The sequence below is a fragment of the Rhinolophus ferrumequinum genome, chromosome 10 (genome assembly GCF_004115265.2).
Source record: "Rhinolophus ferrumequinum isolate MPI-CBG mRhiFer1 chromosome 10, mRhiFer1_v1.p, whole genome shotgun sequence".
In the NCBI taxonomy this organism is placed as follows: domain Eukaryota; kingdom Metazoa; phylum Chordata; class Mammalia; order Chiroptera; family Rhinolophidae; genus Rhinolophus; species Rhinolophus ferrumequinum.
In genome coordinates this window covers 75,482,059-75,626,237 of record NC_046293.1, presented here as the reverse complement: position 1 = coordinate 75,626,237, position 144,179 = coordinate 75,482,059, and the positions used below count along the sequence as shown (strand labels likewise).

Genomic DNA, 144,179 nt, shown 5'->3' with positions numbered 1-144,179 from the left:
TGCCAGCGCCCCGGGACTATTCCTCTATAACGGCTCCATTTTCGCTTTGTTCGTGAGGATCTCATGGAGCAAGTTCCAGCTGCACATTCCCTGGTATTCCCTTTAATATAGGGGTATCGACGGAAAATCTTTATATTTTTGAGGGTTTCTGTTTAGTTCAGGGAATTGTTTCACCTTGCTCGGTTATCCTGATGGAAAGCAGGCTGCCCATCTTGGAAGGGTTTCTACTCCAGTTGCTAAGGAGACATGACACTTTCTATGGAAGAGGATGGTGCCCTTTCTTGCCCTCTGTAGGAGTTTTTCTCTCTTTTTTTTTTTTCCTTTTTGGAGGGCATTTTTAATTATGACAATAAGATGTCATGACTTCACTTACCCACCATTATTCTTTGCTCGCCATGAAGGATCAGTGTGTTGGTTTCCTTCCTTTCTGCCACAGCATGTTCGCTTTCACAACTGGGCATAGAACAAACATTAACAATGATGTATTTTCTGCCCCTCCAGGTTAAATAGAGGAATCAAACATTTTAAAATTGAGTGCAATAAGTGATATGGATGTTGTCATAGTCATCTCTACAGAGTATGGTTGGGACATAATAAAAAGATAGCGATTTAAATATGGAGGGCACGATCATAAATATTGAAGAACAACGTAGGAAAGTGTTGACAGGAAAAGGAAAAGGTATTAGCCTTCCTGGAAGAGGGATCAATGAGAGCAAAGTCCAGATGGAGGCAACACTGGAGAAATTATGGGAGTCAGAGAAAGGCCACATAATTTGAAACTGGGTGAGATGGATTGAGCAAAAGATTGTGCCGATGAAGTAACCAGCAGAAGCATCATGGAGGATGTGGGTGTCGTGCTAAAGAGTTTGGATTCCCTGTAAAAAAAAAATGGCAGGGCCATAGAGTTACAAACAGGGGTCGGAGTTTGATTCCAAACAAACCAAGAGAGCAGTTGTGAGGTCCTGAACTTAGACAGGAGCGGTGAGACTGGAGAGGAGAGGTAGCGAAGAGAAATGTTAGAGGTTCAATGAACATGACTTAAAGTTCAAATAGATTGGAAGGAGGGGAACATCTCGGGCAGATTTGGTTGTCAGCCCAAAGTTACCTTCACTGAAAAGGGTTATGAGAGGGAGAGTAAGTTTTAATTTCAGACATGTTGATTTTGCAGTGCCAGTAGAATGCCCATGGGGAGAGGGAATGTCCATCAGGCAATTGCATAGACAGGTCTAGCGTTCAGGAGAGGACACTAGCCTAGAAACTAAGATTTGCGCATCATCAGGAATAGGCAGTTTTGGAAGCCATGACCATGTCCCTTTGGAAGTGTTGATTGAAAAAGGTCCAAGGATAGGGCCCTCAATGGAAAAGACTAATATTTAAAGGAAAAAGAGACAAGAGTCTGTAAAGAAGGCAGGGAGGCAACTGATAGTAGAAGGATAAAACGCTAAGAGCAGTGGCTCTTTCGGCTTCCAGGAAGTAACTCTTGGGGGGGGGTGTCAGATGTTCCCTCCATCTCCCTGAGTCTTATGGCCTTTCTGTTTTTCTGTATTGGCTTTCTCTCTTCTCGCTCATCATCTCTTCCTCTGCTCATTCATAGTTTTTGACCCTCATAACTTTGGTTTCTCATGGTCAAACGTTGCCTCCAACATCTCTTTATATGCCATGACCTTTCAGCTCCCACCCCATATTGTTTTCTATTTCACATGCCTGAGAAAAAGAGAATCTGATGGGTCTAACTCTTCTTTTCCAGCTAGGCTGCCATGATCAGGTGTGCACGCCCACTTCCATCACCTGTGGTCCTGAGAGCCGTATGTATAAAACTTGGCTGCCTGGGTTCACCCCTTTAGCAAGAGATATGGACAAGGAGAAAAAAATATATTTAGCTACTTTGAGTAATATCTGTAGTTAAAGAAAGCTTATGGAAAGGAGTCCTCAATAATGGCAGATAGCATGGCCAAGAAAGAGTCCTTTGGCTCTGGTGATCTGGATACCAGCTGAGGCCCTGGCCAGGCGCTGGGATGGTGGGAAGGTATCTGGTTACTGTGAGTCAGCCGTGACTGCGGGAAAGAAGTGGAGCTGCAGAGTTGTGGTTTCCCCTCAACCAGGACCTTTACCTCACACTTTGTAATATAAGAGAGAGTCACGGACCTGGTAGCAAAACCAGGAATAGAGCACAGACTTCCCAATTCAAGGCATAATGTTATCGTGTCTTTTTGAGTGTAACCATTTCTCCACTAATTTCTTAATATCCTGCCTATATCCAAGACATGTTCATAACCAGAGTGCTGTGCTTGAATTAGACTGACAAACTAGCGACCTAACCGAAGTGAGGTTTCAGTATGCATTTGGCTCTCCTGGTATAAGACCTCTCATTACTGGGTAATCAAAATATAGGATCTAGTACAGGCTTTTATCCACTTTCTTAATTACAATAAAAACAACCCTTGAAGTAGTGGCAAAATTTTTTAGTCATGAGGTTCCTCATTGTTCCCGGGGAAGAAGAGGAACAGTGATATCATCAAATAGTACTGATCTCGGAGTCAGAAAATCTGGATCACCTTGGACAAGTCACAGACATCGCTTTGAATTCCACTGTGGAGTGGGAATACCTTACTTACAATGACATATAGATACGAATACACTGTGGAGGCTAGAGGAAGGAAAACTGAAGCCTGCCAAGGTCGGTTGGGGAAGATTTCCAGAGAAAGTGGTGTTTGATGTGGCTTATGAAATGTGAGTGGAGATCACCAGGTAAGAAGGTAAGGAAAAGGCTTTGACTTGGGCTAAATTTATAACATCTATCACCTGGAATGAGGTAATTATTATACACAGAGAAAGAAAGTAACTGAGGCCTCTCGTGGCCTCTGTTTGAATCACTAAAAACTTGGAACTACATGCCTTCACCTTGTCATCCTTCCTAGTGGACAAAACACAAGCACCTCCAATCATTTAATCCCCTTAAGCTCTTAGGTCTAGACTGCTCTGTTTTTCCTCTTTCTCACTTATTCTATTGCTGCCATCGTTTTCCATTAAGGCCTTCTAGAAATCCTTCTTTAGAGAAAACCAACTACGTTACACGGTCACCTTTTTCACTGAACATCTATTTCCTGATGCTTGGCTAACCATCCTGTTTTCCCGAAAATAAGACCTAGCCAGACAATCAACTCTACTGCATTTTTTGGAACAAAAATTAATTTGAGACTTGGCCTTATTATTATATTACATTACATTGTATTATATTATATAAGATCTGGTCTTATAGTAAAATAAGACCGGGTCTCATATTAATTTTTGCTCCAGATGCATTAGAGCTGATTGTCTGGCTAGGTCTTATTTTTGGGGAAACACAGTATCAAGGCATTACTTCCCCTGCCACTCTCTCCAGTTCAGGATGCTTATTTTTCCACATAACATGGACCATGAGGAAAGGCTGAGAGGCTGAGTGGAAGAGAGAGATGGATTAGCTTTCTTCCTGCTCCTCACTATTATTCCTCATCATTAATTCTCCACTCTTAAAGAAAAGAACCTCATTGGATGAGGTGAGCCAGTTAGAGCAGTTATTATCATTTGTCTTCTACTGAATTCTCAGTAAGATTTAACACTTGTCTATTGTCAACTGATGTTATTTTCCTAGATCAAATCTCTGAATAACATTTTTTTTTCAAATACCCCTCTCTCTAGTCAAGTATGTAACTTGAACACTCAAGACTTAATAATCATTTATAGATCTTGAGCTCAAATTTTCCTATGGGTTCTAGGTTGCATATTGGATATTTTCATCATGTGGGTGCTCCATAATGAAGCATATCCAAAACTGAACAATAATCTCCCAAGTGCTAAGCCACTCCTTGGCCCTTTGTGCCTCCTAGACTTTCTTCCTCAATCAATGGCCATACTACTCAGCTAGCCACCCAAGCTAGAAACTTGGGGGAAGGTAAAGGATGAGTATCCTAAACTTCATTGTCACCCTCATCTACAATATACAAGTAGTAACCAGGCGTGATAACTTTACCTCCTTGACTTATTTTTTTTTTCCTTTCTACTTTCTCTGCCTTAATCCAGGCATTATCGCTTTTCACTTCGGTTTCTGAAATGGGCTCCTAACTGTTTTCCCAGTCTTCAGCTCAGCTCTACTCCAATCCATCCTCTACTCTAAACTCTGACTGCTTTTTCTTGTTTAGAAACATAATCACACCATTCACTTCTTAAACTCTCTCAGTGAATCCCTATGCTTTGAGAGGAAATGTACGTCTTTAGCACGGCATTCAAGGTTTTCTATGTCCAGAATGCTGTCAACTTCTCTAGTTTTATATCTACTTTTTTTTTTCAAATTTATTGCAATTTTTAACTGCAAATTTAATGCAGTTCTTTGGAGAATATGATGGGATGGGGCTTTTGAAGATCACATAGAAGCACAAATGGACAAGATTGGGGGGAAAAATTATAATGAAGAAAGTACCAGACACCAAAACAAAGTTTAACTCATAACTATTAAAATAATATGCACATTGATCTACTTTTACGCGCCTATTGGAGTCATGCTGTCTCATATTTTTGCAATAATTGATGCTAAACCTTATAGACAGTTTACTATATACCAGTTTCTCACTAATTGATCTATTCCTTCTTAAAACTCTATGTACTCAGTTACTGTTATTCCCCCAATTGACAGATGGAGAAGGTGAGGCACAAATAAATAACCTAACCAAGGTCATACAGCTAGTGAGGGATACCACTGGGCTTTGAACTCTATCAGTCTCTCTCTAGAATCAATTCTTTTAACCACGATTTATAGCTCTATCACACTGTCCCTCCTTTTGGAAGACCCTTCTTTCTTCACTTAGCTTACCTCATACTTTACTGCTCATCCACTTTATTGGCCTCTGCTTCCATCAAAACTGGAAAATCTCTAACAGAAATATCAGTGATGAACTCCAAACGGAATTTTACAATTCTTTTCTTATTTCGTCTCTTAAATGTTTTCAATCATTAGTCACTCCACAGACCTTGAAATATCCTCTTCCTGTGTTCATGTGATGATACGCTCTCGGTCTTCTGCTTTATCTCCGGATGTGCTCTCTCAGCCTCCTCCTCTACAGAACCTTCATATTGGAGCTATTAAAGATTCAGCCCTAATTTATCCATTCTTCTCTCCCTCCCTATGTTTTTTTTTTACTCTGCATGATCTCATTCATGTCCTAGCTTCAATTTCCATCTATGTGTTGATAACTTCTAAATTTTTATCCAGGCTTCCCCTTGGTTTTACAGACCAGTGCTCCTTTATATTACTTGAATTTATCAAAAGCATCTTATACTCAACATATCCAAAATGCAATTTTCAGTTTTCTCCCAGATATTTCTCTTCAGTGTACCTTAGCACCACCTTTCATCTAGTCAATTTAGAAACTATTATTATAGTCCATCGACCAAAGAGCACCGGGAACAAAACTGTCATCCAAGTTAGATTTATTTCACTTATTTCAGCTAGGGGAAATAAACTCCAGAGGAATTGCGGGTTGTCTCAATAAAAGAGTTTTTAGGAGCTGCTTATAGGATTTGGACTTGTATTGAATGGTTGTAGGAAGGATTTTTAAAAAATGGGGTCCAGTTTTGAATTGGAATTTGTCAAGAAGCTAGGGAAATTCCATGGCTGGTCTTTTAAATTTTATTTTTTAATAGGAAGAAGGAGGATTAAATTGGGCTGAGAGTAGTCACTGCTAAAGAAGTAGTAATTCCATCTCAGTGAGAGGAGAGGATGCTGAGAATGGCCTTTTATATCTTGTTCCAGACACGTCACTGAGTGTTCTTATCTGAATATTGTCTATGATTGTCATTTATTTTGAGTTTTAGCACTTCTAAGTTTTGCTAGGTAATTTTAGAAAAGTGACTTGAACTCTCAGCTTTAATTTTCCAATATAATAAATAAAGCAAATATTTATTACTATTTTGGACAAAAAAATTCAATATCACATTAAGTATGATTTTAGTTGTACATGTATTTTTCTTCATTTTAATGATGATATATTTTTTAGGTATTAAGGAAAAACTCTAATGTCATTTTAGCCATTTACAAAAAAAGTTCAATCTGATTAGTAGATTATCAGAACTACCCATTTAAAGGCAGTGCAAGCAAGAAATCATCAATTGCTTGAGGTCTGCAGGGTTATGTATCCATCAATATATTGCTTTTCTCAAGAGGAAACTGAAAAAATGGAAGAAGACCAATGCAGAACCTTCAAATAATCAAGAGGTAAAATGGTATCTGTACTGGTTAAGTGATTAGACACTCAAGCCAGAATGCCTGACTTTGAATCTTGTATCATTTTGAATCTTGTACCATTTTGTATCTCTTTGCCTTAGTTGCTTGACCTTTCTGTATCTTAATTTCCCCTTCAGTAAAGCAGCAGAAATAATACAGTCTCTCTCTCAGGATTGTTGTGAGGATTAAATAAGTTAATAAAGTTCTCAGAAATGCACATAACACAGAATAGGCATTCGATGGATATTTAGTTGGCATTATTATTATAATCCATCATGTTATTTGTAGTTTAAAGCACCTTTTAAAAATTGACTAGTTGTGAGAGAAGGATCCAACATGGTGGATTCTGTAAACACTATGTTTACTGCATCCCAGGATCACACCAAAAACCCAAATAAATTATAGAACCTCAAGAATCATCTGAAGTCTAGCTGAACAGAACCCCTATAACTAAGGATCTAAAGAAGAGGCCACACTGAGACTAGTAGGAGGGGCAGAGATGCAAAACAGGCTGACCCCAAACCTATATATAGTGGTTAAACATCAGGAGGGACACCATGGTGGCAGAGGACCCCCAGGGGACACAGCCCCACACCAGTTCCCCATTCCAGGGGTCCTGTGCTGGGAAGAGAAGTTCCCACAACATCTGGCAATGAAAATCAGCGAGGACTCTGTCTGTCTGTCCCAGTGAGATGGAAGGTGACTAGAAACCCAGACGCCTTCTTAACGGGCCCACACACAGACTCACTCGCTTGCAAATACTCACCTGGTCTCCGGTGGAGGGGCGGCAACTCTAGAGGATCCAGAGACATACAGGGAATGATGGAGTTGAGTGGCTTCGGACAAGGGCTGGAGGGAACCACCATTGTCCCTCAGTGAAGTCGGCCTTGCCTGTAGACTACAGGAGGCCTCCATCTTTTCTATGTTGAACCCCCTCCCCACCCCAAAGGGCCAAATCTGAGACACAGTGGTCTGGTGAGGTCCGTGCCCGCACACCACCTTGATGCTGCTCTGGGTCCCTGCCCCTCACAGTGAGTACTGCATTGCCAGGTCTCTCTTGGCTATCGAGCAGCCAGCCCCACCCCACCCAAACTGCGGAAGCCTTTTACAGCAGCACAAGGCTCGCTGTGGCCTGGGAAACGTTTGATGATAGGCAGTGACCCAAAACCTGTGCCGCAGCCCCTCTTGGGCAGTTGTCAGGAATTTACAAGCCCTGGGAAAGGGGTTGCTTGTTGCAGTGTTTTTTGGGGCAATTTTGTGAAGTGGTTGTAGGCCCGGTACCAGAGCAAGAATCAAACCTGCATTAACTTTGTGAAAACCATGCCCACACCCTGTAACTCCCTGGAACCCAGCCCTACCTCTCTACGGCTGCATTGCCGGGGCACTCTCTACACCAGGTCAACCAGCCTGGCCCGTGCATGTAAGGAGACTCTTTCAATGGCTGAGCCTTACAGAAAGCCATCAGTTGACAATAGGCACAGGGGGCCTTTTGCTGGGCCTTTTGCTAAGCTGTCCCAGGCCCAATACTGGTGGCAGCCATCCTCAGTTCACAGCCAGGCCACCCCTATATGCCTCTAGGTTCAGCACAGGCAGCAACCAACCACATATAGCTGTGTAGCTCCTACCAGGTAGCTCCAGACCCATCACAAGCAAGGCTGAAATTGACCTGCCTGGAGGCCCCTCCCAAGAAGTGCCAGAGACAACACACCCAGAGGTCGGCTTCAGACCACACCAGAGCACTACCTGGTTGTCCCATAAGTGCCACACCCAAAGGGTGGACTTAACAGGTACAAGAGTCTGTGGGGGCAAACCCTGAGAGGGGTCAGCCCCCCCACAGTAGCTCACACACTGTGGGCAAAGCCAACCCTCATAGTCAGCCTGGGAGTCAATGCCACCTACTGATGCAAAAAGAAACCTAGGCTCAACTGTAACAGGAGAATACACTTAGTACATACAAGGGAAACTCCTGGAACAAACACATAGGAGATCAAGGAGATTGTGCTATTGGATCACACAGGACCCATACTACAAAGACTGAAAGTAAAAGGGATGGAAAAAGATATTTCACATAAATGGAAATGAGAAAAAACTGGGGTACCAATACTTACATCAGAAAAAAAATAGTATTTCAAATCATGACTATAATAAGAGACAAAGAAGAACATTACATAATAATAAAGGGATCAATCCAACAAGAGGACATAAACATTTATGCACTCAACACAGGAGCATCTAAATATAGAAAAAAAAATTGACCGACATAACGACAGAGATCAACAATAACACAATCATAGTAGGGGACTTTCACACCCCATGAACACCAATGGACAGATATTCCAGACAGAAAATCAACATGGAAACAGCAGCCTTAAATGACACTAGGCCAGTTGGAGTTAAGTGATATTTTTAGAGCATTTCACCCCAAAGTAGCAGATTATACTTTCTTTTCAAGTGCACATGGAACATTTTTCAAGACAGATCACGTTAGGCCACAAAACAAGTCTCAATAAATTTAAGAAGACTGAAATCATATCAAGTGTCTTCTCAGACCACAATGGTATGAAACCAGAAATCAATTACAAGAAAAAAAAAACTGAAAAACACATTAACACATGGAGGGTAAATAACATGCTACCTAAAAATGAATGGGTCAACAATGAGATCAAGGAAGAAATCAAAATATATCTTGAGACAAATAAAAATGAAAACACAGTGGCTCAAAATCTGTGGGACACAATGAAAGCATTCCTAAGGGGGAAATTCACAGTAATTCAGGCCTACCTAAACAGACAGGAAAAATCTCTAATAAACAGTCTGACTTTACTCTTAATGGATCTGGAAAAAAACCAGCAAACAAAGCCCAAAGTGAGTAAAAGGAAGGAACTAATAAAGATCAGAGCAGAAATAAATGAAATAGAGGCTAAAAACAATGCAAAAGATCAATGAAACCAAGAGCTGTTTTTTTGAAAAGATAAACAAAATTGAAAAATCTTTAACCAAACTCATCAAGAAAAATAGTGAGAGGACACAAATAAATAAAATGAGAAAAGAAAGAGGAGAAGTGACAACAGAATCCACAGAAAGAAAATATTTTAAGAAAATATTCAAACTACACGCCAACAAATTAGATAATGTGGAAGAAATGGATAAATTCCTAGAAGCATACAATCTTCCAAGGCTGAATCAAGAAGAAACAGAAAATCTGAACAGACCAATTACAAATAATGAAATCGAATCCCAACAAACAAAAGTCCTGGACCAGATGGCTTCACAGGTGAATTTTACCAAATATTCAAAAAAGAATTAACACCTATTTTTCTCAAAGTATTCCAAAAAATTAAAGAGGATGAAAAGGAAGAAGTAAAACTGTCATTATTTGTGGGTGACATGATACCATTTATATAATATATATATATATATATATATATATATATATATATATCCCCATAGATTCCACCAAAAAAGTATTAGAACTCCTAAATGAATTTAGTGAAGTGGCAGGATACACAACTAATATTCAGAAATCGGTTGCATTTTTATACACCAATGACAGTAATATATATCAGTAAGAGAAATTAAGAAAATAATCCCATTTATAAGTGCATTAAAAAAAATAAAATACTTAGGAATAAATTTAAGTAAGGAAGTTGAAAGACCTGCACTCAGAAAATAAGACATTGAAGAGAGAAATTAAAGAAAATACAAATAAATGGAAACATAGACTACACTCATAGATAGGAAGAATTAATATAATTAAAATGTCCATATTATCCAAAGCAATGCATAGATGCCACACAATCCCTATCAAAATACCAATGGCATTTTTTTTTTTATAGATTTTTTTATTGGGGAAGGGGAACAGGACTTTATTGGGGAACAGTGTGTACTTCCAGGACTTTTTTTTTTTCCAAGTCAAGTTGTTGTCCTTTCAATCTTAGTTGTGGAGGGCGCAGCTCAGCTTCAGGTCCAGTTGCCATTTTCTAGTTGTAGGGGGCACAGACCACCATCCCCTGCGGGAGTCGAACCGGCAACCTTGTGGTTGAGAGGACACACTCCAACCAACTGAGCCATCCGGGAGCTCAGCGGCAGCTCAGCTCAAGGTGCTGTGTTCAATTTTAGTTGCAGAGGGCGCTGCCCACCATCCCTTGCGGGACTCGAGGAATTGAACTGGCAACCTTGTGGTTGAGAGCCCACTGGCCCATGCGGGAACCGAACCGGCAGCCTTCTTAGCCAGGAGCATGGAGCTCCAACCGCCTGAGCCACTGGGCCGGCCCACCAATGGCATTTTTTCACAGAACTAGAACACATAACCCTAAACTGATATGGAACTATAAACGACCCTGAATAGCTACGGCAATCCTGAGAAAAAAGAACAAAACTGGAAGAATCACGCTACCTGATATCAAATTATATTACAAGGTCATAGTAATCAAAACAGCATGGTATTGGCATAAAAACAGACACACAGATCAATGGAACAGAACAGACAGCTCAGAAATAAATCCATGCCTATATGTTCACTTCATCTATGACAAAGGAAGCAAGAATGTACTATGGGGTAAAGACAGTCTATTCATACTCGGAAAGCTGGACACACACACGAAAAAAAATGAAACCAGACCACCTTCTTATCCCATATACAATAAACTCAAAATGGATTAAGGACTTAAATGTTAGACCAAGAACCATAAAACCCCTACAAGAAAATATAGGAAATAAATTCTCAGACATTATCCTTAGTAATATTTGTACTGATAAATCTCATCAGGCAAGGGAAAAAGAAGAATGAAGAAACAGGACTACATCCAACTAAAAAGTTTTTTCACAGCAAAGGAAACTATCAACAAAACAAAAAGACATCCTATTGAATGGGAGAATGTATTTGCCAATGATACATCTGATAAGGGGTTAACATCCAAACTTTATGAAAAATCCATATAACTCAACACTAAAAAAAACCCAAACAATCCAATTAAAAAATGTGCAGAGAACCTGAATATACATTTCTCCAAAGAGGACATACAGATGGCTAATAGACATGAAAAAATGCTCAATGTCATTAATCATTAGAAAAATGCAAATAAAAGCCACAGTGAGATACCACCACACTCCTGTCAGAATGGCTGTCACCAATAAATCAACAAACAACAAGTATTGGTGAGGATGTGGAGAAAAGGGAACTCGCATGCACTGTTGGTGGGATTGCAGATTGGTGCAGCCACTGTGCAAAACAGTATGGAGTTTCCTCAAAACAATAAAAATGCAACTACTTTATGACCCAGGTTCTACTCCTGGGTATTTATCCAAAGAAATCCTAAACATAACTCAAAAAAACAAATATGCACCCATTTACTGCAGCACTATTCACAATAGCCAAGACAAAGAAACAACTGAAATGCCCATCGGTAGAAATCTGGATAAAGAAATTGTGGTACATTTGTACAATGGAGTATTCCTCGGCCATAAAGAATGAAATCTTACCATTTGCAACAACATGGATGGACCTAGAGGATGTTATCCTAAGTAAAATAAGTCAGACTGAGAGACAAATACCATATGATCTCACTTATATGTGGAATTTAAAGCACAGACTAAATGAACAAACAAACTAGACTAGTAGGTACAGAGAACTGATGGTTGCTAGATGGGAAGGGTTTGGGGGAGATGGGTGAGAAAAGTAAAGGAATGAGCAAGTACAAATTGGTAGTCACAAAATAGTCATGGGGATGGATGCCAAATGTTGCCAGTATGGGGAATACAGTCAATAATGTTGTAAAAACTATGTATGGTGTCAGATGGGTAGTAGACTTATCGGGGATCACTTCATAAATTATATAATTGCCTAACAACTGTGCTGTACACCTGAACTCATATAAAATAATACTGAATGTCAACGATAATTAAAAATATATAGTCATGGGATGTAAAGAACAGCATAGGGATTATAGTCAGTGGTATTGTAAGAGCTATATACGATGTCAGAGGGGCCGTAGACTTGTTGGGATTATCACTTTGTAAGGTGTATAAATGTCTAATCGTTGTTTTACACACCTGAAACTAATAAAAAAAATTGAACAGTTGCCAAGGACCTATATATGAATGGTATGTATGTGTATAAGAGAAATATAAAGTTGAAGTTATCTCCAAAATTTTTAAAACAGATCTGGCCATTCAAGAAGAACCCTTCTGAGAGAGATTCTCAGATGCCAGCACATTTCAAAATAGTGAACCTGGAATTATGTTAAAATATTGGAATCTTTTATGGAGACGAGAATGGTGGAAGATCAATTTGAATAGACTTTCAAAACTGTCAAAGAAATTGATGATGTATCCTGCTTGCCAGGAAGGGGCTTATGCAACACCTTTGGAGTGAATATAAGAGGAACTTCTGGGGGTATTCCATGAAATTTGTAATTGGAATGGCCCCATTCTTCTCTTCCTGTCAAGCTGACCATTTTGACAACTAATACATGTAAGTGGGGTAAAAACGTTTCTGAGTATGACATCTGTTTAAATTGGTCTTCTGTGTCTTTTCATAATTTCACTTAAACTATATGCTTTTAGCACTTACTAGATTGGAGGTGGTTTCTTTGGGGCAGAATAACCAATTTGCAACATATGGGACACAGAAAAGCTCTGTATATTCTTATATTTGGGGACTGGTCATTTGTTTACTTTTGGAGGGTATATTTGAATTAATTTTATTGACATGTTTATGTACATTTCAGTTATTTAATTTCTGTCATTATTAGATTGCTTTCCTGAGTTTCTTTGTGTTTTATGTACAAATATGTAGGCAAGAGACTATTCAAGGTTTGCAATTCCTTGTCATGAAGCTGTCTTTGGATTCTGTGTTTAATCACCATTGATTTCCCAAGCTGGAAGCTTTTGTGAGCCGAACTAAATTCAAGTTTCCATATATATTTGTTTAAAAACGAGAAATTTGGCCCTAGCAGTTTCAAAGGGACAAAAAGAAAAAGCAGAGTTTATAAACAGAAATGTATACAATGTGTTTAACAATATTATCAGTCTTTCGCAATCCTACTTCTGGGAATACATCCTTAGAGAGTAAACAATTACAGAAAAGAATAATGCCATGTGCTCAAAGGCAGTCTTAGGTACAACAGCAAGAGGTTAGAAATAACCTAAAGGTCAAACAATAACATAATGGGTAAGACTGTATCTCATTAAAATGGACTCTTATGAAGTCATTAAAAATGATCACATTAATCATGATGAATCATGGGAAAATGTTTCCCATAAAATGTTAAGTAAAAGAGGCAGAATATATAACGGTATGTTGACTGTTAAGGCAAATATAAACAATGCATGCATTTGGACCAACTGAAAATAACTATTTGGTGGTGGGAATGTGAGCAATTTAAATATATTTTCTTTTAAAGAGAAAAAGTAAAGAGTTTTAAATGGCATGGTTGTATTATTCAAAAGCCAAACTCTTCGGTCATTTTCCATGGTTTTGTAAAAATGACAGTCTGTATGTTAAGACAATTTGAGCTTTAGCCCAGGAACCTGATTTTTTGCCTCAATAGATTCACTGTATCTTGATTTCCTTAATAAATTCTGTGCAAATCCCAATGCCGAATGGTTTGCTATCTTTATTAACATGAAAAGATCCCATGGGTGAAAAGAAAAATACCATAATCAGAGATAAACAGGAAAAGCACAGCACATGTTGTGGAGAATCCACTATCAGCTATTCAGGCCTTTTGAAGAGTTGATCCTGATGGCTATATAATTTTTGTTTTTTGTTTTTTAAGAAATATAGAATTTTAAAAGTGAGATGTATAGATAATACAGAACATTGTCACATTTTTTAATTTTACTTTCAAATGAAATATTTTACATTGTAAGACATAGCACAGTCAGTTGTGAGAAATGGGTGAAAAAATAAAAACCATAATTCAAACCCAAAATTTATTAAAACGTCCTCTTGGAGTTACGTCTGATAAAGAATGTCAATTAAAGGAGGAAGAGGGGATTTGTGAAATTCTGGTCTCCATTGAATTCCTGTGGCAGTGACTGAAGAGAGAGGGATCCACTCTTCTTAGATACAGGCCTCTAGAGCATGAGCCAAGATGTGGGCATTTAGGGCAAGGCTGCGAGTGCCCTTGGGATTTGCGTGCTCCCCAACCTTGGAATGCAGCAGACATTACGGAGCATGGCAGTCTTCTGTGTTCTTCAGCATAAAACTATCTCAAAGGAGACACTTTAAGCCTGTGTTTTCAAATGTTAAGCACTTGGGAATCTCCATAAAATTCCTATGCTAATCAAGTACCTTTGGGGTAGGGAACTGAGATTACAAATTGAGATTTTTACAAACTCCCAAGTGACGCTTATGCTGTTGGACTGAAGACTGCATTTTTGAGTAAGAAGAGTCTAAGCTCACCTTACTAGAGGGAAAAAAGTGATACAGGAGTTTCCTGATTAATCTTTGCTTCCCATATTATTTCTATGACTGGAAACTAATCTTTGAAAGAGGAAGTATGTTATTGGAGTGGACTCTAATTCAAAAAGATGTTATTGAATATTGAAATCATTTCTTATAATTTTTATTTATCACTCTTGTGTTCAGAAAGATCAATATTATAACTTACACATTGCTGTATGCTCACCAGTTTTTTTTGAATGTTATTGGCTTAACATTATGATGTGTGGATATCTGTTTGACTGGCTGTTTTTGAAATTTTGCTTTGAAATTCAAATTTAATTTATAAATAAATCTCTTTACAAAATCCCTCTCTGATCCCTGGGGTGGTCCTTGAATGTATATGTAAAATGCCAAAGTATTTGGTATTTAATAATTAGCAACTGTCCTGAGGTTTGTTTTTAATGATTATCTTAAAATTTCTTTTAAAATTAAAGTTATCTTATGCAGGAAGATTCTTGATTTTTATTGATCTTCCTAAGTTATAACTAACCACTACCATTAGTGCTCAATTCTTTCAAAAGTGGCCTCAGGCTGAAACTTTCAACTTTAAATTGAAAAGTTCTGATTATAACTTATCCTATACTTACGAGATAATAAAAGCTAAGTATAGAATATATTATCTCAAGTAGTAAAAACGAAATACATTATTTGGAATGTGAATGGGATTCTTATCATTGAATCATTTTTTAAAAACCTGTGAACAGATCTCTTACATGTTTCCTATGAAAACACATTTCTGGGGAAAACACATTTATGGTTTTTTTTTTGCTTTGTTTTGAATATAGTACTATACCTTAATTGCTTTGTTTTGAATATAGTACTTACCAAAATTTGGAGACCACAGAGCTAGATAAAAGAAAACAACAAAAGGGAAGTCTGTAGGCAGACATTGGGTATTCAAATCTTTATGCTTTCAAGATAACAGCTAAATTTCTAGAGTGAATGGGAAATGCGAGAACTAAAATATTACTACTTGCTCCTTGGATTTATACTACTGTTTTAATATTAGAAATCTATCTCTAATGCATGTTATTAGTTTGTTGTTCTGAGGATTGAAGAAGTGTGAAAGTACCCAGCCTAGTACCCATTTCATAAATGTTTAATCAAGTTTTGTTGGACTTTATACATCTTACTTGATCAGAAACACATATAGCCTGTTCTTTAACAAATTACAGAGATTTGGACTTCTGTTTCCTGTCTTTCTAAGACAACATTTCTGTTTTGGCTCCCAACAAACAGCTATCCTATCCTTCTTCTGCATTTACATCTTGTAGAGAGGTTAGAAATTAGGACATACTCGTAAACGATATAACTCCACTAGGCTACTATGCCCTTCAGAAGCTCTGTAAGATTGCTTTAATTACTGAACTAAATAAAGGTCCATGGGATTTACTTTTAATTTTCATAATAAAAGAAAGGTAAGGAGATCTTGATTGAATTTACCCTTGTTCCTTAATCTTAAAGGTAAGAGCTATGCTATTAATTGCAGCAATTTTAATGAAATCCTTTTTTTCTCTAAGCATCTGCAACCCATTTATTAGAATAACAACACATTAGCAATAATCTCATTAACAAAAGCGGATATTAAAACTGTGTTAGAGATCTACACAGTGAAGCATATTTTAAAAGAATTCCAAATCTGTTTATTTTCAAGATAATCAATAGTATTTGCTATTAATAAGGGGAAAGTTTTCCAAGAAAATCACTTACACATGCTTTCAGTTCTGACATTCTAAGTGTTGACCCACATAACTTTTAAATGTCATTCTTCAGTACAATAAAACCTGCTGGTAAGGGATGGCTTCCTAAACTTCCTCAATTTAGGACAAACTGTAACGTAAATGTAAATGTGGACCCGTTAAGGCACTGCTGGCGTGCAAAGGTTCAACCTCATGTACATTAGAAGTGAACCCTCCTCTGCTTTCAATTTTCAGTTTTGTCCTTTTGATGTAAAGTGGAAACAGAGAATTATTATTAGTTTCTCTTTAATTTAAATCTGTCCCTTATGCCTTTATTCGAAGAGGTTTACCTGCATAGAGATATATTCTCTACTAAAATTAGAAATATTCTGAAGCCACCAGAACACCAGAGGTGTCTGTTGTTATAATCAAATGGTATCTGGAATTGTTTTCTCTCCCTTGAAACACACTATTTGAGTATACTTTGCTCGATGGAAAACCACCATCACGTCTTTTTCTTAAAAGAGATGTAGCAGTATTAGAAGACTGGGTTCTTTCCTGAGAGAGCAGCTAACTCAGAATACATTGCATTCAACGTTCAATATGATAAGCTGATGCACACCAAATCTCATGTTGACCAAATGGAAAGCAACATGTGAATTTTAGGTTGGAATTTCTCTATTTTTCTAAAATTTGACAAGTTCAATCATAACCGTCTGAGTACACATTAAATGACTTTTCCTCTCATGAGATTTAAATACATGCTACTTTGTTCTGTGCTGAAAATGTGTTAACTATCTTATTCTGGATTGTGTATTGGAAAATTCTAATAAAAGCAGTGTAATTTAAAAAAACAAAAGATCTTCCACTGACAGAACATCTGCAAACTTAATGAGGCAATCCATTGAGATAAATACATCGACTTATAAATTCCAATACATGCAGCCAGTAGCATCACTGGCCAAGTACAAACCATCTGCAGAGGTTTGGAGACTTTCAGTTCCTTTGGTCACAGGTTAAATAAAGCACATATTTCACATAGCAGAGTATTTCTTATAGTTCTCCTCCAGGAAAAAAAGGCATTCTACACACCATATTTAAAAACAATCTCAGAGAAGCTATAATTAAGGGGAGAATGGGATAGAAGTGTGCAGTTTAGTCGAGTTCATGGTAAAGGATCATGTGTTTATGTAGACTTTCTTTTTCTCCTCCCTAATGTCATTAATCTAAATCTTAACTAACTCTTCCATATGCCTCTTATATGTGTTTCAATAACTAGATTATAAACTCCTGGGGATTAGGAACTAACATAGCTTTTAAGTCTTTCTCCCCAAACTTTACTGTTTGGCATTGTTTTAGTCACATAGTTGTGAGCTAACAGATAGTGGTGGATGCAATTATACGCAACATACACAAAGCACTTTTATTGAGATGTAGGGAATTAATAAGGATTAATAGCAGACCCAATTTAATGTTTTATTTTTCTCGAGACAGTTTTGGTATATTGCATTTACTTGAAAAATTTTTACATTTCAAAAAAATTTTCACGTATATTGGCATCAAGTTGTTCAGTTATTTTTATTAACTTTCTGATTTCTGTAGAATCTATAGTGATCTTCCTTTTTACATTCTTAATATTGGTTATTTAAATTTAAAAAAAAAATGATTGGTCTTGCCAGAGTTGTGTCAATTTTATTAAGAACCAACTTTTGGAAGTGTGAGTCATCTCTGTGTATTTCTTTCACAAACTACTAATCTTTAATATTTAGTCTTTTTCTTTTCTAAAATATGTGTTCAACGCTAATGCTTTCTTGTATCTTATGGTTTAACTCATCCCACAAGGTTTGAGGTGTAATTTTTATTATAATTCAATTATTTTCATTACTATTCAAAAATTTTCTGATTTCCACCATTTCTTCTTTTACTCAAAAGTTTAGAGGTATAATTCTTAAATTTAAAGGATATGAGAATTTTCTACTTATGTTTAAAACAATTTTTTTTTTAGTTTAAATGTACTTTTGTTAAAGACTGTAATTTCAATGTTTTGAAATTTTCAAAATTTTCAAAATTTTGAAATTACTTTAAAGCTCAGCACATTACCAATTTTTAAAGTTCCATGTGTGCCTGAGAAAACTATGTCCCTTATAGTGGCTGGGGACAATTTTACTTATTTCATTGTTTAAATCTTCTATCTTTACAATTTTGTTTCCTTTTTTCATCAGATAGATGGAAGCATGAAAATACTCCCAGTATAACTGTAGATTCACCTACTTTTCTTTGTAGTTTGTTAGTTTTTGCTTCATATATTTTGAGATTGTTATTCACTGAGTACACATATAGCATTATTGTAACTTCCTGGAAAATTTAAACTTTTTTATGAGGGGTTTTTATCTTTAGGAACACTTTTTGCCTGACATTAATTAAAATTGACTTTGATATTAATAAAGTTTTCTTCTGATGAGTGTTTGCTTGCATGTCTTTTTCCTTGCGATTAATTTTGAACTTCTGTACCCTTATATTTTAGATGTGTGTCTTCTAGCATATATTGTTGGGCTTCATTTTTCCAATAAATCAATCCTTGTTTTATAATTGAGGCATTTAATTTACATTTAATGGAATTACTGATATAGCTATTTAAATTTACTATCCTATTATTTGCTTTCTATGTTTCCTGCTTACTCAATGTTTCTTTTTCATACACACACACACACACACACACACACACACACACACACACTTTTTTTTTTTTTTTTTTTAAGAGATTGAAAATTAGTATCACTCTTCGACCCGGGCAAGCAAGGCCCTGTTCTGGACCCCATACTCATGGGTCCCTGTGCCAAATTTGGAGTCCTCTCTGTTGCCTAGGAACAGCTGGGTTGACAGTACCATCTGGGTAGGGCATCCCAAGTCAAAAGTGGAAATTGAGTCCTAGTCCCCATTTTTCTCCTTTGGGTCACTCTCTTCCTACCCTCTAACTTATGCGTGCGCTCAATCTGATGTCCCCCAGAATTCTGAGATTTGTTCCTATAATGTGGGCCACAGTTCCAGGAGGGCAGCCAGATAAGCAGATTGCTCCTGCTGGATGACACTGTATTTCTCCCATGGGATCCTACAAGATTGGGCTGCCAGAATGGTACCGACAGGCTAATGTTGAGTGATTCACATTGTTCATGTAAGGATAGGCATCCTGAAAAAAAATTTGCTCATGGTTCTGCTCACTTTCAGGTGGCCTCATTTAGAATATTATTTCATTATTTTCCTTCTATTATCTTGAAAGTTATATTCTTCATAATTCTTCTAGTGGTTACCTTTCTATATTACAACACTCAATCTTAACTTATCAAAGTCTGACAATAATTTTTACTATTACTTTCTGCCTGGTCAATGAAAGAATCTTGTTAGAACATTTTAACTTCATTTACTACTTTCTTCTGTACGCTATTGGTTTTATTTCAACTGTATATATCTTTTAACTCTCATCAGACGGTATCATTGTTTTATATAGTCAACATTTACCTGAATTTACTTATATTATCTTTTTGTCAGCCTTTCTTTCTTCTTTGATTTCCAGCCCTTCATATGAGATCGTTTGCTTCCTGCATGAAGAACACTCTTTAGTATTCCCTTGAGTGAAGATCTGCTGTTGAAAATTGTTTTTATTTGTCTGAAGCTGTCTTTATTTCACCTTAATTGTTGAAGGATATTTTTACAGGGCATAAAATTGTATGTTTGCAGTTGCTTATTTTCAGCACTTTGGAGGTATTGTTGAATTATCTTCCAGGATCTATTGTTTCTGTTGAGAAGTCTGTTGTCATTTCAATAGTAATGGCTTTGTAGGTAATGAGGTTTTTGTTTCTGGACATTTTTAGACTCTCTTGTTGTCTCTGGTTTTCCACAGTATTAACATATGCCTAAATGTTTTTCTTTTTTAAAATTTTGCTTCTTGGATCTGTGGCTTGATTTTTCTTTTCAGTTTAAGAATACTTTTATTCCATTTTCTCTCTGAATATTAGTTCCCCATTCTCTCTATCCTTGTCTTCTGAAACTCCAATTGTATGTACGTCAGACTTTCTCAGTGTATTCTCTATGTCTCTTAGACTGTCTTGTCATATATATTTTTTCTATTCCATTGTCTACGTGCTTCATTCTGGATATTTCAGAATTTTATCATAGTTCACTAATTCAAACTTCAGCTGTGTCTAATTCTATTAAACCAATCCCCTGCATTACTAATTTTGGCTAATTATTTCTTTTCACTTCTAGAAGTTCCATTTTATATTTCTTTATAGTTTCTAATTCTCTGCTAAAAATCTCTGTCTTCTTTTCTCTTTCAACTTAGTAAGAACGATTATTTTAAAGATTCTCATAACTGAAATATAGGGAAGCCTTGTGGGTCTGTTTCTATTCTGTAGTTTCTCTTGTTTTTCAACCTCATTATTTATCAGGTCATTTTTTTCTAGTGTGACAGACACTATATTTGCAAAATTGTTTGTAGAAATAAGTGAGGCCTAGAATGATGTTAATGTTCAGAGAAGATTAATTTTTGCTTCTGCCAGTCTCCTCTATAAAATGGAGATAACAGTATCCCTACTTCATGAGTTTCTGTAAAGATTAAATGAGTTAATACAAGTGCTTAGGACAGTGCTGAAACAAAAATCAATGTTTTATAGTATATGAAGACAGAAAATTATCAGATCCCATTTTCTATAAGAAATTTTGCTATGTGATTTTAAGGCAGAATTGCTGTACCTACTTATGGCACAGGCACTGTGTTGGGTACTAAGTACAGAAAAATGCAAGATAATTGTTGGGCGATGTAATCCACCATGGTTACAGAATTCCTCTGTGGAAGTCATACACAGATGTATTCCAGTGTGTTTCTTGGCCATTCGTCTCAATTTTAGGTCTCCTTAATATTACTTATTAAGTCAGAATCACCAATAGTGAAGTTAATCTGTCCACTTGCATCAATTTTAACAGCATGTCTCTAATATACATTAACAAAAAATTGATGGCAAGAGTATTCTTACATGGATTTAGAACAATGAACTAAAAGTGAGGAGATTTAAACAAAATATTTCTGTGTATTCCAAAAGGAAACTTTAAAGAATGTAGAAGAGCAGCAGAAAGCTACGGGGAAAAACAAGACAAAACAAAAACAAAAACCAGTCAATTTAGCTCACAGTCATCTAAGAAAGGATGGAACTTCATGTCTCATGACAAAGACTCTGGAATAACTATGCATGTTAAAAGGGGGTAGTAATAATAATACAAACTAAAACTAATAAATAATAATTGTTACACACAGTGGCTAACACCACAAATCAAAGAACAATTTTTAGATGCATATAATATGAAAAGGCCTTTTGTATAAGTCTCTGCATTTATACCTACAGATATAATCACTGTCAGAACTTATCCTAGAAATAACATTAATCTTCAGATTACCTCAGCAAAATTACTGATGTATGTCTGTCTGTCTATCTATCTATCTATCTATCTATCTATCTATCTATCTATCTATCTATCTATCTATCTGGCCATCTATCTATCTATCTATATGGCACTATTTTTCATCCAATAATCAAATCCACTTTTAAATGAGGTCAATTCCGCAGATTTTGAATAAGGATCCTAAAATTCATTTGTAAGTTGTTTGATTATAACTCAGAACACTTTTTCTCTCCTACAAAATCAATGTTATAAATACAGTTAAGTTCCCCTTTCTATACTTCTAGGGCATTTAACAAACACAATTGTTGCTCTTATATTAGGCATTCTGTACCTGGAATTATGTCCTTTACACTGAAAACTGCAACCATCTGCGTCAGTGTGAGAGAGCAATGGGGTCTGAGAACTGAGACCACGTGTGTCAACATGATTAATTTGTTGTTACTGGGAAACTTTGCTCGGGAAAGATAAGACTGTAAACCAATAAATAACTTCATTGTTTGTTTCAGGAAATTCCCATATAATCCTTTATCTCAGACAAACAATCTGTTCACCTTGGCAAAGAGTTCACTTATCAAGTAACAGTTTACTCATCAAGAGTGGCTTCAAGGGCTGCTGGTTAGCTCAGTTGGTTAGAGCGCGTTGCTCTTAATAAGGTTACTGGTTCAATCCCCACATGGGCCACTGTGAGCTGCACCTTCCACAACTAGCCTGAAACAATTACTTGGCTTGGAGATGATGGGTCCTGGAAAAACACACTTAAATATATAAGTGAAAAAAGAAAAGTGGCTACAAGACTCTCACCTTGTTATAGATACTAAGCATAAAGCTATTGTCATGAACTTTTCCAAATTCTAGTGTGTTCTCCACCTAAACCACTCACACCGTCAGAGATTGTCAAGACGGTTAAGACAGTCTTCTATTATTGCAGAGTTCTAATAAACTTAGTTTTGCTTTATTAACAGGTTGTCTGAAGATATTTTATGTGAGTTCATGTTACTTATTCCTTTAATCCTTGTAACAACCCTATGAGTAAGCTCTACTTTATGTGTTTTAGAGATGAGAACACTGAAGCATACTGAATAAAGTGACCTACCCAAGGCCACAAAACAACATAATTCACATGAATCTGAACTATGGGACTAATAATACTGAGTCTTTCTCCCCTCTAAGTCAGTTGATTTGAAGAATCCCTGAAGAATGCTATGCTCTGACCCTCTCAGCCCTGAGCCCCTAAAGACTGTAATTACTAACTTCATTGTCTGTCTTCCTCCCCAGATGGACTAGGAGCTCTTTGAGGGCAGGGACATATCCTGTTTACTTCCATACTGCCAGTGCCTACCTAGCAGAATCTCTTATACACGGCAGGCATTCAATAAATGTTAATAAAATAAATATTAAATGTAACTCCATTTTATAAATGATGTTCTGAGATATTAACAGTCTTGCTTTAGCTCACCTGGAAAGGAAATGTGAGAAGCCATGCTCCCGCCAATGCACCACAATCTTCAGCTCAACTGTAAATGAATTCTCAAGAGCAGACTTTTTGAGATGCGAGGCTACAAACACTACAACGGGGGTTCATGTGTATAAAACTGCAGACCTACCAAAATATTATATTTCTTTTCTTTTTGCTGAAATATTATCATCTCAGTGTGATCATACAGGATATCTCATATTGATTAGATGCTTAAATCACACATTTGTTTCTGATTAATAAAAATAGAATACATTAATTGAAAAATGCAATTTCTGACAATGCTTTAAAACAGGGAATTCCTATAAAATTTCCTTAATACAGGTGCAATTCACTTCTCTATTCTAAACAGTGTTTTCCACATATAGAGTCCTACTTTTCTTTATTATTATGAGAACTGAATGTTATATAAATATTTGGGCATCATGGAAAAGTTTAAAAATTTTACATACAAAATAAATCTGTCAATGCAAAGAAAGTAGACTGGAAAGGTTTTCTGTTCATTCTGATATAGCTACTCATATAGTAAATAAATAAACAACCTAAAGAGACACATAACCGAATGCAAATGTATGGACCCCGTTTTGATTCTGAACTGGTGGAACAAGCTGATATAAAACACTTGTGAGCCCATCATGGAAACGTGAATGAGGACAAGTTAAGATACGTTATTACGGAAAAAAACCTCAACTTAAGAAAAATATACTAAAATATTTATGTAAAATAATAGACTGCCTGAGATCTGCTTTGAAATTCTCTGGGGGCGAGGTGGTGATGTGTTTGTGGGCAGGCTCACATGTGTACAGACGAAACAGTATTGGTAAGATGCTGGGAATTGTTGAAGCTTGGGACGAGAACATGGGGATTCATTATACTCTACTCTCCATTTCTAGGTATGGTTGAAAATTTCCAGAATAAAAAGCTCAAAAAGCAGCTCATTTCCCCAGTATTTGTATTAGCTATACAAAGTACCTGATCATCACATACACATTGGCTGCAATCTCAATATTAATATCACAACCCAAAGTAAAAAATTATCCTTCTCATCTGTGGATAGACTCCACAATTTAAGAAAGCAGTTCCTTTTTCTGCTTAGAGGAATTTTATAGTTTCTAGCTGGGCATTAAGGAAGCTTTTCCCAGCTGTCCATCTCTTCTGAATGTATCAGAAACCTTCAGTTATCTGCTAATTAAAGGAATCAGTGCCACACGGGATGGATAGCTGCCCTTCTCTCATTTACTCTTGCTTTACTCAGTGGCTTTAAAAAAAAAAAGCACAAAGTAATTTCATCAAGTGCCAACCCATGCCTTACTTTAAGATAAGCAACCTCAAGAATCCTTAAAATGAATATCTCACTTATAAGATGCATATTCCTTCAAGAACACAGTGTATTTCCTTGTGTACCTTAGATTAAAACGCAGTGTAGAATATGCTTTATATTAGGCACTTTTTATATCTGGCCTGGTTCCTGGGTATTTCTTTCCTGTAAATGTGGATTCTAACCTCCTGATGACATGGAAAATCCTTCCAAAATGTGGAGGAAAATGCAAATGATCTTCAGTACCAACTAATTTTACTATACTTACACCTATACCTTTCATCTGTTTTAAAGTCACTAAAAGGCAAAATGTGGTATGTAGCGAATATCAAGGGTCTTAAATATTGAACAGGAAAATAAGGCTCAGAGTACAATGGGTTATTGACATACTAAATTGGGAATGTAGGTCAATCCTTTTATGATATTTTCACGAGTTCTTATTTTATTACCGTATGCTTCAACAAGGAGAAAATGGATTATGGCATTCTGTTGTTAGCTATTATTTTATTGTTTATTTAAAATATAAGGCAATGTTTTAAAAATATTTCTGTATGTAACATCCCATAGATGTTTTGAAAAGCAAAATTAGCAAAAGTTTCCACAGATACATCTAATACCTTGCTTCAACTGAAATCACTGCTGCTGCTTCAGAGCAATAACAGCATAACATCTGGGAGATTTCACAGGATCAAACAACTTCACAAGTGCAGACCATGCAATATCTTCCTGAAAATTGATAAGTGATTTAGAAATAAAACCATTTGTTGAAGATAAAAACGAGCGGTAAGTTAGAGTATATTGTAATTTAAACACTACATAAAAAAACGACATAAAACTATTCTTTGTTGAATAAAATTAACATTTATAATTTCACCTTCAGGAATTTATGCTGAGAAAATCATTAGAGATGTACTCAGAAAGTGAACTACAAGGTTACTCTTTGCTGTGATTGTGAAAAACTGGAATTTGCCAATAAAAATTGGGTAATAAATAAATTACTATATGATGAAATATTATTCAGCTCTGTAGATTTAATGAAATGAAAAAAATTCTAAATAAAATAAATGAAACAAACTAGATGCAAACTGCAGTCATAATTTGATTCCAGTTTTAAATATGTGCACATACATATATTTGCAATCTATACATATACGTATACACACATAGATATGAGAGAAGCTCTAGAAAACATACCAAAAATTTAATAGTTCTGAAAGGTGGAATTATTGTTACTTTTAATTTTCATTTTTTATTCTTCATTTAGAAATTTTAAAATTTGTATCAATTTTATATTTCATAAATATTAAGAATACGTAAATATTTCTCTGATTTCTATCACTTCATTACCAATCTATTAATCTTTGTGCACACCATTTGGATTACCTATATTACTTAGGTCAATGAAAATTGTTTTGAAAAGAGAAATGATGAGTACTTAGTAAAATTGACTGTCACCTACCAACTTTGAACCAAAGCTTTATAGTGTTTTTTGACTTCATTATTAGCTTAGGAAAATACATAATTTTCTAAATACTTAAAAATTGCCTTTCTCCATAAAATTATAAATTAGAACAAAAGCAAACATTTATTAAAATCCATTTTTTCCAAGTAGCCTGTTGAAAAGAAGAAAGGAAAGCTAATAAAGGGTTTCTATAGTGGAAACATAAGCCTGAATCCACAAATGGGTTTAATTTAAACAGTTCACAAAACTTTATTTTGATCACAGCTGAGTAAAACCTGCAAAAAACATTTTCCCTAAAGATAACCAAAAGGACAGTATTTTTAGTCAATTAACAAATAAGATTGCAAAAATAAACAAACAAAAACAACCCCAAAACCAGAAAATCTTCATTGCTCAGAAAGAAGTTTCTAACTTGCAGAGTGCATGTGTCCAAAAATTTAAAAGTGAAATGTAACATATATGTGTGTGTGTGTGTGTGTGTATATATGTGTGTGTATATATATTTGTGTTACAAAATGTAACATATATGTGTGTGGTGTATATATATGTGTTTGTGTGTGTATATATATATATAGTGTGTGTGTATATATGTATACATATGTGTGTGTGTGTGTATATATATATGTATATATATATATAATGGTCTTCATTAATTTCAGACCATTTACCTACATAATACATCATATACGATAGCTGTTTTCACTGACTACTGTATAGTAATTACCATACAATTAAAATAATGTAAGCTTTATTATGGCAGTGTTGCTGCAGACATCTGTTATACATATGTTTATGTTTTAAAATACATGGAGTGAATATTTAAACTTTGAAAATACAATGCGAAAAATTATCTTATGTATTAATCCTAAATTCTATGTGAACGAAACTTCTGGATATATAAATGGATCAATATTACTGGAATTAATAAAGGTATTTTTTTATGAATTTAAAAATAACATAATTTACCTGCTCTTTTAGGTAGCAAAGTCGATCCAGAAGAATCAATGTCTCTATACAAGGAGCCAGAACAACTTTCAACTAAAATCAAGAATAAGATAGGATGGTGGTACTTAAAAGAAAAAAAGAAAATAAAAAAAGACTAGCTAAAAATTATGTTTAAGAAAATGCATCTACAGAAGTTTGTATAAGGCCAAGTCTTCAATACCCATTGTACATCTTCAGAAAATGAATACTGCAGAGATCAAAAGTTTCTCTTTAATAATAATAGGAAAAGAATGTCCTGTAAGTGACTTTGAGGTAGAATCCAAAAGCAATCATACATATGTGATAGAAAGCTTTTAAAGGGGAACTAAGAATGAAATTCATTAAAAGGAATGCTTGTGAAATAACAGAATTGAGACCAATATGTGTTCAAAGAACTCTGAAATTTCTTTCTGTGCATTTATAATACACTTTAGAGAAATCTACCATGTGTTCTCTTTATTACATTACAGACACCTAATATAGTTCTGAAATAGGAAATGATCCCAAATGGTTTTTTTACAGTATGAGAAACAACATAGATTGATTGGCCCCATAATAAAATTTAATAGGATTCTATTCAAGTCTAGCAACATACCCAATTTAATATGCTTAATTCTGAGATTTACCATATTAAAAGCTTCCAGCTCATTCATTCTAGGCTTATACTTCTCATAGTAGTCCATTATAAGTTTTTCTGGCAGCTTCAAGATAAAACAACAACAACAATAAATTTAACAATAGTTAATACTTTTTTCTTATCAAACATACCCTAAAGTAAAATAAACATAACAAAAATTTAAAATAAACTAGGGGTTTGAAAAGCTGTAAGGATATTCTTGCAGTCAATATAACTTTTTACTTAAATCTTCTCCATCAATATACGTCATTCAGCATATCACAAATAAAACCACCAAGAAAATCCTGTTAATATAGTTTAATTTTAATGAGTAGTGATGAAATATTTACTTTCATTTGTTTCTCTGCTAGGGGCACATAGTAGGAACTCAACAAACATTTTTAAATAAAATTAAGATTTAAAAGAATATATGTAAAACTATATATTATAGAGAGTAATTCCAAGACAACAGGAACACAATAAAGGCATATATTCATATTTAGCGTAATTTCCTCTAACATCAACTACATAAATCCATCAACAAGCATTACTTCTGTTTTTTTTCCTTTAAAGCATAGGATATCCATAGTACAATGAACCCTTGTGGATACCAGGCTACGTTCCGTATCATCTATCTGTCTGTCTGTGTTACCACTAGTTGAGTTTATGCTCACTGAGTCAACTGTATGTTTCTAAACTTGTTATGCCAGTTATCTTATTGTATTGATATAAGTACATAATCAATGAAATATGAATGCAAAAAGTTGTTTCTAAAAGTTGAATGCCTTTGTGAAAAGCTTGATAAAGGAAAGTCACCTGAAGAAATCGCTGTCGAATTACATGTGGTTAAGATAAAAGAAAGACTGGATAGAAATTAAAAAATCTGAAAGGGTTTGTACTTAGATTTCTTCACAAATGTCTAAATACATTTATTATGTTTTTCAAAGTCCCTATTCTTCCTCTTGTATTAAATTTCTTTTGAATTTAAAAAGTACAAAAGGGTAATAGTGAAAAGTAAGGCTTTGTCTCATTCAATTTCTAGTGTAGCCTTCCAGAAAAGATCTCCCCCTTGGTACAGAACCCAAACAGATTACACCCCACCCCAATCCTTTTTAAAACTTTTCCCATCTTTGAATCAAACGAGTACACCCTGGATCCAATTTCTGCAGTGGAGTATATGGGACTGGATCCAGGCCTGTACTTCAAGCCAAGAAAAATTCTCATCTCGCAAAATTATGTGTGTGCAAATTACAGTCTTTGGTCTTTACTTCTCTCCTGCCATCTCAGATCAGCAGTTACGGGACAACTCAGAACACACAATCTTGTTTCAATCCTGCCTCACCAGCATACCGCTTCCTACAAACATGGTTTTTCAATGTGATTCCGTGGGTTCTCCAATATTCTGTTTCTCATTTATGCCAAACTGGAAGCAGCACTACCCAAACTAGGAATTGTTGATTTTGCTGCTCAGGATATGCCACTTCAGAGAACTGTATTCTGTTGGTTTTGTGGGTGATCGGTAACCCTAGGCATGTTCCCTTGGCATCTTTCTGCATCCCTCTTTACCTTCATTGTACTTTGTAAGACATATGCTTTCTGCTTCTGTCGAAGGAGTTTGAGTTTCTGTTTTTCATTCTATTTGTTGCTTTTGTGTGATTCTGAAAAGGTGAACACATAACCTTAACTCTATTAAAAAAAATGGAAGTCTGTTGCCCTTCACTTTAAATGAAATGAAGCTCGACATTGTAGACTGCATTATAGGTATGTTTGATGCAAAAAAGTTAAGGTGGAACTTCAAACGGTGAAGCTAATATATGCAAACCTGTGTCCAAAAAAGCAAAACAAATGGCCTTGTTCTTATGCCAAAAGTTTGGTGAATAAAAGTACATTAATATGTTTTTAAGAAAAAAATTCAGTATTTAAGGTGTGATTTCATGTTTTAATTAACTTTTTCAATCAAGTGCTCAACTACCGGTCTGATCAGATTAGATCACAGAGATCATGTGAAAAATTTAAAATAAAGACACCATCCATTTAATCCTAATACCAGACTGTAACATATATATATATATATATATCTCCATGGTCTCATTTTATAGACGATATTATTAAGTGTTAATGCTAGTGGGAGCCGAGGGAGAGCCAACACCCTAGAGATAAAGGCAGGCATCAGAACTGCGGTATTGCCCTGGGTAGGTCATGCTTGGGAAAGACACACATGGAGACTTACAAGTTGAAGTGCACATTAAATGGAAGCTGGGAGCACTGGTCATGTGATCCATTGCTCCCTGCTGCCCATCATCCCGACTCCAGGAAAAGGGATTAATGACCTCAGCTGGGTCACAGGACTCTAGCTCAGTGGGCTGTGGTTTGGTTCAGGGCAATATCCAGTCTTCACAGGAAACTGGGATGATAAAGTAAATGAGCAGTCATGTTCGGGAGTCAGACAGACTGGATTGGAATCCTTCCTCCCCAGTTTCCTAGATTTGGGCCTTACGCAGTCCACTTATGTTTCAATTTTCTCACCTGTAAAATGAGGGCACCAGTACACCTTTCATAAGGGCATCCTTAGTGTTCAGTGAGATACTTAGCACACTGTCTGGCACAAAGCAAAGGTTCAATAAACATTAGCTTTTCTCATACTGTTTGTTGAAAATAAATATTTTCGAAGTTTTCGATTTACAGAAATTTTGCAGATAAGTTTCCATATAACCTATATCCACTTTACCCTATCATTAACACATTACAATATGGTTATTATGATAAATGAACCAATATTGATGCATTATTATTAGCGAAAGTCCATCTTTTGTTCAGCTTTCCTTAGGTTTTAACCTAATGTTCAGCATCCCACCCAGGATACCACATTGCATTTAGTCCTAGTGGCTGTGACAGTTCCTCAGACTTGCCTTGACAGTGCATTTTGCAGAATGTTCCTTCACTGTCATTTGTCAGATGTTTTCCTCACATCCTATCGAAGGTACATACTATCAACATAAGCTATCACTGTTGCCATTGACCTTGATTACCTGGCTGAGATAATGTTTGTCAGTTTCCTTCACTGAAAAGTTTGTCTTTTATACCCTTTCCCTACTGTGCGCTTTGGAAGAAAGCGTAGTGACGCATAGTCTACACCTAAGGGGTGGGACGTTATGTTCCATCTCCTTGAGGTAAAGTATCTAAATAAATTATGTGGAATTCTTTTCCATGGGAAATTTGTCTCTTCTCCTCCCTGTATTAATTAAAATCGTGTTTTTATAGATCTATATAAGGAGGTCCAGATAAGCAAAGGTGGACCATATTTTAACTTAATAGGGAATGGGTTGGATAAATAGATGACAGATACAGTTGTTCAGAAATCCTCCCCACATCGTATGTGATCAGAAGATGAGTTAGCAATTGACCTAGTACTCACCATTAGATGGAGGCTACTGAGAATGCTGATACACCCTTGGTTAGGTCATGATAAACTCAGGAACTAAGGTAGGTGAATGTGGAGATAAGGTCCATTAGCAGATCCTGCCCAGGGAGCGAGGAAAGACATGGCCAGTGGCAATGAGGCTGAAGTGTGCCTGATAGTCTTAGGTTGACAGAGAAAGTTATCCATGTGATTACTACAAAGAATAGTTTCATTGAGAATCTTCTGGAGCATACAATGCAAAGGTGACTCAGTATGTTTCGTACTTTTAGAAATGATGCAGTCAGTATACATAACTAATCTTCCTGTGCTTGGAATTTATGGGGAATAAGATAGAAGTATTCTTTTTTAAAGTTTTATTATTTTTTATTAAATTTATTGGGGTAACATTGGTTAGTAAAATGATACAGGTTTCAAATGTACAGTTCTATAGTACATCATCTGTATACTGCATTGTGTGTTCACCATCCAAAGTCAAAACTGTCACCATTTATTTGAACCCCATTTACCCTCAGCTACCCCCCACTCTCCCCCTTACCCACTGGCAACCACTAAACTGTTGTGTCTATGAAGTTTTGCTTGTTTGTCTTAGAAAGAAAGGAAAATGTAATGCATAAAGTTCTTCAAGTATTTTCTAATGTATACCTGTTCAATTACTAGCTAATGGAAATAAATTTTGAACTTGCTACTATCTGAATAACATAATCTACATATAAAATATAAAGTTCAGCTTATATTCGTTCTAAAATTGGTTAGTGATACATTATAGAATTATTACGCATTTTCTCATTTGAATTAAGTTAAGTCATTTACAGATTTTGTACACCAATAATTCTAATAATCAAAAACAATGTGACTTTGAGTTAATGTTATTTCCTATATTAACAGTATTAATAAAATAATTAAGCAGCTCTTATTTTTCTTCCTTAAATAAAAAATAAATAAAAGGTGTAATGGGTTTTCCTGTTCTTTCAATGATTACATCTTCTACCACTCCCTAGAGCTAATGGTTGCCAGGGAGACATTTCTATACCTAATGCTTCCCTGTGGTTAGCTAAGAGAATAAATATAATTTTTATAGGCAATGTGGCTATTCTTATATAGAATTAGATTTATATTACATAGGAATGTTCTTTACTTAATGGAAATATCCTTTTATCTTCTGTGAATTTGGCATTAAAATATGATTAGGCTTGGTCCTTGCATGTAACAATTGTGTTTTTGATCACAATTTCAAAGAAGTTTGTTAATTCTTGTTTTTTTCCCCAAATTTAATTGCTCCAAATCTATACAACCATAAGTTAAAGGAAACTTTGCTCTTTTAATAATACATATATTTTCAAGAAGAATTTGAGGTGATTTATAATATGAAACATAAAAATATATTAATAGTAGGGCCATTATAGAAAGGATAAATTGCAAGGATATACAACTCAAGGGAGAAGGACACGATACCAAAATATCCTAGCTAAGCACAGGAGCTGAAATCAAGCGTAGATTGCACTTAGAGCCTCCCAATCCCTAAGGCAAAGAAGTACGCTGAATGTTCTTTGGAGATCATCCTATGATGAAAAACTAAACAGAAATCACGTAGTCGTTATACGAGTATAACAGAACCCATATAACATAAAGAAGCTTCTTTTCCGGAAATATCCTCATACCAAATACATTAAGACTCAGAATGCCTCAAACCCTACGCCCCATTTTAATGTGTTCCTGCCCAATCCCTGTCTGGGGAAAGGACCACGGGCCTGTGGTCTTCCCACAGGTACATGTGTCCTCTCTTCTGCCTCTCTCATGTTATGGGATTTAGAGTATTGGTGACAGGGCTGCTGCTGCAAGCTGATATACGGTGTCTTTGTGTGAATTAGGAAAAGACTCCCCCCCATTCCTTTGAGTGGACGCAGTCCTGGGCCAAGGCAACAGCTGTGAGTGGAACAGGGGCTGCTGCTGGAATTTTGGCTACTGTGCCCTGCGCTAGATGACTTCGTGCAGAGCAAAAATAATGGCATAACCCTGTGTGCTCATCCTGCTGATGAAATGGTGCGGAATGGAACATCTATCCAAATAGGTGTGAAAGAGGTCAAATCAATCAACTCGATCTTTTTCTGGGGGAACATAAAGGGACTGAAAGCGATGTTCCAAGTTTGATGAAGGTGGAAGCATACTCATGAATAAACAACCTATCGTAAGCAAAAATCTGGAGAGAAAAACGATTTAGGACAAAAAGTGAAATAGTTGGTAGTTCGGGATATAACTACCGGTATAATGGTGAAAGATTAGAAAACATGGATTATTCCTCAGAAAGTAACACTCACTCAATCACTATGCTGTGTTGAATCCTGCTCCCATTAACAAACCACATCGTAATGAGACGAGGCTGTGCATGCTTTTCTGGGTTCTTGTGAAGCTGAGATTCCAGTCGTTCTTATAAGTCTGTGTATTCCTGAAATAACCTCCCACCAACGATTGAAAAAACCTGAGTAAATCTTTATTCCTTGCAAATAGCCACATTTCTTCCTTCTTAAAACTTTGATAAAAGCAAACTACTTAATCACAGTTCTTATAATGTATCCCTACAGGGATGGAGTACTGTAGGTGCAGGGGTCTAAATAGGGGAATATACTTCTTTCATGATGTGATTTGATATAGAGATGGGGCTTGGATAATTAGATGCATTGGTGTGGGGACAGAGCCCCAAAAAGCAGTTTCCAGGCTCTCGGCCTCACATAGAAAGGTGCTGGCTCAGGTAGTAAATGGCCATCGACTGTGATCAAATGGCCATCAGCTGTGGCTAGTTGGCCATCAGCTGTAACCAGTGAGCCATTGGCCACTAATATAACTGCTGTGGCTGGGCTAGCAGCAAATGGGGGCTAGCAAGAAGATGGGTGCTGAGCCTGCAAGCGGCGCAGTGAGGGTTGAGAATTGTGTGGCTCCTGGTTCCTGTGTCTCCAACCCAGCCGCCAGCGAGAGTATAGTGGTGTGACTCCCCTACCTATGGCTCCGTGGGTGTTCCTTTTTGGCCTCACCATGTCCTGCATTTTTATGTGGGGAGCGGGACCAGAGACCCCGCCTGACACCCCACACGACACATGGCGTAGTCGGCAGGATACCCCACCTGACACCCCGAAGGCCGCCCCACACGACACCCCGCATGACAATTGGGAAAGGCACAACGTCCCTATGTAATATTCCTGCCCAAAATGCATAACTTTAATCTTTAATTACTTATGAGGAAACACTCAGACAACTGGCCTTTTCAAAATACGTCAATGTCATGAAAGACAAAAAAAGAGGTGAGGAACTGTTCTAGATTAAATGTGACTGGGGACATGGCAACTGGATGCAATGCCACATCCTGGACTGAGAGCTTTTAAAAACACGCCATGGAAGACAGAGGCAGAGAGAGGATGCCATTTTGTTCCAATAATGGTGACGCTAACTTTGCATCACTTGGTTTGGGGTGTTGACCATTTTTATCCATTTCTGAAATTAATAAATAGTCTGTGGGGGGTATTTTAAGACTGTGTCAATATCTTGTTCCCCCCAAATCTTTTACCTGATGGTTTTCATCCATTAATGATTCTCCTGTGAATCAGCTATAACCTTGGTGTTTGCAAAGAGCAGCAGGAATTTATTTATAGCAATAATGCATATGTTTTTCTCATATCATCAAAGATGACAGGTTTTCTGTATATTTCATCTGTATCAGGAATTCGCTGTTTCTTTAGGGTCAGAGGAACTCATTCAATCTAGACCATTATGGATACAGGTAAAGGTAATGAGCGCCTTACATTCGTTGTTGGCCATACTGTGGAACGACTCCTGCCCTGGCACCCGGAGATTATGATTAGTTCTGATTTCTGATTTAGCGTCCAAAGATCATTTACTTGCCCTCTCCACATGGGCCCTCTCCTTTACCCTCATCTCTCACCACTGCCTCCACTATCTGCTTTATGCTCCAGCCGTGCCAAGTCCAGAATCATGTTTCTTATTATATATCTCTGTGGTTTTTGCCTAACCTACTCCCCCCACAGAACTGAAAGGAATTCCTTGCTCCCCACCTTTCTTTCCTCCTCATTTACTAACAGGCTCCTAGGCATCCTTCACGACCAAGCTAAGGCACTGATGTAGTCTGTGAAATCTTCACAGGTAGAGTGAGTCATTCCTTTCCCCTATGCCTCCACCATACTTTATATAATGTCTGTTATTGCAAGTTCATGCTATAATTACTCGTTTTCTTTTTTCCTGGGTTATGTCTTAATTATCTTTGTAGCTCCAGAGTTTCCACTGTTCTTGGCACATGAGAGAACCTTCAAAATAAATGTCTGTTGATGAACAACTAAATGATTTTGGTCTCAAAAGGTTTGCTTTCGTTGGCCTGATTTGGAAAAATATCTAAGGATATATTTTCTGAATTATCCTCTATCTACTTCCACTAAGGTTCTAGCTTAGTGGTTTTCAACTTGGTCCATTTAACAGTATAACCCCCTCCCCCATCAATTCACCAGGTTTATCGTCTTTATTTCATTTATTGTCATTTATTTGAATATTTGTATAGCACACACACACAAGCTCTAGAACATAAGCTCCTTTTATTTCTCTCTTCTTATGGACAAATAGTCCAGCTCATTCTTTGTCAAAGATCTTTTAAATATTTTGGTATGTTTAGTATTTTAAATTTAAATGGTTCACAAAACACTTACGGAAGTTACTATTATATTTCCTAATGTAATGCTCTAATAAGAGAGGCTCAGAAAATGGCCAAGTCATTTCCTCAGGGTCAAACTTTTGAATAGTCAGAATCTCAGGTGAAAATAAATTACCTTTTAAAAATAAACTATACACAAATCCTTTTATTGCCCTTGATGGCAAAACTTTCATTTTAGCACTGATACTTCATGGCGTGAGAGAGGAATAATAGGTTTGTGTATGGGACTGGAAATGTAAGTTTGATTTTAATAACTTCTCCTATTTCCAACCACTCTGGCCTGATGGACATAACTCTTTTAATTCCTCTTGCTTAACAATAAAATAAACAAGCAAAAAAATAAAAATAAAAAAGCCAAACAAACAACTCCCAAATTACATGTACTCATGTACTTGCTTCCTCTCACCGGTTTTCCTCTAACACGCCTTACATTTTCTGAACCATCTTCCCCCCGTGTCTTGCAACTTGGGCGTCTTGTTCCTTTTCTTTTTCTAACCAATTTTATTTGACCTATTTGTTTTTAATGAGCTCAAATAATATTATGAGAAAATCAGTGGGGCATTATTTCCTTTATTAACTAATAAAGGTAATCATTTAAGACTGATTCCACATGATGATACTTACCTTCATTAGCCTTTTGTGTTTGTGTGTTTCTAATTTCACTTCTCAGGATAGTGGTGGTTAACAATTGAGGTTTTAATGTTAGTTGAATCTGTGTTCAAGTTCCAGCTCTACTGCTTGCTAGCTCTTTGACCTTGAGGAAATGACTTGCCTTTTTCTGAGCCTCTCTTTATTAGATCATTACATTGGGAAATATAATAGTATTTTCCATAAATGTTTTGTGAAGAATAAATGAGATAATGTTGTGATGGCCTTAGCATAATAATTATAGTAAGTGCTTTGTAAACATTAGCTATTATTAATATTCTTAGCAGTAATAAAATAAACATATTAAGGAACTTTTACTATGATTATTATTAAAGACAAACCTGAGACAAGAAAAGCCATCAGAAATGATAAGTAAAATTCTTTCTGGATTTTTACTGTTTTGTTTTTGGCAAATGATAACATATTTTTAGTTTAAGTAAAAACTTAGCTCCTGATTTGTGAAAATAATGCATGGGTTTGTGTTCTTGATATTAAATACAAGACATGAAATTAAGACATGCAATAAAGATATGTACTAATTAAGATTAATTGGAAGGAAGACCAGTTTGATTAAAAATATTTTTTGTAAAACCCAGAAATAAAATAAGTATAACAGTGTCTAGTCTTGTTAATTTATTTAAGATGAGAAGGATCTTCATTTTGGTGACTAAATAAAAAACATTTATAGAAGTCATATCAGTAGTGTTATTACTAGTACATATGCAAAGATCAGAATAATAAAAACTAGTACTCTTTAGTTAGCATTTACTATTATCTCATTTAATCTTTCTTAAATCCTATGAGTTAGAAATGCTTTTTTCAAATACTGTATTTTGCTGTGCATAATGCGTTGCCATGTATAATATGCACGTACATTTTGGGCCCAAACTTTCAGGGGAAAAAATCTTTTGTTTTAACTTTTCAATTCAAATTTTTATTTGTTTATATTTAGGTACTTGTTTTTTGTTTTATAAAGGAATTTTAGCATTTATTTTTTAACATATTATGGTACAGGAAATTTTATGTGACAAATAATTACAAAACACAAGAACAGATACAAGGTACAAAAAATTTTATGTACCAGTTAACAAATTTACTATATTTACGCATCATAGAAGGCCCAGAACTCTCCATCATTGCAAGTTTGTAATAAATTCAACAAAACCGATTATTGTATTCAAGGGTATTATTTTGCATATGGATATCGTTATTGATTTCTAGAGTTACACTTTTAACTCATAAGCATAAATAAAAGAATTAAAAACATTTATATAGATATGGAATTAGTACTACCCATGTATAATGCACATCCTTATTTTTCCCCTCACAAATTTGGGCAAAAAAGTGCGCATTTATACATGGCAAAATATGGTACTTATTTTACAGGGATAGTTAGTACCCGTCTATTTGGTTTAAGAAGTATAGCAACTGGGGAATAAATGGATAATTGGTACAATAAGTAATACTCTTTAGCTTTGAAATAAATTAATCTGTGTAACTTTTCTCTTTCAAGAAATACATTTCATTCTTTTAACCATATTTTATTCTTTATTTCAATTTATAATTAATTAATCAAAATACCAGAGTGATCCAAGTTCAACTTAATATTTCAGTTAATAACTTTAATATTTCAGAATATTTCAATTAATAACTCATTTGAATCACGTTGAGAGCCTATTTTTTCCTCAGTGTTAGAAAATATATTACTATAATTGGCTTACCGTTCTGTCTTCAACAATATGTTCTTAATTATTAGTTTGGGCCTCCTGTGATGTTACTACTTTCCAGATTCTCGCATTCAAAGGCTTTTTGAATTTAAGATTTTTAATTTTAATTAGTTATACGCTCTTTAAATAAAAGCAGTTCAAAATTAAAACCACTGTCTCTTGCTTTACTTACAATTCCTTTTTGTTCTGTTATCTTGTTTTTTAACAGTATTTTGATTTGAGAATTGGCATGTTTTTCCCTGAATAAACCTAAAGGGGGAATGTCTCTGGATAGCAAACTATCCACATTGACAGGAAAGGTCAACTGAAATAAAGGTAATGGAAGTCTGGTTTCAATATAATTTAGAATGTTTTTCACAAATAAGAGAAAAGTGGAAGGCAAATAATTTTTGTATGATTTCAAATGAAAACAATGAGTAATTATGTACTGACCTTGGACTCATCTAATCCAAGCTTCCTTAGTGACTTTCTGACATAATCCAAAAAAGAAGAGGATTTGGAATAAATTTTACCAACGTGCCGATCACTGCAAAACAAAATTGAATCATGAAATATTTTTAAATGCCTGCTGTGTATATGACGTAAGATCCAGATGTGATAAAAATGTATTAATAGTAATATTTTTGTAACCATTTTCAACTTACATATGATAAAGTATTTGAGATTTGCTTTTGAGAAGTCCTTCAATATACTGCAGTGGAAGACAATATTATGAACACAATACTATGAGAAAGAAGTTGTAAATTTACAGTATTAAAAAGCCTCATTTTAAAAGTGTACTGTAGGTCTTTCAAAAGTTTCCACTGTGCTCCAAAGCACATTTTAATTGTACTGGCTCAGCATGACAGCACACATGTCATTGCAACACCTGCTGATAGTGGTGATAATTCAACAGCTCTGCAAAGGAAACTTCTTTCATGGCAGCCACTGATCAAGCACCACAATGCTGAGCTGGGTCTGACTTGATTTCCTTTATGCCCTGCAGATTTTCATTACAATTTAAACAAAATAGCAGGAGATGGCTTTAAATTTAAATAATGCAATGCTAGACTATCACATCTCACAATTTTGGATGCAATGAGTGTAAAAATCAAGGGAATGAAAACTTTACTACCTCCCAATATCAAAAAACAATGAATAAAAGCGCATTCACTCTTGGCAGTATAAATACTAATCCCTATGATTAATTAAACATGAAGATCTATCAATTCTTCCATTGAAATATACCTTAAATATCTAACTTCAGTTCTGTTTCTAGATGGCCACCTCAATTCCACTTCTTACCTCGTGTCTGGATTATTGCAACTACTTCCTAATTAAGACTGAAGTCTGTCCCCTTCATTCCTGCCTATATTGTCATGTTATTTTCTTAGAGGGCAATTTTTATTTACCAACTCCCTGCTAAAAAAAACTCCTTTGAAATAATAGTCATTTGAATAGGTATAGGATCCAGGAAGCAGAAATTGCATTTTTTTAATAAGTTTTTGTGTACTTATCAGATCCTATACATACTTATGTATCTTATGTATAACAGACATCATATAATAGATATGTATCTCTTACATATCACAGAACATTGAACTAATTAACTGTGTGACAATTAAAAGATATCATTTAATGTTAATTTCTTCTCATCTTAAAAAGGCTCTTAAGGTGTTTTGCAGAAACAAAACATCTAGTTAGACTGTAACAGGAAAATGCATTAATACCATAAGTAGATCTATTTACTAGTCAAGCAGACAGGGTACAGACAAGCTTAACTATACAAACAAACAAGTGTAATTTAAAACATACAGAGAACCACTGAACAAATATATAAGGAAAATGCAATGTAAACAAAACAAATAATGACAGCTAATATTTATTTCATGTTTACTATGTGCCAGAGACTCTTAAGTCCTTTGCTGCATTTACTCATTTAATCCATACAGCGCCACGTGGTAGGTCAAATTATTATCCTCATTTTAAAGATGGTGAAACTAAAGCACAGACAGGTGAAGTAAACTGCCCAAAGTTTGAATCCAGGAAGTCTGGCTTCAGAATCTGGGATATTAACTGCTACTCAACATTACACAATACAGTACTTCAACAGGAGTCATACTCAATATTGTTAAATTGCAGAGGAAGGATGCCCACCTGTGTGCTATAGGCAAACAGAAGTGGGCAGGCTCCATGACATCCTACAAGAGTGTGTCTGTGTATATTCTTACAGAAAAGCTCTGCGGGCCCTCCTGCTCTGCTCGAGGGCAAGGAGCTTAGTGCATTAGTGCACTAGTGATGGTAAATACTAAGAGTTACAAAATTATATGAGGGATGGACGTCAGGTAGGATGTCTTTTCTTTCCAAATCATGTATTGCCAGACTTACTGCTTAAACTTCTCAGCAGTTAGGGCCAGTCAGAAGTATCTGGCTTACTTCCAAGTGGCAGTCAAGAAATGGTGGTTATTTTCTGTGATTGTGCTTGGGGTAAAATCATCCCCAGTTTATAAGAAATCTTTTACAGTGTATAAAGGAAGGTAGGTGAACAAATGTTATAACCAATGTGATAAGTACATGATGGTGAGCAGAAGAGAGCACAGAGTTAGGTGTGATTTAAGTACTTCATAGAGCAGGATTTCAAAACGTCTGTTTCCAACAACAGTAGCACGAAAATAAGTGAATACATAGTAACATACTAAAATTAGGCCAACACGTACAATTTAGAACTATGTTACAACAATTTGTTTTTATTTCTTAACAATTTGTTTTTAAACTGTACTCCTTAAGGACTCCAAAGGGGTACTTTAAAAGTTTACTGTCTTCCATAAAAAATGAAAGTGTAATTGTATAAGAAATAAGTCCTTTTCAAAAATCTGTTGAATTTATTTGATTCGTTTGTAGGAATGTATTTGAAAATAGAGTGCTATTGCTAAAGAAGTCTGAAAAAATTGGTTTATTACTTTCATAGTACTGGAGAAGAAGGAAGTACCGATGGTTCCATTTTGATTAATATATATATATATATATATATATATATATATATATATATATATATATATATACACGTTATATATATTATATATATATACATATATTTTACGAAAGGCAGAATGCCAATTTAATTATCAAAGCAACATGTGATTAAGTACAGTGAGTCAGACTTTTAGAACTTTTGGCGGTAAAAAGTTACTTTTGTAGGACACGGCACCAATCTCTAAAGTCTGGGTATCTTCAAATTATCTTTCTTAAAAATAATGCCTGCAAAGAGAATTTATGATGCAGAACGCAATCTGTTCTTTTAGTTACAAGGAGACTATTTCATTCATCAGCCTTTAGTAGGGTCTATACCCTCCTAAGGACAAATACTGCAACTCTATTAATTAAGAAACAAAATAAAAAAGAGGCAGCCCAAGAAAAATGTCGAAACTTACTATATGGAACACAAAAGGGCAGAACAGGATTAATAACAAATGGCATATGGGGCAATTCCATTTTTAATTTTTGTAAGTGCCAACCCCATTTCTCTCATTATATAACACTACAGATTTAGAGTCTGCTTTTGATAATTATATATTACAACATTACAGATTCACTGTAGTCTTACATTTTGCTGAAGTGTGTGAAGGTAAATAAAGCCTACTGTCCATTAATTAATATGATTAACATAGCTAATGTAATTGCTTTCTGTCAGAAAATGCCTAAGGTAAGAGATATAGATACCATCTCTGCTTCTTTTTATGTATCTTGAACTTCCCTTACTTGCTGAATCTTTACTCTTATGTGAAAATGCTGAAGTTTCTCTGTCTGAAAAAAGCAAGCAAGCAAAACAAAACCTCCCTCTGATCCCATATCCTAGAACTACCTACTATATGATAGATGTCACATGACCAAAGGATAGAGAGTTGAATCCTACACAAATTCAATATACACTTGGTTATGTCATTAAAAATATTGTAAAATATTTTGTGTATTTTATACTATAGACAGGCAAACAATATGTACTTGAACATTTTACATATTTTAATTACTGCACTGGGTTGTATACTGAAAATCATGTATAAAGTACTTTTAGGAAATGTAAGGAATTTTCAAGGGTAAATTTTACTATATATGATTCCTCTCTATGTTGCCATTGTATATTATTAATTTTCTATATTAATTATCTTACTCATTAGACAATGAGTCCCTTAGTTATTTGGCCCAGAAAGCATGGGCGCCGTGCCAAACAGTGGGTGGCTCTTGCTGTGACAGGACTGCTGGACTTACTTGCAAACATTGCTTACTATTCTGAACAAGAGAAATAGTACTATTCTTCTGGTTTTCCAGTAATGTCCAACAGTTACCTTTTTTAACATGTATAAGTCTGTCCTCTACTATGAATGAGCTCCCTGAGGGCAGAGTCCACAGACTCACAGATTATCTGCCAGTCCTCACAGTATCCAAGAGCATAGAGGGTAGTGCTTCACACATAGCAGATTGTCCAATGAACATGACTGACAGCAGTGTAAGAGAAAGATTCAGGCCACAATCCAAAGTTTTGCCTTTTTGGCAATAAGAACTCTTATAATCAAGAGTACTTTCTGAAATGGTGTTGTACTAGAAAAAAAAAATGAAACACTTGGACGAGAAGTCAAAAGATCTAAATTCTACCTACTGTAAACAAATCACCTCTCAGAGCCCCAATTTCCTCACTGAGAAAATGGAGGTAACATCTATTTCATAGGGCAAAAATGTAAATGAGGTAATGCCCGTGGAAGATAACAGTAAACTGTACAGTTCTATGGAAATTTTAGGTGAGGTAGTATTTATTTTGGTAATATCACTGTGTTGGTATTTTACTTTTTAATTAAGTATCCTGAGTTGTTAAAAGTTTTGCTTTTACTTACTGCTTGTACAAGAGGTTTCACTTACTGCTTGTACAGACATGCAGTGGACACTTATCATGGAATGTAGTAGGTTAACTATAGCTGGAAGTGATTTTAAAGAAAGCAGTTTCCAGATCCTCTGTTTTCTTATACCCACACTTTCCTAAAAATCAACTAGCTGAGAAGGTGCCTGGAAGTCCAGATTCTGTTTTACACATCCCATTTCACAAACAGCCTGTCTTCAGCTTTAGCTTGACAAAGAAAATGCATCCCTCTCATGCACGGTACTGTCTGGCATTGCCGTGAGGTAGGATGCAGGAGGTCCTCTGAAGCATCAGAGACAAAACGATTTCTTTACTAAAAGCACTATACAGGCCACCCCCATCCATCTCAATAGGAGATGCATTCCATTCCAGCTTTACTCTTCATGGTTAATAATTTAAGATAAAAACTTCTAATGGATGTTGTCTACATGTATAAGTATTTATACCACAATAACTCAATTCAGAATAACATTTTTTTTTTTTTTTAACATTTAGAGCCTAACTGGTATAGGAAATTTTGTTGTCAAATGGAGGTGATATAAAAAAGTGAAAGGAGAACACAGACCAGTCACCACAGGGAACGGATGTTGCACTGCGTTCCCATTATGGATTTAAAGCATGACTAGACTTACTACATCTAACAGAAAATATTAAATTTTAGCAAATATTCATATTTCAGAAGAATCTTTCATAGTATTTGATAGTTGACTTTTAATATATGTGGCAGTAAAGAAAATATTCACAAGAACTTAATTTTGTTGTCATTTCATTTGGAGTTGTTAGAAAAATAATCACATAAATCATAAACGGGGTCACAGGAGGAGTTAGAATAATGACATTCAAGATTTTTCTGTATTTTTGAGAGAGTGCCCCATAAAAAATTTAGTGCTACAAATATAAATTAAATCTGTGTACAGTTTTGGGAGAAGAAAGGTTGTATGAACAAATAAACATTGACTTCAACAAAGTTAAATAGATTTAATAATAATAGCAATCACTCACTATGTTCCAGGGATTGTTTTAAGCACTTTATAGATATTAATTTATTTTTCATAACATCCCTTTGAAGTAGACACTATTATTCACTCCAGTTTACACATGGGAAAACTGAGGCAAAAAAAAAAGATGTTAAGTAATGTGCCCAAGATCACAGTGTTATTACCCAGTGAGGACTGGAATTTAAAACCAGGCAGTAGAGATCCTTTGCTACGCTCCTGACAGTTACAGTCTGCGGTCTCTCACCAAACTAATGGGAGTCTTTAAAATATGAACAGGCACCGGGAATCTTAAAGAGGGTGATATTACATAAAGCATTTACTTGATTCTAAGAAATTCTATTCTCTCAAAGTATTTTTACAGAATTATTTTTCTTCAGGAAAACAATCTGGAGAACACTGTTATTATTGAATAATCAAAATCTGATTCATGTTCTTCAAAAGCATTTCTAAAATACTCTGGAGCCAAATTACTGGTTCTATCATTTGTAGTGAACAAAACAAACAGAACATCATTTGAGTTGGGAGACAAACAATGAAATGGGAGACAATGAAACAAATAAGTAAAATATGTAGTGTAATAAATAGTAAAAAGAGTTGATGAGAAGCTGATGATAGGAGAGAAAGCCGATATGAAATGTGAGAGAGGAGTGATGGTGGATGATGGATATCACAGACATGATAATTCTAAGCAAAGAACTGAAGAAAGAGCGTGAGCTAGCCATGTGGATATCTGGCAGGGCACATTCCAGGCAGAGGCTATGTCACATGCAAAGGCCCCGAGGTAGAAGTGTTTCTGGCATTTTTAAGAAAACCAGTATACACATAAAGGGAAAAATAGTAGAAACGAAATCAGAGAGCTAATGAGGAGCCACATCATGTAAGTTTTTGTAGGTCACAGTAAACATATTAGCTTTACTTCCACATGAATGAGAAACCATGGGAAGATTGTGAGCAAAATCTCAGAAATATTAACAGGATGATTATGGCTAATTTATAGAGAACAGACTATAGGGGGCAAATTAGAAGCAAGAAGGCAAATTGGGAGGTTATTACAATAGTCTATATGAGAGATAATGGTGACTTGAACTAGGTTGGTGGCCTTGAAGTGGTAGAATTGTAGATATATTTTGATGGGAGAGACTATAAAATTACTAAAGGACTGGATCTAGGCCGTGTGAGAAAGAGAGGAGTCAAGGATACCTCCAGAATTTCTGGCCTGAGCAACTGGAAGGATAAGACTGTAATTTACTGGAACATAAATTTAGGATTCATCAACATATAGATGGTACTTAAAGCCATGAAACATGATGAGAACACCTAGGTAGTAGGTATTGATTAGAGGTTTGAAAGAGAAGAGGAATCAGCAAAATAAACTAAAAAAAAAAAAAAAAAGAGAACGAGAAAAAGGAGAGTATCTTGTGAGAGTCTTTCCCTAGAATATGAGAAAAAAGGTTTGTAGTAACGAGTGGTAAATTGTGTGAAATAGTAATGGCAGGCTAAATAAGATAAGGATTGAGAACTGACCATGGGATTCAGTAACGTGGGTCATTAGTGCCCCTGAAAAGGGTGGTTTGATGGAGTGATGGAAGTAAAATTTGATTGGTAATTCAAGAGAAAATGGGAAAGAAATTGGCAGCACTTTCAAAGAGTTTTCTGGTAAAGGAAAGAACAGATATGGTACAGCAGTAGTTGGAGGGGAAATGGGGTCCAAAGAGCATTTTCAGATTCTGTGCTCTTAACCACTATGATATATCATTTCTTCTAATAAGACTGAATACGGACCATTAGGAGCTGACTAGGTAAGTGACAGACGAATAGACAACTAACTAGACTTAATAAGGTTAGTAAGAGCAGTGAATTACAGATTAAATACTATGGGAGAAGAGGAGAAGGCGAGAAAGAGAAAAGAAACCTCTCAGAGATGTCTTCTAAACTGGTTTTAAAGAACGCCTAGGATTTCACCTGCCAGAGGTCATGGGAAGAAAGGGTGGCAGAAACGGGGAGGAGAGCATTCCAGGCAAATAAACGTGCTCTAAGGAAGCATACAAGGTGCAAAATTAATTGCATGGGACACGATGAATAATCCAGTGCACCTGGACATGTGCCTGGGCAGCTGCTTGGGGTGCAGAGGAAGAAGAACCGGATGATGCATTAGGCTGCAAAGGATATTAGTGACAGATTAGAAATGACCTCGAATGGCATAATAAGGATACTGTAGTTTTTGAGTATAAAGAAGAGGAACTATCAAACATTTTGAAGTTAGAAAAGTGACATGACTGTTTCTAAAAGATAAATGATGGGACTGGAAGAACAGATTAAAAGGGGCCCTTTGTCAGAATAAAGCATGGTCAGAATGCTAAAAAGGCATTACTATTCTTTCTTTTAATAAAAGTGAATACACTAGATCTGATTAAAATTCTACTCAGGTGAATCCTATACCACCCACATTCTTTTCTAAAAATACAATTGTAAGAACATGGTTTACTGTAGCATTTTCCAAGAAAGCAACAACAATGTAGGAAATTTTAGGAAATGGTGAAGCAGATGTATACTAAGTTAATTAAAACAATCACACACAGGACAGAAAGCACCAAAATTCAGTTTTTCTATCATCACAAAATATTTATGAAACTATTTTATTTTATGTCCTTTATATGCTAGTAGATATTGAAAGACTTAAAGGATCAAAACATAAAATTTTGCTGAAAATGGAGATCACTTAGGAGAGCTCCAAAAATTTTCAAACTACTGTATTTTTCAATCTAAAAGATAAACTTGCTAATTTCAATTTGGCCACATGTAATGGATTAAACAATTAGCTTTAATTTTGTGAGCCAGTTTTCATGATCTGGTTTTCACTTTTCTATTTGATTATGGCAAAACAAAACTAAGTAATTCATAATTATAGACATCAGAAAATTATTTATTTCCTGTATAGATGTTTACAGTAACTATTATGAAAGAGAATAATAAAGTGAGTAACATGTACACACCCATATTTTCCCTGCCCTCTTTCCAAGTGTTTTAAGAACGTTTTACCCATGAAATTCCTTCTTTGGCATATTATTCCCCTTACAAAGTTCCCAGATAGGAGCTAATAAGGAAATAAAGAATTTTCTATAAATTACTGAGTTTTAACATAAATATAGAATGCTAACTCCCAATTACAATTAACAAAGTTAAAATGCTATATATTTAAGTTGATGAAAAATGTTTACTTCTAACCTTAGGCTATATAAACAATTACACTTAAAGAAACTTTCAGAGTAATGTTTCAGGTATTCTAAAACAGTATATCCCTTGAAGACAAATTCTTTAACAAGGAAAACTAAACAAAATGTGAAAGAATTAAGTGATCACATTTTCTGTCTTTAATACTCTTGCTGACTAGAAATTCCAATTCCGTTAACCTTGATTTATAATGTTAATATAAAGAGCCATGCAACTCAGCTCACATTAAAAATATCTCCTCAAAATTTTAAATTAAAAAGAAGCATGAGATAGTGAAAACACTTATGGACTCTGAATCTAGTCCTAGCCCTGGTTCTTTCAGGCTGTATGAGACTGTGGATAAGCGTTTGCCTAGTTTTATCTCGTTTTCTTATCATGCTAATGAAGTGACGGTAACAGATAGTAGCAGTAGTGTATGTTGCTCAGTAGTGTGCAACTGGATAAGAGATTAAAATTTTATTGCTGTTGAACACAAATACATATTTATAAAATATGTATAAGGCATAACGACTGTCTATAAAATGAACCAAACTTGAGAAATAGAACATCCGTATATTGAAATCCCTATAGAGTCCTCGTCTTCCCTGTCTCATCACTGTACTCACTTCCCCCACAGGGAACTACAATACTCACACTTGTCTTTTCCATTCTTATGTTTTTCCTGGTTACTTACCATACATTTATACTCAAAATAATGATACAGCTGTGCTTGTTACTCAATTATATAAATGGAACCATCTGGTAGGACTTTTCCTGTGACTTTTGTATTCACACTATTCATCCTCATCGATGCATGTAGGTGTATTCATCCATTTTCACTGCGGCATGGGATCCCACTACAACTTATCCATTTTCCTATCCATGAACTTTTTGTTCCTAGATTTTCGATTTTATAAACATTGCTGTCATTGATCATTCTTGTATGTCTCGAAGAGCACATGTATCCGAGTTTCTCTAGGATATAAATACTTTCTCTAGGATATAATACTTAGGTGTGGGCTGCTGAGACAAATTATATATATAGACATTTTCAACTTTATTAGATTATGCTAACTTGTTTTCCAACGGGATGATATTTTTCCCTCCCACTAGCAATGTGGACAGTTCTAGTTGTTCTGTGTGTTTGCTAATATTTGGTATCGTCAAACTTGTTTGCTCATCTAAAGGCTATAAAAATCACATCCCATTGCGGTTTCATTTTATGTTCCCCTGATTACTTATCAAGATTGAGCATCTTAGCCTATGTTCATTGGCTATTTGAGAGTCCTCTTTGTAAAGGGGCCTATCAAGTTTTTTCACTATTTTTCTTTTAGGTTAATTTCTCTCACAGATTTGTAGGCATTCTTTACATATTCGGGAAAGTCATCTTTTGTCAGTTTTAGATCTTACAATTAGTTTGTGCCTGTGGTCACTTCCCCCTCCTTTTTTGGCACCTTCAGAAAACAGAAGTTCTTAATGTGATTGAATTCTTAATCTTTTCTTTTAAGATTTGCAGGTTTGTATTTAGTTTAATAAATCCTTCCTCTATCTCAAGGTTATGAAGATATTCTTCAATACTATCTTCTAAAAGTACTATAGTATTGCCTTCATAGTTAAGTTTTTAATCTATTATTACTATGAATTGATTTTTGTGTTTGTTGTAAAGTAGGAATCAGACATATTTTTTGTATGTGGTGGGCAGCATGATGTTCTATCAAAGATGTGCACACACTCTAAGCCTCAGAACCTTTGAATATATTATGTTACATGGAAAAGAGGAATTAAGGTTGCAAATGAAACTAAATTTTCTAGTTTGCTGATCTTAAAATAAAGAGAGCATGCTGGATTATCTATCCAGATTGGCCCAATGTAATCTCGAGGATCCTTTAAAGTGGGAGAGAGAGGCAGAAAAGGAGGTCTAGATTCAGAGAAAGGTTTGAAGATGCTACACTGCTAGCTTTGAAGATGGAGAAAGGAGCCAACAGCCAAAATATGTAGGCTGCTTCTAGAAGCTGTCAAAGGCAAGAAAATGGATTATCCCTTAGAACCTCCAGAAAACATGCAGCCCTGCTGACACCCGATTTTAGCCCAGTGAAACCCATTTTGGACTTCTGACCTCCAGAATGTTAGATGATAGATTTGTGTTCTTTTAAGCTACTATGTTTGTAGGAATTTGTTATAGCAGCAGAGGATACCAACATATTGCATGGTTATATATTAACTACTGTCCTAGCACTATTTAACGACTGCAGTGCTCTGTGGGCAGCTAGAAGAAGCAGTACTTGAACGTACTTTAATCACAGTGTGCGATGACGCCAGGTGGGGCTTTAGTCCATTTTAGGGCTGTTTTATTTCTAGTTCACTCTCACTCGTACAGTGTGAACCGCCAGGGACCTAACTTCAAGTATGAGTGGTTTACCGGGCCTACAGAATCCTCATACGAAGCAGGCCATAAACTCATCTTTTGTCTCACTGAACTGTCATTCTCTTGAAAGCAGTGTTCATCCTCTCGGTCCACTCTGTGGATTGGCAGGGAGCTGCTTATTCAGAATGCCTCTGGGGAAAATGCAGCCCTAAAAGCTGGGCTCATTTCTCCTGGTTTCCACCTTCTCGTAGATATTTGCCCTATAATTTTTAACTTCCCTGACAGGTCTCTGATGATCTCAAACCAATTAAAAACAAATACACACACATGTGCACACAATACCTTTCCAGTGTTCTTAGCTTTTCTCGGAATAAGGGTTGGTCCTAATTATCTAGTCTGCTGTTATTGGAAATGGGTTTCTATCATTTCAGTTGTTTTTTTGCACATGCCATCCTAACTAGAATATGAAATAGTCCTGTGTAGACACTGTGTCCTCTGCATTCAGAATCTAACAGGCTGTCTGTCACACAAAAAACAACTGCTAGGTTAAAAAATATAATGTGCAAGTCTTGGCAACTAATTAGAATGTGTGGTTTGATAATGGGAGAATAGAATCACATATGATTTCAAGATTTCTAAAGCTGATAATGGCCATGCCATTCTCAGAAATGACAAAAATGTCAAGAGGGGAAAAACGAGGAACAGAATTGGTTGGAAGCTGACTTTGGTTTTCAGATGTAGCTGAATCTGGTGTATTTATGAGGTACTTAAGTGAAACTATTCAGATGAAATGACAGATGTGGATTTGAACTTCTACAAAGATGCGGGAGCCAGATACATGATTCCAGTTTTTTGTGGTGAGGGTAATTGCTAAGTGAAAGAGAAAATATAAAGAGACACGAGCTGAGTATAAAGCAGAGAATGCTTCAATACACTTAGGGGATGAATAAGAAGAAAATAGGTAAGTGTTCAGAGTAGAAAAAAGAAACTTAGAGGAATGCAGTGGAACGAAAGATACTGGAGAAGAGTTTGGAGAAAATAACAATTATCAACATGGCCAAATGTGGGTGAAAGGTCCATGAAAGCAGTCGTAAGACAAGTACCATCATCCACCTTCTGAGAAGTAAAGGACGGCAGGAGTGTGGAGGATTGGACAGATTTGAATTTTTAAGTGAGAAGAAAAGTTTAGAAAAGAATGTAGATGATTTTAAGTAGTCATTAAGAGAACAATAAACAAAACTATGAACAGATTTGAGTCTTAAAAAGAAGGCAGGTAGTCACTATATGAGTGGACACGATTTGCATAATTTTGTGACTTTTTTCAACAGGGTTAGTAGCATCTTGAGGTGAGCTCAAGAGAAGGAGCTAGTTTTTAAGAAAATCGGAGACATTCACTTATAGACATTTTGAAGATTAGTAAATATATGCAAAAGAGAATGGAGATCGAGATACAAAGTTAGAAGTTATCTACATAGAAATGACAATTGAAACCAACAGTTATTCGGATATTTGTATGCATATGTCATAAATTCTTTCAGTAAAAAAAACTTTCTCTTATAAAGAAAATCTTATGACTTTCTCTTTAAAGAAATACTAGCTAATCTAAAATAGCTTCTATCTCAGTTAATATGTGTAGATTAGTTTTTGAAAACCTGAAAGTTACTTTAATTTGAAAAATAATCCTATTACCACCAGATGGCTGTCAAAATCCTAAAATTGTAATTAGAAAGAAGACATTCATAAAACTTGCCAAGATTGCTGCAAATATTTGCCTGAGTACAGCAGTTACCAAACCAGTATTATGGAGACATTCTCCTACCCCTTGCTTCTCTGTATAAGCAAGACATTATCAAAACAAAACATATGCAGGGTTACTATTCAACCAGTAGAGACCCGAATGGCAGAAATGGTTGTTGATGATCAATATCTGTTCTAATTAGTTAAGTGGTTATGCTGTACTGGTTGTGAAACATTTTAAATATAACTCCTGCTCATATGATAATACTATAAGCACTGAATTACTTATATGTAACATTTCAATACTTCTAAAATTCTAAAGTGTATTTTACATATATTACTTTTTCGTTACAACATCCTTTCAGGACAAAAAGGAATCATTAGAGCCCCCACTTTAATAATGATTAACCTAAGATACAGTTGCTGCATACTTCTTTGTTTTTTACTGACACGCTCAAATTCAAAGCTTCTCCTACCAATGAAGTGAGTGACCCTGAACAAATTCACCTGAAGTCTAACTCACTTCCACTTACAATACTGCATAGTTGTTCTTATTAAAATAAAATCCTCATACCATTTGGTGATGCCATAACAATCTTTAATAATATCCTGAAGGACGGCACGATAGAAGAGTGATTCAGTAGGCAGCTGAAAAAAATGTAGACATATATGAGCACAAGAAAAAAATAAATAACAGAAATCAAATCAGTACTGCAAAGTTGGGACCATAGGTGAATATTAGGAAACTGACTTTGTTGTGAAACATAAAAGACAATTTTATAATTTTTCCATTCTAAGTGTTAACTTTAACTTAGGCTAATTCTTAGTGAGGCTAATTCTCACTAAGAAAGTAATTCTGCAAGAGAAGATACTAGAAAAGAAATAGTGAATTAGGAAGGAAAGGTATAATCAAAGAAAAATGAGGTAACATTCCAATGGAGTACTTATCAGTTAAAAATGTGGAAACAGACTTTCATGACCAGCCGAGTCAGCTCTGTGTAAGTGAGCAAGCAGTCAAGTAGGATATGTGCGCAAGAAAAGAGAACGTGGGTTTGTCCTAATGGTGGTGGAATAGAGATAATATTATCTAGGATTCACACCTAGAAAGAGCAGGTAAGTAAGGACACACTAAAAATGTGTCTGAGGCTTAAAAGAGCATAGCATTGGCTACTGTAGAGTTGAAAAGAAGAGCGTTAGAATGAACATAGGATCAGAGACTGAAGTCTTGGCAATGCTTCATTTCCTGGGGAAAAAGAGGTGGAATGTGTCCACGAAGGTGCAAAGGTTTCCCGAAGGATTAAAGATTCAAGGAATGGCTGAAGACAAGGTCTCCAATGAAGCACGGTAGTTTCACAGAAGCAGAAGGTAAAAAATCACTATGCAGTTGACCCTTCAGCAACACTGGGGTTAGGGGTACCGACCCTCACATAGTCGAAAATCCATGTATAACTTCCGAGTCCCCCAAAACTTAAGTTATCCCTTGGCATTCCAAGGGAGATTGGTTCCAGGGCCCCCCACAGATACCAAAATCTGCGGATGCTCAAGTATGGCATAGATCAATGCATACAGTTGGGCACCCACAACTGCAGACAGAAAACAGTACAGGTATTTATTGAAACAATATGTGTAAAAGTGGATCTGCGCAGTTTACACTTGTGTTGTTCAGGGTCGACTGCATATACAGAGAGAGCACTTTACTGTAGTAATGGAAAAGGCACTCTTAAACCACAAAACTACACAAGTCACCAAATTCCATCCACATCCTGAAAGATCTCTTAATATTGAGAGTACAGGAAAATCAAACAGAAAATAATAGTAGCAACGACATGCAAAGTTATTATTGGGGGAAAAAAGAGAAAGAAAAATGAGCATGGATGGAGAGTGGTGAACAATATTGAATGCTTTTGAGAAGTCAAATAAGGTGAAAGGTAAAAACTGCCCAACAATTGGTAAAGTTTTAAAGATAAAGTTCCGTGGAATGTGTATACCCCCTGAGTTATCCTTTTGGAACTCCTATTCTCCTTCAGAGCCCCAAATTGTTATTTATATCTGTTTTCAACTAGAATATGTTTGGATTCAGATGGAGTTCAGCGCAAAATAAATTTTGCCAGTATACTCAGGCAAAAAACCTACTCCACTGTCACTCGCTTCCAGCTACCATTAAGTTACTACACAGTGGGCCCCAGATGCTGAGACTACAAAACACATCAAGTTGGGAGTTGAGGGTTAACCTTTATTTCCTGGGTCTCTGCCTGATGGCTCTGCCTTCTTACATTACGGGAGAATACCTGTCTTGTGGGATCTTGATAGGGCACTTTCAAAGAACGTAAAGGTATATCCTTTCTGGATGGTGGAAATAGTGGGGAGGGTGATTCTAGTAGGAAATGGTGTTAGGAATACCACAGCCCCCAACTGAGCTCCTAAAGTAACTCACTGAAAGCAGACACACACAGTTGAGAGCCCAGGCTCAAACTCATAAGCTTCAAAAGGCATGCTGTTTATATAAAAGTCTCTTTCTAAATACAACCACTTGACTGGAGATAAAAAAATCTCTGATTTCTAAGCTTTCCTGAAACACGTCATATTCCAAATATTCGTATTTCAAAACATTTCATTCAAAATTTCCCATCTCCGGATATATTTTCCATTTGATAGTTTTTCATTTTGAGTAATTTATTTCTGCAGTACCAAAAATCTCTATCATCTGTCCCTCACTTCCCCCCAAATTCCTTCAGTTCTCTTACAAAAATACTGAAATTCCTTTTCATATGTTAATGCCTGCTCTTATTTTGTTCTATTGAAATTCAAGTCATTTTGGGAAATATATTATTGCAGGAAGTGAAATATTAGCATTACTAGTTCTTATCTTTTTATTTGATTAGATATAATAGATGGAAACTTTAATTTTATGTGACTTTTATATAAAACTCCTAAAATAGTTAAAGGTCTCATTTCCCATGCTTTTGAAAAAAATATAAAATTGTAACAAGGTAATTTAGAAATAAATGTATACTTATATTACAGAAAAACCACAAAAAATGCATTTTAACAAGAGAACATAAAGAAATGGAACACGTAGAAAAAAACAAACAGGACAGAATGAATCACCACTCCCAAGTTACCCTGAGTAAGAGCGTTACAGCTATTACCTAAGAGAAAGGAAAGAGAGTAATGAAGTGCCTTCAAATGTGCATTCCTGGGATAACTAAGACTACCTATCTGTCCTGGTAAATACGGATGGGGGGTGAGAGGGAAGGGACTCAACATCTCCTGAGCACCCTGGGCCGGACGTTTCCAGGAATAAACTGAATGTGGCTCAGAGTTTACTTTCTTGCCTTCATAACTGATAAATCAACACTTTCATGCATGTTAAAATGGGAGGGAGCGGAAAGAGTACAAACACCCTTCAAGCATATGTATTAGACATGCATTTTACAGGTCTCGTGGAAAGGGCACTAAACTGCAAGTCAGGACTCTGCAATTAATTAAAGGAGCTGGAAGGCACGATTCAACTTGTGCTGGGCATCATGTGCTCATGGAAGTGTGGTGTAATACCCAACGCATCAGACTGACTGTAAACGTGAACAAGCACTTGGGAAATTGAGAACCACCACACACGCGCATTGGGGCATTATGATGATAAAGGCGCTTTCCTCTTCCAGGCGCCTAAGGAAACACTAAGTTGACAGGCAGTATAGGAGGGAAGGGGTTGGGATCCAGAGTCAGAGATTCAAGTGTCCGTTTCACCACTTAACAGTTCCCTTATGTGCATCATAGGATAATAACAGCACCTCACGGTACTACGCCTGTAGTTGCTTTATGTATGTAATATGCTTCAATTGGTGAAGAAAACTTTGGTAACCTCTGTGTTAGATTTAGCTGTTATTTTCACAGTCATAATTATTAATAGCCTACAACAGCAACAACAGTTGATACTTACTGAACACTTACTATGTGCTAGGCATTGTTTTAAGCATTTTACATTTTCCTTCATTTAATTCTCAAAACAACTCTATGAGGAAGGTATTATTGTTATTCCTATTGTAATTGTTATTATTGCTATTATACAGGTAAAAAATTAAGCTACAGAGGAATTACGACATGTGTCCAAGGTCACTAAACCAGTCTGACGAAGACAAAATGTAAACCAGCAGTTTGAGACTAAAGCCCACACACTTAAATGAGCTTTAATGCTTTTAAAAATCAGTTTGTTTTTTTTTCCAATCAATTTTTAGGTAGTGACACTTAAAAACAAAGTTCTTAATATCATGCCAGGCTCAGAGTAAACACTCAGGAAAAGGATACTTGTTGCTATTATTATTTTAAAATTATTTTAAAAATTTTAAATTGACATATTAATGATACTTCAAGAGAAGCAAAAGAGAAGTTTATAAAATTTAAGGCTAACAGAAAAACTTTGTGAAAAGCTTAAAAACAACTCTTAAAAAAAACTCAAAAAATTCCTAGTATGGTTCATGAATCTTAAGGTGGAGGATAAGGCAATTAAATGGATTATTGTGAGGATACATTTAACTTTTGTTTCTGTGCGCAAACCCATTTGGCTGTTGCAACTAATAACTAATCAGTCGATAAAGAAAAAAGTTAAAAATAACCAACTGAAATATGTGTTTCGGATTATAGTTAAAAAATAAATTGAACTATACGTTAGTTATCTTTGCTTGAACTAAGCCCATTAAAAGCCTTATAGTCAGCAACAGCACTCTTTAGAAATATTTATAGACTGTTCAGTATAATATGAAGAAATGAGACATTAGTACAAGAGTGTAATAAGGAAGTTTTCCTAAAAAGTTCAATTTATTTTTCCTGAAAGTTCACTTCTGTTTTAAAGTAAACTTACAGAGAAAAGTATAAATTTCAATATGAAGAGGTGACAAGAAGAGGTGACATTTATTAAAATCCATCAGGTAATAAGTTCATCAACAGGTCAAGTACGAACAGTACTTGAGAGAAAACTATCCTGTTCATCAGCTGGAATAGAGTAAACAGTCTTACTTACCCCTCGGCCAACTGCAACCCGCTCCAATGCCTTTAAGAAGAAAAAAGTAAGACAAAGGCTGCTGGTATATTTAGTCTTATCATATAAGACTTATAAACACTCTGTATAAGGGCTTGTAAAAGTGACATTTAAAAAAATTAATTAAGTGATAACAAGTAAGTTTATACACTTTAAAGTGTTAATATCATTAAGGAATGTTAACTGGTATAATTTAGGGCTGATTTATAATGTATGTGTGTCATATACAAAAACGCACACCCTAACTGTATACACTCCCTGCATTTTAGAAGGTCTTAGAAAACAGGAAAGAAATGAAATGACATATTCTTGGCTCACTTTTGGTGCAGCTAAAACAATCAAATAAATCCAAAGCTGTTATTGTGCACGTACAGACATACTTATATACCACTTTTAACCTAGTTTCTTCCAATTTTTATAGATATGTATTATCTCTTATTAAACAAAAACAAACAGATTATAGGACAAAGCTTAGTTAGAAAAGAATGCATAATTTTGATCAGCACGGTCTGCAAATTCAAATCAAATTCACGTATGATCAAGTGTCAGGTAGAAGAAAAACTAATACACATCTTCACAATTTTATATGTAGCGGGTGTTACATTTGTATTTACTTAAGACCAAAACACTTTTATAAAAATATTTCCTAATATTTCTAATAAATACTTTTAATCCAATATATATGAAATATTTTTGAAATATTTGTCATAATTTAAATATGGAATAGACCTTTCTGAAACTTTCATGTTTTTAGAGACATTCTATGCTCACAGTTTTATAACTAGAGTAAAATACGTTCACTGACATTTTATTTTAAAATTTTTAATTAGAAAATATTTCAAAGAAAAGTAGCGAAAACAACGGATCTGCATGTTCTTCCTACTTAAATTTTAAAATACGCACATTTGCTTCAGATCTTGGTTTTCATAAATGATACTTTTTTAGATACAGCTGAATCGACTTTTAAAACTGAAAGATAATTTACAAAATACCTTGTGTAAGTGCAATTTGTGCAGATGCACAAGGTCAGGGATGAGGTAACATAACTTGCCCCAAGTTGCATAGCTAGTCAGCAGTTGAGCAGAAACATAAAACTTGCTCTTTGAATTCTGATTTACTTCTCAGGCTTCACACCATGGAGATTCAGCAGGAAGAAGAGTTCATTGTAGGAAAATTTGCTTCACAAAAGTTACTTTAGAAAATATGTAATTTTCCCATTGACTTGATACCTTCACTGAACATTTAGAGCCAGAGTGTTATGAACGTGGAAGATAGTTATCATATAATTTTCAATATTAAAGAGCAACAGGCCCAGAACAAGTTTATTATCGAAGAAAACAATGACTTTTCATTAATAGTACTTGTGCTAATTTCAGATTCGATTTGTGTTATGGTTTTTGATAAAAGGCTGAAGTGAATAAAAAAACAAAAGATTTTAATAATAAATTATTTTGCATCAATAAAAATATCATATAACACAGAGGGCTACCTTTGGTATGTGTTGCTGATGAGTGTATTTTAGAAACACAAGTGACAAACTTTGATTACAGAACAAAAGATAACCAGGTAGGTGATAAGTTTCTTACAAACATTAATATTTTTCTTGCCCAATAAAAAAAGGTAATGAAGAAAATTTACCAAGTGAATATTTCAAACTAACCTAAAATATTTTGCAGTTTTATCAGGCGTACAATATGCTGACAAGATTGTGGTTAGTACCCTTAACAATTTATCTGAAAGCATCACCAGAAAGGTTATCTTTTCTTTTTTAAACTCGTTAAGCTTTGCATATTTATGGAACAGATCAGTTAGGAAGCAAGAGGCAATAAAACAAGATGCACCAAAAGAAATGTTCCTTTTACTTTTTAAAACATTTCTGTTAAATTTACTGGGGTGACATTGGTCAGTAAAATTATATAGGTTTCAAGTGCACATTCCCATAATACATCATCTATATATCTCATTGTGTGCTCACCACCGTTTAAGATTCCTCCAGCATCAAGGTCAAGGTGGGCAGGGACTGGAATGCAGCTAAGGAAACGGGCGTTCCATGGGAAGCTGACAGTGACCGGGGAAAGTTCTTAGTGCAGCATGGCCTACTAATTCCATAGTTTGGAATTCCCTTTTTAAAAATGATCCTTTTTGGTCCTTTAATATTTATTTTATAGCAAACATTCTTGCATTGTGGATACAGTATATTCTTTTATCTCTCTTTAGGATATTGATAGTTATTTTATTTTGGATAGTCTCCATTTCTTCCAAATTGCTTTTTTGCTGTTTATCTGATCTCTATTCTTTCACGTTAGACTTTCTTAGACACCTACTGATTCTTGGCTGTCTGCTGATAATTAAAATGCAGGTATCACAAACCTGAGCAGAAGCATTATGCTTCTGAATAAGGACAATTAACTGTGGGATTCATGATAAAGTTGAAGATCTGTCCTGTTTCATTATGAAATCCCCGAGACCAGTATCTTTAGGTCTTTCCTCATAAGCTAGTCAGACTCCCTATAAAGGACTAGTTCAATTTTTTTGCCTCAGGGTATCAGTCTGGCTGCCAGTATTTTGGGAACCAAGTCATTCCAAGAATGACCTGCCATTATAACAAGACCTTGAGCAAGTATCATTTACAGATATACTGAAAGAAAGACAAATTCACAGAAAAGTATTTTAAAAGGACTTACAAAAAGAAATTATTATTTGAGCATAAATAGATTTTTAAGATAATTCTAAGATTTAGAAAATATGTAATTTTCCCATTGACTCGATACCTTCACTGAACAAGGTATCTAGGTCACTGAACATGACCTAGAAACCTGGTACACTATTTTGTATATAGCTATGCTACTGACATTGAAATAATGGCCCTATAATATTAATTTACGTTGGGGTGGACATTAAACACATTATTTATTCAATCATATTTTAAATTTCTGATCACAAAAAAATACCTACACAGTTTAACTTGCATCTGTTCCTTTGTGAACCAATATAGTACCAAGAGAAAGCCATGGATAAAGTGTTCTAGGCCTAGACAAATCAGTCACAATAAGGTTTTATTTAACTAGATAGTTACTTCATATTCCAAGTAGCTTAATAATATTTTCCCCATTCTATAAAAAATTAGGAGACTAAATGACCTGCTACAACTAAACACAAACACGCCACACAGCTGTGGACAAATCAGTAAACTAATTCTGTGTTTAAGATTTGGTAGTTGGTACGTTTTATATGATAATTTAAGTAATTACACATAAAAAAATCAGTACTATAATGCACAATTATAGTATAACTATAAATTGTTACCATACTGCGTGTAGAGTGGATAATGTTGGAAGGGCAAGTCATTTTTTTCTCATAATTTGTACTGCAGAAAAGCATTAATGATGATGCTCTGCAAAATTTGGCATTTACTGCATGGCACTAGCCAAAAATAATACATTCTGTCACATCTGGATAAAGGCCTTAGTCCAGAAAAAAACATAATCATACCAAACATGCTGACATTCTGGCATTGCGACCACAACACCATCTCTCTTCCTTTAAATAGTGGCACATTGGAAATCCCCACTTTTCTTGAGTACATTCTGCAGACAGGGAAAATATGGATTATTTAAATAAAATTCTTCCTGTTTCAGTTAAAGTAAATAATCTATTGAGAAAGCAAATCAGTCACTAAGAGAGTCAAACAGTAGTTCAACATGGAAGTGGTAATGTTTAACAGTTCATTCCAGTCTGTTAATTGAAAGCATATTAATGTTATGAGAAGCGTATTTTCTCAACAACAGCTGTTTTGTGTTTAAGCTCCAACAATTTGAAACCAACCAATTTGCCAAAATTATTTCTCTAAGATTTAGGAAAAGCAATTTAAAATGGTAATACTTTTCATGTTCAGTGTAACTATAGCAGATAAGTACATATAGCAGATACTGGACATTTATTGCTGACCTGACTTTCTACAAAAATGATTTATCAAATATGACATTTGGCAGTTTATCATAGAATAATATTAATTCATTTCTAACAATGTTGAAGCATCAATTTTTTTCCTAGCTACTATGTTCACTTTTCAAAAAAAGAACAGCTGTATAGGCTCTTCTTTTTTTCCATCACATTAAGAAGCTGCAATATTTTCAACTGTGATTCAGTTAGGCTCAATTGCACTTATGGTTCAAGTAACAATAACAAAAATCAACACTCACTGCTTAATCACACATATCTGTTACCCAACTGACGTATGGAGTGAACATATGCAACTCACTGATATTTAAACCCTTATATAAAACAATTAATTACAGAGTTTTTTGAAAAGATTAACAAACCAATTTCTATTTTAAATTAAAGGCTGGAAAAGAAGAACTTAAATTTTATCAAAACAATGACAATTAAAATTGTGATAAACCAAAATTTTCTATTTAGTTAAAAGTAAAATAGAACTAAAAACTTGAAAACAAGAAAACTCTGAAAGAAAATATTGAGGTAAATTCTACTAAGTAAACTTTTGTCCTATGCATGATCAAATGACTTTTCATTAAAATAGAGAAAGTTTAAATTTCATGCAGATCTTAAGCATGTGAAAATGGTTTCTTTCAGGTATTAAGATTTATAATAGTCCTTACTGATAATCAGATGGATAACATGGACCTTCTGGAAATACCACTACCACTACCACTACCACTACTTATTGTACTGCACTTAATATTGTTAGCACTTTTGTAAGTGCTTTATGTATATCAACTAGTCTCCACAGCAATTCTATGAAGTAGTCATACTATTATTCTGTTTCAGATAGATAAACTTAAGTAATTTGCCTAAACTGCAAATCTAGCACATGGCATAGCTAGAATTTAAACCCAGGCAGTCTGACTTCAGAGACCATGCTCTGAACTATCAAGCTAGATAAACAATTTCACTTACAGTGGCACAGGAGTCATGGAGCCCTCAAAGCCTAGCCAGGGCCTAGGGACCCTGGACTACTTCCTCTATTTCCAAGATGACTTGAAACAGTGGCTTCAGTTTTACTGAAGGCTTTGCGATTTAACTGAAGACATGATTATTGTTAAATGAAAGGGCTACTGTAAGTAGTTTAGTTTTTTTTTCTTACAACTAAAAAGAGGCAAACCTAGATCTTATTGGTAAAGGGTAAGGGGCTAGAGAGAGATGGGTTGTGCTATTTCACTCAGAAATGTGCTGACCAATAAAACAGCTAGTTCTTCTTTCTCGCCATCCATCTCTCCTTGTTCCTTGTAGTAAAACAGCACTCAGTTTTGGCTGGGTATTCACCTGTTCAGATTAAAGACCACAATTCTCAGACTCCTGTGCAGCTGCTAGGACAGCGACAAGACTAAGTTTTGGTGAACTGGATGTGGGCAGAAACGATGTGTGCAAATTCTAGGTCATATGCTCAAAGGGAAGAGGGATGCTCTTCCCCGGACACTTTCCATGCCCCTTCATCTCTCCTCTGTCTGGAATGTGGCCACGGTGACAAGCCAACTAGGACCCCAGAAACAAGAGCAGCAAAGGGTGGAGCAACAAAATAGAAGGATGCGGGTTCTTGGAAGACTTACTGGTACGGAGCTCCCATACCAGCTCTAATCATTACCTCTGGATTGAAAGAGAAATATCCCTCTGCCACGGTTACTTTGAGTCTGCACCTACTTTGCATCTGAATCTTTATCTTAATTTAATGCTTCCCAAACTTTTTGTAGCTCAGCACTCTGAGAATATGGCAAAATGTGTACATCAAACTGGAATGAAAAGGTGAAGATTGTGTTGAGGCACCATAAATATTCCTGAAATCCATACATATTCTCTACTTCCACCATCCCCAGGGGATGCAGGAAGCAGTATCTCAAGAACATCTATGACGTAGCCTTGGTTTACTAGTGAATAGTTCTGCCCTAATTAATACAGAAGTCTTCTTCGAGGGTGTGATATTTGCACAGAGACTTAAACTAAACGAAGAAGCCAGCCATGAGAATATTAGGAGAAGATTTAATGAAAAACAAAACAAACTGAGCTTCCAACAGGATACAGTTGGAATACCAGGACATCTTACAATTTAAAATTATAAAAATGAACTAGCAATTTCCCAACTTCTAATATTCCCAACCAAATACCTACAAAACATACTTGTAACACTAGAAAAGATGAAAGCTAACTTACTGCAGAAATGTGAAAAGAATCCAGCTTAAAAAACAAACAATGAATTTGCAATGAAAGGTATAATTAATGTACCCTCACTACTCTGCAAGTTACCTTATGCTGCCAGAAAAACAACAACAAAAAAAACATGTCTCCTTGCCTGAAAAAAGGTAGAAAGATCCCCTCCCAGTAAAATCTAAACAAAACTTTGACTGAAAAATTACTACTTAACATTAGATTGAAAGTGCAACAGTAGTTCTGCAAAATGCATTACATTGAAAAGGGTATATTAAGTCCAGGAAAAATATCTAATATAAGAAACCCACACTCAAGTTACTCCCAAAGTCTTGACCCACAGAAACTGTGAGAAATAATCAATTATTGTGGCTCTAAGCCATTTGGTTTTGGGGGGACTTCTCAAACAGCATTAAATGATACAGTCTAGAAGTAGCAATGAGGAAGCTGATTATACAAGGGATGTGAGATAGAAAAATCCGCTGTCTGAGGTGTATGGTAAATGTGCTTCTTTAGGAAAGAGCTAGGCTTTGATTAGACAAGAAAATAAAGAAACGTTCAGATTAGAGGTTGCAGATATAGGTAATTTTGGTAATGCCCGACTGAATTCCAGAATTTTGGAATTGAGGAGAGTTGGAAGACTAGCGAGAACAAAGGACATACAGAAATACACTTGATTAGTCACAGAAATCAGGAATGAGCTATGAGGCCTGGGGTTCTGGTGGGGCTGACGTGAACAGGGATCAAAGGGATGATGAGAGTAGTCCTTTCGATCCCTAGAGAGATAGTAGTGAAACTGTGAGTGTTGTGGCAGCAGGACGAGAGGAGAGGAAAATTCCCAGGGGAACACAGAATTCTGAGCTTCCCAACTGATTTCTGGTGACAAAGGGAAGATGCAGGCAGAGATGCATAGGACTTCTGGGATCCCTCTTGATATTCAGAAGCTTTTGATACTCCCTCCTTCAAACATTCTCCTTCATCTGGCTTCCATAATACCATTTTATCTTTTTTCTGTAGCCTAATGCTTTTCATATCCCCTTGATGGCTTGTTTTTTTCTGTCTAGTAAATGTTCCTAAGGCTTAATCCTCCCACTCTCCATTCTTTTATATTTTCTTTGAACAAAGACTCAAACTCGAATGACTTCAGTTGGTAAACAAGTGTATTGAAGAGGCTAAGTAGAATAGAATAGAATATACCAAACAATTTTGTGGTAACCAAGTATCACTTTTGCCTGGTCTTAATGCTTTGTAAAGCAAAATTTGGGCATAATAAGACTGTCTAAATTGCCCCAAATTAGTCTGTGGGAACTCACTGTGAGAGCCAGATTGCGACCTTGTTCTAGCCATACTCTTTCCCTAGGCAGTCTTATTTATACCTCACCACATACTGAGGATTCCTGTATTAGTTTCCTAGGATTGCTGTAACAAATCACCACACACAGGGTGGCTTAAAACAATACAAATGTATTCTCTCACAATTCTGGAGGCTAGAAGTTTGAAATCAAGTTAGCAGTTGGGCCATTCTCCCTCTGAAGGCTCTAGAGAAGACTCCTTACTTGCCTCTTCCTAGCTTTTGGTGGTTGCTGCCATCCTTGGCTTGTAGCTGCATCACTGCAGTTTCTGCCTCTGTCTTCACACGGCTGCATTCCCTCTATGTCTTGTGGTGTCCTCTCTTCATAAGGACACTGGTCATTGGATGTAGGGTCCACCTAAATCCAGTACGACCTCAACTTCACTAATTATATCTGCAAAAACTCTGTTTCCAAGTAAGTGCACATTCTGAGGTTCTGAGTGGACGTGACTTTTTGGGAGATAGTATTCAACCTACTGTAATTCCTAAATTATATCTACAACATGTTCTCTAAGATCTAGTTCTGTATCAACAATAGCGTAACTACCATCTCCAAATGGATATTTCATTGGCACCTTAAAATCAACATGTTCAGTGTCTAAATTACTGAATGACACAACACCAGATATCCTCAAGTTTCCTATTTCAGTGACTGGCACCAACGTTTATTAATTTTACACGAGTCAGAAAATTCAGGAACATTCTTTGACACTTCTTCATCCATAGCTTGTTCTAGAAATTCCTGTTTACCTCCTAAATATTCCTCAGATACAAATATATTCTCTACTTCCACCATCCCAAACCACCTGGATGCTGTAGAGGCCTACCGACGTCTTGACTGGTCTACCGACGTCTACTCTTGCTCCTTTTTACTTCAGTCTCCATACTGCAGAGTGATCTTTTAACATTTAAACCTCATTAGTTCACTTCCCTGCTTAATAGATCCTTCTCCTTTTAAGATGACTGACAAAATCCTACATAATCTGCTTGTACCTACCTCTCTAGTTTCATTTCATACCTTGTTCTGTTTCAGCCTTTTCCACCACACTCTATTCTCTAAACTGGCAAAATACTTGCCAATCTCAGAGCTTTGGAATTTTCTGCACCAGCCTACCACCCCCTCCATTAACTTACTTACCTTCTTTTTACTCATCAGTCACTTGACTAATCTTTCTCTTCCATGCTACATCCAATCTGCCAAGAAACACTTAAAACAGATCTTAAATGCAACCACTTCTTCTTTCACTGCTACCATTCCAGTTGGAGCCACCATCACCAGGATTACTGCACTATCCTCCCTAATGGTCTCTCTGCCTCCTACCCTTGCCCCCTGGATGCTGACTTCCTGGCTGCCTCCCTGCGAGGTAGCCTCCTACTGACCAAAGGTCACCTCTAAAGCCAGCCAACCCTTAAGTCATTCTCCTTTAAGGTTCCAACGTCTTCCTCCCCTTATCCCTTTGAACATAGGGGCGGTAAGCCCCTAATACTTACACTACCTCTCATGATTCCCCTTTACCCAAATCTTTGTAAATGACGTCACTTCAAATTATCCTAATTGACGTGTACCATCTGCTGACTGCTAACTCCCTGATTCCCCTTTCACTTATAGTAAAATATCCTACACAGCTCTACATGATTGGTACCCTCCACCCAAAGATATTACTTCTCTGATCTCCTCTCCTATTTTCCCTCACCTCTACTCCTGCTTCTTGCTATTCATCAAATATACCAGATTGTTCCTCTTGTGTGGAATGACTTTCCCCCAGCTATCCATGTGGTAACTCAATTACCTTTTTCAAGTCTCCCCATTTTGGTTTCCTCCCTGTGTTTGTTTCTAGGTATTAGGTAGAGCTGCTATGTCTCCTGGTCTTAGCAGAGTGGCTTTATGTAGTATGTGTCCTGTGAAGCCCAGTGGTGCAGTCTCATTGGTCACCTGGGCAGGTGCTACAAGTATGTCTGTTGTGTGGGTTGCATGTGCCCTCCTGTTGTAGCTGAGCCTTGGTTGCCATTTGTATGTCAACAGGAGGGACTGACTGTCTGTGAGGATTGGCTGTGACTTCAGTGGAGGCGCTACTGTGCAAGGGCTGACCCTATGGAGCAGGATTTACTGTAGCAGGGCTCTGGTGCCTGCCCAGTCTGCCCTTTGGGTGTGTCATCTGTGCAGCTGACCTGGTGGTGCTCTGGCGCGGTCTGAAGCTGGCCACAGGGCATGTGGAGCCTGGGGCCTCCTGGATAGGCCCTGCAGCACGCCAAGTTCAGCCTCCACCTGTGCCCTACTTGGGGACACATGGTATGAACAACAAAGCAATCCCCAGATGTGTTCGAGCCACACTGGGCTTGGAGGTGCCTGGGACAGGCTAAGCTGCAAACCGAGGCCAGCTGCTGCTAGTGCTGGGCTTGGGGCTTCTTACCAAGAGGTACAGGGTACACTGCGGCTAGATGCTACTTGTTTGGGGTTTGTGAACCTCTGAGATTTTAGGAAAGTCTGCAGCATGAACCAAAACAGGCCAGTTATATAAAAAAGCCACTGGAAGTGGCTTGCATGCACACGCCAGTTGGGTGGAGCGAGGTATCAGGGAATTAACAAGGTAGAGCAAAAGGTGTTAGCCAGGTTGGTAGAAAGTCAGATATGGCAGCTGCCTGTGCATGCACATTGGGAGTGGGAAGGGCTCAACAAAGGAGCACTGACTTCTGTCAGCACTTCTGTCTGGGAGAAAACCACTCCAGACAATTCAGTTCCTCCCTGTATGTCCCTGGAGCCTTTTGAGCTGCTGCCCCAGCACTGGAGCTCAGAGCCAGTGAGTCTGTCAGCAAGTAAGTCCATGCGCAGTCCCTTTAAGAGGCATGCCTGAAACTCCAGCTGCCCTCCGTCTCACTCAGCCACAATCTCTGATGGTTTTCACAGCCAGAAGTTGTGGGGACTTCTCTTCCTGGCACTGGAATTCTGGGCTGGGAAGCCTGGTGTGGGGCTAGGACCCCTTGCTCCTCCGTGGGGAGCTCTGCAGCCGAGATAATCCTCCTGGTTTTTAACCCACGTCCTGGCACACGTGGGTGTGGGGACCAGCAAGTTCCACATCTGTGCCCCTCCTACCAGTCTTGATGTGGCTTCTTCTGTAATCCTTAGTTGTAGGACTTCTGTTCAGCTAGGTTTCAGGCAATTCTCAGTGACGGTTGTCATGAATAAGTCATTATGCTTAGTACATAATAAACTCTTGGAAAACATTATAATAGTTTAGTTGTAATGTTGTGGTCGTGAGAGGATGCAAGCATAGCGTTTACCTACTCCACCACCTTGACCGGAATTCTTGGGTATAAATGTTTATAAAACAAGTAGCTTAACCTCAAGAATTACTTGTCACAGCCAACTAGCAAAACTTTTATCCACTATTCTCATAGCAATTTCACATTTAATTTTAACTCTCTTCTCCCCCCACCTTTTTTCTTCATTACCATTGCTATGTTGTTGGTCTATTCATTAGCTTTGCTTATAGGAGCTTGGAGTAATATATGCTTTTAGTATTTTACTTTGCTACCCTATTTACCAGCTTTGTGTCATCTTAGAAAAGTTACTTTCTCTATACCCCAGTTTCCTTATCTACAGAGAGGAAAACTACCACAAGTGTTGAGTATTAAAGAAAATAATCCAGGTAAAGGGCTTTAAAATAATGCTTAGTACATAATAAACTCTTGGAAAACATTATAATGACTATGATTCTAAAACACTAATTAACACTTACTTCTACTTCTGCACTACCCAGTTATTTCTCTACATGTTTTACATTACCTGCTAGTTGGGAGGATATATGCAAATGTTTACTCAGTCGATAAAGAATGATTGAACAAATACAATCTGATTCTGGCCTCTCACTCTTTACCATTCTAACTCTGAAGGCAACAAAAATAATCAATCATCATCTTATATGACCAGTCCATAAATTTCATACCACTGAAATGCTGTTAAAACTTTCTTTTCTTTTGGTTTGATAACAGGTTCTTCGTTTCAAAGGCCTTTTCCACCACCCACTTTTCAAACGTTAGTGTATTCAGTGTTACATTATGTCAAGTTTTCTGGTTCCACTCTACAAGTTCTTTTTTGGGCAATTACATCTACTCCTTTAAATTTAATTCTCGTACATCTCCAGTCTCAACTTCTTTCTGGATTTCTAGGTAAGAATTTTAAATTGTTTACTGAACATTTCTAAAATTAAAAATATGCAAACTAAACTCATTTCCTAAGCCCACAAATCTGATCTCTCACTAATGACGATATCATTGTGTAAAATCAATGAAGCTAAAACCTTGCCGTTATCTTTAGTCCTCATTGCCCTACCCCCACCCATTTCCCCACTATTGGTCACCACGTAAGTTGTGGTTTTTGTTTGTTTTTTTAAATATTAGTTCCCTTTATTTTCGACAAAATATACTTTTTTTTAATTAAAATTTATTTGGGTGATAATGGTTAGTAAAATTACATAGCTTTCAAGTGTGCAATTCTGTAATACACCATCTATATATCACATTGTGTGTTTACCACTGAGTCAGTTCTCCTTCCATCACCACATATTTGACCCTGTTTACCCTCATCTCCCAACCCTCCCCCCTTACCCTCTGGTAGCCACTAAACTATTGTCTGTGTCTATGAGTTTTTGTTTCTTTATTTGTTTGTCTTATTCCTTTGTTACTTTCAGTTTTCTATCCCACGTATCAGTGTTTTATCTCTGAAAAGTCCTGGTAAATTGTCTCCTCCTGCATTTCATATCAAATATATCCTTGCTTTGGACTTTGATAGCTGCCTCCTAAGGAGCCTATCTGTCTCTGATCTAGCTCCATGCTCACTTTATCCACTATAATGAAAATACTATCCACTATGATAAAAATACTACTTTTCAGAAATGTAGATGAATGTGTGCAACTCTTCTGCATTAAAAAAACACACAAAATATTTTTATTATAAAAAGTATATTTTGTCTCCCACTGAAATACATTCTGAGACCTCAGCATACCATCCATGGCTCTCAATCTAGCTTTAATTTGTTGTTTTTTTCCAGCTGTATTTTATTTTTAAAACAACTTATTATTTATTCTTATTTTTCATATTTCCCTATCTTCACCCTCACTCCCACCTTACTCTCTGTCATATGTATCCATGTGGACTTGACTCACAACATACCACGCAGTTTCCGCCTCTTGTGCCTCTTCTCCACAAAGTTCTCAAAATGTCCTTCCCTATCTCATTCATCTTTCTAAATGAAAGCCAAATGTCCCCTTTTTAAGAAAGCTTATCTTTATCCCTTTGTTATAAAAAATTACTCCCCCTCCTACTCTTAATACCTTTTGGTTTATCTATCAATCATTACTCCTTTCATTCATTTTTTTCAATAATTCATGTTCTTAGTTGATTAAGATCTGTGGGCTATGAATATGTCATGCTCAGATACGCATGCAAGTTCTATGTAATTCCTTCTGAATTCCTCACTAGATCACAAGCTCCCTAAGGGGTAGAGAGTGTTTCACTTATCTTGTATCTTTTAGTGCCTACTACAGAACTTTCTTGAATCAACAGAATTACTAGGATAAACCAAGATTATCTATATGTCCTCATTCTATTTTGGAAAGCATGTACTTCTTAAATTTCTTTAGACCTAAATGAAACGTGACATATAATTTTTTTCTAGGACAAATGCACACATTATGCCTTTAGACACGTAAATTTTGGTCATCTATATCAATAATCTCAACTTACATTATACCTTCATATCTAGATGGTTTTATAATATCTTATTTAAAACCACAATAACCTTTATTGAAAGACAGGAAAAAAGAGAAAAAACATATATAAAGTAAGTGATTTTGGAAAGAGTTTGCTTTGATCTTCACATACCCTCCCCTGCTCTCCTGTTTAGTTTTTCTCCTGTTTATAAGCAGAAATTAGGTATCTACTTGTTTTCCTATTGCCTGATGACTTATTAGAATATAAGCTTACTGAGGACAGGGGCTTTAGTTTTTTCAATCTTGTATCCCTAGTACCTAGAATAGTGACTAATAAGTGGCAGTTATTAAATAAGTATTTCTTACATGAATGAAAAAAGAATACTCAGGAATAAACCAAACTAAAACTGGGCAAGATTAAAATAAATATCTGAAACAACAACTAAGTAAATGAAGAGATAACGTATGTTACTGGGAGGAAAAGTTTACATCATAAAGATATCATTTCTCTCCAATAGTGATCTTTAAGTTCAATGCATGCTAATTAAAATCCCAACAGGGTTTTTTGTTGTTGTTTTTTCATGGATCTTAACAATCTGATTGTAAAACACATTTGACACACACATCATTTAAATCATCTTTTACTTTGAATCTGCTCAGCAATGTTTATAATGACCTAAACATTATAAATATTATAAAGAAAATGAGTTAATTTAAAAATTGTCCTTTTTAAGCACATTTTGCAATTTTTCATATGAACCTGTATTATAAAACCACATATATTTTAATCACAAATGAAAGACTCAAGCAAACTTTTCTACCTAAGCTTTATTAAATGGTTAATGTGATTAGCATTTCAATTCTTAGCAAGTTCTCTGGATAAATAAAATATTTCATCTCCAAATTTTAAAATGGTTCCAAATTGCTAATATTAAATATAGTATTTCTAGTGTGGATGTAAAAAGCATAGACCATCTTTTAGGAAACTAGATAGTTAATATTAGAAATGCTTATTTAAACATAACATTAGAGCCATTTCTCAAATCATAAAGAAAAATAAATCCAAATACATTATAGAACTGGATAAAACAAAAACTATAAAAGTCAGAGGAGAAAATTACAAAAGAAATGTTAATCAATACGGGAAACACTAAATAGAATATTTTTAAATAAGGTTAAGTATATACGGTATTCAAAATATTCAAAAGGATAAAAGGCATATTAAAATTATATTGAACTGTCCAGATTTCTGAAGCATTTATAGCTTACTGGTTTCTCGAATATATTAATACTAAAAGGATAAGGAGAATTAATTAAACAACTATATAAATCAGATCTATACTCCTCATTATTAATAATACATATAATAAATTGAAAAATAAAAACAGTACAAACAGAAGAGGAATGACTAGATAATTTAAAAGTAGATAAATTCAAAAAATTGCTCTCTCTTAAAATGATTAAAATAGCTATAGGAATAAAATGTTGGTAGCTTAAAAAGATAAAATTTATGTGTATCCACATTTATGTGACTCAACAATGATACAAGCTGTAAAGGAGCTACTAGAGAAAGATCCTTGAATTCAAGATATTTAAAGGAAGTCACAGCACAATGATCATATGTTCATGTTAATTAATTCCATACATATGGATTGAGCCCCTACTGATCCTCTCCTGTTTTCACCAGAATGTACCTTCTATTTAAATCACTGATATCTATTCTATGTACGGACTTTTGCTTCGCAGAATATTCTAAAGGAGTCTAGCTGGCTAGTCAACGCTAAAGGAATAATTTATTATTTCTCAATTGTTTCTTTCTAGACCAGGGGTGTCCAAACTTTTTTCAACATTTTTTACGAAGGGCCATATGTGGTAAAATCCACAAACAGCCGGCCACTCACTTGAGGTGAAGCACGTATTGCCTCACCTGGTTTATTTAAGTAAACTAAATATATTTTTGGAATTTGCTGCAGGCCAATAAACAATGGATTGAGGACTGCAGTTGGCCCGTGGGCCACAGTTTTGACACCCCGGCTCTAGACCATGCTAGGTATAGCCCTATCTACCACATCCTTTTTTCTGCTTCTCATCTCCACTTCTAGTTCCATTATATAATCAATGTATGAATATTTCACTTATACTTTGGTTACATCTTCAGCTGGATATGAAATCTCAAGGGAATATGTAAAGTATCTTACATATACAAAAGAAACTAAACACCCAGTTAAAAAATGTATATATATTACTTTAATAATCATGCCTATATTAAAACACTCTTTCTTAGTACACTCAGTCTAGATACTACTGTCTTGGTATGTTTAAGCACAGCTATAAGAATGCTCAAGTCCAGGAGCTGAGAGAAAACACTGTGATAGCAGCTCCCTAATGATGCTTCTTACTCTGCATGACAACTTCCCTCTGCTTGCTCTTACATACTTTTTATAGTTGTTTATCAAGACCACATTGCGACACATCGAACATCTAAAACATTACGTCAATGAGACAGTTTTTACAGTAATATTATGAATTATGTTGCTTCCTATAAAATTTTACTCACTGTGCCAGAGCGATGATGAAAAAAATTTAGACAACTTGCTTACAATTTATTTACCCTGGGAGGAAAAATGTGAGAATGTTATATAGCAAAAGTATTTTTCAAGATCATTTGCTCCAAAATATACAAATCCAAACTTGTATATGAAACTAGTAAAATGTAAATCAAAATTTTTAAGCCTGTTTCCAAGAAATAGGCAGAAGACATGAAGAGACATTTCTCCAAAGAACACATACAGATGGCCTAAGACATACAAAAAGACGCTCAACATCACTAAGCACCAAGGAAACGCAAATCAAAACCACATGAGATACTCCTCACACCACTCAGAATAGCTGTTATCGAAAAGTCAACAAATAACATGCGTTGGCGAAGATGTGGAGAAAAGGGAACCCTGTACACTGTTGTGGACTGCAAACTGGTACAGTCGCTATGGAAAACACTATGAAGATTTCTCAAGAAACTAAAAATAAATCTACCATATGACCCAGCAACTGTACTTCTGGGTATTTATCCAAAGAAAATGAAAACACTAATTCAAAATAATTCATGCACCCTATGTTCATTGCGGCACTATTACAATAGCCAAGAGATGGAAGCAACCTAGGTGTCCAATGATAGATGAATGGAGAAAGAAGATGTGGTACATACATAATGAATATTCCTAAGCAATAAAAAAGAATAAAATATTGCCATTTGCAACCACATGAATGGACCTAGAGGGTTATGACAACAAGTCAGACAAAGAAATACTGTATGGTTTCACTTACACGTGGAATCTAAAAACAAAAGAAAACAATTGAACAAACAAAACAAAACCAGACGTATAGAAACGGAAAGCAAACTGATGGTTGCCAGAAGGGAGAGGTGTTGGGGGATGGGTGAAAAAGATGAAGGGTAATACAGTCAATAATATTGTGGTAAGTTTGCACGGTGACAGATGATTATTAGACTTAATGTGCTGATCACACTGTATAGTGTATAAATGTCAAATCACTATATTGTACACCTGAAGTTAATATAATATTGTATACTAACTATGCTTAAATAAAAAAAAAAATTTTTTAAAAGCCCATTTTTTTATTGGTTTGATAGTCAACTTCCTGGTCAGAATTTTTATCAGCTTTGATTTTATATTACTTTATATTTGAAGCATAAACTATTTCTATTTACTACCTCTTTTAAGTGGACATATTAATTTTCTATTTTAGATTTAATTATATTCTTGACTTCTTTTATTTACTGTAAGCACAGGGAGAACTTTTTAAATGCTGAATAAATGCAATCTGCATGAGCTTCAAACACCACTTTATATTAGTCATGAAAAATAATGAGCGGCAAATTAAAGAAAGGGGAAAAATGTATTAAAACTTTATTTCTAACTACTTCTAGGCAGCAAGAAGATACCCGATGGTGTAAGTAAAATCAGCCAATACTCTAGGAAACATAAAATTGACCGAAGATCAGATACAGTTGTCTGTGTGAGGTAATTGCGTGATGACTGACAAGTACATCTACAAATCTCTGTATTCATCCCAAATTAACTGGCAAGAATTTTTCTGAGACATGAGCCCAGCTGAAGGGTGAGAAGTAGTGATATTGTAACAAAAGCTCATAAACAGCTGAATCCACGAGGCTGATAACAGGGTCTACCTACCTGCTCTACGATTACAAGAGCAATACCTTAGTCAAGCTGAGACAGCTCCTGACAGTTTCTGAGTGAATTACTGAAAGAGCGAATAAACTGTTAATATGGACAGTTATAAATGAAAACTGAAATATGCATTTACTAAAAACTATTATTAGGTAATTTGACATCTTAAAAACCAAACATATAAAACTTTGGGGAAAACAACATTTATGGCCATTATTATACTGGCAAAGATTTAAAAGTATGATTTCCAAAAACTCCACATTATCATTCAAATGCAGAATCAATTGCAGGAAAGCAAAGTATTTGTTTCTTCAAACCCAACATAATTAATAAAAATAGATACCAAAACTAAACCTAAATGTCATGATAAATATAGGTGAGTTGAAAAAAAAAGGCATGTTTCAAAAAGCTACACTCAAGTCACAGACTCATATGATTAGTCGTAAGAGACCTCTAAGATCATGTGTTAATAATTGAACTGCTTTTCACTCATTTACAGATGACCCACAAAAGCTAACTGATTTATCCAAGGCTACAGCGCTGCAGGGACAGAAGTAAAACCCTGGTCAATCACAACCCCCTCTCTTCTATGTGGCGCTGGACTCCCTTGGGCATTTAGGTGTCACTATCTCTATGCCTCCACTGTAACTTGTGCATAACTCTAATATTCGTATCGCACCTATCACACCGTATGACAACTGTCTTTTGTTACCTGTCTTCCCCTTGGGTCGTACATTTCTTTAAATCGTTTTATCTAGAAATACCTGGTATCTAGCAAAGCGGACAGTAGGTAGGTACACAGCTTCTTGAGGGTCTCCCAAATTTCAGCACCATTTTTATGTTGAACAAATGTCTGCTGACATTCTCGATGAGCAAAGTTGTTAGTAAATTAGCTCGTAAGTTCTCATAACTTCAGAGTCTTCATTTTAATTTCAGGTTGGTTTTAAATTAGTAGGAGCTGCTAAAAAGTTTCTAGGTCCCATTATCCAGATTCTGGATTAAAAATGAGTGATTTATAGATGGGCTAAAAGAAAGTTCAGTGAAAATAATTTCAAATATAATCAATCACTTATAATTTGTTTTTAAAGCTTTCTTCAAAGAATTATTTTGAAATGTAATTACTTATAATTTGTTGTTAATTTCTTTTTATTTTCTCAAATTTTATGCTAAAATTCTTAGAAAAAAATTCACGTAACGAACAGGTAGGCATATAAATGAAATAAAATATTTCCTCTTCCCACTCTGAAGTTTATGAATCTGGTAATAATAAACACAGATTTATATTTATTTTAAACTGTGGGTTGCAGCCAGAGGTGTAAAGCTGGCTTGTATAGGCTCCAGAGAAAGCTGATTGTGTCATCTCTTCCCAACTCAGCATTCAGTGACATGAGGTCACTAGCTTAAAATTGACCAAGCTGGGTGTATTTATACCACAGAAATCAGGAAGCGTTGATTTTAGGGCTTTTATTCAGGGACAGAGCCAACCATTAAACATTTATAATCATACCACTGGCTACAGCCCATTAATGGGTAACGAAATCAATTTAGTGAAAGTATTTTAGAAAATTTAATACAAAGGAATAGAATAAAAACATCAGCATGTATTTTGTGTTGGAAGAAAGAGCCAGTACCTTTTAAAGACCAAATATTAACCAAAAAAAAAAAAAAAGGTACTTTTTTGTAAAATTTCAGTACTAGTTTTATTTATCTATCTATATACACACTAGGTAGTGATGTAAAATGCATGTCTTAACATGGATCTGAGGTTAAAAAACAAAAGTGAAACCACTGCTGTAATCAACAGAACAAAATAATTTCCTTTCACAAACATGTTTTACCAATTTTTTGGTCATCATATGCTTTGCAGTTAAAGATAACATGCTTGGAAGAGAAATAAAAAATTCCTAATTAATAGGTAAATATTTGGTAACTTTTGTTTCTTCTTAAGTAATACCAAAGAGGAATTACAATTAATAATCACAAAGGAATCTGAGTTTACGTAGATTTAAAATTAAATAAGACCTCTATTTCACCAGGATAATGTGCTTTCATCATTTTGCTCCAGTGAGTGGTCTCTGGAGTGCATACCTTCTCTAACCTTCTGTTTCTTATCTTTGCTAAGAAGGGCAAAGCCAGCCCAGTACCTTGAGAATTCCCAAACCCTATGTTAATATAATTATTTCTTCTTAAGATGTCTCATCAAAGATCTATGTTTCTTCTTTAGTTTTAACCAGTGCTGAAGATTTTTCTTAATTTATATTTTTATCTTGTGTTATTCCGTTATTGATCACTTGCTATGTATCACATATTATGGTGAATACTGGGCATTCAAAGGAAAATTGGGCAAAGAAAAAAATTAAAGACAAGCTTTTTGTCTTAAAGTTGCTCAGTCTATTGTGTGAGATACATACTAAACCAGCCATGATTAAATAATGTGGTGGGTGCCAAAGCAGCAGAACATCTGAAGAAATCATTGCTCCTCTCCTTTTTGAGAGTGCTCTCATGCTACTCATCTCAATCCCCAAAATCAGGACATAAAAAAGAGAAGACACAGAGAACAAAGGAGGAATAAAGGAGGAGGAGGAACAGATGAGAAGAAGAACAAGGTTGCTTTGCAGATGCTGTTACTAAGCTATTCAACAGTCATTTTTAATGCCTGTCTACTTTCACTACCTCCCCAAAGAGGCTGAACAAGTCAAATATTCACTTTCCCAGACTCCCTTGCAGCTAAAGTTACATCATGAACCATGTTTAGACAATGAGATGAAGCAATTCTGCTAAGAAACTTCCAGACAGATTCCCGTGCTCCCCGCCACCCCGCATCCTTGACTAAAGAAGAGAATGGCTGAGGAGAAAATCTCTAACTCATGCCCACTTCTCAGGAAGACATGATGCTGACAACTGCAACAGTCACCTTGCAGCCCCGTGAGAGGGATGTGAAGCCAGTGTGCTGATGTCACCAAGTCAGGGAACCAATCCTAGAACTGCTACCTCCTCCTGACTTTTGGTTATGTGAGGAAATTAATGGCTTCACTGCTTATGCCACTGTTAGATGAACTTGCTATTATTTATAGCCAAAAATATTTAAAAATCAGCTTCTGGTTTAGATTCTAGGTATGGTTAACTACTTTCTTTCCAAGATGTGGCTTTTCAGAAGTCACGTGCTTCCTACATTATAGTCTGAATTTTCCTGAAGGTTTCTGAATCTCCTTTCCCTTGAGGCCCGTGTGGCCCACACAAATAGAAAATGGACAGAGAAAAATAAGAAATTAATGATGCGGTACACGAGGTGAAAGGAAAAAAAAAGGTGAAATTAAAGGAGGATATAGCTATTAAAAATCATGCCACATTAATAAAATCTTAATCCTAGTAAACAAAAGCACTGGTATCTATCTAAAAGGACAATTTATAGAATGTGAGAGATGCCATATTTATCTTATAACGAGTACCTGTATTTCTTGAACCTTAACACAAAACAGAGGCCCTTAAGGAGAGTGCTGCTCCTAAAGACAGAAGATGAGTACGTCCAGATGCACTGGGACACTCAGAGACCCCTCACCCGTACCGTATTCTAGGGAAGGAAAATAGCACCAGGTCACTTTATTCGACTGTAAACAAGTTATATACAGTACAAACCTGAAGAGAGAGAGACAGAGATTAGGAAACTGTCTTAATCCAGTATTAGTGAGGATCGATTTGCCAGTCCCAAAAGTGTCTCAGTTTCTGCTAAAGTAATATTCCTATCCAGTTCCTAAACTCAAATTAACCAAGCTTTTCTGTATTGAAGGAGCACTGTTCTTAAAAACAGATGAGGGCTAGAATTAATCTTTAATTCCATGCTTGGCCTCTACTCTTGATCTAGGAAGAACTGGCATTTGTGTGTCCCCTGAGGTGTAGCTTCCCCTAAACACCCCGTGTTATTCAGAGTCTGCCTATGCTTTTATTTCAGGTTCTGGTTTAGATTCTAGTCCTCTGATAAGACTGGAACCCATCCCAGAATGCTAACACATTGGGTTGCAGCCCTGATATTTAAAAATTCAACAGAATCTCCACAGGAGGCTGAATCCTAACTCTTTATCCCAGTTTCTGACTGATGTTTAAGAGTGACTCTAGAGCCAGGCTGACTGGGCAAAAATACTAACTCCTTCACTTATTAACTGTGATCTTAGGCAGGTTACTTAACCTCTCTGTGAGTCATTTTTCTTAACTGAAAATGGACATGATAATGACAGTATTACTTTATAGGGGTATTATGAGGACTGTAGGAGTTAATAATAAGTATTGGGGATAGTACGTCACTCATGGTAAATGCTCATTAAAAGATTAGTATTTAGGAACCGACATGGGTAGTTTTGCACCTGATCAGAAATTCTTTTCTGCATGTGTACAAAATTCATAATAAGACCCTTTGACAATAGATGCCATCACATATCTGACTGGAGTTTTCCTTTTGAACACCAAGGTAAGCAGCTGGGTACCTTTTTAGGGGTGAACAGCGCTGTGGGGTTCGTTCCCCTAGCCTTGGTCCCCTGATTTCTGGTGCACTTTCTTTACCCCACTGTTCCGCTGGCAGGGTCCCAGTGAATCCCATGGTTGAGAATCGCAGGTCCTGACAACTGTTTTTTGGTCATGTTACTGTCTTGCTCAGAAGTTCGCATTTCCATGGACTTTTCATATGAGGCCCTTTGGGGCTGATTCCTGCCTTTCTTTTCCACCTTGTGTCGCATTTCCCTCCATCATATGAATTCGGTTACCCTCTAACTACAGTATTCATCTATTTCAAATGAGTGACCTCCTACTCTCTAACTAAACCCACCTTGTTCCTTACAGTTGGAATGCTCCTCTCCACATTTTTGCCTTTCTAAATCCTACTCTGCAAAGAGCAATTCGCAAATTACTACCTTCATAAAGCCTTTCTTGATCTCCTAATAGAAAACAATCTTCACATTCTAGCTGGAATGGCTCTTTTAACCCTTATCATGTTCTCTTTTCTCCTTATCTCCAAGAAATCACTTATAAATCATATGTATTCATATATAACTTATAAACCATAAATAATGTGTTATTGTTTGTTGTGGTTATTGTCAGTTTGTTGCACACTCACTGTACATGAATCCAGTCACAGTCTCCAGGGCAGTTTCCCACAAAGGAGATACACTCAGAACAAGACCTGCGAGTCACCTGCACTAGACAGGATCACCCACTGGATCTCAGAACACAGGTCCATAAACTAGACAGAAGCCTATTTATCTCTTGTGCAGAGGAAGGCAGGCAGTACAGAGTGTGTTATCCAAACGCAGACGAGTAGGGCTGCTCTGCCAACCTCACCAGCTGGCTGCCAGCTTTGGTATCAAGGTCATTGGTATTCCTCAGCCAGAAGGGAAGATGAAAAAACTGAGGGACAAGTAGCTTCTCTTTAAATAAGTCGCATACATTGTTTTGAATCATATGGGACACAGGTACTCTAGCTGTGCGACTAAGTGATATTTGCTCTATTAAAACTAAGAGGGATTGTATTATTAAAAGGAAGAAGATGACAATGGATATGACTGTATTGTTATATATACATATCATTGTATTCCTCACTCTCCTTTTCACTCTTCTTCCAGTGCCTTATTCATGCATTAATATTGCCCACGCGCGCACACACACACACAGAATGCTAATTGCCTACCAATATTGAGTTTCTTCTCATCTGTCACTCACAGAATCTTGATTTCATTTGGAGAAGCAATGTGCTCTTTAAAGGATACTGTCTCAGATGGGCGAAGTTCTTCCATCTTCATATTTCTTTCCATTTGGACTATATATAATGGCTGGAGAAGTAGCAGCTATTATGTAATCGTAAGTGAAAGGCCAAAGAAACCGCAGAGACCTTGGCTCTCACACCCTTGAGCCATATGAGCCAGAGAGCTACCTTACAGATTTTCTGGAAAATAAGAGAAGATAAATCCTATGTAATTATGCTATAATACTTCCACTTCCACGTATTTAGATGTCTGTATTAATAAAACTTATCCAAAATATGATTGCTTATATATAAAGCAATCTAAAAATATTGAACATGTTCCCATTTTTGCCCCCAAACTTGGTGCTTCCTCAATGTTTCCTATCATGCAAGTTGCACCATTTCCTACCCAGTGGCTGGAAACAGATAATTCTTGACAATTCCTTCTCCTTTATCTCACATTCCTCTAAACAATCTTAACTATGTCTTGAATTCTTCTAATTTATTCCTACTACTGCTGCCCTAACTTCAGTCCTTACCTTTGTGACCTCAATTTAAGATAATATGTCCTATGAAACCTTCTGTGTGTGCCTAAGTATAGATTTTATCATTGTACCCTACCCTTTGGAGGGCTATGAAAACAAAGCTCAAGTGTACATAAATACCCTTGGTAGCTTCAGTATCTCCATCAGGTGGGGGCTTCTGCATGCTTCTGTTTATTATCCTGATAAATACTATGTGTCTTTCCAGTATTTCAATACTTTTCAGAATGAAAATTTAACTATATTCAGTATCTTTAGTTGGGGTTGCGGGAGACAGGATACCTAGCCAGACCTTTTGTGGGTTTTTTTCCCCCCATTTTCAGCTTATATTTAGCAGACTTTAATGTGAAGAAATTCCAAGGGCCGAAATTTGGGAGCACAAGGATTTGAATGTGCTTCTTGCATGGAGCTGACTGAAGACTGCTTTGTCTCATTCAAGGTCATGGCTTAGTATGGACTTGTCACGTTCACCTGTGCCACCATGCAGGAGGCCCAATATTAGTCTCTGGATTCCAAGGTGACAAGCATTTGCCTCAGGACACTGTCTGCTTTATGGCTCACTGTTCTCTGCTCTGTTTTCAGCTCTTTTTCCTCCCTCTTCCCCTTGTCTCCTTTTAACTTTTTGGTTTTGATTTTTCTTGATCCACAGAGAATTCCCTTATTTTTTTGACTCAGCAATCCTTAAAAATTACATGTCCTAATTTCGCTGGGATCTAGCTGAACTGAAGGAGGAGGGTTCCTCAGAAAAATCACATCTCCCACAAGGCTGGAAACAGAAGTCAAATACACGCTGTTTTGAAAAGCAATCTTACTTTATTCCACTTCTCCTCCAAACTTCAAGCATTAAAAGCCCATAGTAGATACAAAGATTTGTTTAATAAAGTACATATTATATGATACAGAAAATACTGTCAAATCTTTACTGAAAGACAGACAGCAATTATATGCATTGTTGCAATGATGGGATAATACACTCCTATTAACATGGCTAAGAAATTAGTTGTATCTTCCCGTATGACACAATACATGATTTAATGCTATATTAACTAGCTAATACTGTCTTAGGAGTTTTTAATGCCATATGCTGGATATCTGAAAGATATCAAAACGCAAGATAAGCTTAGTTTTAAACAGCGTGTTACATTTCAAAATAATATGCTCAACATATTTTCCTTCAGCCTCCAGACAGGTTTCCAGGTGAAGTGCCTTTAAGTGTGAAGCAATGAAACCAACTGTTAATCTCAAAGACAGGGAAGCTGACCGTCCGAGTACCTAGCATCCTTCCTTAAAATTCCTACTGGTGACATAAATTAAGATGCAATCTATAGTAGATACCATTTACCCGTGACACATTTCTGTTTGATACATAAATGGCAGGACCAGATCGAAATGGCCACTAAGAGATGATCTGAAGCCCTTCCCTGGTTTAAAAAAAAAAGAAAAAAAGTAAATGGAGCAATCTATGACAGAATCACCTTAATGCCCCGTAACACATGAAGGCTGGAGATAAACATGAAGGTAGGCTAAATGCTGTCAAGAGTTACACCATTTACACTTGACTCTGAAAATGTGCAGTCTTTGGAGGGCACTAATAGTACCAGAAGAGTCCCGAGCATTGGGCTGGGAAGAGGTGGGGACAGACGGAGCACAAATCTACGCCCTGACAAGGACTGCTCCTAGAAGGGGCTCCTGTTAAGTAGGCCAGGGAAAAAGCTCCATGAAATCCTCTCGTGGGACTCACCGGGGTCCCAGCTCTTCCTCTACTCCTCACTCCTACGCCTCTGAAATGATCAGATAAACTGACAGAAAAAGTAAAATTACCTTTCACCCCTCAGACTGAGTCCTGTAGGACTCAGAGCACTAACACCAATTTCTGACAGAATACACAGTTGGCAGATACAGAGATACCTCTATTAGGATGAACCAGCACATGCAGACGATCAAGTCCAGAGGCAGAAAAAAAGTCATGGTCCTGTCTTATGTTCAGTTTTAAGAAAAAAAAAAAAAAAAAACCCAAAATAAAAAAAAAATTCTAGGAAGCCCCGAGAGACATGCTCGTCATGCCTCATTATTGAGAATTGTGTCTCATATCCATTATTAAATAAGTGGAATTATCATAACTAATTTAGATTGAGATTCACCAATTTCTGAAGCTACCGAAGGGCTCAATCTTCCCAATAACTGAGGCTGAACGAAATCATAGTTTAGTTAGTAAGGAAGAAGAGATGTATATTTCTGGATAGGTAGGTAACCAGTAGCTTCCCACAGCATGTTTGTACCTTTATGGGAAAAAGAACCACAAGAAATTCTGTCTCTAACTTCCAGAGGAGGAGATTATATAAGTATTACAAATTAATTATGATAATAATAAATATTAAGACAGAACACTGAAACAAGTCAAGCTTGGGAAAAAAACATATATTCTATAAAGTACTGCAATAAAATCGTTCCTGGTATTTCTTGTTCTCCTAGGAACTACCGGCTCATAATGTATAAATATTTAAAAGCAGCTTTTAAAACATGATGTAACTTCAGTATGCATAATAGCTCAGAGAGCTTTGAGGTACTTCTGAAAATTGACATTCACGACAGACCACCTCTATGGTCTGCTACAGTGAATTGGGTAAACACAGTCATGGAAAGCACACATTGTTTACACAGCACACATCATCATAAAAAGTTGCAGTGTACACACCAGACTTTTCTAGTACACTATGTCGGACTATTAATAACTCAAATTTACATCCCAAAGGGTCACATGCCCCAATTCGAACTTAAACACAGTTGTGCAAACAAAGTGAGGGTGAGGGGCAGGTGTGTAAGATGTGAAGGGAGAGACACAAGACATACTTGACCATTCAGAGATGCAACTCCACGGAACCTAGTGCTAGATCCAGAACAAGAAACATGCGAACTGTGTGCATGCAAACCTCTGGCCCTGTAAGTTAATTAAACATAAAGATCAAACACACTGTATACCGGAGGATGTCTATTTTAGTCAGGGATACTAGGACTATATAGTATATGTTGTATATACAAAGTAAGACTACAGCCGTACATCCAAGACTATATATCCAAAAAGTCACTGCTAATTGGTCTGTAACAAACTCTGCCACTGTCTGCCTACACACACACACACACACACACAGCTCATCAATAAAGGTAAGCTATCAAAATTCTACAGCTACTCATAATAATTATCTTGGACGTTGCTTGCTCGTGCTAGATTTTTTCCCTTGATTTTGTGTAGTTTCTAACCCTTAACTTCACTGTGTATTTATGACCGGTTTCAAGCTCTCTCATGTTTGGTTGCCCCAGTTTTTCACTCTGAGCTCTACACTTCAAGGACTTTTTGGGGTCTATTTACTCTAACTCTCTCTGCACTCTGGATTTTGATATACCCCCATGGGCCCTTTTGGGTTTAGCCTTTGGTTTGGATTTGCAAATTAGCACATGAGTAGAGTCCACCTAAGTCTCTGCATGGCAGAAGTTGAAATAACTATAAATAATCTTGAATATATTTCTACAAGTCATCTTCTAGAATGATGTATGTTTTCCAATGGAACCATAATACTACGCTGTTCATCAGAATTACTTACAGAACTCCTTAAAAATACTTGTAGTCAAGTCTCATTCCTAGAGATTATAACTCAGAAGGTCAGAAGCAGATCCTATATACTGCAAGTGTCACATAGTTAATTCAGCTGGGCAGCCAGAGTTGCGAAACACTGTGCAGGAGATCATTCGCATATTCTCTTTTTCACTATAGCCAGAAAAATAAAGCAAGAAAAATGAAGATAGGGGTGTGGGAAAGAGAGAAGGGAGTTAGTCACCTCTGCTATCTGGTTTCTGAGATGAGAAAATGTGGCTGTCCAAAGCAAGGCAAAACTCCAGCATAAAACCAAGGTTGATTTCATTATTCCTATGACTTATTTTCCTACATTTTTCTTCTATCTTTTGGCTTTCCAACTCTTTTCTTGATCTTCAAAATATTTGAAGGTACTCATGTTGCATATATCTCCATCTATTTCATCATATCACTTAGACCTGTGTTTTCCTGCTTATTCTTTGCTTTCCTGACAAGCAAAACTCCCAACTGTTTATCTCAGGTATGTACGAGGAAAGCAAGTAACACTAAGGTATTACTATTAGCTTTTGCTCCTTAAGCCTGATAATCTCAATGATTATCACTGGTTAAGGTATTTTTGACAGGAAGGACTTTCCACGAATTGAGTCTGCCTACAAGGAGGAAAAATGAGAATTTGTAGTTGCCAGTCACTGTTGTAACAAACCTTTCCAACACTTTCTTATCTGAAACCTGGGGCCAAAAATGTCCTATCAATTCAGTGAACAAAGGCAACCTTCATTCTAGAGAAGAGATAGTGAAACTGCCTTCACCCAGGCAGGATCCAAGACCAATACTTGAGAATCTGTTAACTGAGAAGCTTTCATTGTGAGAGTGCAAAAATTTGGAATTATTTTGTTCAACTCTTTTCCCCTGAAGACTCAACGAGAACAGAGACTATGACAGGCAACGCGAAGGAAACGGGATTTTGAACACTTATCACCCCATGCCTTTTATTCTGCTAGCAATACTTTTCCTTCTAGTTTGTCTGATTAACTTCTACTGATCTTTTGAGACACGGTATTAAGAATGAATATATGTATGTATGTGCATACATTTACTTTTCTGGAAAGATTCGCAAGAAAGCAAAAATATGGGTCTGGGAACTTTTCATTTTCTTTTTAAAAAATATTTCTATATTATTTCTATTATTATTTGAACTTTCAATACTAAATGATTTTTTTACAAATAAAAATGTTAAATTACTAATAAGGACTATCTGGTTTCTGGAATTAAGGACTATTTTTATATCCCTTGAGGGAATGAAGATGAGGTATCAGACATTTTTGTGTCACCCTGCTTAGCACAGTGGGGGCCATAGTTGGCATTCAATGAATGTTGAACTGAACTGAACTCTGCTTGTCATCTACTTGAGTTTCTTACTTCTTTCCCAAAGTATTGACTTTTTATGAGCTCCTCCCATCGCTTTATTATACATAAAGTGCCAAGTACAGTGCCTTGAAAATAGTAGGTAAATAAAGGTTTGTTCAATTCAATCATATTATCTTCTACCAGTATGAAGTGCAGCTGTCAATGAAGCAACGATGATTTTAAATTTTTTCTATTCCTACTCACTTGTTCAAAAGAGAGAATCCCACCCACGATAGGAAAGACTGAAATTAGGTCTGAGACCCGATGATACAGAGCAATGGCTGCAAGGGACCAGCAGGACCAGCGATGGGAATCTTAAGGAGGACTGCCTAAAGAGACGAGGCCTTTTGGAAGGAGAGGGAATCTTTGCGAGCATGATGATAAAGTGAAAGAAGGAAGCGGGCAGCTGAAACGAAATATCTTACACGGTAGGACAGTACCTCTGAATTGAAACAAACACTAAGAGTCCAAACCTACCCCCCAATTGAGCCAATTATTTAAAAAAACCCATTTCATTGAACCTACAGCAAAGGAAGCTCTTGAACTAAGAACCAAACCTCCCTTACATAGAATCTCATGCTATTGTTGGTCCAGGAAAACTCTACACATTTAATATTTTCAAAGCTGTAAAACTGTGACTGTATTTAAGGGTTTTTTGTTTTTTCCCCCATTTCTTTTAGAAAAGATGCACAAAAAGATTAAAATATAGTGTAAATATTTGGGTATATACCTTAGTATATACTTAAAAATATATATTTTTATGTTCACTATTTTCCCCCAATTTTTATGTTAAAAATTTTTGTACTCAGAGAAAAGGTTGAAATAATGGCAAGAAAAATATATTCTCCATCTAAATTAAGCTATTGTTAACTTTTTCCAATTTGCTTTCTTTCTCTCACTCTGTATATCTCTATACATTCACAATTTTACTTTTGTGCATCTTTCCTAAAATATACTTTTAAAAGTCTGACATAAAAGAAATAAAATTCAATTAATTCTTTTTCATAAAAATTTTTTCCAGTTCTAATGATGACCTCTGTTTCACCCAGCCAAATTTCAGTAGAATTACACAATCATAAGTTTTACTGCTTATGCATGACTAAATAAAAGATAATAAAAATGTCATATTCATCTAGATTTTAAAACTGAGAAAAAGAACAAACAATACCATCCATATGCACACAACATCCTGACCTAAAAATTCTTAGCAAGGGACACTGGATGTTGATAAAGACGTTATTAAACTAATAGAAAAGAGAACTGCTAATATTAATAGACTAACCACCTGAACCGGTGGTTTTGAAAGCATATCTTATGGAGAGATACAACATATAAAATGGATCAAACAGGAATTCCAAGACGTGCTCTGGATGAAGGGTTGTGGGGGGTCTGCAGTCCTGTCAGGGTACGCTGTGGTTGGCTCCACAGGCACTGTCTGTCTCAGCTCAGGGAGCACAGGCTGAGGACCATTACTGAAATGCAATCGCACAATTTTGCAGCTTTTTAAAATCATAGTATGTTGACTCTTCAAAATACAGTAAAAAATTTCTTTTTGAGAAGTATCAATATTCCTTACAAAATGGAAAAGGCCTTGAAAATGAAAGCAAACCTCGCAACTCTATATTCATGACAAAATAACTTAGCTTTACTATCTTAGTAAATGTATATCTTACCAGTATTTTTAGAGACGTTCTCTAAAACATACCACCTAAAAATTTCAAATATTTGCAGTTTTCAGCATTCATAAAGACCATTTATGACCAAAAGAAACTATAGTAAAATACCTAAGGTGACAGTGCCTCAAATTTCATTTGTTATAACATTAAAATTGCAAGAATATCAGATATCATTTCAAATGTTAACTCAAAATAACAATAATGTCAGCAATTAAACAAGAGAAATAGGAAGCAGCCATTATGCTGAAATAAATAAAATTATGAGATATGGAGAGTTTTATACCTTTATGTGGGTCTTCAAACTCTTCAGATAAGAGGTGGTAGCAACAACCCACACTGCAAACTCCCTTGATTTCAGACTTGGAAGTAAATATTCGGAGAGTATTTGGAGCAAGATCACCGCAAGTATGTAGACCTACCATCAAACAATCCTTTAAAAATAAGAAAAATAAATTTTGGTAATTAAAAAAAGGGCTAAAAACACATTTCAGGTGAAGATTTTAAATGTTGGTTAGAATATGTCGAGCTTTTTAAAATGATCAAACTCTACCTAGAAGGCATTGCTTTTTATTTTCATGACAAATAATTTTTTCCTTTATAGGCAAAATGACTGTGACCATTTATCACAACTGACATACTTTTGAGTTGATCTTTTTCTGTTTGTAGTTACTTATCCATTTGAATTTCCTCTTTTCTCTTTTACAACTAACATTTGCTTAACAACTAGCCAAAGTAAAGGTTGAACAAATCAAATGTTGCATGCATCACTAGGACAAAGTTGTGATTTGAGAGACATTTATACCTTACTAGTCATTTCTGTTTATTCACTTCTTCACAAATTGGCAATTAAAACTTATAAAACATTGCCATAAAAAACAAGTATGTGGTGCTAAATTAATATTTCTACTCCGAGACTAAAAAAGTTTACTTAGTTCATTCACCATATCAAATATTGCAATATTAAATTCAATATAAATATTTTTATTCTAAACTTTATAATATGAATTTTATTTAAAAATTCCCCCATGAAATGTTTCCTCTAATTACCCAAAGCCTAATTTTAATGTATACACATATGGAATGGGTACAGCTGCATATAATATACTCATGGAATCTTGACCAATATACCAAGCTTGTTTTAACTCTTCAGTGCCTTAATTTCCTCATCTGTAAAATGAAGGTAATAATAGAACCTCACCTCAATGAGTTATTGCAAGACTTAAAGAAGTTAATACTGATAAATACTGGTAAAAGACTTAATACAATCTCTGGCACACAATAAAATTCAGTATATGTTTTCTATTCTTATCATGTTATAAATTCAAAACACAGGTATTAAGTTGTGAGTCCAGCATATTTTTATAACTATCAGAAAAAATACAGTTGTTGCATTTCATTTAATTTTCCTAAAAATGTTATTTTAGTTCATGTAATCTAGACAAAAAGCAGGACTGAAGTCTAAAGAAAAAAACTGTACCTGCAAGTAACTTTGACCTGATAGGACATTCAGTTGCTTCAATCACCATTCTCTGCCATGCATAGCTTTTGGAGTGTTGTGTGCCACTATTTTGCTTTTCTCAATGATTAGATAGTTTAGGCAGGTTTTATTTAGATGTTATAAAGTTATAAAAAAAATGAATTCAGAGAGGAAGGGTTTATTACTAATTAAGGATAAAACAAAACAGGCATAAATCTCTTTCTTTAAGCTTAGCTTAGCTCTCCCTAATGATAATATAAGAACATTTAATCGCATTTTTTACTGCAGTCATCATATAAGATTAGTTAATATTAGTACATGGCAGACAAATATTTGCAATCACCATATTATCCCCACAGTAAAACATTTAAGTATTGTATGCGTGTGCTCCGGGGTGGGGAGGGAATGGGATGCATTGGCTAATTCTGTTTATTAAATTGCTAATTCACTACAGAACCCAAGAAATACTCTTCCAACATATCTTATATTAGACAAGTTCTTATAAGAGTTTGCATATACTTTTGATCAGACTTTCAACAGTTAGATTTTGAAAAACATGAATATATGATAATAAGCACTAAAATTTCTATTTTTTGAAGTTAGGTTAAAGTAATTGGGGTTGTTCAACCCTAAAAAAAAGTTAAAATATAATCTAATAACTGATTTCATATGTAGGAAAAAACAGTTAATGAGGATGAACCAGTTTCCCTTAACTCATGAAATCCAATATATAGGGGAAACAATTCCCCATTATAAAATGACAAGATGATAAAACAGTGGTCAGCTACCAAACAAGAATTTAAAATTATAAAGAACTCTGGTAACTTTTGTTTATTATCTTTAGGGAAGAATTTCTGAAAAATTTAACAAGAGTAGAATATTACAATGTCAAAGGCTACCTTGTTTTTTTAAGGCAATGAGGTACCCCAGTGATTTCTAGAAGCTCCACTACATTATTGTTTTAACATACAATGTTGCCTTTGTTTAAGATATACTGTCTTTCAATTTAACAATTTGACAGACTTGTAATTTAGAAAAAGTTAAAATTATGTAAGAATACTCATAAGCTACTCTTGCTCAACAACACTGCATATTACCAACACTAACATTAAACAAAATACTGCCCTAGATACCTTTTTACTTCAAACATAAATTAAAATGTAAGCGTTTCCTTGGATTGGAATTTTAACAATCCCTAAATTGCATAATAAGAATTTAGCTTACTAGTTTTGCGCTACTGCTTCTGTCTGATTTAGGAGGCTTGAAATGAGTGGAAGGCACTCTATTCTGGAAAATTGTAATTGTCAGACTGTCAGATTTTTGTACTCTTGTCAAATTTTACTAACTGTAAGAATTATGAAAGCCAAAATATAATTTGATTTTCTTGGTCTTTTAGGTTAATGTAATCAAATAAGATATGTAGGTTAAGTAAGCTAACTGCTAAAATTTAATTCTGTGTCTTAGCACATTTTTATAAATCAAATTAAGGAATTGAAAAGTGAAATCACCTCCAGATCTTTAATAATATCATGTAATTCTGAATCAGCAGTGACGAAAGATGTTAAAGGTGAATATATATTCGATTCAGTTGACTTTGATGTTGTTTTTCTTCTCTCTTTATTTGCTTCCAACATTTTTCTCTTCGGCATTCGAGAGGAAGAAGTAGGTTCTATGGCATCAATAGGCAAAAGGTCTATAAGAGAAAAGGCATTTGCAAAACACAAATTTTCTTCTCGATGTGAACAGACATGTAGGTTTTCCATTTGTTTTCTGATGTTAGAAATTACAGAGACTGAAAAATCAGGCAAAAACTCTGAGGTAGACATCATTTCTTGACTTGTAGGACTGTTGTTACATACTTCCTCAGTATTTGCTTTATATGGAATTTCACCTTGCATTTTCTTTCCTTTGGCCATTTTTAATGCCAGTCCATTGACATCTGATTTTGACTGAGTATGACATATTTTCCAATGTTTCTTCAATTTCCTGTTTCTCTCCTGAGCTCCATGTGTATTGGTATTAGAGGAATCGATTCCATAAACTTTTAAGCCATACTTCAAGGACAAAAAGGAGCTTAGGTAGCCTTTTCCAGAACCCAGGTCAATTACCTGAAGTAAGAAAAACAGAATGAATTAAAGAATTTTAGTCAGATGGTAATTAAAAGCATTGTTGATGTTTTTTTAAAGCAAGTAAACAAATGGTTGTATGTTTGTTTTTTATTTTAATTTTTTGATTCCTATTAAAAACCAACCACTCTCATCATTTTTATTGAGCCTTTTAAAAGAGGTTCTACACAGTGTAATAAGTTAAGAAAAAGATGTGAAAGAAAGATAAATATTGGAAATAAAACTCTCTTCACAGATAACATGATTGTGTCTGCAGAAAGTTCTGAGGAATATACGAGAAAAGCTAACAGAACAAGTAAGTGAATTTAGCAATGTGTTAGGATACAGTATCATTAGAAATTAATAATGAACAGTCAGGCAATATACAATATAGTAGCAAAGAACAACTAGAAAATAAAAATTAAAACCAACTGAGTTAAGATAGTATAAGACTAGAACACCTAGGAATAAATGTAACAAAGGTTGTGCAAGAACCCTATACACTGAAAAGTATAAAACATTGCATAGAAAAAGTTTAAAAGATCTCAATAAAGATATACCACGTTCATGAATTAGCAGACTCAATAGTAAGATGGCAACTCTCCCAAACTGACATACACATTCAACGTAATCCTAATCCAAATCCCAGCATGGTTGGTTTTTTTTTTTAAAGAAATTGACAAGCAGATATTACAATTCATACAGAAAGCCAAAGTACCTAGAATAACCAAAATGATTTTGTAAAAAAATAAGGTTGGAAGATTTACATGGATTTGGAATCAATATAAAACTACAGTAATCAAAACTGTACAGTGCTGGTATAAAAACAGACATATAAATCAATGATGAAAATAGAGTTCAGAAATAGACTGACACTTGTATAGTTAACTGAGTTTTGACAGACGGCTAAGGTAATTCAATGGAGAAGATAGTCTTTTCAAAAAACAGAGCTGATATAATTGGATGTCTGTAGAGGGGAAAAAAGAAAAGAAAAGAAAACTTTGGCCGTCACATGCCAAATACAAAATTAATTAACAGTGGATCACAGATCAATGTAATAGTAAAAACCACTAACTTCTGGACGAAAATATGGGAAAATCTTTGTGACATTGGAAGAGGCAAAGATTTCTTACGTAGGACAGAAAAAAGCATAAACTAGAAAATAAATAATTGAAAAAGCGGACTTCATTAAAATTAAAACTTTTGCTATTCAAAATACATAGTCAAAAAGGCAAAGAAATACTATATTTGCAGATCATTCACCTGACAAATAGTTTATATCCAGAATATATAAAGAACTGTTACAAATCAATAATAAGACAAGCAACCAATTAAAAAGGGGGCAAAATATTTGAATACACACTTCACAAAATAAGATACAAGTGGCCAATAAAAAAAAGACGCCCAACATCACTAGTCATCAAGGAAATGCAAACTGAAATCATAATGAGATACCTACAAATGTAAAATGGCATAGGTACTTTGGAACACATTGTAGTTTACCATAAAGCAGGGCTGTCCAAACTTTTTTCAACGGTTTTCACCCAGGGCCATATGCGGTAAAATACACAGACAGCCGGCCACTCACTCGAGGTGAAGTACGTATTGCCTCACCTGGTTTATTTAAGTAAACTAAATATATTTTTGGAATTTGCTGCGGGCCAATTAAAAATGGATCGCAGGCTGCAGTCGGCCCGCGGGCCGCAGCTGGGACACCCCTGCCATAAAGGTAGAACATACACTTACTATATGACCTACAAATCCCACTCTGGGCTAGTTACCCGTGAGAAATGAAAATATGTTCAAAATCCTGTATGTGAATATTCATAGCAGCCTAAAAACAACTCAAATGTCCATCAACTGGTAAATGGAAAAACAAATTGTGGTATAACCATACTATGGATACTACCCAGCAAGAAAGAGGAACAAAGAGTAAATACACACAACAGCCTTGATGACTTGCTAAAGCTATGTGCTAAAAGGAAGGAAGACAACCACAAAAGTGTATACTATTTTATTCCATTTATATGATATTCTAGAACAGTCAAAACTATAAGCAAATCAGTAGTTCCTTGAGAATGGAAGAGAAAATGTCTTGTAAAATTGCATGAGGAAACTTTTTTATGGTGACAGAAATATTTTCTACCATGGTGGTGGTTACACAGCTAAATACAACTACCAAATTCATCAAACTGTATACCTAGAATTGATGAACATGTAAATTATACCTTAATAAAGACAAAAATGATAAGAGAAAAAAATTAGTAGATTATTGCATTGCCATGTCTTTTCGAAAGAAATAAATGGACAATTATAGAAATACCCTCATAAGAAATCATTATATAATCTTATTATACCTATCTTTAATTCCTAAAATCAATTAAACCCTGAAATAAGTCTGAGCCACATGAGGAAACTTTCTTATATTTGAAGTAATGAATATCATTAAATCCTCAGAAATTTCAGGGTCTTGCGATTGGAGCAGTTCATAGGTAAGACTTGATTAAATAATGTCCTCTAAATAAGTGACTAGCTTTGCAAATAATTCCCTATACCCCCTTTTTTTTAATGTTAATCTCTGGGCTAGCTATTGTGACAAACACAGAAGCATTACATACTTGATTTTAAGGAACTACAATCTAACTGAAAACACCATATGTACTCATGAACACAAGGGCCACACAGTAGAAGCTTTATTAATCAATCCCCCTCATATCTGAATTTCCAGAGAAAGCTAAGCTTTTCTTTCCTGCTACACATAAAACAGTCACTGATGCTGGTGACAAGGCTGCTTGTAAACACCAGCATATTTGTTCCCACCAATTCAGAAGTTTTCTTACCAAGAGGTAATTGAGTTTATTCCCAGATTTGTTAATGAGAATTACGCTCGTGAAGGAAAATTCTGGCGGCAAGTTACAGAGCATCAAGTTTTGATCAATGAAGAAAATTCACCTCACTTTAGGAATTTGTCAGTAGAGTGGCTGGACCCGTTCAGAGGCTTGACAATGTAACACCCTTTTGGCCATCTCCTTTGTAACTTCTCTGGTTGTAAGATGGCTGCAGAAACTCTAAGAATCCTGTCTTCACAATATGATATCTACACACCTTTTCAGGAATGCGTAACTTTTCCTAGAAAATCTGTCAGCTGACTTACACTTACATCTTAATGATCCTACTTGACTTTTCTCCTCCTTCAAACTGTCATTACAGAAATATATGTAGTGTTAGAAATAGAATGAAAAACTGTGCAATTAAAACTTATATAAACTGTACAACTTTTTGCCTTCAAACTATCTGGTCTGAATTGCAAAATTTTCACCATCCTGATCTCCTACCCTTTACTCACAATAGTGTTTTCCTGGCTCCTGGATCATCTTATAGGTTTAAAATAGAGGAGTCTCTAGGCCAGGGGTGTCCAAACTGCGGCCCGCGATCCATTGTTAATTGGCCCGCAGCAAATTCCAAAAATATATTCAGTTTACTTAAATAAACCAGGTGAGGCAATACGTACTTCACCTCGAGTGAGTGGCCCGGCTGTTTGTGTGTTTTACCGCATATGGCCCTGGGTGAAAAATGTTGAAAAAAGTTTGGACACCCCTGCTCTAGGCCAATGCCTGTTGGGAGGTATTTTCTTAGTTACCTAAATCTGTTCAGGAGACTTTCTCACAGAAACATTGTTATACATAGTGGTTACATTTCTTAATAGTATTAGTATGGTACTACATTTTAGATAGAAGAGTTATATTTTGTGGACTGACCCGGAGCTCTAATTACCATTCTAGGCTGAGTTTCAAATTTATAACCCAGTATAGAATTCTCCCAAGAACTTCATATCATATATCCAACAATCTATCTACATTTCCACTTAAATGTCTAACAAGCATCTCAAATTTAACATGTTCAAAATTAAATTTTTCATATGCTCTGTAAAACCTGTCCCTCCCCTAATCTTCTCCATCACAGTTAATGATATCTCCATACTTTCAGGTGGAGACCAGGACTCCTTTCTTCCTCTCATACCCTCCATGTAACTGCGCAAATGCATAAGGTTACCAAGGGTACTTCATACCAACTACCCCCGAACCGAGGCTTACTCCAATAGCTTCCTCAACGGTCTCCCTGCTCCCACCTTTCCTCGCTTGAGTCTATTCTCAAGAGGGCAAAACAAAGTCTGATCATACTACTCCTCTTAGCAAAATGTCTCATCACCTCTCTAAGATTATCTCCTGCTACTAACTTTCTTCGTAACTTCCTAGTGGGTTATTGCCTTAATTCTAGAAGCGAATGCTCAGGTAGGAGTTAATTTCTGAAAAGAACCAGGCTGAATATCTACAAAGACTATGGCGAGGAGTGGAAATGTTTGTTTTACAACATTGCTCAGCAAAGCCGCCAGAATGACCCAGGGGCTCGAATGGCTTCCCATCCCATTCAGGATAAACGCCCAAACCATCTCAATGGCCTCGAAGATATTGCAGCTTCATCACCTGCCTTCTACCACTTCAACCTCAGCTGCTACTACTCTGCCCTCGCTCTCTCCACTGGAGTTAGTTAATTCTGGCTTCCCGGCTCTTTCAAGAACACATCAGGCATATTCCCACTTTAGAGCCATTGAATGTGTTCTTCTCTCTATCTAAAAAGGTTTTTCTTTTTTTGTCCACATATTGTAATGGGTAACTCTCTTACCTCCTCAAGGAGGTCTGAACTCAAATGCTACCTTTACAACGAAGTCTTACTTGCTCCTCTCTTCCTAGTCAAAAACTTTAATCTCCCATCCCTGAATTAGGACTCTCCTATTCCTTTCCTTTCATTTTTTTCTCTTTAAAGTATATCAACATATACAATAAAATATACTGATAACCATGTTATCATCTATCTCTTCTCAGTAGAATATAAATGCCACAAGGGCAACGGTATTTTTTGTTGATCACTACTCTATCGGCAGTGTTTTTAACAGCGCCTGATGCACGGTAGGAGCTAAAGACATATTTGTTAAATGAATACATGCCAGTATGAATGAATGAAAATATTTTTGGATGGTAATATGAATGGGAGAGGCTAAGGTTTTTGATGTGCAGGGAGCAATATGGTCGAGGCAAAAAAAAAAAAAAAATATATATATATATATATTTTTTTTTTTTCCTTCTCTCTCTAGCTTCTTATGGTCTCTAGTAAAGTTAAGTATTTCAGGGTTTCCATCTATCCCCATGAAATCTGTATTTATTAAGTCTGCATTTTAAAAGTAAAAGTAGTACATATATGATACATTTTAAACTTAACTACTGAGAATCAAATACTGCTCTTAAGTGATTTAAGAGAAAGACCCTGTTAAGTCTTGATTTTAGCTTATTTCATTCACTAGGAACAATCTCTATTGTTTTAAAAAAGTTCCCTTAAAGCAGGTCTAACATGATACATTAAACTATTTCAAAAAATTTTTCCCTGCACTTAGGAAATAACATGAATCTCCTTTTAAAATTTAAAGTTATTTATTAATATGTAATATTTCATATAAATAAAAGAATAAATATTTTAAATAAATAAATTTAGAAAAAGTCAAACTGTTTTGAAGCACAACAATAAATAGCCCTTGTCTTAGTCTGGGTCACCAGAGAGCAGATTCTACAACAAAGATTTAAGTGTAAGTGATTCATTTGGCAGGTGAAAGAAGGGTAGGGACGTAGAGAAGAGAAAAAGACAAAGGATGGCAGCCCAATAAATGGTGTGTTATTAATCAAGCTACCACTTTAGGGCAACGTGGGTTTAACTGCACTGGGAAGCTGAGAGCTAGTGCAGGACGCATACAGCAGATCCCCCACCTGAAATGTCAGAGCTGATATAACTGTGTATCAACCATCGATTCAAGGCTACTCCCAGGGAGGAATTGATTCCCAGAACTCGTATGTAAGCAATGCCTTGTTTCAGCAGCCAGAGAAAATCCACAGGGAAAGAAATGAAGACATGGCCAGGTGGAGAGCAGGCTGGCACGCCATGAAATGGTCAGGCCCCAGAGTACTCGGTGAGGCGTCCAGCAACATCTGCTGTACCCATGAACCCACCAGCCACCCCAAGAACTGGAATATTAGCATTTCCACGGCATATAACTAGGTTTTCCTTCCATAACGCATCTCTCTGCTTCCCCTATCAGAGGTATATTCTCAACTTATTGTTTATGATTCCCTTGTTTCTTCAATAGTTTTTGTCATATATTTTTTGCATTAAGAATATACCATTATTTTGCTTAAGAGCTTTTAAAAAAATGGTACCATAAAGTATGCAGTCTTCTGTAAGTTGTTTATTTTTCCTACTCAATTGTATGTTTCTAATACTCATCCATGTGATATGTATGGCAATAGTTGAGTTTCATTGGACACTTGCCTCTTCTGGTCCAGCTGAATGTCACTGCCATGGGGAGCCTGTGACTGATCCTGAGAGGTACTGCGTAGGTATGCCACACGGGGGAAGAAAAGTTGAAAACTGTTGCCTTAGCTCTTGCCTCTGGCCCCTATCCTAGAGATCTATGTTGTCACAAGCGGCCCTGCACTCCTAGCCCAAGCTGTGATAGCTTTCTAATCATCCTAAAACTCTCCGCAAGTCTGGAAGAATGCATGGAAAAGATTCTAACACCTAATAAAAATTGAAAGAGGGAAAATCCTCCATTACCCCCATAGATGTTCTCATAGGGATAAGAAAAATAACTTATTATTTTTATAAGCCAGAGAAAAGAAAAATAACTTACTATTTTTATAGGCCCAGGCAATCTTTGATTTTATTTTAACATCTGTTTTCAGACATCACTACCTTACACAAAAGCTATTTTTCGCAACAGGAATGCATTGCCATTCTGACTGTATGAAAGAATCCAAGTGCTAAAACCTAGTTTCTTTGTTACTATAATGAGGCAGGTGTCCCAGACCACAGCTTGGTAACCCAGGTCCTGGGAACACCTCGTGCCCCACAGCTGTGCAGAATGGCATCCCCACAAGGCAGCCTCACGGTGGGAGTTACAGCACATCAAAGAAAATCACCCTTAACTTCGATCCACTTTGAAGAGTGCAATTTGTGGTAAAGCATTAATAGTCGTGTCTTATTTTAAGTATCAATTTGTTATAATTACAGTGTATTGGGGAATGAGCATTTTTAAAGGATCTGACATATCTCACATGGGCTATTATTTAATGACATTTGAAAGGCAAAACAGTGACAGCAGAAAAGAAAATCTGAATGATACAAAAAAGTGGCAATAATATCAATGCCTGAAAATAAAGGGAAATACTCTTACCTGTTTTATTCCATAGTAATCAGCAATACTACTGATCAGCTCTGACATTGCCTGAACTTCATGAGATTTTTTCAAATTCATAAATTCATCTGGCTTCACATTTTCACCTGAACAAAAAAACAAAATTAAAATACTGCTGTTAAAGAAATAAAAGTTAGTAAGAACCACCAGTTGATGTTCATATTTTCTGTAATTAAATATAAAAATAATATAAAGATTCTATTGTGGTGTCTAATATGATAGAGCTCTATTAGTTTAGCTGCTATGAATCAATTTGAATTAATAACATAAATACGAACACCCACAGAACATTATTAAAAATGTTCCCTGACACATAAAACGTAACTATAGAGGAATATATTGATAACTGTACTACAATGTAGGAAAAAAAAATGTGGAAATCTATATGAAGTTGTTCTATTTAACATGGTGCATAAGAAAACCCATTTATCGCAAGCCAATCTCGGCTCACCATATAAGGTCTAACACTAAGTTAAAAATATGCTGGAAAGATATACATACATGAACAATATATTGCTTCCAAGTGCCTAAAAACATACATACACAGAGACACACCTACCAGTTTTCTGGGTTTGATTTCCTCTCAGGGCTACAAGCAACTGTTCCAAAGGAGTACATACTCCCAAGTTCTGTAATGAATAATATTTTGCAGCTAGAGCAAAGGCTTCCACACTCAACAGCTTCTGGGAAGTTTCACAAAATATTTTGGGAAAATCAGTAATACCTAAAATAAAAAAATAAAAAAATTTAAAAAATCAGGAAATGTTGACAATAATTAAGTAATAGTTAATGTGTGAGATTAAAAAATAAATGAAAAAGACTTGCTCTTTACAACAAATTACAATATTTTAATTTCGGTGTGTATTTTGGCAATATCTCTACTGGTTTCACTGTATTTCTTATTTAAACTATTAACTATTTGTAGTACTCAGTTTTCTCTTAATCCAGTACACAGTTATATATTTAAACTCCAAATTAAAATTTGGCCTTTTTTTGTGCCACAAGACAAAAAAAGAAAGAAAAAAGTTTAAAATCCTGCTAAACTGTAACGTGGTCATTAAATTTATGAATGGTCCTGGCTGACCTACAAATGTGGATTTAAAGGAGGTCAGCACCCTTAACACTGTTATTCCTTGTCCACACCGCATGTGGAACAATGCCAATATCCCCAGGGGTGTCAGTGTTACTGTAAAATAGTTCCTGCATCATTTGAAGCATGTAGACTTGTACATGGGGTGTGTGTATGCGTTTCGTGCACTGATCTCAATATGAGTTCTAAAACTAATCAAGTTACGATCCGGTAAAAATATTTCATTTTGCTCCCATGGTCAGTTTTAAACCAGACATTCTGTAAGGTTAGTATGGCAACTATCGATAATTTCCCAATGCTCATTCATTTAGAAGATTCTGGTAAATTGTCTTACTATTTGCCCCATCCAGTGTCTCTTCTGTGTGAGGATCATACACCTTATTGAATTTAGGAGTGGCCACATCTCACCAAGGGTGAACTATGTCATTCTCAGACAAAAGCTTTTAAGAGTATCAAAAGACACACTACTTTTCTTTTCTCAGAACTGTAACAGTTGAAGAATGTATCAAGATGGAACCTGCCTCAACCTGAGTCCCCAAGTGACTGCAGCAAAGACAACAGTGCTGCCAAGCTACCATGGACAGGCAGCACATATGAAAAGTGAACATTGTTTCTAGTCACTGAGCTTATTGTTGCAGCATAACCTTGCCTCTTCTAATGGATACACATAGATTCTCTGATAGATTCGCTTTTTATTTATTCAATCCCATTTTTCTATGGCCGCTTGTAATGCATGTTAATTTATTAACAAAGGTTAAAAAAGGGTATTCCAATTTGCCTGTAGTGGGACAACTTTGGTTCTATCAGAAAAACTATACTGTAGCTATGAAGTCTATCCTACGACAGTGGATCCTCCCTACAAAATTATAAAAATTCACTTAAACACAAAGAATAATGATGCTCCTTAGCAAAAACTAAAAGCAAGGAAAGTGATGAAGGCTTGCAGAATTCCAAATACAAACTGCTTGTTTAAGATAGTATCTTTTTAAAGCTAGTATCTATTAAGTTGTTGGTGATACTGTTTACCAAATTAATTAATAAGAATGAAATTGGCAGAGAAGTGTAACTTCCACTTCTAAATCAACTAAATGCAAATTTAAACCACAAAATTACTCTAGTGATTTAAGATATATATTGTATATGATATAAAGTTCTTTGGACATTTTACAAACTGAATTTACTAATGCAGCCAAAAGTAATAAAATGCACATCAAAATATTTAGGCACGATACAGAGGGGAAAACTCAGTCAACTATTAAGTGAGACTCTCATGTTTAAGGGCAGTCTCAACATCCCCAAGTTCCAGGGCAGCAATTTCTCCGCGTGTGATAGAATAAGAGTATTAAATCTCAAAGTGCAGAGGGACTGTTAGAGTAGTCAGTTATTGGACAATGTTGCCAACAGAAAGAAATGTGATGTTTCTGTTGGAAAAGTAAAGGTTCAAATCAACTTACCTATCCTACTGAAAATACTTGAGAAAATTCCAATTCAAGCCGAATTAAATGTTGTTAATTTGCTTTTCATAATAGGCCTCCCAGTAATTTCAGAAATTTGGAGATCTAAATTACAGGTATCTTTTTAATAATGTTTACTTTTATAAAAAGGACAGTGTTCTATTATGTCCATTTGTTTATGTCATTTAAAGCTACACCAGTTTATTCAGGTAGTCTAGAGTTCTGTGAAAACACCTTTTTGAATTATGGAAATATAGCTTCTGTATTCTCTTTGTTTTCAAGTAATTGAGACTGTAACTTGTTATGAGACACACACACACACACACACACACACACACACAGGGGTGTGTGACTGGTCCTATCTTTGCTTCCATCTCTGAAACAGCACTGAGAGAGAGAAAAGCTGTGCGGCAGCGCTGTACATAGTCCTCACGGTACTTCCCTAGGTACTTGTATAATGAGTTTGGGTTTGGCAACTAGCAAAACAGAAACCACAGTGCTATTCAACTTCTATTTAGTTAATTCTTAATTAGTTAGATTTTTTTTTTTTAACACAGGGATAGCTCTGTTTTTAAATTTGGTGACATTGCACCTGCATAGTATGTGGCTTGATTATTTTGCCAATATCTCCCTCTACTGGAAGTACCTGTTGTGCTTTATTACATGCTTCGTTGTATTTACTCTTAGTTTTTCTACACCCTGTATCACTATTCCACAGAGGTTTCTTTTAACATCTGTTAATTGGGCATCAGAAAGCGAGGGCAGCAAAGGGCAGGGCAGAAGTTGTTTTCTGTAAATATGAGATCAGGAAATTTCTAAGTATCCTTTTTAACAGAAGAGACCAATGTGCAAGGAAAGACAGAAAAGTTATGGATCACATAACTTTATGGAACACATAATGGATCACGAAAATTTCAAGATAAAGAAATGAATAATGTTTCCAAACTAAAAATAAAATAGAAACAATGAATGCATATATAATATTTATGTTTAATAAAAATAAAATTTTAAAACTAAGTATCTTATTTTCCTCGAATGTCATGTATCACTTTACAGAAGCCTGAGTACTGTTGGTACTCACAATAAGTCACCACTATTATCCCTAACATGTATTGCACATATTCTATGTGCCTGGCACCATGCTTAACTCATTACACTTAATGGAAGAGTCCTATAAGCTAGTTATGTACTGCTCTTATCCCCACTTAAAAAGAAAGAAATTGAGACAGCCTGCAATTTAGCCAGGTTGACCCAGGCACTCAGAGGCAAGGTACGTGAACCAAGCAAGTGTTCGATCTTGCTCTTAATTCCCACATTCGATTAGCATGCCACAGCAGGAAGTTCAGTGCACCACAGATGAAATCTGGCAAGACAACAGTTAAGAAAAGTGCGAGGCGGATCTGACTGGCAGATCTCACAGGAGTTCCGCTCTAGCGAGAACTGCCTCTGGCAGAGATCAATACAAGTAATATCTTAAGCTAGTTCATCTTCACTTTATCTTCTTAATTCTTTCACTTTCTTCACTGCCCTCAACATCTCCCTCTCTACCAGAAGTGATCTTAAGGTTTCACAATATTAAAAAAGTAATTTCTACATTTATGACAACTGATAAATCTCTGAAAAGGAAATAAAAAGTTTTTGTGTTAAGACTTTGTTGTGGTATCTGTATCTAGAAACAAAACAACAGTACTCTTTGATGTCCGGTTGTACAGCAACAATACCTAACAGGCACTTAGCAGGGAATGGAAGGAGGAAGGGATGGATGGATAGAGGGATGAATGAAAGCAATTCCTCAGTACACTTGCTATTACACCACCGGAGGAAGGGATGGATGGATGGAGGGATGAATGAAAGCAATTCCTCAGTACACTTGCTATTACACCACCACCAGCTGTACTGGGAGAAAGAAACAAGTTCTAAGATTCTGTGGAGGCAGAGATCACAGAGGGCTTCACTAGCAATGCTGAGCCCGTTAGAGCAGCACAAAACCTCATCTCAACCCTAATGTTTATAATCACAAGGTGAGAAGAGAGTGATGTAGAACATTTAGAATCCAACGTAAGATAAAATGCAATTACGTGCTCAATTCTGAGGTTTAACTGTGTTATAGGGGTTAGGGCAAGGTCACTATAGCTATTACCACATGGCCTAGAACAGTCCCACACCCAGAATTTCAAGAAGAAATCAACAGTACCCTCTTCATAACAATCTTCGCAAGAACACAAAAATGTTCTGTAGTCCACATCCTACAGATGTCTCCAATTCAGAAGGTTCAAAACTGAACCAACCAAACACTCTCATGCTCACCAAACCTTTCCTTTCTCCTGTTTCCGACCTTGTAGAATAGTGTCATCCCACACCCAGTGCTGAAGTTACAAGTCTTTATTTTAAATGTTCCCCGTGCCCTCCACCTACAGATCCAGCCACTTATCAGTACTAATGTAAAAATGACTTCCATGTGGGACCACCCCAATCATTGCCATGGTTCAAACTCTATTAACTCTCACTAGTACCACTGCAATAGCGTCCCGGGTGATTTCTTACCGGTAAAACCCCGACAGCACAACGCTCCACAAGTATTGGCCGAGTAGAATTGAACATGTTTTCTAAAATGGAAATTTACTTATATTCAATGCACATTTAATTACACATTTTAAGGCTTTGGCTTCCGTAACAGTTGACTTTGTTTCAATCCTTTGTACTTCCTTGGTAGACTTCAACAAAAAGTTGTATCTGTATTGCTGAACTATGAAAATTATAGATGCGATATGTTCAATTTTATGGCCGTTTGAATATATCTACAGAGGGTGCCAAAAAATGTATACACATTTTAAGAAAAGAAAAAACTGTATTAAGATTGTAATACTCAATATATACCGATAACAAAAGATGGACACAAGTCACATTTGACTTCTGCAATTACAAGAGGTGCTCAAAGAGGTTACCATCAGCGTCCGGACACTTCTGATTACAGCAAACTACTGCTTGAGCATAGACAACATCTCTTAAAATGCGTCTACGTAGTTTTTGGCACCCCTGGTATAATCCTATCATCTATGCAAAGAAGAAAATAGAATACATACTGTTGCTTTTTAAAATAAATCAATTTATATCACCCAATTATATGCTCAGAAACTTTTGCCTAAGCTACTTTAGGGTAATTTATAATTGCATATGAAATAAAAAAACATGTTATTTCAACATGTAAACCAGGCTCTTGTAAAGAATCAATATAATTAATATAGAATGGACACACATGTTCTTATTGTGCCAGTATTAACATCACATTGAATATATAAAGTGCATGTAACCATTTCAAAAGCATGTTCCTGTGTGACTATTTATAAAAATAAAATTAAATATAAAAATAGGAAAACCTAGCCATAGTATTTTAACTCTAACAGACCCCTTTCACAGTTTAATTTGAAGGAAAATAAAAATATCATATGAAGAAACAGCAATTTAGAAACTGATTTGGTAAATGAAAAAGAAACTTGATTAAATAATTCAGAGGTACCTACTATGTGCAAGGTAATAACTGAACCTGAATAAAGCTAATTTGCTACAATCTGTGATTCATCTGTGGAACAGGTATCTTATTCACAAAGCACGTGGACAACAAACGTTCGGTGTGGATTCCAAGGGGCTCAGCAATTGCCAGTTACAGTTCTACTGAGATGCCACATGGATTGCGCGTACTCGGGACTTTGCGCTTGTTTTTAACTGCCTGAGACCATCTTCTATCAGATATTTTCAGGGCTCACTCTCTCACTTCCTTCAGGTCTTTGCTGAAATGTCACCATTTCAGTGGAAACTTCTCTGACAATCCTATTTAAAAGTGCAATGCCACTCAAAGCTCATCCTCTCTGATCTTTTATTAATTTTTTATAGCATTATCACCATCTGACATAGCAAGTAAAATCCAAGAAAACACAGATTTCTGTTCACTGCTGTATTCCCAGAACCTAGAATGATGTGATATTCAGTAAGGACTCAATGAATGAATAAGGAAATGAATGAGCAAGAATTATGTTTGAATTCTAGTTCTCAGACTGTCTATCCCTGTGTGGTCATAAGTAATTTATTTATCTGTTCTAAGACTTGCTTTACCTATAAAATGGGGGAAATACTTATTTGTAATGTTGTTTTAAAGAATATACACATATACACACACATATATACACACATATGTATATATTCATATATATGTACATGTAAGTACTAATTACACACAGATGTGAGCGTGCGCACACACTCACTCACACACACACACACACACACACACACACACACACACCCGTCCTAACACAGGCTAGAACATAGTGGGCAACCCCCAAACCATGAAGTCCAAATAAGTAACTGAGTATTGACTTTGTTGGAATATGAGGTGGAAAATACTCAAATATTTAGGCCCAGAACACCATAGAGGCTTCTAGAGAAATCTTTGAAACAAAGATCAGTATAGACACTCGGTTTCTAATCGTGGGACCTGCCAAGACAAACGTTTGGAAGACCTCAGTCATTAGCACCAAGGCGCGACTAAGGGATAGGCGAGCTGCAAGTTGAGATCCAACAGAGAAGTCCAATAGTCAACACTGCATACTACATTCTGGGAGATTGAAAGCCAGAACTACTCAGTGTTTGGGAGCCTGGTGGTTAGTAACTGGGCACTATCCTAGAATCAGCTTTCAAGTACAGCAGAGAATTTTAGTACTAATGATATTTCTTACTGAATTTGATGTGAAACTTGGTAGATAGGTTCATATCTTCACTATGCCTGAAAGACCTGACGAAGAGTTTCAAGTTTGCTTAACTATAATGTTTTAATTTCCGATTATCAAAGAAGTCTCTATTTTCAGAAAATAACTAAAACCAAGAGATAGCAGAATGCTAAAAACACAAGAACTTCAAACTCCATTTAAAATTAGATGCATTTAATGAGTAAATATGTGTAGCTATATTCTAAAAAATAAACTTAAATTTAATAAACCAATGTGATTGTTAGCAAAATACAAAATAAATTCTAGATCGTAAAACCTTAAAAATCAATATTATCAGTGTAAAGCACATCTTAGAAATGAACCTATTTGAGCGCAGTAAGTGCTTAGAAATCAATCTCTTGTTCTCCTCCTGTTCGTATCACAAACATTTCATTTCCTCCTTTAAAGTCATTGCTGAACAGAAGGCTCCACTGGCCCACAGCACCTTGGTGATGCAGCAACTACAGCCACTGACCTCTTACTGAGAAAGCCAGTGTTTCTTCTCTATACATTGACTTGGGCCTAGAATTCCAGGCTTTCAAGAAAAACTTTTTATTATTATTATTGTTGTTGTTGTGGCAGGACACAATAAGGACTTTTTATCCCAGGTAAACTGTAATTTTTAAGTACAATTAAATTACTAATAAGGGACACTGAGAGAATAAAATTAAGTCACACCTCTCCCTTAAAATTGTACTTTTTGTCCCATTGGGCATTTCATTAGCTTGAGTTTAATTTCTTCTCTTGTTCTTATTCTAAACTCTATTATTTACGTTTCAACATTAATACAAAACGGGTATGTGTCTATTTTACTATCGCATAACTAAATTCAGTTATAATCATTTGCTAAAAGTAAAGGGAACATGCAAAAAAGGAATTTGCATTAAATATAAAGTTTTCTCTATTTAGTTCCTACTGCACCTCCAGCGGATCTTGTTTACTTGCTTAATTTTTGTAGTGATGCGCATAATTCATAAAAATCAGATCAATTTTACTCTTTAGGGGCCATTATTCAACATGGCTCCTAGAGAATAAACATACAATTCCAAGCTAAACTTTAAGTTTAAATTTGCCACTTTGATTTAAACTATCAAGTATGAGGGAAGAATTAAGATTTAGTAATTGACATTGGTGCTGGTTCTCCTCCCATAAGGAAGAACTATTCCAGCACTTGATAAAGATTAATTAAATAAATGTTTGAAAATACGTAAACATACCATAATAAGGAACAAAAAGGTACAAGAAAAAAATGAAGAATGAGCACAAGTGTTGGTCTAAAGTTGAATTCAGAGCTCTGTACTACTAATACTGCTTTCAACCTCTTATCCTAAGGTGTAAGAGCCAAAGAAGCCTATGAACCCCCTAAAGCTATATGTAGTTTTGTGTCTGTTTGTGAGCATATATGCTCTACTTGGGTGACCTCAAACACAATATATCTATAACAGAATGCGTTACTTCCCCAAACAGCTCCCTCTGCTGATTTTCCTAATTTGTGAATGGTATTATTCATTATTCTTCTTCAAGACAATCCCAGTCAAAATCTTGGAATTAGCTTTGATTCCTCCATTTCTTTGAACCCTATGTAAGTATCAGTCACGAAGAACTACCAATTTTCTCTACACATTATTTTTAAAACTATCGCTTCCTTTACATTTCCATTACCACCTTGCCCCAGGAACATCCTTCATCTCTAGACCACAAAGGGATCCGAACCAATGTCCCCATGGAAGGATGATTCTAAACAATTTAACAGATGAGTCTCCAGAAATTGGCTACAGTAGTTTTTCTAATCTTATTTTTAGCTATTTGTAAACGTAAGAATACTTTGCTCTGTGTTCCTCATGGTCCCCAAATATCTTCACTCTTTGGCTCACACTGCTCTACCTCCCTGGAATGCACGTACGCTCTCTGCTTAGCCACATTAAATCCAACAAGCACTTAATGACAGCCTACTATGTGGCACTCACTGTATACACCAGACACCAGAACTCAGACTAGGAGAGTCAAAGGCAACAAATCATTGTAACACAACATGCTAATAAAGGCAGGCATAAAATAATATACAGATGACGAGTTTTGTTAAATTTAATATAATTTGAAGGAAGATGAGAAATAAATGGATGTTTACTAAATCGAAGGGGTGGGAGAGTTTCAGGCAAAGAGGACTGCATGCACAAATCAGAGGGGAAAACTGCATGGCTCACCAGGACACAGGGCAGCTGAAGTATATAAGGTAAACGAGTAGACAGAGAACGGCAAGAAGCACTGATGATGCCACACGACTCCCTCATATTCCTTCCCTTCAACTTTGGTTGAAGACATACGTGTATCTTAAAAATTGAGAACTGACACCAAATTACTTCGGCCATCTTCATGATTAAAGTTGCTCTTGAGTCAGATCATGTAGAAAGTTCAATCGTTTACTACTTTGGCTGACCCAGTAATGACGGACGGGTCATAGGCTTTTTCATCCCAAGATTCAGGTTGATCAATGCCCTCAACATGACTGTGGCTTTAAAAGCAGGGACTGTTAAAACGTGTGGAGCTAAAAACTTTAAATAATCATATTTCCATTGGATCTGAGCACTGGAAGCAACACTAAGTGTCTTTTAGCCAAATGATTCACAACTATTTTTGGTTCTCAGTCTCCTTTGAGAATGTGAAGCAAACTCCTGAATTCATTTTCAATGGCTCCAGGGAAATTGACTGTGCCCACAAAGCAAGAGCCATAATCGTTGGTACTTTTGGGGGCCAGGCAGATTGTTTCAGTTTGTGAAGCTAGGTAGGGGAAGAGGGGAGAGGATACACCCCCATAAAGGGAGCTATTTGCTACACAAAGGCATATAACTCAATGGCCAGATTTTCTGATTTTTTTTTTCAAGAAGTAGCTTCAGTTTCAGATTTGTGTGTGTGCGTCAATTCTGAAATGTTCAACAAAAAATGTGGACACTTACTGGTCATGGACGACATGTTTATAAGCCCCATGAGACGGAGGGTGGCTATCTTTCCACCTTGGTTGTTGATGAACACCCTAGGCAGTTACTTCTCAGATGACAAAACTGAGGCCTACAGCTAAATGTCCGGTGCAAGATACATGCAAATCGGAGTTAGAGATGGAAAGAAGAAGGTCTTCCGACTTTGGGCTTCATCTGTCTCTCTACCTGAGGAGAGCACAATATAGAAAAGATAACTAATATTTATTATGCCTACGCACTTACATGAGTAGGTTTTAACATCTACCTCATTTACTTTGACACAACCCTTTCAAAGTAATGGTTCCCATTACCTTGGTAATGGGAAAATGGTAACTGAAAAATGGTTCCCATTTTTCAAATGAAAAAAACTGAGGCTCAAAAGCTTAACTAACTTACACAAAAGAGTACATAGCACTAAAGCATCAGAGCCAGGATTTGAAACCCTGAATGACGACCACAAAACCCATCTTCTTTCTATGTTGTCTCCTACTTGTGCACATTAACAGTGGAGGCTCCAGCTGGAGAGGAGACAGCAGGTAAGCCCAGAAGGTGAAGAACTTTATTTTGTAGAACCTATGATGGCTTTTGAGCAGAGGAATGGTAACACCAGAACTAAGAGTTTGAAAGATAACTGGAGATCAGCTTGAATGAAGAAGCAACTGTAATATAGAGCCTGAAGGCAAGAATAAAGCTCAAAGTTATTGTTAAAATTCTGTTGCAAGATTCAAAATGGAGGGGGCCAAATTATTTGCTATGGGAGTGGGAAGCAGCCAATCCAAGAGAAATGGAGAAAGAATAGTTGGCAGATTATGGGCCTGAGTAACAGGAAGAATGTTAATGCCATTTATAGAGCTCGGCGGTTACATTGTGGTGATGAGATGAAAAAAAAGGAAAAGAAACATAAACCTCAGTAGTCATAAAGCCATGTAGGTAAGTTTTGTTTTGTTTTTTGTAAATCAGGAAAAGAATCTAAATCATGCTAAACAATGAAAATAGGTTACTAAAACAGCAATCTTCCAGTGAAAGGTTGATGACTTGACATATTTAAACAAACAACCACATAGAATGTTTATCTAAACAAATAGAAGGCACTAAACTTTATTCCGATTGGCTAAACAAAAGTATAATTTAATGAGGAAAAAAATGCCACTGATGAGAGGAATCTCCATGAACTTTGTTTTACTGAATTTCTTAATAATTGAAAGGTATGAGGTGGGGTTGGAGAACAGAAATGAGGGGTATACCATTAAAAACTACAATATAAATTCAAATTCTAAGTGGTCTCATCGAAAAAGAATCTGAAACACTTGACAAATTATCCTGGGTCCCTGCAGATTTGTGTGCATTTTTGCTCATCCTGATTTATAATTACAGCAGCAACCGAGGAAATGGGCTGACACTTCCCACTATCTTACTGTGGTTTGATATTATTTCCACACTGGAAGTCTCCTAAAAAGACCCGGGAAAACAGAGTCCAGGATGAAATACATAAGGAAAGTAAATGAATAAAATTTAAATACAACAGAGTAAAACAGACGACACTAATTCTTTCTTTTTTGTTTTAATTTTCCATTTCCAACATGCTTTCTGGCTCCACGTGTTTCAAATTAAATGTGAGGACAATTTCAATGCACCATAGTCCCACCACCACCAAAAACTACTTAGGATGGCCAGTAAGAAATTTAATCTGTTAAAATGCAACAAAAATAATTTAAGCGAAAGCTCAATAAAATAATAATCTATCACAGGCATACAGCTTCTGTGTTGTTCGGCTAAAATGATAGTAAATTAATTATACAGATGCTCACCAAAAGGAACCAATCGGAAACATTTATTCAGCCCCCAATCCTGGTAAGGATCATTGGAGGGACAATAACAAGCAACAGGAGAAGCAGCACAGGACCTCAAGAAGCTGAAAGAGGAGAGTCAAGAGTGGCCTGGAGGCTCAGGCAGGCTGTCACCAAGGATGGCTTTGCAGGCACAGAAACTGGAGTTCCCGAGCGCTGAATAGGTTTTCCACAATGGATTCTAAACAAAGTTACAAAAAATTGACTTTAATATACAAATTTATTAATTGCAGAATCATAATTAGAATAAAGCCAGATATTCTTAAAGAAAATTTTAATCAAGCGGTGTATCATTGGTTGCATTGCCGCTGTAGTCTAGATCTATTTCTGCTTCATAAAATATTGTAGCTATCCTAACTCAGAATATTATTTCCCTCTTGCTTTTTGGAAGAATTTTCTCAAATTTATGAAGACCAATTAATTTCTGAAGAGCAAAAGATGCGTCACTTGAGAATGTTACATATTTATATATGTAGTTATTACTTTCTCAGGACATAGCCCGGTTACCTTGAAGCGGGTACGTATAACAAAACTTAATCTCTGAGATGAGATATAGGAGATATGTTTGTTCTACCAGCTAAGCATTTAGAAGCTATTTCTAATGGCCTTTTTTTGCAAATGGTTAATCTCACTTACATATGTAACGACTTTTAGAAATTTTAACGTGAAGTGATGCCTGTCTGGATTTCATTTTCAAATTCTCAGGGTATCTTTTTGTAACCTGCAAATATTGAATGAAGTGCTACATTTTCATACAGGGAAAAAATAGTTACTGATTTCTATCTCCTCAAATTAAATTACAAAACCTACTAGTTGGATGAGATCATACATAAACAAAGGTAATAAATATAACATAGAGACCACGCCAGGAATAACAGCTGTCTAGTTCAAGATCTATGCTTCATTAATTTATTAGCCACAATTTATTCAACCCAAGTTATATTCCCTGTTCTACGTTAGGTGTTATATTACAACATCTTTAATCTTTACTACAACTCTGCACGATCATGTAAAATTATACTTTTGGAAAACAACAACAATTGGTTGCGATCTGCAATTGCCAGCTCATAGCTGGCCTAACACATAGGCCACAGTTTTCCCCACTGAATATATAAAATTTCACAGGACACCAATATCACTCAAGGTCTGTGACCATGACAACTTCATAATTATGTCTGAGCACAGACAAAAACAAGAACACTGTGCAAACACAAACGCTTCCACGCCAGCAGCCCCATGGAGAAGTTCACAGAGTGAGAAACTGAGGCCTGCTGTCAAGAGGCAGCACCAACGCGCCACCTCTGTGAGAGAGACACCGTGGCGACGACCCTCCAGCCTCAGCCAGGCCTTTTAGCAACTGCGGTCCCAGCCAGCGTCTTGACCGTGACTTCATGGGCCCCTCAAATCCAGCCAGTCTGCTCCTGAATTCCCGACCCACAGAAACTGGGTGAGATCACGTAGTTTGAAGGCACTTGCTATGCAGCAATAGATAACATATAACAACATAATTATGTGTCAACAAGTATGTATTTTGCCAGTTAAAAGAATTATAAGTTGTACCATTAAATATTCATTACTACTGTATTTTCCTTTCATTCTCATAGTATATGTTCTTTTAGTTCTTTGAATATATTTATAATAGCCACTTAAACCCCTCATCTGAGCCCAACCAGAATTAGCTCCGATTAACCCATTTCTCCCCCCCCCCAGTCACACTTTCCTTTCATTCTTTGAACACACCTACTTCAATCACCATCAGGGCTCACTGGGAATCATATTCCTGAGTATGAATCACACTTTCCTGTTTCCTTGCAATCTAGTGATTTTTGGTTAAAAAGCAGAATTGCAGATAATTCATTGCAGAGAGTCTATTTTTCCTAAGGATTTTGTTGTTATTCTGCTAAGCAGCGAACTTGCCTGAACACAAACTGTGAACTCTCTCTCTCCTTCAGTGTGCAGCAGCTCACGTCTCTGCTGGGTCACTGATTTACCAGCCCGCTCCCTGAGTGTATCCCTGAACCTGTGCAGGTTAGCAGGCAGGGAAAAGAAAGGTTTGGGTAGATTCTATTAGGTTGGTGCAAAAGTAATTGCAGTTTAAAAGGTTAAAAATAATGGCAAAAACTGCAATTACTTTTGCGCCAGCCTAATATCATCAGATTGTGTGGCTCGCCTCTATTTCCAAGGTTCCCCAGCCTAAATTTCCAGTTGCTCTAATCAGCCCTAAATTCTGCCCTTTGATACACAAGTTCATGTAGACTTCTGATTTTTGCCACCCAAGCTGTGTACACTTTGGGGAATATGCTCCGTTGACGGTGAAGTAAATCTGCAAATCTCGCCAGGAGCTCTGACTTTCAGAGGCTCACCATGTCCTTAGCTTTGCCAGGGTTTTCCCTGGACTCTCTGGGTCTCCCTTGCATGTGCAGTTTAGAGGGTATCCGGCGATTTAGGCAGAGTTTATATTAATACTTACTTCTTAGATCACAGCCCTTTTGTGGCTCTCTTGCTTCCAGAGTGTACCCCTTAAATTCCCGTCATCTCTGATCTCTGAACTTTGTCATTACCACCTTGAGCTGGTAAAGGTGTACCGTGTTTCCCTGAAAATAAGTCCGGGTCTTATAATAACGTTTGCTACAAACGATACAGTAGAGCTTATGTTCAGGGGATGTCATCCTGAAAAATCATGCGAGGTCTTATTTTCTGGTTAGGTCTTATTTTCGGGAAAACATGGTAGTTTTCCACTGTCAGATCTAGAGGGGCTTGGAGCACCCCAGCAAGAAAGCCATTACATTTCCAGTTCTTATCCAATCAGTAGCAATCTTTCAATAGTAAACTTCTCATGTTCCTGCCTATGCTTGGTCATCTTCTAGAATCTTCCAGTAGTTGGTTTTAGTAATATGGCCACTGGTTATCGTTGTCTGCTAGAGAAATTGCCTGACCTCTTTGAGCTGCCGTTGCCTGAAATCTCCCTGCACTATTTTAATAGCCTCCTACCTTGTCTTCCTGCTTCCGCCCTTACCTTCCAATAACCGCTACTCCACACAGAAGCCAGAGTTATCCCTTTGAAATGTACATCACGTATCCTACCTCCACACAAATCCTAAAGAGCTTTCCATTTTACCCAGAGTAAAAGCCGCGCCCTGAGTATGGCCTGCCAGTCCTACCTGAAGTTACCCTCTCAAACCTCATCTCTGACAGCCTCACCCGGACCCCTCAGCTGTGCTTCCCACACACCCAGCACGCTCAAGCATGGGTGCCTGCTCTTCACTCGGCCCGAAACACTCGTCCCTCAGATGGCTGGCTGCACGACTGGCTCTCTCACTTCCTTTAAGTCTCCGTTCAAATTTTGTCTTGTTAGAGAAGACTTCCTGATCACCCTATGGGAAATAGCATTTCCCTCCACCACATGGTCATTTTTCACTGTCCCTTCCTACCTTGCTTTCCTTCACTGCATTTACCGCCACCTGATAGTATATATAGGGAGAGTGCACTGCGCAGGCACCCTCACTGAAACATGAGCTCCACGTGGGCAGGCACTTTGTTCTGTTCCATGCCATTAACTGTAGGGCCAAGAACAGGGCCTGGTAGGTGTAAGGAGCTCAATAAACATTAGTCAAATGAATGGATTAAGTGCTATGCGTTAGGCATTAGTCTTAACCCTTTCTACGTATTACCTCTATTTCACCCATGAGGAACTGAGGCACAGAGTTGAAGCCTGAATTAACAAAGCTGAGTTGAAGCCTGAATTAACAAAGCTAATACGTAAGTAGTGGAGGCGGGACTTGAATCCAGGTAGTCTGTCTGCAAGACCCACGTATTAGCCTGCTTAGGCGGCCCTAACAAAATGCTACACACGGGATGGCTTAAACAACTATTTTCTCACAGTCCTGGCAGCTGGAAGTCCAAGGGCAAGGCGAGTTGATTTCTGGTGAAGCCTCTCTCCTTGGCTGCCTTCTGGCTGTATTCTCACATAGTTTTCCTCAGTGTGTGGCCTCCTGTTTTCTTCCTCTTCCTACTGGATTAGGGCTTGACCCTTATGACCTCATGAGACACTAATCATCTCCTTAAAGGCTTCATCTCCAGATACAGTCACAATGGGCATTCGAGCTTCAACATGAATTTTGGAGAGAATTCAATCCGTAACACCCATAATTCATGCCCTAGAAACACAGTTATTTTCAACATCTTTCCTTTTTATTTTGGATAATTAAGATTTTTTTCTGTAGGTCTTTCTACTTGAACAGAAGACAAGAAACTTTCAGGACTCGACCAGGCCAGAAGATCACCTGGCAAGAGCAATCTATTAAACTAGCTACACTGAAGATTTTCAGAAACAACTTGGTCTCATAAAACACCACAGGATTGTGCCAAACATCTGTTAGTGTACTCCATACACTGTGCATTAACTCAGTGCAGCTCTGGGACCTGTGTTTATTTGTAACTCCTCATACAGAACCAGCAGATCACCATATTCCTTGTGAGTCCCTGCTGGAAACCTGTTCCAGTCTCCTGGCTGCTCCTTAAACACACGGTACAAGCAAACACCTCAGGGCCTCTGCACTCCCTGCTCTCACTACCTGGAATGCTCCCCCTCCAGATCGCTTCAGGATCCGTTTTTCTCCTTGTTTAGGTTTTTTTTTTCTCTTTTTTCTTTTTTTTTTCCTCTCGTGTCATCTCCATGAGGTCTTGCTGGAACAACCAATTTAAAATTGCAAACATACTTTCCTCCTGCACTTCCCCTTGTCTACTCCTTCCTTTTCTACTTAAGTTTTTCTCTGTGGCACTTTTTTTGTTTTTGCGAACTCTCCCTCTAGAATGCCAGCAAGAGGAAGGTAGGAATTTGTGTTTGTTTTCTTTACTGCTATTTCCCTTGATCCTAAAAAAGTGCTGGCACATAGTAGACACTTGGTAACTGCTGAATGAATGAACTTCCCCAAGGTCACACAGCTGGTAAGTGGTAGAACTGGAATTTGAACCCTACCTGACTCAAAAATCTAAAAATTTAACTACTAAATTATAGTGTACATAGTAGCTAGCAATTCTTTAATAAGATACAAATCCAGTGAAAGGATTCTAATGATCTTCTCTGGCACAAACAATGGACTGTACATAGTGATGGAGAAAATGCCCATTTTCAAATAATTCTTACATAATCAAAAATTAATATTCCTTACAAGCATAAATTATAAAAACCCATTCTTTTTAACACTATAGGCAGCTGATCATTTATAAAATTAAATATTTTGTATAAAAAGATTTACAGGGCCAAAGACATTTCAAAGGTAAACAATCGAGCCTGGATTCCATTGTTGTTGAACACAAAATAAGTTGAAAGGTTTTCCCAAAAGCCATTAGTATTTTCTTCCCAGCCTAAATAAGTGGAGTCACTCATTCATTCACTTTTGTCAACTATTTATTAACCACCTATTCTGATCAGACATTGTTCTAGGCACTCGGGATACAGCAGTGAACAAAACAATTCTTACATTCTTGAAGGGGAAACAATAAAAACAAAACAAACAAAAAAATAATAAGAAGAAATGTATTAGTCTCATAAAAATGTTGGTTGTGATAATGATGGCCTTTGGAATTCATTCCTAAGTAATTCAGAGTAGACGTTTAGCGTGGTGATGAAGCCCTCAGACTCGGGGATCAAATGACCCAGGTTTGAGACTCCACTCAAAGCTGTGTCCCTGGCAAATATAACTCCTCAAGTTGCAATTTCATAATTTGAGAAAAGTAAAAGCCAACTTGCAAGGCTGATGGAATGATTAAAAGAGATAATATGCCAAAAAAAAAAAAACAAACAGCAGGCTGCAGAGTAAATAAATGTTAATTAATCCTATTATTAGGAAATGTAAGACAATCTAATTCTTCCATTGCATGAAGACAAAGCTCAACCCATATGAAAGTCTTGGGCTTTATATTTAAAGGTAGCTTCTTTTCTTTTTTGGGAAGCTACCATGAGTCATTCATTCGTTCAGCAAATACTCATTGAGCATTTAAAGCATTACAGATCTTTTACTAGGTGCTGGGAATATATCTGTTTACAGAAAGGACGTGGTCTCTGCCCTTTTGGAGTTTTAAGTTGCATATTATCAAAAGTACTGGGTATTAGGAGAACAAACTGAAAAGGTGCCTAACTTTTCAACAATAAACAGACTTTAAGGAAACCAGTATTTACAAAGTCCTATCATAGGAGGCCCCTCTAGGGGTGTTTTGCATTCAGAGAATACTCCATGAATAAGGTTCACCAACAAAGGCAAGGTTGGGAACATCTGGAAGCCAAGCAGGAGAAAACCCAGGAGACTGGTGTGCTCACAGTTTACTTCCAAAATATACTAGCCTTGGTTGAATCTAAGTTTCTTGAGGGTAAGAAACCCCAGAGCCCACAAAAATTAAAGGTACACGGCAGGTCCTGTAAAAACCGTTTCCAAATGAACTAATCAATATTCCAGATCCTCCCTGCTCCTCTTCTAGTCCCCGGTACAAAAGTTCTTCCTTGTACTAACGAAATGGGCTTTTCACTGGCCTCTCCGCTTTCGCCCCACTAGTCAGGTCTTCAAAGAACTATCAGTTATCTTTGCAAAGGTCGTGACTAAATAGCTCCAAAGTTGACCATGACACTTAAAATCCAGTATGCTTTCAAAGTTAAAGACAGCCCTGGGCGACGCGGCCCCGCCTGCCTCCCTGGCCTCACCTGCCGCCGGCCCGCCCCTGGCTCCAGCCACTCAGGCTGTCCTCCTGCACCTAAGCCAGCTCCGCCCGGGCCTGCCTCGGGGGCTGCGGGGTGCGCTGGGCCTGAACACCCTGCCCGGGGCTCGCGGCAGGCTGGCACCACCTCGTGCTCGTGCTGCTGACCGCCTTACTGACAACAGCCTCCTCCCACAATCGCTAGCACATTGGCCTCGTTTTATTTTCTTCTTGGCCAGGATCAGCACCTGGAAGTAACTTGACGTATTTCGCAAAGGGTTGGTTTGCCTTCTCCCGTGTTTCCACGTGGCATCTATAAGCCCTGGGAGAACAGTGTCCCCCTTATTTCCTCCCTGTCAGAAATGGTGGCGGAATTACTACATGAACGAACGCCCAGCCTTGTTTCTAGCTCTGCTTAAATTGTGGAAATACAAAAGCACCCAGGGACGACGTAGAGATCCGGAAGGAACGTCCGCACCCCACTCCTCAGACCCCAGGGTCCGCTTCCCTCCGAAAGTCGCCTCGCGAGCGCCGCCCAGGCCCGCCCCGCCGCCCACCAGCTTCCGCTCCGGCTCCGCTGGAAAGCACGCTTCGCTGGGTGGGACCTTCCCTCCGCCTCCCTGTCCGCCCCTCCCACCGCCATTCACCTGATGCTCTCTCGGCTTCCACCAGGGGGCGCGCCTCCGAGGGCCGGGCCTCCGCCTCCTCCGTCGATTTCTTTAGCACTGCCAGTACTGTCTCCGGAGGCAAGTCGATTAGTTGCTCCCACACGGACTCCGTGTAGAAGTCCACCGTGTGTGCATTGGAAATGGACAGGGCTTCGCGCAGGAATCGCAGAAGCCCCTGCAACTTGGCACGTAACGTGGACAGGTCCTGGGTCACTGGGAGCGGGCAAGAAGCCGCCATGACGCTCACCCTCCCGCGCTGTAGGTGGCGCAAACGTGGCCGTGAAGCGAGTGGGTTCCTTTAAAAGTTGCCCAGGCCTGATGAGTAGAGCCCCGATCGACGCGGTGGCGATCGATTGCTTCTGCCTGATGACGTATTGGACGGCGTCCGATGTGGTTTTCTGGCGACGCGATTGGTGTGCCATGGCGCCGGTGAGACCAGCAGCAAGGTGGCGGACAGGCAGTGACGGAACGCCTGGTGAAGGAATTTTTCCGGTCGGATTGAAAAATAAGAATGCGAAACACAGGACGTGGCGACGTAACCATCCGCAGGCCTTCATGGGGAGCGTTCGCGAGGGTAGGAAGGCAGCGTTTTACCCGTCCTCAGGGCTGTGAAGTCTCAGAACACGCGACCCACCAAAGCAGGGACGTAGGACTTAGGAACCAGATCGGCCCTGGTTGGGGCACAGGAAGTCATTCCCAAGCCCGCTGAAGTCGTGGGTTTCTCTGAGCTCTGGGTGGGAAGTGTTGCTAACTCTGTATGTAAACGTCTTCCCAGCTTATCCCCCTTCTGGATCAGAACTGTCCCTCTACATTTCTCAATGAAACCGTAAGCAGAGAACGTCTAAGGATCCACTTCAGTATGTATGATGTATATGCATTTGTGCATGTATTAAGGAAAAGCATAGAGAGGACAGGGCCCGAAATCTGCTGCCGCATAGCCTTGCTGATTACAAATACTCCAGAACTCTCCACAGTCTTCTCGTTCTGATTTTCTTTACTTCGCCTTAGTTTGTGTTTGACATCTTGTCTTGCTGTCCGTAAATTCCCTCAAATCTCACTTGGAATGTATAAATCTTAAATGAGGTCAGTCTTTGGATAATCGCTTGCTTTTCAGAAAGTCATACACCATCTTCTCTCGTTCGTGTTGAGTTACTTTTAAAAATTAATCGTATAAGTAGTTTCTCTAAGATAAAGGAGTAGTTACGAGATGTGTGTCTTTTCCTTAAGTATTTATTGAAGACTAGATTAAGTGTTTAAGATGAATTAAGGAATTTGTCTTGATCTGTGAGTACAATAAACTGGAGTTGTGTAACACCCGTCAGTTTTCCTAATTTGAAATTCTACTTGAAAATCTGCAGGACTAGTGTTTGGCCTTTTTGCAGAGAACCAACGTACTATTCATTCCATTAGTTTAAACTTGTTTTACGAAACAACCTTTTAAAGCAAAACAAAGTACTTTTAGTATCTGAATGTGATGATAGAAAGCTTTCATTTCAAATTAACAGCTACGTTTTTCATGCAACTTATTTTCCGAGAAAGTAATTAATGATTGATATTCTTCAATGTAGGACAAGGATTTGCATTTCGAAGAAAATTGAAGATACAGCAAAATTACAAGAAATTGCTGTGGAGGGAAAAGAAGGCTCAAACGACACAAGAATCCCAATTCAGAGATCGATACCCTGATCATCTGAAACACCTCTATTTAGCTGAAGAGGAAAGACTCAGGAAGCAACTTAGAAAAGCTGACCAGCCTTTGTCAGAAGAACAAGTTAATCAGAATTTGCCAGAAGAAGAATGTAACATTGACCAGGCTTTGTCTGAAGAACATTGTAGCATTGACCAGCCTCAGCCAGAGGAACAGTATAAAGAAGAAAGGGTAAAGTATGTATTGTCTTCTTTTGAAATCCTTTGTTTTAAATGTAAGTAGTTTTATGAGAGAGACTGTAGGATAATTTATGTAGAAATTGGAATTTTCTCATTTAAGGCATTTTAGAAGTCACAGTGAATTCAGTGAAAATATTTTCATGGAAGCTTTATTTTTTTCTTAATGCCTTAATTATGTTAGTTTTGCTTAATTGAAGAGGCAGTGGAATGGGAATTAAAAGATCTGGGTTTTAGATTTCAGCCTCTCAAGTACATTTAACTTGGACCGTAGTTAATGTCTGTTATTAATACATGTTTGTTTGTTTTTTTTTAATAATTTTTGAGAGGTATGGTGTAGTGGTTAACAGCATGGATGGACTCTGGAGCTGGACTTAACATGTTGGTGCCCAATGTCCTTTTCTCTAAAATGGAAATGATAATAAGTATGTAATTCAGAGTTGCCATTTTATACATCTCAAGAATGGATTGTTCACAGACTCTGTGGTGTCCCTGATCTAGTGTGACATTGTGAAGACTAAATGAGTTCATTTATTATATGTACTTTAAGTATATAGTACATGGGAAGTGCTATATGAATGTTAAGTACTGCTGCTGCTACTACTAATCTAGATTCTTTTTCCAGAGGCATGGACTTAGCATACATAAATAAAAAATGGCATAGCTCCGTAAGTTATAAATGCTAACTTACAAAGCTTTCTGTGCACATATCCGAAGTTAAAAAACCACACTAAAATCTAAACTTTCAGAGAAGCCAGGTGTTATGTGGGATCATAAGGTTTTACTTCAATAAAATTCCATCTTTTAAAATTGTGAGTTATTTGGGCTAAACATAATAGGAAATAGGACCCCATGCAAAGTATAGATGGGGATAAAGACCAGCGACACTGAAAATTCCATTTTTTCAGTAGGTTTTCTATTATATTACTGAATAGTGGGTATAAAGCTCAGACAGAAGATTAGCACTAGAAATGTAGGTATGAATCATTTCCGGTGATGAATGAAGTACAGAGGATTTAGTCATGACACAAGATTCTTACCTTCTTAGGTAAAAATCATATTTTTAAAGATTGCTTATTTTTGAGGTGAAAGCAGGGAAATGTTGAAGAAGTTAAACAGAACAGCCTTAGTTAGAGAAAGAGGGGAATACAATGACAGCTATGTCAGTAGTGGACAATTGTGCAAAGTAGGCATTGGTAAACTCTCAAATACTATAAAATCCAAGAAGTTCAGCACTGAGAACAGGTCTTTGGATTTGTGGTCTAGACTATCCTTCGTGACCTTGGAGAGGAGATTTTCGAGAGAGAAGCCTAATTAAGTTTTTAGCCTTACATGTAGCATCCAAAGCCATGGTTATGGGTACGACTGCCGAAGAAGAATATGGGGACCAAAGAGAGAGACACTTTGAGAAAATCCTGGAGTAAGAAAGGGAAAGAGGCTCTAGCATGGCACACTGAGAAAGAGCAGTTAGAAACAATCAGGAGAGAAGAAGGTCACTAAAACTAAGGGGATGGAATTTTCACAAGTAGTGAATGGTCTATTAAGTAAGACTGAAAAGTGCCTGTTGACTTGATCATCATATTTGGCTAGAAGGTCGTTACTGTCTTGACATGGGTAGTTTGATTGGAATGTTGAGAGCAGAAATCAGATCGCAGAGTTACGGAGTGAATGTGAAGTGACTGTCTTTCTAGATACTTGACTATGAAAGGATGGTGAATGGGAGATTGGTGGTTAGAAGAGGATACAGAGTTTGGTGATGGGTAATTTATGCATTTGTTTACTTTAAGAAGGCAGCTACTGAAATGTTATAGTGTGGTTATGAATTGGTGCAGTGGAACGTTGAGAGACAGGAAAAAGGAAGATTATCAATTAATCAGATACCCTGAGGAAATGGAATCTGGGCCTAAGTGGTTGAATTTGCCACAGTAGGCTGGGACACCTTCATAGAGGGGAGAAATACTTCACGATAGAACCGTTCTAAGTGGAGGTGTGGGCATTTATAACTAAGTTGATGAAATGGAATAAAGACGAAGTCAACAAGAACTTTGGGATTAAAGTTCGTGTATACCCATAACTTCCATAATGTCCTTCAATTGAATGCCTTTCTTAGTCTGTCATTTCTGCCATTCATATGCTGGTTTCCTGGTTTTGTTTTTAAAAATTTATTTTAACATTATAGGATCTTTCAAATCTTTCTGTTTTTTCCCCTGGTTGAAATATTTCTCCAAGAGTCTCCATTTACCTCCTTTTAATCTATATCTTGAAAACTGTAATATATTTTTAATATGTTATTTGTATATTTTATTAATAAATTAACGTTCTCTTCTTCCCCCTGTTCTTTTTCCCCCTCTATTAATTTGCATTAGTGAGATTTTACTTATACAAGTACTATATTTTACGTAGCTGTCATAATTTTGGTTATAGTTTTTAATCCTTGTGACTTATTTGTTTTCATTTATTTTACAAAGTTCCATTACTATTCCAAAGAAAAATAAAAAGAAAACATCAAATCAAAAAGCACAAGAAGAATATGAACAGGTGCAAGCTAAGCGTGCTGCTAAGAAACAAGTAAGATCTTTAAGAATATTTAGATTTCGTTTTTCCTGTTTATCCCAAATGTGTATGTAAACGGTGCTTCTTAGTATGGGGGACACAGTGTGCCCTCTGTTGAGGGTGTATATCTGTTGAATAAATGAGTGCTATGAGCAGAGTTGGAGAATTTCAACATACTCAAATTCCTTGATTGTTTATATTACGGTGAGTAGGTGACAGTAGTAGGTCAAGAATAGGACTTTAAAGATACTGTTCATAGGTTAATATTACAAGCTTCTGGGATAATGTTTACCAAGAGTCTGGTCCAGGAACTTGTTCTTTTAACAAGTACCTCAAGAGATTCTTAGGTAATAAAAATTGAGAACCAGTGACCTAAGAAAAATATATGTGACTTTCATATTTTACATTGAAGCAAGTAAAAACCAGGGGCAGGGGTGTGAATAAAATATTTCTTTACTATAAAGAGTTAGTCTTGCCAATTAAACAGCCTACTAGATTAATTTAGCAAAATGTTACCACTCTCGGTAATCATTCAGAAACCCAAAATTAAAACAGACTTTTCAAATGAGTAAAAAAAAGTATCCACCGCTTCAACAAAATTATCGTTTTGTTTAATCTGTGGTTAACTCTTAGTTTTTGTATTGAATCTTTTTTAATCTATCACTTTAAAAAGGATAGTGCATCAATCAAACATATCCCAAAGATGGCACTGACATAATGTTTTTGTTTTAGCTTTAGAATTTGAGGTTTCTTAAACAAGATGCAAAAATGTGAAACTTAAAAATCATTACGATGTACACTTTAAATATCTTACAATTTTATTTATCAATTATACTTCAAGAAAGCTGAAATTAAAAAGAAAAAAATCTGGAAGTTTCTGGAAGTTTCACATCAAAGAATTTTATGATTATTCTTAAACTGGTGTCAAACTAGGTAGGATGAAGCAGAACCATTTCTCCATGGAAATAGTGGACGTTTGGTTCATAACTTGTTACTTTCTGCTTTTTTCTAACCAACTCTCTGATATCTGCCACCGTTGGAAATAGTAAACCAGGTGAAGTATAGTAAGGACCATTATACTGTAAAGCATTTAGTGTCTAAAATTTCCGTTATATACATAAATGCTATGATTTTGTAATCATGAAAATAGGCAGTTTTTTAGATTTTAAATGTTAATAACCAGCATCATTACCCATGAGAAATCAAAATTAAGAACATTAATTAAATAAAGACCCATTATTGATGGTAAGACTATTTACTTTTTTTTTTCACTTTGTTTAGTGAAGCTCTACAGGGATACATTAGACTCCATATACCTAAATTTACTAATAAGTTCCAGATCTTTATGTGCTTGTTCAAATAACTGAAGTACTCTACCATATGCGAACATAAGTTTAAGTGATAGGGTGTATCATTATGGAGAATTGCGCAGACTTGAATTCACAGTATCTGGATATGAGACTCGGCGATAACAATTATTTGGGATCTTGAGCAAGTCACTTTTGATGTCACTGAGCATCAGCTCCTCGTCTGTAATGAAGATAAAAACAGCATAAAAGTTTGAAAGAATGGAATGTATGCACTGTGTTGTATGTGAAAGTACTTGGTTAATTACACGTCACCATACAAATTTAAGGTTGTGTCATTTGGAGGTTATGTGTGTTACAGGGGGAATTGAAAAACAGTACACATATTACGTTACTTAAGAACTTTTTTGTTTAACTTTTATGTTTGATTTAGTAAAAATATTGTAGTACATTTCAAGTAGTGCTTCTCGGTTCTATATACTTATGTAACTTTGAATTGTGAACTTGTCTTTCTCTTAGCAAATCAGATGAGCATGATAATTCTTAAATGGTTAAAAATCATAATACCTAGCACAATGTTTTGCACATATATAATATGTAGTCAAAAATTCGTATAGAATTAAATCTGTCAGGTGGCAAGTTAAAAAGAATATCAGATATTATGGAAGTGAAGATTTTAGTGTTACATGTACTAGATAAACTTTAAAGTCCCTTCTAATTCTTCAGTGGGTCTAGTTAAATGATGAAGTCATTTTGTAAATATGCGTTCTTTCTTCTTTGCTCTAATTTTATTATTGTTTAATAACTTTATGTTTTAGCATGTATTTTAGTGCAAAGGCAATAAGAGTAGACTACTTTAGTAATGGGTAACACTGAACATTTTGAAAATATAAGAAATCATCCTAAGGTGTTTGCATGGTGATATCTATTTCAACACAATTTCTGAACTGTATCTACTGTTTGTTACTATGTAGTCAAAGTTACTAGTAGTCAAAGTGACATATGTTAATAATTTCAGGAATTTGAGAGGAGAAAACAAGAGAGAGAAGAAGCTCAAAGACTCTACAAAAAGAAGAAGATGGAAGTGTTTAAAATATTGAGCAAAAAGACTAAAAAAGGCCAACCAAACTTGAATTTACAAATGGAGTATCTTCTTAAAAAAATACAAGAAAAAAATTAAATTAGACATTTTGTCCTTAATCAAGAGTTAAAATATCTGCTGTCTATTGAAATCTTTTGTATATGTAATGTACTTCCTACCAATTAACTAAATTTGTCAACTTAAACTGGATTGCTAAGCTATACTAAATATAAAGAGTCCAGATATTTTTGTTCTCATAAAAGAAAATTTTCTATATACGTTCTGCATACTATTTGTTTATTATTTATTTGCTCTGAAAGGAAGGAGGGCCTGAGGAACTGAAAGAACCTTCTACCTGGATGACAGGTTCAAACATTTAATAGTTTTGTATCGTATAAAATTCAAGCTTTCAATGAAGTGTTTCAATGCAGTTTTTCAATTTAGTAATCACCTATTAATGGTTTTAAAATTCATCTTGATGAAGGAGGCAAAAACTCTCCTTGGACTTTTAAATTTATTTATTTTCAATTAAGCACATGTTACAGTGGGGTAGGCTTTCATGAAACCTGAGAGGAGGATACCTGGGTGCTGAAACTACCTTCTGCCCCCACTGTAACTACGTGGTCTTCACAAAGCAGAGTTTGGTATAAAAACTCAGAAAGCCTGGTAATTATAAACATTCCAAAAGTGGAAGTACATGGCTTGTTACTGTAAGATTGTGGATGATGATGGGAACCCAGCAGTGGCTGGCACAGCAAGGATTAAGCTTTCCAGATCCTGTTGTTGTGTAAGAACATTGTCACCGGAATATTACTAGTGGTGTTTCTGTTGGTACTCTTGTGAGCCAAGAGAAAGTACTGGAATACTGCCCCTCCTGCCTCCTTGCAATCTCTGCAAAATGAGAAAGGCTTGACTATCATTACAAACAAAAGGACTGTACAATGATATTTGTGAAATACTGCATAATAAAATTTAAAATGATAAGAGATACAGCCTGAAATTGCATTAAGGTTTAAGGGGGACCTTGCACTCTAATGATCACTGCACATTTAAAAGTGCATTAGCAGATGCTGAGGAAGCAACTTACTAAAGAAAGGCAATTTTTATTGCAATGAACAACGCTTAGAAATGTGTAATCCTTTTGTTATATTGTTATATTTGTAATACTTTTGTTATATTGTATTTAAAGTAAGCAATTCAGAAAAGCTACATTTTGCTATGTTGGTGAAGACAGTACATGATGAAACAGTAAAATATTTCAATTCGTTTATAATGATTTTGCCTATGCTTTCTTTTGCTTCTAGACACTCAGTAGGACAAAACGTGGGAAGCGATCTAATCCTTTTGAGAGTAAATATTAGTTAAGTTCATTTCAGGAACTTTTTTTGAGTAGTTTCTGTTTATGCAAGGTCCAGTTAAGGGTTTATTTTTTTTAAGATTTTGTTTAAAATATAGCTAACATACAATATTATATTAGTTTTAGGTGTGCAGCATAGTTATTCAACAGTACCCACCTGGCACTACACACAGTAATTACCACATTACTGATTGTATTCCATATGCTATAAAGTGATCACCTAAGTCCAGCAACCATCTGACACCACACCAGCGATCACAATATTGACTGTTTCCTATATTGTGCATTAGATCCCCAAAACTCACCTGTTTTATATCTGGAACTTTGAACCTCCTATTCTTCTTTATCTTCCCTGCCTTTTTTAATCTTCTAATTAGAGTTGATATCCAATATTATTTTATATTAGCCTCAGGTGTACAGCACAATAGCTAGACATTCATACAATTTAGGAAGTTACCCGCTGACTAGTCCCACCTGGCACTGTACATACTCATCACCACATCATTGATCGTATTCCTTATACTTGACGTCCCCGTGACCATCCTGCAACTCCCAATTTGCATTTCCCAATCCCCTCACCTTTTTCACCCTGCCCCCCAACCCCTCCCATCTATCTCTCCAAATCTAGTCCCCATCTGCCACCACATAGTTATTACAATATTACTGACCATCTTCCCCGTGCTAACCCCACAACCTCATGACAATCGTGCAACAATCAATTTGTACCTCTTAATCCCTTCCTCTTTTCACCCAGACCTAAACCCCCTGCCATCTGGAAACTATCAAAATGTTCTCTATCTGAGTTTGTTTCTGTTTCGTGTGTTTATTTTGTTCTTTAGATTCAACTTAGTAAAATCGAATGACATTTGTCTTTTGCTGTCTGATTTAACCAGTCAGCACAGTGCCCTCTAGGTCCATCCATGTTATTGCAGGTGGAAAGATTTTGTTTTTTTTATGGCTGAGTAATATTCCATTGTATATATGTACCACCTCTATCCATTCATCCAATCAGGGATGAACCTTTATATTTTGGTTATTGTAAATAATGCTGCAATGAATGTATGGAGGAACACGTCTCCTCGAATTAGCATTTTGGGTTTGTTCAGACGAATACCCGGAACTGGGATTACTAGGTTTTTTTTTTTTAATTGAGGACTGTTGGGAAACTGTTTTTCTAGGACCCATCAGCTCCAGGTCAAGTCGTTGTTTTCAATCTAGTTGTGGAGGGTGCAGCTCACTGGCCCATGTGGGAATTGAACCGGCGACCTTGGTGTTATGAGCACTGTGCTGTAACCACTGAGCCAAATGGCTGCCCTCAGTTGACAGTGTTAATGGGAACACCCCTGTAGGTAACAAACTGCTTTTCTCTGCTGCTTTTAGGATTCCCTCTTTGTTTTTAACCTTTGGCATTTTAATTGTGATGTGTCTTGATGTTGGCCTCTTTGGGTTCATCTTGTTTGGGGCTCTCTGTGCTTCCTGGGCTTGTATATCTATTTCCTTCACTAGGTTACGGAAGTTTTCTGTTATTATTTCTTCAAATCAGTTTTCAATTCTTTGCTCTCTCTCTTTTCCATCTGGTACTTCTATACTGCGAATGTTGGTACACTTGAGGTTGTCCCTCAAACTCCTCAATTTTTTGGATTTTTTTCCCCCTTCTTTCTGCTGTTCTGATTGGGTGTTCTCTATGACCTTGTCTTCTAAATTTCTGATTTGATCCTCTGCTTCATCTAATCTCCTGTTGATTCCCTGTAGTGTATTCTTCATTTCAGTCATTGTATTTTTATTTATGACTGGTTCTTTTTTATGTTTTCTATCTTCTTTTTACGTTTCCTATCTCTTTGTTGAAGTTCTCCCTGAAATCATTGAGTGTCCTTATAACCAGTATTTGGAACTCTGCATCTGGTAGGTTACTTATCTATTTTGTTTAGTTCTTTTTCTGGAGCTTTGTTCTATTATTTGGGACATGTTTCTTTGTCTCTCCATTTTGGCTGCCTCCCTGTGTTTCTATGTATTAGGTAGGGCTGCTATGTCTTCTGGTCATAGTCAAGTGGCCTTATGTAGTAGGTGTGCTGTGGGGTTCAGTGGCGAAGTCTTTCTGGTCACTTAATCTGCACACTCCAAGTGTTTCCCTTGTGTGGGTTGTGTGTACCCTCCTGTTGTAGTTGAGCCTTGGTTGCTATTTGCACATCATTGGAAGGGACTGACCCTTGGGCTCCCTGGTTGTAAGGACTGGCCTTGACTACTGTGGAAGAGTTGTTATGCAGGGGCTGATCCTATGGAGCAGGAGCTGCCTCGGCAGGATTCTGGTGCCTGCCAAATCTGCCCCGTGGCTGTGTCATACTTGGAGACAGCTGGGTGATGCTCCAGCGCATTTCGTAGTTGGCCACTGGGTGTGCCAGCCCCAGGGCCACCTGGGAGGGTACGTGCTACACGTCAAGGTCAGCCACAGTCAATGCCCCACCCTGGGCCACCCAACAGGAGCCATAAAGAAATCTGAAGATGGTCACCGCTCACACTGTGCTTGGAGATGCCTGGAGAGACCAAGCCGCGAACCAAGGCTGGGTACTGCTAGTGCCGGTCTTAGGGCTGTTCAGCCAGTAGTATGGGACCTATGCAAGCCAGATGCTGCTTGTCTAGGTTCCCGAACCTTTGAGAGACTCTAGGAAAGTCTGCAGCTTGAGTCAAAGCAGGAGGTTTGTATGGAAAAAGCCATGGGAAGCCTCCTGGGTGTGCCTGAAAGTTGGGTGGAGCAGGGTCTCAAATTGCTAGGATGTGGCGAACGAAAGGCATTATTCAGCTTGATGGAGACTCATATATGGCAGCCGCCTGCATCTGTATGCTGGGGAGAAGGAGGGCTCAACGAAGAAATAGTGGCCTCTGCCGTCTCCCCTGTCCAGGAGAAAGCTGCCCCTCCAGCTTCTCTCCCAAGCCAGACAACTCAGTTCCCTACCATTTGTCCTGTTGTCTCTCCAGTTGCTGCCCCAGTGCTGGAGCTCAGAGCCAGTGATTCTGTCGGTAAGTCTTTGCATGGTCCCTTAAGAGGAGCACTTGGGGGTCCAGCTGCCCTCTGTCTCACTCAGTCACAATCTCCACTGGTTTTCACAACGAGAAGTTATGGAGACGTCTCTCCCTGGCACTGGAACCTTGGGCTGGGGAGGGGCTGGGCCCCTCCCTCCTTGGGCTAAGGGCAACCTCTGCAGCCAAGGTATCCCTCCCAATTTTTCACGGCCACACATGGGTGTGGGACCAGCCCATTCCACATCTCTACCCCTCTTACCAGACTTGAGGTGGCAGCTTCTATATATTCTTAGTCATAATGGCTTGGTTTCAGCAAGATTGTAGGCAATTCTCAATGGTGTCGTATTTGTAGTTTAGTTGGAATTTTGATGTGGTCTTGAGAGATGGCAAGCACAGTGTTTACCTACTGCACCATCTTGACCAGAAAAATCTGAACAGTTATTCCTTTTAAAAACAGTTTCCCTAAGGATTTTATAGGGTAGTAAATGCAAACAATGTCATAGAACAAAAAGTAATCGGTGATGATCAGGTACAAAACAAAAAGTTCAGGCGTTAGTGCACCAGAGAATCACCTACAGGGTTCACAGCGCACATTCGAGGCCCTACCCCAGGATTTGGAGAGCATTGATGGGCTCAGGGATAGATGGTTTAATAACAATTAGCACATTCTGTGGTGGTTGGTCCCCAGAACACACTTTGCAAAGCATTGGACCAAGGCCTCAGAAGACAGAGGTTTCATTTGGTTGAAGACATCAGGGAAAGTTTCGTGGATGAGATGGCATGTGCGAAAAGCCATCAAGGATGAGAAGAGAATTAGAAGTGAAGGTAGCATGAAGAAAATTACAAAGGGAAGAAAACTTGGGGTGTATTTAAAAGTCTAAAAAGTAGTTATAAGTTACATGTATATTATTATTACTGATGGGGATAATATTTCCTTTCAATTCCTGATGTTTCCTTCCATATGGAGGGGGTGCCCTCAGCCTCAAACAGTCTTCTGACCTGTTCTGCCCAAGGACATAGCGACGTAGATGGTGAGTTTCGGGGGAGGACCTGGCCTGCCTGCACAGTGCAGTTCTTCTTGATTACTATTCTTATACTGAACATTGTAAAGAACAGGCTGTATTGATGCGTAGGAAGGGGTGCGGATGGAGGCAGAGCAGGTCAGAGGCCTTGTATTTTGACAAATACAACTGAAACTCGCAGTTTGTGTTGTGTAGTCAGTACACTGGGAAAGAAAATAGGAATGAAATTGGAGGGAATCTTTGGGTGGCCAGAGCTCGTGGTTTCAGATTTAAGACTAATGTGTGCACGGGGAGTTTTGATCTTGGCATTATATAGAGGCTTATACTGGGCCACTGATTTGATTTTTATAATTGTGCAGTAGGCTTTTCACTGCTGCAGTTTGGGCAAGAGGGTTAGAGCACATGGAATTTTGACATGAAGTTTAGGATAGCTTTGTCCACAGAAAATTGGTTATTTCTAGAGGCAGGGTGCAATATTGGGCCTTAAGCAGAAGAGGGCAGGCCTCAGCAAAGAAGCAGGGTGGGGACTTAGGAGTGGTGGAGACACAAAGACTTAAGCAAAGTCTCACAATACTGGCCTGGATGGCCACAGCCGATGCCAGCCAAGGTGAGGCTTAGTGAGCTACCCTGGTTGTGCTGGCATTAACAAAGGCATTGGCTAACATCTCAGTGGGCATCATTTCAGTACTAAATAAAAACTGAAAAGCTTTTGCACTAAAACATGCTGCATAAATACTAAAAACAAGCAAAAGCATCATCATGTGCAGGCAGCCTTAGGATGTAGGTTTGACCTTGACCCACATTTAAATTCATGTATAAGCATTGCCTCTTCAGAGTCTGCAGAGACACTGGGAAGCAACTTCATTTGAGGAAGGGATTTAATGTTAGAGAAAAAAAAATAGACTGTAGATACGCTAAACATTGACTATGTCAGTATTTGCTGCTTTTAAACTTCAAGGCAGAAGACTTGTATGCGATACAGACGTCTAGAAAAGTTTAGGTTTGAATTGCTCGTGCTGGCCATTAAAATGTAAAAGCCAATTTTGCCTATAAAGAGATTCTGAGTATAGTAGATGGGCAAGATCAGAACCTCAGATGAGACCTGGTGATTGGAACTGCACCATTGTAAATCTATACTTTGCAAGATAGCATTCGTGTCTCAAATGCCACTGTGAGAAAGATGCAGTGTGCCATGCTAAATGCATGGTGATATATTTAAGTTCTTGATAAGAAATTTAATCCAGTGTGGTTTAGGTGTGCAGGTCAGGGACCCCGGACAATTGGCATAAACTGATTGGCATTCTGATGAGAAACCATCCCCAGCTATCCTCCTTCCTACAGATTCATAAGCTTCTACTAGGGAGTTTCTGCTACATATTGTCTTTGGCAATAACAGTTCCTGTTTCGGGGAACGTAATTTTGTCCAGGATAACTGCTTTTTAAATTTTGTGGAGGTGAGGTGTGGGGACAGAGCCAGGAGAGCAGTTTCCAGGCTCCCGGCCTCACATGGAAAGATGTTGGCTCGGTTATTAGATGGCCATCAGCTGTATCAGATGGCCATCAGCTGTTACCGGTTAGCCATTAGCCACCAGTATAACTGCCGTGGCTAGACTGGCAGGGTGGTTGGCAGAGAAGCGGACTGCGGATGGCGGGTCATGTGGCTCCTGCTTCCTGTGCCTCCAAACCAGCCGGCAGCGAGAATATAGTGGTATGCACCCCCTATCCATGGCTCTGTTGGTGTTCATTTTTGGCCTCACCATACTCTGTGTCCACCCGCAGAGAGAGGGAGCAGAACCAGAGACCCTGCATGTCATGAGGCAAGTGTTATGATGATATTGGGTGTTCTAGTAATTTCTTTGGACCCTTTGAAAATTGAGACATACCATAGACTTGACGTTGAATTAATTTAACTTTTGAGTAGCTGAATGAGCTGCATCCATTCCCAAGAAAGACACACAGGCTGCAGCTGCTGTAGGAATCCCTCTGGACATTAAAAACGTGTCTGACTGTGAGTGAACAAAACAAACTGGGAGGGACTTTAATTTCATCGTACTTTTACCTGATGAGAGCAAGAGAATACGATTCTGAGTTTTGAGGTTTTTGGCCTTTGAACGTTAATTTGAAAGGTAATTTAATATATCAAATTAATTTTTCCCAAAGAGTTTAATAAGGGGATATAATTATACTGTAATTTGGGACGTGAACATTTTGCTGGTATTTTAACACTGGGCTCTCGTTCTGTGTGTGGATAGTCCCCATTGAGAACACCTGAGGGAATTACCCGTTGAGCTGATAGAGAGCCCTGCACCAGAAATGTACACCTCCTGGGCCTCGTCACCCCGGGTTTCACAAGTAGATTAACTGAGGTACAGTGGATTGAACATATTTAAAATGTATAATTTGATTGGTTTTGGCACATGAATGCACTGATCAAAACCATCACCACGATCATAACTCCAACACCATCACCTCCGAAAATGTCTTCATGGCCCTTTGCAATCAATCCTCCTAGTGGCTCCCTGCCTCCAACTGGTCCCAGGCAGCCACTGATCAGCTTCCTGTCACTATAGTTCACACTTTAAAAATTTTTATATAATTGGAATAATATACTCGTTTGTCTGGCTTCTGTCAGTCAGCATACTTATTTTTGAGAGTCATCCACGTTGTTGCATTTATCAATAGTGTGTTCCTTTTGTTGCAGAGTATTCTATTATATGGACATATCATAATTTGTTTAACCACTCACCTGTTGATGGCCATCTGTGGTGTTTGCAGTTTGCGATCTCTACCAACAAAGATACTATGAATACTTGTGTATAGGTCTTTGTATGTGCATATGCTTTTGATTTTCTTGGGTAAATACCTAGGAATGGAATGGTTCAGTCATATGGTAGGTGTGTATTTAACTTTTTAGGAAATATGGTATCTGTAAAGAAATTGGTCACTGGAAAAAAGGGTACCTGCTAAAACTGAGAAAGGAGACTATGAAATCAAATTATATCTATTTGCAGGTCTTCCAATTTCTAGTGGGTGCAGATGCTACCTTTTCTACCTTAAATCTCACCACTTTATGTCAACCTGTTCCTGGAGTGTTAATAAAATAACTGAGGAGGTTGTCTCCAAAAGACATTGATCACTTCTGATCTTACTAGTCTTGCAACTTTTACCTGTTTCAGCTGTGTGCCTCTGCTCCAGCTAACTTAATTGAGACTTGCTCTGTAACAACATTATGAAATTAAATGTTTGCCAGAAGGCCCCACATCAGAGCAACTCAAATTATAGCAGTTTCCTTGCATGTATTGTCCCCTCCTGATGCAGTGTAAGATCAGATTCCTTCTACTCTTTGGGCTAAAGATTCTCCTGACAATGAATAATATTTGGAATTGACCTACTAAGATTCAAGTGAACCCTTATAAGTACCCCACTGAGGTCATCCCAATAGCCACTCAACCTGAAGTAATCTCAGGAATAAATCCCGTGTTCGAGTTTTTATTAGAGTAAAGATGATTACACCTTATTACTTGCAGTAATTCTACATAGTCAGTTAGAAGCTTATCAGAAAAGGCTACCCCTATTGAAGATATCAAGGTGAGCAGTAAATTTGTGTTCCCTAGATTCCTGAATACTTTTTTTTAAACTTTTATTTATTTAAGTGTGTTTTTCCAGGACCCATCAGCTCCAAGTCAAGTAGTCGTTTCAATCTAGTTGTGGAGGGGGCAGCTCACAGAGGCCCCAGGTGGGGATGGAACTGGCAACCTTGTTAAGAGCACCGCGCTCTAACCAACTGAGCTAAGTGGCCGCCTCCTCCTGATACTTCTGAACACAAATATGTCCTGTTCTCCATCCCCTGAAAAAGTAAATATTTCACAGTGGTCAATTTATATGCAGTTTTTTTAGTAGATAAATATAGTTAATATATACTATTTTATGGGAAAATGAACAGCATATCTGAATAGTTATACCTCAGGGATTTACAGAAGCTCATATTTCAATCTAAACAAGTTGATCTATTAAAAGGATGATTTCTCCTTGAAGTCCATCCTCCCACAGTACGTAGATGCTTTATTGCTTTACCCCCTTAACTACTATACTGTATTGTATAAGTACTTCACAGGAAGTTTTCAATACAGTAGTCTCTCCTTATCTGCACTTTTGCTTTCCTTGGTTTTAGTTACCTGTGATCAACCCCACTCCAAAAACATATTAAATGGAAAATTACAGAAATAAACAATTCTTAAGTTTTAAAGTGTGCGCTGTTCTCAGTAGCTTGATGAAATCTCTCGAGTCCCACCTCATCCCACCAGGGACATAAATCATCCTTTTGTCCAGGGTCTCCAGGCAGTGTATGCTCCCTGGCCATTCGTCACCTGGCCATCCGTCTTGTTATCAGAATGACTGTCGTGGTACCATTGGGCTTGTGTTCAACTGAATTTTATTTTACTTAATAATGGCCACAAAGATCAAGAGTTGTGATGCTGGCTATTTGGATATGCCCAAGCGAAGCTGCAAACTGCTTCCTTTAAATGATAAGGTAAAAGTTCTCAATAAGGAAATAAATAAATTTATATGCCGAGGGTGCTAAGAGCTACAGTGAGAATGAATCTTCTTCTATCCGTTAAATTCTGAAGAAAGAAGAAGAAATTTGTGGTAATTTTACTGTTGTACCTCACACTGCGAAAGTAGTGGCCACAGTGCATAAGTGCTTAGTTAATATGGGAAAGACATTAATTTTGTGGGTGGGAGACATGAACAGAAAACGTGTTTTGATTGATGGCAGCATTTTCCACCACTAAGCATTGCGCTCATACAAAGATTTCAGCAAGGGATCTCGTGAAATGAGTGACACCAAGTCAGTTACTGCAAGTAGGGGGCTGTTACACAGATTCAGGAATAAGTTGGGCATTTTATCATCTCACATTATCACAAGAAGAAAGTGAGACAGTACAATAAGATATGTTGAGGAAGAGAGGGAGACCGTATTCACATAACTTTTAATACAATACGTTTTATTATTAGTTACTATTGTTAATATCTTACTGTGCCTAATTTATAAATTAAACTTTATCATAGGTATGTATGAGGATGTATAGGAAAAAAATAGTACTGTGTTTCCCCCAACATACGACCTAGCTGACCATCAGCTCTAATGCGTTTTTAGAGCAAAAATTAATATAAGATGGAGTCTTATATAATATAACACAACATAAATATAGTATAGTATAATATAATACTGTGTCTTATATAGACCAGTTCTTATATTAATTTTGTTCCAAAAGATGCGTTAGAGCTGATGATCTGGCTAGGTCTTATTATGGGGAAACCACGGTATGTATGAGGATGTGTAGGAAAAAACATAGTATATATAGGGTTCGGTACTATCCAAGGTTGCAGGCATCCACTGGAGGTCTTGGAACATATCTCCCATGGATAAGGAGAGACTACTGTGTCTCTTTTCAAATTAGCTGAAAAGGGTAACAAACCATCTAGAGAGAAGTTATTATTTTCTTAAGAAACTGTACAAATAATTTGGGTCACGATTTGCCAGCACATGCATGTTTTCTGTTCTCCGCCAGAACAGTGGATGATGCCATTTTACCAAGGCCCTAAAACTAAATGACATGACAATATTTTCAGGGTTGATTGGTTATTGCAAGCAATAATACCTAACTTAAAATAAAAGCTCAGTACTCCCATGAATTTATTAAGGCAACAATTCATGAGCCTCTCCCATGGCATGCAAAAGTGAAAAAAGCTTTCTCCTCTTGGAATGCTTCTCTTGAACAATCTCCCACTTTGAGTACCCCCTAACTATGTCATACCCTTCTCTCTTTTGTTCGAGAAAAACAAGATGATGTATGAGGCGTATTAACTCACTGGGGCCTGTTGATTGCCTCTCTTAGCATATCCCTAGGTCTGGTAACTAAGGCACACTTTTTATGCTTGCAAGAAGTGGCAACAGCTGTCAGACCAGTTGAAGCTTCTGCCAGCACGGGTTTGCTTCTCACTAACTCTGGTTTGCACCTGCTTGCAATTTTTGTGTACTGTTAGGCAGTACTCAAGATTGCTCTATCAGCAACTTTTCCATTTTGAAATCCTTTTATTATCCCTTTTACATATCATTATTTAACATAGTTCAAACCTTACTCTTGCAACTTGATTCCTCTTCAAGATCAAGGGGAAGCGTATGACTGTAACAATAACTCAGAAAAGCTTGCCCAGGCCTCATCCTACAGACACCGTTTTAGTCTTGATTTGTATGGTTTATAGATGGATATTATTTTAAAAATTACAAGGGCATTCTCTTTTTGTTGTCTTTGCTGAAATTCAGCCATTAAAGCAGCTCCATTATACAATATTTGATCTTCCCAGGTAGCAGCAGAATTAATAGCTCTGATTAAAGCTTGTACAGTGGCAAAAAGACAAAAGAAAAAGATGATAGAGATGCTTTCAAAATTGTTCATGATTTTGAAATGTTATGAAGCCTAAAGGATTTCTGACTATAGATATTTTGACGAATAGTGGGAACAACATCAATGACTTAGTGGAAGCTATTTAAAACTCACAAGGGAACCGTGGTTACTAAGATAGGAACACACAGGCAGACCAAAAGCCAACAGTGATGTCCTTGCTTGCTACATGGTAAATGAGCAACTTCTACCATACCAGTTATATGAGATGCTGCTACCATGTTTCCCGAAAATAAGACCTAATCAGACAATCGACTCCAATGCGTCTTTGGAGCAAAATTAATATAAGACCCGCTCTTACATATTAACTTACATAAGACCGAGTCTTATATTATAGTAAAATAAGACTGGGTTATTATATGTAAATATTATTTACTGTAATTATTTACTGTAGTAAAATAAGACCGGGTCTTATAGTGAGAGTGGGTCTTATAGTAAGTGAGACTGAGTCTTATATTAATTTTGCCTCAAAAGACACATATTGAGTTGATTAGCCAGCTAGTCTTATTTTCGAGGAAACACAGTAAGCTGACGTCTTTCCCTATCAAACTTTGAGATGGATAATTGTCTCAATTTAAGCTGGCGTTCGTTGACTCACAGCAATGAGATCAACCAGAATTGGCCATCAGGGATGCAAGCCAGAAGTCTGAAACCAAGCTGTTGGACGGGCCATGCTTCCTGTGAAGACACTAGGAAAGATCTGTCTGTTCCAGGTTTCTGTTCCAGGTTTCTGTTCCAGCACTGGTAGTGCTTGGCTGTGGTGGCATAACCCTAATCTTCACATGGTATTCTCCCTGTGTGTCTGTGTCCAAATGTCCCTTTTTGTAAAGATACCAGTTATATTGTATTAGGACTCACCCTAATTACCTTATTTTAACTGGATTACCTACCTCTATAAAGACCCAATCTCCAAATAAGGTCATTCTGAGGTTCTGGAGGTTAACACTCCAATATATCTTTTTCAGCAGACACAATTTAACCCAAATACATATCAATGTGTAAATACATTACTGGGACACCGTTTCTATTCCTTCTATGGACTCATATGTCATTATGCAAACAAACTATCAACCCAAATTAGTGGGTTTCCTCTCACGTGAGACATTCAACTGATGCTAAGTCAAAAACAGTCTCCAGAAGCAGATAATGTCAAGAAGCAATCACTCTGCCCAACAACTCTGAACCAAGGAGATGACAGTAGATATACAGCCTATCCCTAAGATTGACAAAATAAGACCTAGAAGAATTAATTAATTTATTAAAAGAAGGATTTCTCTTTGTAATTGTTGTTCTGGTATTCTTTGGTGATTTAACATAAATATTATGAGGTGATTGTTTTCTGTCAGCATAGTTTAGTTTAACCATATTCAGGTCTTGGTTTATTCAAAATACATGGTTACAGTTAGCCTGTGCATTTGCAATAGCACTAAATGCAAAAATGGTTGGGAATATGGAAACTTCTCTTTTTCTCCACAGAATACCTTCAGGCTGCCAGTCTACTGTAATTCCTGCTATTATATGCAGGCATCTCTGATTGCTCTGGTCCTCAGTGACCATAGTCCAGTGGGGTTTGTGAAACCCTTCCCGTGATTCCCTGTACAGGCCCAGTTTACCAGATCAACATCCACAGAGGTCGTGGGGTCTGAGTGGGGCCAGCATTTACTCCATTTCAGGGGCTAAAAACAACAATACAGAATGGTCAGAATACAGAATACAGTAGATATACAGCCTATGCTGTGTAAACACATGTCCCTTTCAGTTATGTTCTAGAGATGAAAAATAATATTAAAATGATAGGGGGAAATAGCACAAAGGGTTATTGAGTATAAGTTTCTTAAGTATTGATTTTTTAGGAAGTCTTTCCTCCCTATATTGGGTTTGTGGAACTAGAGCTTATTGGATGTTACCTAACTGATTAGGCTTAGTAATTTAGCCTACCTTATGTCAACCTTCCAGATTGTACAGGATCCATTACAGATGAGAGTAATATTCCATCCATCAAAAAAAGTTCATCACTGGCTGGAAGGATTGGTTGCTTCAGTTTCTACTTCTGATTCTGTTTATAGTGATGCAGTGATGTTGTATAGGTTTCAGAAAATTGTTACTGAACTTGTGATAAACAGTGACACTCAAATGATGATTCTATGCCAGCATTGACCAAATTCCTTATGGTCAACCTTCTGGGATAGAGGGATAACCACAAGAAGGGGTTGATTGACCTCTCGGGCACACCACCTACAACATGGAAGCAGCCAAATGCCACAATCCCAAATTGGGGAAATCACATACAAAGCAGAGGTGCTTAGATGGCTACCCAAATGAGCACCATGCAAACACTTCAACTAGCCCGGTGCTAACGTAAGCCAGATATAGTTATCTAAGGAACCTCACTGAGAGACCTTGTTTTCCTATTATATGAAGTCAGACAATTAAGTTCGTGAACTTGTTGGAACGATGTTGTTACCATCTTTTGATATCAGAGGGATTATTCATTATGAACTTGTACCGATTAGACAAACAATTAACTAAGTTTATTATTTGGAAGTTCTGAAAAGGCTGCATGAAAAAGTTAGACGATCTGAACTTTTCACTAACAATTCATGGCTGTTGCGTCACTATAAAGCACCAGCTCACACAGCACTGTCTGTGAGGGAGTTTTTAGCCAGTAAACAAATCACTGTATTGGAATACCCTCCCTACTCACCTGATCTGGCCCCCAGTGACTTCTTTCTTTACCCAAGAATAAAGGAAATATTGAAAGGAAGACATTTTGATGACATTCAGGACATTAAGGGTAATACGATGATAGTTCTGATGGCCATTCCAGAAAAGAGTTCCAAAATTGCTTTGAAGGGTGGACTAAGCACTGGTGTCAGTGCATAGCTTCCTAAGGGGAGTAATTAAAAGGTGACGGTAGTGATATTCAGCAATAAACTAGCACTTTTTCTAGCATGAGTTCGTGAATTTAATTGTCAGACATCATAGAGCAAAGATGGTTCACGATCTTATGGTTGTAGGAGGCCTACTTCATTTCTCCTCCCCCAGATCTCTTTTATGAGAGCTTCCTATATTTGGTTTGTTATTGTATATATGTATCGTTTTATTATTATGTCTTATTATACGTAATATATATTACACATATAATATTAATAAAGCAAAAATAGAGAAACTAATAGAAGGAGTTGGCTTGGATTGGAAAGGTTGAGTTTGTTGAATGTACGTACCCCTGAGAAGTCCTCAAACGATCCGTTCACAGCAGTGAAGAAAGTAAAGTGGATCTTTAGTATCTACTCCCTAGTACCATCCTTAGGAAAAAATCTTTTGTAAATTCTGCTTGAGTTAATTACCATGGCAGTAAGTTTTGAAGGTTACGTTCAGTGCTTTTAAATGTAGGTTAAAGTCCGAATTCATTTAAAACATTATCATATTTCTATGACTTATATTTTATGCTTGCATATTGAGAAGAGTAGTTCTGATTTCTTTTGTACGTAATTTGGTGTAGTGACAATATATCTTCTTAAATTGTAAACATTCACAATAATTGTTTCCTTTAGTAAATAGTGACCAACTATTGCTAAATTTGTCTATTACATTCTTACCCCCATTTCCAAGCAACTTTGTAGTATTCTTTAATTAACAAGTTAATTAAAAAAATCGGAGAAGGGGGCTTACAATTTACAGCAACCCATGCCTAGCCCTTTAAAAATTTTTTTGAGATGTATTCTGCAATATGAATTACCAAAATATATAACTGTAGACATTTATATATTCTTTACAGGGCATATACTCTGTCATCAACTCTATAGCCTTATCCAAATTCTTTGATTTGATAGAAATATTTTCACATTAGTGGCCTAATAAGTGAGACATTAGCATGGGTCATGACGGCAACTCTTTGGTGTATATAGAGGTTTTAGCAATTATGGAGGATGTGCTGTGCCAGAAAGCAGAAACCACTAATCTAGTGTGAAAGGAAAGAGCTGTCCTTTGCTTTTAATTGAACTACTTTAAGAGTGTGCAGTATTCTGCTGTCCCAGTAATTGGGAAACATTAATAATTTATGTAGAGTGTAATAGAGACAAATATAGTTGAATTATTAACTTACACATTTACAATTTGACTAAGGTTGATCTGTTTAGAGTAGTGATTACAAAATTAGTATTCCTTTGGCATTTAAAAGAAGCTAATTAAAGAATTTGAGAACTAGCTTAAATGTTCTATCTTGGGTCACACTGCAAATGACAAATTCAAGTTTGGCTTCTGATACTGTGAAAATGGGACAAACTGCTTCAGGATTAGACATTGAAATACCGTGTTTCCCCGAAAATAAGACCTAGCTGAACAATCAGCTTTAACGCGTCTTTTGGAGCAAAAATTAATATAAGACCCGGTCTTATATTACTTATTATAGTAAAATAAGTATTATTTTCGGGGAAACATAGTAGTAATAAATACTACTTTTAGTCTTTCCTAAAAAAGACTCTATTAACTATACTCATGTACATTTATTTCATACAAATTTCATGGAAACAATTCTAAGTATTATTTAGAAATGGGGATGTATGAGGTAAAATACTGCTTAATTATTTATTCAAGGTCACATAACAATTTGGTTTCTGAGCTAGAAACAGAAACTCAATTTCCTAACATTCACCCCAAACTGCTATATGGATAACTCTAGAAATTCCATCTGTGAAATTTCAATCAAGACAGATGTACTTAAGTCCTTTGAAAACTTTGCTTGCTCTGTAATTCCACATTTCAGACTGATTATTATATAGTAATTTACATTTTTTTTGATAGTACATGCTGACACAGCATTTGTCACCCTCTTGGAGTAACCACAACACACATACATTCAATAATATCCCGATCTCAAGTGACTCATCTGGGTCGACAATATGATCTCTCTAGAATACAAAATGATTTTTAGCAACATTGGGACAGTAAGCTTTTCTAGTTTTCTTTTTCTTTTTCAAATGAACATATCTATAGCTATCCATCTGACATTCCTACTTGAGATTTTTGGAGTCAGTGGAAAGGAAGAAGGAATGGGAATATCATTTAAAACCATATTAAATGTTTACACGGATATTAATCACATTTCTACTTGAAATGTGTGACTTTGGCAAATGACTTGCTGTCTCTGTGCCCCAGTTTGCCTATCTGTAAATGTGCATGATAATATAGGTTTACAACTTATTTTTCAAAACTTTGGGTCCAAGGGTATTTCAAATTCGAATGTTTTGAATTTTAAATAGATAATTCGTGCAATATCATATATTACATAACAGTCCACAGGAGGATCTCAAGGAACATATGAAAATATTAAATTGATGTGGCAAAATGAATAAGTATTTAAATTAAGGTATAAATTAAGAGAATAAATTGCCTCCATATCAATTCAGGTCGGATTTATGCCCCCTGGGAGAAACAAACAAAACAAAAGTTTCAGAGACTTTTGCTTTCGAATTTTAGGTAAAAGATTGTAGACCTGAAATAATACATACATCATAGGATAATTTAAGTGGATAAGTAAGTTATTTCATGCAAAGCACTTAGAATGATAAATGGCACAGAGTAAGTGCTTGTGTGTGTTAGCTATTACTATTTTGTATATCTCATTTTTTCTTTGAGTTGTTACATATTTATTTAATCATCCTGTTTGCAATGAAATATGGTCAGTTAGGCAAAGTTCCACACTAACTTATTCTTGAACAGATTTGGTTGATTCATTGACAAAATTTGTGCTAAAAGAAAAAAATTGAAGGTCAAAAATAATAAAGGCATAAGAAAAAAGCATATATATTTTCAATAGGAAGCACTTGCAATGACCTGTAATTACAATTATTTGCCTGTAATATTTTAGATATTGATTACATTGTGCTCTGTATCAGTAATATTTAACAACATTTTTTACATTGCTAAATTGAAAATCATACAGGATTGTCTTTGTCACAGGCTATAAACTCATTCAATTAATAATGACAATTAAAAATGTTAAGGAACCATAAATAATTCTCAAATGAGAAGAGTACTTAGATGCCTTACAGATACAATCTGCCAATATTTTAACTATCCACCCTTATTTCTTTTTTCAACCCTAAGCAAAATGTTTTTTAAATTAGTTTCAGGTGTACAAAACAAGATAATAATTAGACTTTACACATCTCACAAAGTGATAACCCCGAACGTTTACTACTCATTTGATACCGTGCATAGTTATTATTATACAATATCATTGACTATATTCCCTGTGCTGTACTTTACATCCCATGACTATATTATATATATAGTTGACATTCAATATTATTTTATATTAGCTTCAGGGGTACAGCAACTGGTTAGACATTTATATAATTTATGACGTGATCCCCACATAAGTCAAGTAGCCATCTGACACCATAGTTTTTAATTATTGACTTTATTGCCCATACTGTATTTCACATTCCTGTGAGTATTTTTGTGCTACGCATTTATACTGCCTGCTTCCTTCACCTTTCTCACCATCTCTCCCCACCCTCCTCCCAGCCAGCAACCCCAGTTTGTTCTCTGTGTCTATGAGTCTATTTCTGTTTTGTTCATTTATTTGTTCTTTGGATTACAAATAAAATAAGATCATATGGTATTTGTCTTTCTCAGTCTGACTTATTTCACTTAGCATTATATCTTCTAGGTCCATCCATGTTGTTGCAAAAGGTAAGATTTCATTCTTTTTTATAACAGAGTGATACTCCAGTGTATAAATATACCACTATTTCTTATCCAATCATATATTGATGGGCATTTTTGTTGTTTCCATATCTTCGCTATTGTGAAAGCAGTGCTGTAAACATATTGTGAAAAGCAGTGTAGTAAATCCAAATTAGTGCTTTGGGATTTCTTTGGATAAATACCCAGGAGTGGAACTGCTGGTCGAAGGTAATTCTTTTTTAAATTTTTGAGGAAACTCCGTACTGTTTTCCACAGTGGCTTCACCAATCTGTGTTCCCACCAACGGTGCACAAAGGTTTCTTTTTCTCCACATCCTCACCAACACTTATGTTTGTTGATTTATTAATGATAGCCGTGCTGACAGCAGTGAGCTGGTATCTCATGTGGTTTTTATTTACATTGAGCATCTTTTCATATGTCTATTGGCCATCTATATGTCCTCTTGGAGAAATGTTTGTTCAGATCCTCTTCCCATTTTTTAATTGGCCTTTTTTTTTTTTTTGGTGTTGAGTTGTATGTGTGTTTTTTTAAAAAATAAATTTGGATATTCTTATCTGATGTATCATTGGCAAATATCTTCTCCCATGCAATAGGATGTCTTTTTGTTTTGTTGATGGTCTCCTTTGTTGTGAAAAAGCTTTTTAGTTTCATGTAGTTTCACTTGTTTTCTTTTTCCTTTTGTTTCCCTAGCCCAAGGAAAAATATCAGTAAAAATATTACTAAGGGTAATGTCTGAGAGTTTACTTCATACATTTTCTTCTAGTAGTTATCTGGTTTTTGGTCTTATATTCACATCTTTAATCCATTTTGAGTTATTCTTATATATGGCGTAAGAAGGTGTTCAGTTTCACTTTTTTGCATGTATCTGTCCAGTATTCTCAGCATCATTTATTGAATAGACTGTCTTTACCCCAGTGTAAACTTTTGTTCCTTTGTCATAGATTAAATGAACATTAGGCATGGATTTATATTCTGTTCCATTGATCTTGTGTCTGTTTTTTATGCCAATATCATACCGTTTTGATTACTATATGTAGCCTTGTAGTGCAAGTTTGATATCAGGTAGCGTGATACTTACAGCTTTGTTTTTCTCTCAGGATTGCTGTGGTTATGAGGGGGTCTTTTAGTTGAATATCAATTTTAGGATTATTTGTTCTAATTTTGTGAAAATATGCCATTGGTATTTTGAAAGGGATTGCATTGAACCTATAAATTGCTTTGGGTGTTATGGACATTTAACTATATTAATTTTTCCTATCCATGAGCATGGTATATGTTTCCATTTATTTGTATTTTTTTAAGTTCTCTCTTCAGTGTCTTATAACTTTCTGAGTACAGGTCTTTACTTCTTAGTTTAATTTATTCCTAAGTATTTTATTTTATTTTTAAATGCAATTGTAAATGGGATTATTTTCTTAATTTCTCTTTCTGGTAGTTCTTCATTGGCGTATAAAAATGCAACTGATTTTGGAATATTAATTGTGTATCCTGCTAATTTACTAAATTCATTTATCAGTTCTAATAGTTTTTTGGTGGAATTTATGGGGTTCGCTATATATAGTATCATGTCATCTGCAAATAGTGACAGTTTTACTTCTTCCTTTCCCTCCTC

At 36.6% G+C, this 144,179-nt stretch overlaps 2 protein-coding genes across 3 annotated transcripts; one reads left to right on the top strand and one right to left on the bottom strand.

Annotated features, from left to right (window-relative positions):
- Positions 1-25,117: 25,117 nt before the first annotated feature.
- METTL25 (methyltransferase like 25) lies at positions 25,118-117,438 on the bottom strand. Of its 2 annotated transcripts, XM_033117538.1 has the most exons (12): positions 117,144-117,438; positions 98,240-98,404; positions 97,660-97,766; positions 89,784-90,383; positions 87,082-87,229; positions 59,922-60,016; positions 56,412-56,441; positions 51,969-52,042; positions 38,629-38,722; positions 27,703-27,777; positions 27,059-27,130; positions 25,118-25,356 (listed from the first exon to the last, which is right to left on the bottom strand). In XM_033117538.1, the coding sequence occupies exons 1-12, from the start codon at positions 117,400-117,402 to the stop codon at positions 25,264-25,266; spliced, it is 1,812 nt and encodes a 603-aa protein (XP_032973429.1). In that variant the 5' UTR covers positions 117,403-117,438; the 3' UTR covers positions 25,118-25,263. The 2 variants fall into 2 exon arrangements, with proteins under 2 accessions (XP_032973429.1, XP_032973430.1); XM_033117539.1 differs by lacking the exons at positions 25,118-25,356; positions 27,059-27,130; positions 27,703-27,777 and adding an exon at positions 29,943-30,218.
- Positions 117,439-117,488: 50 nt separating this feature from the next.
- On the top strand, positions 117,489-125,230 carry CCDC59 (coiled-coil domain containing 59). The gene is made up of 4 exons (XM_033117541.1): positions 117,489-117,738; positions 118,733-119,048; positions 121,517-121,616; positions 123,927-125,230. Exons 1-4 carry the CDS (start codon positions 117,531-117,533, stop codon positions 124,086-124,088), a joined length of 786 nt encoding a protein of 261 aa, XP_032973432.1. The 5' UTR covers positions 117,489-117,530; the 3' UTR covers positions 124,089-125,230.
- The last annotated feature ends 18,949 nt before the right edge of the window (positions 125,231-144,179 follow it).

What these genes read in the sequence shown, in the direction of transcription:
- CCDC59 (XM_033117541.1), top strand. Translation starts at nt 117,531, where the DNA reads ATGACGTATTGGACGGCGTCCGATGTGGTTTTCTGGCGACGCGATTGG. An exon ending in CATGGGGAGCGTTCGCGAGG is followed by an intron (nt 117,739 to 118,732) that starts GTAGGAAGGCAG and finishes TCTTCAATGTAG; the next exon opens with GACAAGGATTTGCATTTCGA. An exon ending in AGCGTGCTGCTAAGAAACAA is followed by an intron (nt 121,617 to 123,926) that starts GTAAGATCTTTA and finishes TAATAATTTCAG; the next exon opens with GAATTTGAGAGGAGAAAACA.
- METTL25 (XM_033117538.1), bottom strand. Translation starts at nt 117,402, where the DNA reads ATGGCGGCTTCTTGCCCGCTCCCAGTGACCCAGGACCTGTCCACGTTA. An exon ending in ATATTATTAAAGATCTGGAG is followed by an intron (nt 87,230 to 89,783) that starts GTGATTTCACTT and finishes TTATTTTTAAAG; the next exon opens with GATTGTTTGATGGTAGGTCT. An exon ending in TGTTATGGCATCACCAAATG is followed by an intron (nt 38,723 to 51,968) that starts GTATGAGGATTT and finishes TTTGTTTTGCAG; the next exon opens with TGATCGGCACGTTGGTAAAA.